General features: G+C 41.3%; 8 protein-coding genes across 23 annotated transcripts; 3 read left to right on the plus strand and 5 right to left on the minus strand.

Moving 5' to 3' along the window:
• Nucleotides 1-5,069: 5,069 nt before the first annotated feature.
• Nucleotides 5,070-50,175, plus strand: LOC109627117 (voltage-gated potassium channel KCNC1-like). 10 transcript variants are annotated; one of them, XM_069518046.1, is made up of 7 exons: nucleotides 13,223-13,248; nucleotides 13,355-14,045; nucleotides 29,303-30,284; nucleotides 31,189-31,383; nucleotides 32,343-32,471; nucleotides 33,212-33,232; nucleotides 39,634-39,733. In XM_069518046.1, the coding sequence occupies exons 1-5, from the start codon at nucleotides 13,238-13,240 to the stop codon at nucleotides 32,462-32,464; spliced, it is 2,001 nt and encodes a 666-aa protein (XP_069374147.1). In that variant the 5' UTR covers nucleotides 13,223-13,237; the 3' UTR covers nucleotides 32,465-32,471; nucleotides 33,212-33,232; nucleotides 39,634-39,733. The 10 variants fall into 10 exon arrangements, with proteins under 10 accessions (XP_019939079.2, XP_069374151.1, XP_069374147.1 ...); XM_069518045.1 differs by lacking the exons at nucleotides 33,212-33,232; nucleotides 39,634-39,733 and adding an exon at nucleotides 45,091-50,175; XM_020083519.2 differs by lacking the exon at nucleotides 32,343-32,471 and having other exon boundaries at nucleotides 39,634-42,658.
• Nucleotides 50,176-52,849: 2,674 nt separating this feature from the next.
• Nucleotides 52,850-57,869, plus strand: LOC109626642 (potassium voltage-gated channel subfamily A member 7-like). 2 transcript variants are annotated; one of them, XM_020082744.2, is made up of 3 exons: nucleotides 52,850-53,159; nucleotides 53,403-54,174; nucleotides 56,146-57,869. In XM_020082744.2, exons 2-3 carry the CDS (start codon nucleotides 53,488-53,490, stop codon nucleotides 57,049-57,051), a joined length of 1,593 nt encoding a protein of 530 aa, XP_019938303.2. In that variant the 5' UTR covers nucleotides 52,850-53,159; nucleotides 53,403-53,487; the 3' UTR covers nucleotides 57,052-57,869. The 2 variants fall into 2 exon arrangements, with proteins under 2 accessions (XP_019938303.2, XP_019938304.2); XM_020082745.2 differs by having other exon boundaries at nucleotides 53,445-54,174.
• Nucleotides 57,870-59,004: 1,135 nt separating this feature from the next.
• On the minus strand, nucleotides 59,005-60,104 carry fgf21 (fibroblast growth factor 21). Its single transcript, XM_020082849.2, has 3 exons — nucleotides 60,044-60,104; nucleotides 59,830-59,933; nucleotides 59,005-59,749 (listed from the first exon to the last, which is right to left on the minus strand). The coding sequence occupies exons 1-3, from the start codon at nucleotides 60,102-60,104 to the stop codon at nucleotides 59,459-59,461; spliced, it is 456 nt and encodes a 151-aa protein (XP_019938408.2). The 3' UTR covers nucleotides 59,005-59,458.
• Nucleotides 60,105-63,823: 3,719 nt separating this feature from the next.
• On the minus strand, nucleotides 63,824-85,708 carry LOC109626715 (liprin-alpha-3-like). Its single transcript, XM_069517689.1, has 31 exons — nucleotides 85,396-85,708; nucleotides 79,327-80,125; nucleotides 76,609-76,710; nucleotides 76,071-76,235; nucleotides 74,968-75,042; nucleotides 74,782-74,841; nucleotides 74,462-74,590; nucleotides 72,932-73,024; nucleotides 72,560-72,612; nucleotides 72,036-72,129; nucleotides 71,679-71,813; nucleotides 71,500-71,583; nucleotides 71,257-71,388; nucleotides 71,115-71,177; nucleotides 70,933-71,012; nucleotides 70,360-70,546; nucleotides 70,056-70,249; nucleotides 69,721-69,961; nucleotides 69,480-69,619; nucleotides 69,213-69,361; nucleotides 69,011-69,107; nucleotides 68,727-68,808; nucleotides 68,382-68,582; nucleotides 68,214-68,276; nucleotides 67,719-67,745; nucleotides 66,856-67,031; nucleotides 66,670-66,767; nucleotides 66,395-66,570; nucleotides 66,206-66,274; nucleotides 65,676-65,838; nucleotides 63,824-64,255 (listed from the first exon to the last, which is right to left on the minus strand). Exons 2-31 carry the CDS (start codon nucleotides 79,660-79,662, stop codon nucleotides 64,203-64,205), a joined length of 3,717 nt encoding a protein of 1,238 aa, XP_069373790.1. The 5' UTR covers nucleotides 79,663-80,125; nucleotides 85,396-85,708; the 3' UTR covers nucleotides 63,824-64,202.
• Nucleotides 85,709-87,127: 1,419 nt separating this feature from the next.
• On the minus strand, nucleotides 87,128-100,061 carry plekha4 (pleckstrin homology domain containing A4). 6 transcript variants are annotated; one of them, XM_020083622.2, is made up of 24 exons: nucleotides 99,887-100,061; nucleotides 97,609-97,678; nucleotides 97,412-97,510; nucleotides 97,250-97,322; nucleotides 97,032-97,132; nucleotides 96,455-96,573; nucleotides 96,158-96,370; nucleotides 95,790-96,063; nucleotides 95,418-95,477; nucleotides 95,042-95,191; nucleotides 94,289-94,348; nucleotides 94,103-94,183; nucleotides 93,851-94,003; nucleotides 93,633-93,731; nucleotides 93,290-93,398; nucleotides 92,390-92,463; nucleotides 91,298-91,402; nucleotides 91,131-91,221; nucleotides 90,797-90,846; nucleotides 90,204-90,332; nucleotides 89,710-90,117; nucleotides 88,765-88,886; nucleotides 88,485-88,594; nucleotides 87,128-88,398 (listed from the first exon to the last, which is right to left on the minus strand). In XM_020083622.2, the coding sequence occupies exons 1-24, from the start codon at nucleotides 99,925-99,927 to the stop codon at nucleotides 87,263-87,265; spliced, it is 3,927 nt and encodes a 1,308-aa protein (XP_019939181.2). In that variant the 5' UTR covers nucleotides 99,928-100,061; the 3' UTR covers nucleotides 87,128-87,262. The 6 variants fall into 6 exon arrangements, with proteins under 6 accessions (XP_019939181.2, XP_019939182.2, XP_019939183.2 ...); XM_020083623.2 differs by lacking the exon at nucleotides 99,887-100,061 and adding an exon at nucleotides 98,037-98,176; XM_020083625.2 differs by having other exon boundaries at nucleotides 88,263-88,398; nucleotides 88,485-88,589.
• Nucleotides 100,062-107,686: 7,625 nt separating this feature from the next.
• LOC109626852 (tripartite motif-containing protein 16-like protein) lies at nucleotides 107,687-109,586 on the minus strand. The gene is made up of 5 exons (XM_020083038.2): nucleotides 109,339-109,586; nucleotides 108,895-108,933; nucleotides 108,751-108,813; nucleotides 108,514-108,653; nucleotides 107,687-108,435 (listed from the first exon to the last, which is right to left on the minus strand). Exons 1-5 carry the CDS (start codon nucleotides 109,391-109,393, stop codon nucleotides 108,025-108,027), a joined length of 708 nt encoding a protein of 235 aa, XP_019938597.2. The 5' UTR covers nucleotides 109,394-109,586; the 3' UTR covers nucleotides 107,687-108,024.
• A 415-nt stretch (nucleotides 109,587-110,001) lies between these two features.
• Nucleotides 110,002-113,644, minus strand: LOC109626851 (stonustoxin subunit beta-like). Its single transcript, XM_020083037.2, has 5 exons — nucleotides 113,434-113,644; nucleotides 111,537-111,569; nucleotides 111,385-111,447; nucleotides 111,157-111,299; nucleotides 110,002-110,859 (listed from the first exon to the last, which is right to left on the minus strand). The coding sequence occupies exons 1-5, from the start codon at nucleotides 113,480-113,482 to the stop codon at nucleotides 110,431-110,433; spliced, it is 717 nt and encodes a 238-aa protein (XP_019938596.1). The 5' UTR covers nucleotides 113,483-113,644; the 3' UTR covers nucleotides 110,002-110,430.
• A 1,750-nt stretch (nucleotides 113,645-115,394) lies between these two features.
• Nucleotides 115,395-117,311, plus strand: LOC109626714 (stonustoxin subunit beta-like). Its single transcript, XM_020082847.2, has 5 exons — nucleotides 115,395-115,859; nucleotides 116,080-116,112; nucleotides 116,215-116,277; nucleotides 116,349-116,491; nucleotides 116,574-117,311. The coding sequence occupies exons 1-5, from the start codon at nucleotides 115,760-115,762 to the stop codon at nucleotides 117,000-117,002; spliced, it is 768 nt and encodes a 255-aa protein (XP_019938406.2). The 5' UTR covers nucleotides 115,395-115,759; the 3' UTR covers nucleotides 117,003-117,311.
• Nucleotides 117,312-123,986: the final 6,675 nt, after the last annotated feature.

The following is a 123,986-nucleotide window of genomic DNA, read 5'->3' on the forward strand; positions in this document are numbered from 1 at the left end:
AGCTGCGCGGTTTTTTAAAATAAACTATAACCTTCATTAAATGAAAATTACGCTGCAAACAGCTCTGACTTCTCAGGAAAGAACCTGATCCATGCATCACTGTGGGTTTGTAGAAATCACACATTAAACAGCTTAATGATAGAACACAGTTGGACATAATTTGCCATAATAATTAAAATGAATACAGGGAATGCACCCAAAAACAATTATTCTAAGAGATGTGCATATCAACATGTTTGTGTTGTGTGTGTTACGTTCACCAAAAATAGACTGTAATATATTTTTTGCGATTTTGTTTGCGCAGTGTTCACTCTTTATATGTATCATAACTATCAGTTGCATGTAGATTTTCATATATACATGTATGTGAATAATCTGGTTTCTTGTATTCTATTGAAATATCATGTCTTGATGTATATAACAAGGATAAGACTAAGTGCTGGGAGACTTATATGTATGTAAATGTGCAGAGTGAAAACTGATGAATTATTAGAAACCCCTCGATGTAACGCTGCACAGTTACCATCTTCCTAAAATCTATTTTACAAATGATAATTATTAAAGTTTAAGTGACTTAAAATTAAGTTAAAACATTTATAAATCAAATTCTGAGAAGACCTGTTGAGGCCATACTGAGTATTTAAAAGTTGTGATACTAATATTTTCTTTCTAGTCTTTAGAAAACCATTTTCAAAGCTACGCTCCATTGAAAACAGCTCAAGTGCAGTTTCAGGAACAAATGGCAATTTGATTGAACAAGCTGTCACAGGGACGTCCTGTTAAAATGTTAAACCTGCATAGCAACCGTTTCCAGGGAATCCATATACATTAATCAGAAATTTAAAAAATGTACTTGACAAACATGATATTGGGAAAACATTTTATTTTTGAGAAAATGTAAATAAAGGTACAAAGCACCATCATTTATTCATCCTCATTCTACATCGTGATGACAAACAGACAAACAGCCGTTCATTTCATTTTTTGCTTAAATGAAAAACAGTTTTCCATCTCATCTGGTAATCAGCTTTATTTTAGTTCCCTATGGATTTGCAGGCCTGTGTTGTTATGATTGGATGTGATATCGGCCCGAGTACGGAGGAGAATCATAAAATAAACAGCGGACCTCCACCAAATACTGTTTGAATCAATTTATCAGTTGTGATTACAAGAGGATGCAGTGTGAATTTGTATGTAACGACTTTTAGTCACATTTTCACATCAATACAGTATTTATACCTTTTAATTCTTAAATTAGTCAGTCAGATGTTGCTCGGTTGACACGGAGAAAGAAAATGAAGCTGTCACACTGTCTCTTCACAGACAAGCTTTCTGGAATTTTCCTCTCCGTGCTGGAAATAACGTAACCATCAGGCTGCATCCTCTTAGGATGGCACTGGAAGAATTGCTGCTGGCCCTGACATGGCACTTGTTTCATGATCCAATAAAAATAAAATGTGTCTTGCAGTCGACCTGCACTTGGTTTGTGCCTCGCAGGCGTTTAGAGTCAATATTGACATTTGTTTTCGGGGTCGGTGGGTTTTCAAACATGCAGCGACAGGAAACGGGACCTTTGCAAACTTTGATTTGTGTGTCTTGTTTCAGTGTCACGTACCAAATCTAATTTTTGATCTCAACATCTCAACATGTGGAACATAAAAAAATCTGTTCCAGGCCTCGGCATCACTTAGATTCATCTGTAAAGTGACATTTTTTCATTTCTGAACACACAAAAAAGCAGCGAGTCAGTGGACACTGTTTTTCTATTAGTGATGGACAACATCAATTAAGATTATTGGACCACCAGTTTCTCACTGTCAGTCCTCAAGGCCAACAGTCCTCTGTGTTCACCCTGAAATACAGTCCAGATGTGCACCATACAGCAAATACAGTGCATGCTCATTTTTATATTCAGTATCCATCCCTTGACATTTAGAGGAAATAACAGCAAACCAAGAGACAGTGGCCGTCGTCACACTAACACCCCCCCCCCTTCTCTTCTCTTGACCACACAATGTCTCCAAAGGCCTGCTGCTCGCTGCTTCCTTATGCATGAGCTGCACTGTGCTGCCGCCAGGAGACCGACTGTGGATGTGTTCGTGTTGACTAATGCTCGCTCTAGCTGCACACAAAGTTGGAACATTCCGTATTCATGCAGGTTTATGAAGAAACGGTGTCGGCTACGTTCTGTTCTGTTGACAGGGAGCGGGTTCAGTTTGTGAGAATTGACCTTTATGAGCAGTGATTTTCAGTCTTGTTGTTGGACTGGGTCAGTCCTTAAGGATGTATCATAATTTGTATTTACAGCTGATGCTTATAATGCCCTGCCATGAAATTGACTGTCTTGTTGATACTTTATGAAATGTATAAAAGCTGTGTTAGCAGAGCTGAAAGGATTATGCCTGCTGCTGGAGCAACTTGAATTATCTATGAATTCTCGAGTTCAACCCTTGTGTAAATTTTACATTTGACTGATTTCAGATGGTGCTGCAGGAGTTTGGGATGTAGTAAATGAACAAGGAGCGGGATGGTGCAGAACTGAGTAACAGGCTGGACTAAATATTGGAATAAAGAGAGAAAGGGCGGCTATGCTCGACCTGAAACATTTTCACGTGAACGTGTAGCTGCTCGTTCTGTCCTGTGAACTTGTGACAGAGGCTTTTGATTGCTGACAGGAGAGACACAAAAATCTGTAATCCAGAATAGCTGCACTTTTGTGTATTTTCTACATGGTGTTTAGGCAGGAGTGGATCCAGGGGCTGGTTCAAGGGGGCACTGGCACCATCTCAAATCTGATATGCTCCTGAACTGCCCCTGTCCTGTCAGGAGATTTTTTTTATTACATAAACTAGTCATTTACTAACAATACAAACAAATATGAAAAGATTTTTTTAAGTCCACTGTGTGCTTGAACAATTTTTAAAACATATTTAATGATGTGTGACTGTAGGGCCAACAGTAAACAAGGAGCGTGCACCTTCCTGAGGTCAGGAATTGTGCATGGATGTTGGACATCCAACTGGCCCCTCTGTGTAAACTGTGGCCCCTTTATGGCCCCTGATTCATTAAAGTCCTAAATCGAGCCTGTTTTTGAAAAAGCTTTATTGTGTGGTTGTGCTGTGATGTTGGAATATGGAGCGTTCTTAGGGCACCCATACCCCTCGCTGACCTCCTTTGAGTTAACTATTCAGTGCTTGTGAGTATAACAGCCTTTTAAATAAAGGTGCGGTCTCTCAGTGTTTCGCACTGAAGCCGTACGGCACCAGGAAGCCTGACCTCTTGTTGTCAGTTAGTTTGAAAGAACTCACAGTCTGAACATACGTAAGTGAAATAGTCTGGAGACAGTGCAGATCTGTCGACGTCAGCTGTCGCCTCATTTAGAAAAGGAAGAGATGATGAATAAATAAAACCGGCTCTGTATTCATCAACATCCCCTTTGCACTAAATGCTTAATTTAACATTAACTTAATGTTTGTACTAATTCTAAATGCGCTTTAAAAAAAAAGAAAAACGTCCTCCACCTAACCGTGATTCCTTTACTCATCCATTTTCTGTCCGCACTCTGCTTTCACAAGAACATTTTGTGGTCAGAGGAAAATTCTACCTAGCCATAGCCTTTGCCCTTTTACTACTCGTGTAATTTTTATGAGACGATGTTGCACTCACTTTGAGTTTCCTGTCGATAAGTGCATCAGCAGCACAAGGAAGCCACCTCCTGCAGGAAGAATCTGCAGTGGTGGGATTTCTGGTAAATGAAACATATAACTTTTGAGTAATTGGTCAATACATAGCATTTACATTGCATTTTTCTAGTCTTGATGACCATCCATAGCACTTCACCATTTGCCATTTCCACTTTCACACTCATGCATCTAGGGGCAGTGCACTTCCTCTATGACTCCGCACAGTCATCACAGGCGTTTTGGGGTTCAGTGTCTTGCCCAAGGACACTTCTGCATGTGGGGATCAAACCATTGACCTTCTGGTTAGTGGATGACCCACTCCACCTCATTTTTATGATATATAATAAGCCCTACTCACATATTCTACCTCCTATTCTCATTTTGCCATTGCTGCTCCCTTCATCTCTATCAGACATTTTCTCATGTACAAATACTTTGTATGCTTTGTACTTTGGGAGAGGGATCCCTCACATGTGTCTCTGTGAGGTTTCTCTTCCCTGTTTATATGTTTTTCATAGTTTTTCCTCCTTCTTCTTGTTGAGGCTTAGGAACAGAGGATGTCGCACCTTGTTAAGCCCTATGAGACAAATTGTGATTTGTGAATATGTGCCATACAAATTAGATTGAATCATATTTATATGTACATATACATTTTTGCAGTCTTCTATGTGTCCTCTATGTGTTTTTATGCCCAGTAAACCTGCATTTGCAAGCGGCATCAAAATGATTCTAATTAGAGATTATTTTAGTTTCAACCTGAGACGTTTATTTTTCTCAAGGAATCAGTAATAATACAATAATTCTGATCCAGGCTTGTTTCAAGAATTTCACAGCTATGAAAAAAAAAATCTAAATAATGGATCCTGTTGTCTCTTCGTGAATGGAGGTGTGCCCTCAGAGCAAAGACGCCTTCATCAAATCCGTGTCTGCACTTCCTCTCCTTGCTGAAATCATCAGAGAACATAGTGGTCCAGACTCCACAGCCACATCAACCCACCTGCTTCCTCTGCTGCCACATGACTGCTGATGTCAGCCCCAGCCAGAGTCAAGGCTGGGAACCTGTAGACAAAATGGTGTTTGTGCGTCCGTCCAGCAGAGTGAGCATGTGTGGGCTGTGCAGGCTAAAGTGGGAAGAGGAGGGAGGAAGAGGAGAGAAAAAAAGGCCAATTAAGCACATGATGATAAATCAACGCACTCCTTCCGTTTATAGCCACGCGCGTGTGTTGCATCTTTATTGCATTTGTGTATTTATGAAGTTCAGTTATGAGAAATTAGCCTCTGTATCCACCGGGGTCCTCCCACCCCTCTTGTCTTGTTCTCTAATCCGCCCACATGTATCGTCTGAGGAAGAGAGAGAGGGGGGGGGGAGAAAAAATAGTGCAGAAGGTGACGCTCATCCAGCGGAACAAGAGAGAGGGAAAAGGCAAAGAGAGAGAGGTGTCTACAGGCTGCATCCACTGAAACATCTTGGGGGAAAAAAGGGAGAAGAAGCTGAATGGTAGCTGCGCCCTGCGCCTGGAAGCGTAGAGAAACTGTCACAAAGGCTGGCAATTTATTTTTCCATTTTCCTGGCAATAACAAAAGAGGTGGGAGAAGGGAGATCGAGGGAGAATATAGGGAAAAAAATAAGAGAAGCAGATTTCAGGGGGACCTCTGCTCATTTCATCCCTGTGCCATCACCAGCATGACCATAAAGCTCTGGTAATAACCGTGCCAGAAACAAAAGAGAGAGAAAGAAACGAGATTTTCATCCAACAGACGCGCGTAATCCTGTTTTTTGGGGGGTTTTGTTTAAACCGGTGGGAGAGAGAATAAACAAAAAATCAGCTGAATGCCTGCGAGAAACTGGATACTCTGTGAAATCATAAGAAAGAGCGATCTAACAAAGAAAACTACCTTGTGATCGATCTCTTACGCTTCATGTGCCGCACGCACGCGAAACCAACCTGAACCAAGTGAGTATGAACCGTGTCTGTGTGCATCGGTGTATATTTATACATGTGTCTGTGTTTGGTGGCTTTATTCCGTCTGATGTCCGAGCAGCTGCGTGGCTACATCCAGAAAAACACAGCGACTATAACCCACATTCAACAAGTATCGTTTTATCCACAATAGCTGCGTTTTTATCCACATTTTGTCTCCTCCTGTGGCGCGCGTGTGTGTTGATGAGTAATCTGGAGGAATCAGGATGTGTGAGGAGAAATGATCACATAGGAATCATGGAGCTCTTCACTGCATGTGTTATACAAAGAGAAGTGTACTTTTACACACACACACACACACACACACACAAACACACACACACACACACACACACACTCTCACACACTCACTGTCTGGTTTAATGAATGTGACGCCTGGAAAAATATGAAATGCAACAAACACTCCTCATTGCACATTGGTGGGTGTTTCCCCATCTACACCACCACATCAAGGCAGTTTCATGCCACTGAGAAGAATGTGTGTGTGTGTGTGTTTGCACGCATTCCTCTCAGCATCATTTTGTGTCTTGCCTTCATGAGTAACTGTCCATGTGTGTGTTGCTTTTGTGCCTTTTTCACGCACGCATTTTCTTTTTACTTGCCTGTGCCTCCAGTGTGTGTTTGTCCCTCTGTGTGAATGTGTGTGTGTGTTTGCCCCTGCTTCATGGCAGCCCTGGGTAAGTGTCAAGGCCTGAAATGGAGGTTTGATGAAGGTACCACAGAGGGAGGAGGGCGAGAGGACCGACACACACAAACACACACATGCATGACAGTGAGGGAGAGGAAGGTGTGAGGAATACATATGGGGGGGTGGTTGGTTACTGGAGTGGAACCAGGGGAAGAACACAGCATCACTACTAGAGATCTCGTCCTGCAGGTCTGTGGGGGCAGTTGAACGTCTAGACTCTGTCAACTTCAGCTCCGTCTGCATCTACACACAAAGTCTCCAGTTTCATAACGCCTCCTTTTCCTTCACTTTTTCCCGTTTTTTTGCCTTCCCTCTGCCAAGTGGCTTCAGCGTGCTCTTCCCCTAATGGGAACTCAAGCTTCTCTTCCTCCATTTGCTCGCTCCCTGCTTTTCCCCACCTCAGTCCTGCATTATAAATCCACAGCCTGAGCTATTTTTAGATGTGAGGGTAACCCAGAAAACACCCCTTTCGATTTAAGAAAAAAAAAAAGAAAAGAAAATGATAGGAGGGGAATAAACAGCCTAAACCCACCAGAGACAGTGGCATGTTGTCAGTGGATGTGATTGGTAGAGTTGTGATGGGGCTTGAAAAGGAGGGCGCTGCTGTTTAAGCACGGTATGGTGATGGTGGGGGGATAAATCTATTTTGAGGCCGTGATTGAATTACGCATCTGTCGTGTCCTGGGTTTGTGAGTGTTCTTTGCCTCTGACCCTTCCTCTCTCCTTGACGGTGAAGGTTTCCTCCTCACATCGCTAGCAGTTGTGGGAACTTTCCCTTGCATTCCTTCAACTGTAATTTATTACCTGATCGAGATGCTTTGTAAGCCCCCCCACCCTCGGCCCCTTGACCTTGACACTCACCTCCAGCTCACTTTACATCTCCTCTTTGTTCTCCATCGTTCCTCTTGTAGAGGCCAACTTCTCTCCATCCTCCCTGGCTGCTGAGAGTCTAACCTGTGACTTCCCTTCTCCCTCCTCTGTGTCTAATCGCTGGCTTGTTCAGAGGTCAGGCATCGGAGCAGTAATACCTCTTTCCTCATGCCGTTTCTCCCGTTTGGCCCCGTGTATCACATCTTTGCACTGCTGGATTGTAATGGGCCTAATTACGCCATTGGGGCAGTGTCATTAATTAGAAGTAGACGGTTTTAATACTTGAGAGAGAGTCGGGAGGTGTTGGGGGTTAAATCTATTTGCTCTTGATGCAAATTCCACCAAGAACCAGATTTCAAAGTCAAAGGATATTAGCTCAGATTTTTCCACGTCCCAAAATAGAGCTCCTTCTCGACATGACACTCGATCCCATCCCATGGTTTTCTCCCTCTTCTTGCACTCAGGGCTGTTTCAGGATTTTTCTCACCTCTCCTCCACCAATCATTGCTCCTCAAAGGGAGTTTTTGCAACTCCTCTCCTAATCACTCCCTTCAGTCTACCCCCTCCTGAAACAAATCTCAACGTTTATCCTCCTGTGGGGCCAGCAGGATTTTAGTCATGGACACTGACTGAGCTTTCAGAGCTCCATTACAGGCTCCATCGCTGCTCATCTATTCCTGAAAATGGCCTTATGTATTAATCATCCCCCAGCTAGCTAAAAGGAGGAAACCAGGAGCACATGGCTGTCTTTTTTATCCTTTCTCTGTCTCTGTCAAAAAAAAAAAAAAGTTGCTGGATCATAGCAAGAGAGCAGAAGCATCTCCTGGGGTTGGAGGTGGGGGGGTTGCCGACCAATATGCACAAACCTGGAGCCCCCAGGGGGGTGTTGCTGCTGCAGTATGTGTGGATTGGCCAGCCCCTGGAGATCTCCAGGCTGGTGTTGCTGAGTAGTGGAGCTGCCCCCTGGTAGATTTCCTCTCTGCTTGCTTAATTGATTGGCTATTTAATTCATGTTCTGGGAATTGGCCCCTGGTGAGTTTTGTTATGATGAGAAATGCCCTTGCCCCCCCCCCCCCTGTCTACATGAGCTGCTGGGTCATTGTGTGGCCTCCTCCTCCTCTTGTTTTTCAACTGCATACACACCCCTGTTTCTGTTTTTGTCTCCCCTCTCTCTCTCTTACCCATTCATGCATCTCCTCTCGCGTTCATTCTTATTTTATTCGATTCATCCTCTCGCTCCGTTCACGATACTTGCACATGCACCGACACCTTATCTGGCATCCTCTCTCTCCTGGCAGCACCAGAGTGCCAGCGTGAGGCGCAATGACAATCTGAGGGAGGTTGGGGTGGGTGGGGAGGGAGAGAGGACACTGTGTGGTGTGACACCGCACTAAAAGGGGAGGTGACCACAGTGCTTCCGCCGCGCTGCAGTGCCTCAATTTCTCCGGCTGGGGTCTCCTCAACACCGGGGAGTGTGCGTGCAAAGGGAGGAAGAGGGAGATGAGGTAGAGATGAGGAGGAGGGGTGAGGAAAGAGGAGGGGAGGTAGGGAGGGAGGCGATATGGATGGAACAGCATGAAGCCTTGTGGTTACATCCTTTGATGTGGCAGCGGGTGGAGAAAAAAAAAATGGCTGTGCACCAGAAACACATACGTAATTCGTGCTCTCTCTCTTATACACACACTCTCTCTCTCTCTTTCTCTCTCTCTCTCTCTCTCCCTCTCTCTAACACACACACACATACATTATACACTTGCCTGCAGTGCCCTCCTTTCCCCCAGTGGTACATTTGCCATTCTCCTCAGCTGTATATCTGTTTTACATTCCCACACTTGTTTTCCTTCCTCTCTACCTCCTGCTCTCTCTCTTTTAATCACTCTGTTTTCCTCGTATTAGTATTGCAGACCATTCCTTACCTCCCCCAGCACACTCCCCCTCTTTCACCTTCACAGCCATTTAGGTACCATTGCCGAAGGTCTTTTTTTTTTCAGTCTTCCACCCCTCTTTGGTTTTCCCCAAGCACCCTCTCTCGTCTACCTTACCCCATCCCTTCCTTCACAAACACACACACACACTTTCTATCTTTTTCTCTCTCCTCATCTTTTCCGTACCCCTCCTTCTCCATCTAATCTCACTCCCTCCTATCTCTTCCCCTCTGCGATTGGTAAAGGTTTTTGCTTTTTCTGCCAACTGCTGGGTCTGTTCCGCACAGTCAGCACTCCTCCAAATTTCTTCCCTTGCTTTTCTCTCTCTCTATCTCTCTGTCTCTCTCATCCCCTTACCCTCCCCAGTTACTGCTGCTGGTACCTCAGAGTCAATGCATCCCATAATCCTATGCTCCCTCCCCCTCTTGCTGCAGTGTTTCTGCTAATATATATTAGTGTCAGTGCAGCCTTAGTGCATGGGCCGTGTGCACGCTCTCGCTCTCTCTCATCCCTGTTCTCTTTCTCTCTATCAGTCCTCTGCAGAACTGATCTTCTTCTGAGTTATAATGATGAAGCCTTGTTTTAGTGTTCTTCGCCCCATTTGCTGCACTCAGGTGTGTGTATGTGCCTCCTTCCCTCTCTCCCTCTCTCTATTCCTCCCTCCCTCCCTCACTTGCTTCTCTCCCCCTGAGTATGTGTGTGTGTGCAGTGGTGAGCTGGTAGTAGCAGGGTGGCGCAGGACATGGTGGCCAAGCCAGGAAAGGCTGCAGGAAAGAGAGGTGGTGGTAGTGGCAGTGGGGGAGGTATTGTTCCTCCACTCTCCTCCTCTGGCTCCCCCCTCCCTTGCCTCTCGCTCAGATTTTTACCTTTCTTCTCATGCATACTCTCTCTCTCTGCCTTCCCTCTTCACCTCTGTGCTCGACTTCATTCCTCCATTTTCCATGCAACGCTCACTTTCTGCAGCCTCCACACCTCCTCCTCGCGCTTTACCCCCCCTCTACTCACTGGTGTTAGTTTTTTTTCCAAGCAATTACACTCGCTGTCAGTGATCAAAGTGTTGAGGCCGACTCTCAGGGATGTGCTCACTATCCCCCTGTATTAAGCTGAAAACTGCAGGCGTCCTGAAGTGCAACTAGAAAGCATTCGGCTCACATGCTCGTCAGGATCAATAATCTGGGTCTTGTTGACAACTAGACTTTTTCTCAAAACTTCGAATTTTAAACCCTAACGATGTGATAAGTTTGTAGAAAAGTTGGCAAGAACCCAGCTACCCCCTGATTAACCTCTGATTTAACTCAGATACATGAAAGAATACTCAAGCAAATTCATAAAATCAATACGCTCACCACACATGACTCCCGGAGAACAAAAGGCCATTTAACCACACTTACAGACTTGTGGCTGTCTGCGTATAAAATATTCAGCAGTCCACCAATAAGCTACAGCAGCCTATGAAGTAAACGCCAGGGTGCAGAGGTACAAAGTGAAGTCGTCAGAGGGAGGAAAGTTTCAGAGAAGCCGCTTCGACTAAAGTGTTGGATCCCGTCACAGGCAGGCAGAGTGTGCCGCTGTCCGTGGTGCTGAAACACAAACCTCCCACCACAGGACAAAGCTGAGTCTGGATACAGATCTTCTTACACTCTCTCTGCCACCATCCCACTTTCAAATCATCTCTCTGGAGTTGATGTTTTCACTCAATGAATTATTCTTGTTAAATGTTTTTTAGTTGTTAAAGATGCAAACCAAACTACATCGGCGTAGTGATGCAGTGCAACTCTGCTCAACTGCAAAACTCAGTGCAGACATTTCTTGTCAAGCAAGCAGATTTGATGCTCCTGCAGAAAATGCTGCAAAGAAGTAGAAATTGAAGGCATTTAACACTTAAGGTACTTCAAGATCTGTGCACATAATTGGCATCATTTTGGGGTTCTTTTCAGCTCTGCGCAGTTTTAAATATGCGCACTTTGGTTGTTTACCCATGCAGTAGCCTTGATTTTAGTAGAGCTTACCTGAGTGTCGTTAAGTCTTTTTCCAGGATCCTCAAAAATTGAAAAAAGTTATCATGTCAAGAAAAGTCAAATTAAAATCAGAAAAAATAAACTTCATGTCAGGAAATGAACTGAGGAGAAAAGAAAGACAACAAACTACTCCATCAATCAAAAAAAGTGCTGTGAAATGAGCAAAACAACAGCAAATACAGAGAGAGGATGACTGCAGTGTCCCACAAGAAAGGCAGCACAAGTCTAAGAGGGGGAGAGAGGAGGAGAGAGTTGAGCCAAAGTGAAGGAATGCTACTTTGAGAAGAGGGAGGGAAAGAATGGGTCAGGAGGATGAGTGGCAAAAAGAGGGGAGGAATAAAAGAGTGCATTAGAGCTGAGTGGAGGAAAAGGGGACAGGAGCAGAGAGAAAGAATTAAGGGGGAGAGAGAGGGGGGGCACTGGATTAGAATGTTGAGGAAGAGGAAGAAGAAGAAGTGAAGCCTTGATTCCCCTTCAATGAAATGTGTTTCCCTTATGCGGAATATGGGAGCTAGCAAGGAAGTAAAAGTGAGGGAGAGAGAGAGTGAGTAGTGGGAGGGAGATGGGGGAGGGCCAGTGGGACCTCACACGGGAGAGGACGGGGGGAGGGAGCACGGTGGATTTCTTTGAATAGAGGAAAAAGGTTAACAACACAGATACGCCACATGTAGCAGCTTCTTTTTTCTTTTTTTGCTGCGAAAGCGTGTCTTCTCTGAAGCCCCCCCACCCCCGCGGCTGGCGACGAATCTCACGGGCGAACAATCTGACCTCGCTGGGAGAAGGAGGGAGAGAGAAAGAGAGAGGGAAAAAGAGCGAGAGCAAATAACTCTGGCTTTTTACTGCAGCAGAATTCATTCACTTTTATAGCGCACTCTCCTTTTTCGATGCTCTTCCTCCTCCCCCTCCTGTGCACTCCTTCCCTGCAACCCCCTTCTTCCATTACTGGGGGGGAGAGACAATATCACACTGGCTGCTCAGACAGAAGTGATGCTGCATTCACTTTCTCCCCCCTCCACACCTCCATTCCTCCCTCACTCCATCCCTGTCTCCAGGTGTTTGCCTGCCTTGCTTTGCCTGATTGTTCTGTCCTTTTCTATCCTTCCATTAAAAATCAGATTTATGGCCTCCTCCTCCCCCCATCCTTCCTCTCTACCCTTCTTACCTTCTACTCCTTCTTTCTGCCTTCTTACACACACACACACACACACACACACACACATGCATATACAAAGCAGTCCATGGGAGAAGTGGCAGGCAGAGCATTGACATGATTGTGTGTGAATCTCTGTGCGGTCGGAGGGGGCTGCAGCAGTGTGTGTAGCACGCACACGGGCTGATTGAGGAGATCTAACATTAGTACGGACACTGCACTCTCGGGAGGCAATTAACACACAAACACACACACACAGTGCTGAACCACCTCATGTCAGAGAGGCATTCTGGGGGAAGGGGGGAATCTGGACCCTTAGTTTTTCTCTATTTCTTCCACATTTCTGAACCCTCACCTCCTCTCACACGGTCTTGAGGGAAAGAGCAGGGTTGCTGCAGGTGGGCAGGGGTGAGAGATGTGTGTCTGGGGTGGGGGGTCGTCTCGTCTCTGGTGATAGTGATGGTGTTTGTGTGCTGAAGTCTCACAGTGGCCTAATTAGGGAGAAGATTCGAATGAGCGGGGGCTTGAGCATCATCCACATGGAGCTACAGAGACAGGACAAGGGGCTACAGTGCCACAGCAGAGGGGCTGAGAGATGCTCACCCTGCTGGGACACCCCCCCCCCCCGCCCCCGGTCACACGACAGTGGCTCAAATCTGCCCGTCACCATGCATGGTGTTCACAATCATCCTGTTGGGACGCTGACTCATGAATGTGCTGAAGAGCCGCCTCACCTGTGTGTTGTTGTTTTTTTGCACTAATAAGTTGGAGGCATGTTTTTGCTCCATGCAGGATGCTGTGCTGAAACTCCCTCATCTTCATCCCTGCACCCCCCTCCTCTCCCTCTTCACTGCACCTGCACAAGGTCATTTTGCACCAAATCCACCATCACCATGATTACCAAGTGAAACCTTTTTGCACATGCAGCTGCTGTAAGCATCCCCACTCTGTATTGCAATGTTGATAATCCACCATCTATTTCTCCCCTCTGCTAAAAATTTCTGCCCTTTTTTTCCCTCTCTCTCTCTCTCCCCGCAGACTCCTCAGACTCCTCCCTCCTCCTCCTCCCTTCGGTCTCTCTCATCCTCTCCCTCCCCCCCGGTCCTCTATGCTCAGTTCGGTGTGTGTATCCTCTTTTAAAGGGCGCAAGGGTGGGAACAAGTCGTCCAACAAAGCATGTTACAGCGCAGACATGACTTGTCCGTCGGAAAGCGAGAAGATCGTGATAAACTGCGGCGGGGTGCGGCATGAGACCTACCGGAGCACCCTAAAGACGCTGCCCGGCACCCGCCTGTCGTGGCTCACCGAGCCGGACGCGTTCAGCAACTTCGACTACGACCCCAAACTCGACGAGTTCTTCTTCGACCGCCACCCGTCGGTGTTCTCCTTCATCCTCAACTACTACCGCACTGGGAAGTTGCACTGTCCCAACGATGTGTGCGGGCCCCTGTTCGAGGAGGAGCTCGCCTTCTGGGGCATTGATGAGACGGACGTGGAGGCGTGCTGCTGGATGAACTACCGGCAGCACCGGGACGCGGAGGAGGCGCTGGACAGCTTCGAGACGCCGGAGCCGGACGCGCCGGACGACGACCCGGCGCTGGGCGGCGCGGACGGGGACTTGAAAAGACTGTGCATGCAGGAGGACGCGCGCAAGGCAGGGTGGTGGAAAACCTGGCAGCCGAAAATATGGGCGCTCTTTGAGGACCCGTATTCCTCCAAATATGCCCGGGTGAGTCTCCCCCCCACATATGTCTCTCCTGCAAGTTGTTCCTGCACCGCTGCACAGTGATGTTACCTCGGCCTGATAAGTTTTTAAACTTTTGTTCACATCATACCTGCAGAGAAACCAGCCCCCGATAATTACCTGACTGTTGGTATGCGTGTGATCCCCTGTCAGCTGCAGCTTGTATTAAATGGCAGGATATAGACCTACTCATATTGAATAATTGATGCTGATAGCATTGGGGGAAATGGAAAATGGTATGGCAGCTATATCTGCTGGTACACGGCTCCCAACCAGGTTTGTTCACCTTCACGTCCTTGCCCTGATACATTACATACATTGAATGTCGTTTTTTATTGCCGTCATAATTCCTACACAACTTGAGCGGGTTTAATACATGATCTGCCTCCAAACGCAGTATCCGCTGCATCCAAACGCCTCCATTAAGTCATATATGTCCTTTTACGATGCACATCAATGCGCCGTATTTCACGTTAGTCTTAGTTATTGTAGTAGCGCACTGGGGGGTGTTGGGGGGGGGGCTCACACGACGAGGAATCGTCAGTGTTGGAGTGCATGTCTTCTCCCACATTTGCCCTTGGTGCTATACACTGCTGGGTTGTTGTTTTTTGGCCAGACCCCCTTTCCCAGTCCCCTTTTACGCACGGGACTCGTTGCCATTACGCATAACTTGCTCCTACATTGGGATGGCTGCTATTGTTCTGGTGTAAATAGTTAATAGTCTGCCATTTAAAAGCAAACATTTGATGGCGTTTGATCACACAGGTGTAAGAGTAACAAGTACCCCTCCCTGCGTTTTTGATCCCGGGCACATAAAACAGATCCAGTGGCCTTGTGGTTATTTTTCTCTCTCTCAGACCCTCCAGTTACAGACAAATCCAGCTGCTTGATCACATCTGCTTTGATTTCTGTTGTTTTGTATAAACAGTGATATAGTTTGATCATCCTTGCCTGTGCTTCTTTGTGTCAGTGCAAATGTTCTTCCTGTCAGGAGGGTGTGTGAGGGCCCTTAGGTGCTGTGGATGCATGCATGTACTGTAGGTGCACATGCAAATCCAGACAGTCAGCAGACACCTGCAGTGGCCAGTTCGTGCCATCACATTGAAAATGTCAGTGTGCACTCAGCAATCCATATACTGTATTCACTATCACACACACACCTCCTCTGGCACCAGGTTTTGGTCTACATACCTAGATTGAGTTCGCTGTGATGGAGGAGGGAAGTGTCTGGCTATGACGGACAGATAGTCTGCTTGAGGCCACCTGATCTGTCTCCCTGGACTCAGGGATCAGGCAGGAAGTGCTTCACAAACTGTCACTCTCCTCCCAATCGGATGGATCCCCCCCCCCTGCATTTACTCCATGCAAAAAAAAACAAAAAACACCTCATATAGCGGAGAGGCTGTTTGCATGATTTCCAAATGTTGCACGGGAGGGAGATTTTCAGATGAGGCGGTGTGACAAGCATGAGGCAGAAAAGGTACTTCGCATGTAAACAGAATTGGTTTCTGTGCTGAATTCTGAATCATCTCAGCGCAAGAGGGGGCAGCATTTGCAGCACTGCCATACCTTGGATGCTACTGTACCTGCTGCCTGGCCGTTAGAATGCTGTATATTATGTAATGTACAGTTCAACACCACACTTGGCTGCTTAGATTCCATAAATCATACAAAAGCCTATAATCGTTGAATGCAATGGTTGCAGATTGTGGCGTTTTCGACACCACGTAGGGGTTATGCAGAGTACAGAGCAGGTAGTGGGTGGGATTCATTTCAGTGGCTGCACAACGCTGGCTCTATTTGTGGGTGAACGCAGCCCCATTTCCCTCCATAGGTCTGATATGCCAGTGCTATACGTCAAACAGCGATGTGACCCAGATCCCTCTCTATTTTCTCCATCCCCTTCTAAAAGTATCCTGTCTGATGTGGCAAAACCTTTTGGTCTCTCGGTCCTGAGAGATGCAAATGATATGTGAAGAGGAGAGAGAGAGAGATGAAGAGACGCGAGGACAGAGAGGGGAAAAAACGAGAGCTGATGTGGAAAAACAAGGAGACAGATGAGAGAGAGACAGAGGGAAGAGGAGGGAGACAGGAGGGGAAACAGAGGGAGACAGGAGGGGAGACGTTACTCTAATGATTTTAAGGGGGTTTTGCTTGCATGGCTGTGATGTAACGCACCAATCAATGTTTTGATGAGAGCGTTCGATGCAACGCAGGGTCTGGTCCCCCCCCCCCCCCCACCACGGCCGTGCGTGGCTCGCTCGTGCATCTATCACGGTAGCACACACATGTACAAACGCACACATGCTGGTGTCTGTGCTGGCTTTTCTGCTGCAGTAGACACGGGAGAGAGCAGGAGGAGGAGGAGGAGGGTGGGGGGTGGGGGGGTAGCACCGGAGGAAGAGAGAAGAGGTGGAGATATTGGCAGAGCGATGGAAATGGAGAAGGGGTGAGATATTGTGGAGAAATGGAGGGGAAAAGGGGGGAGTCTGAGGAGGACGCGGAGGGAAAAACGACGAGGAGGGAAGGAGAGGGGTTCGGAGGGAAACAGGGAGGAGGTGACAGCCACAGGGAGAAAGACTTTTCGTAATGGGGGTGGCGACCCTTGTCTTAGAATCTTCGATTATCTGTGACGCCCCCCCCCCCCCCCCGGCCTGCCTATTGATCGATATCTTATTGATTATCTTCTCTTTTTGTCTCTTTTTTAAAGCCACTCTCTGTTTCTCCATCACCTCTTAAAATCGGAGACTCCTGACAAGGACTCCGGGCGTATTCACTGTGACACGACGGTCAACCCACCGAGGGAACGAACAGACGCTTTTCTTTCTGTTTGACGAGGTGTTACACAAAACCGGTTACATCTGATTTCCTTATTGATCCGCGTCTGGTTAACATATAGATCTGACCGTGCAGCTTAGATGACATGGGACGCTTGTGTCGTGTAATTTACTGTTTTAAACTCTAATCTGCCTGAAAGACAATGATCCTAATTAAATAACGGAAGGATCCACCAGAGTCAATGAACTGTGATTATTGTTTTGTGGGTGTGTTTTTTTTCTTGAACCAATGCAAAAATCTAATTACATGCAATCACTTGTCACACAACAGATTGAATATATGTTGTTAAAGTAAGATGGAGAAGAAAAGGTTTGATCAAATTGATTGATAGTTTCCCCTCAAAGTAGGATTTGTTCTGTTTTAGAAACTGAAAAAGTTTGATTCTTGAAAAATACTTGTTTCAGTGCTGTGCAGTATTCTAGGTGTTTAAATTACACAAGTAAAATAATATAGAGTAAATCTTTCATAAATAAAATATTTTCTATAGTATGTTTTATAAATGGTCTATTCAGTATTATCCCACTGTCTCGTTGCTGTCCTTTCATGCGTTCCCACTGTCCCAGCTGTGATTTTGTTGTTTCCAGTTTCAGACCCAGTTGGACACAGTTGCCTTTGTCAGCATCTCCTCAAAGCACCATTTCTGGCTCAGAAATGTACAAGTTGCCCTTATGCCCCCCGTCCTAAATCAGGCTTTTGATTTCTTCGTTTGGTTCCTGTTTTTAACTCATTTATTGGGAAACATTGCTTTGTCCAGAACCCATCACCCCTCCCTCTCTCTCTCTCCCTGAAGGTCATATCTTGTTGTTCATTGTTTGCCGTTCTTCTTTTCCACAGCAACCGTGGCTCTGGAGTGCACAATGCTCTCATAATCACAAATGTGACCTGCCGCTGCTCCGGACGGCCTCAGATCAGGTCGTCTCTGGGTAGAAAATCACTGGACTGGACCGAAACTAGAAGACAGATGTATAGATATAGTGTTGGGTGGGAAAGGAGATCGCCTGGGGCAGGGTTTGGGTGACATTTCCATTCTTGTCTGGGACATTGCGTCATATTTTTCGGGTAGAAGACCTTGGGGCCAAGAAGATGAGTTTTGAAAAATAAAAGGGAAGGTGTTTGATTTCCCAACTAGTCTGGAAGCTCTTCCATTTCATTATCAACAAAGTATCCTGTTCCCCGTTTGATTTTTAACATCGACTAGGTCAAAGGTTCCCAAACGTTTTAGCCCATAACCCCCAAAATAACCACTCCAGACACTTGCAACCCCAATTATCCCAAATTATACTGATTGGAGTGAATTCACCAAAAATGTACCTACGTGCACATGTTGCAATGTTTCTTGTGCTGCTGTACATTAACCTGCAGACAAATACACTTTTACATGTTTCAGCGATGGGGTTTTTGGTATTTGTGCTTCCAATCTGTTTCCATTCAAAGCGTGACCCCACTGAAAGGCTTATTTCCCCACTTACGTTCTTCTTCCTCTCCCAGTGGGCTGCATCTGAAAATAGCAAAGAGAGGGAAAGGAGGCCATAAATTCATTCTCTGGTGGCTGAATCTTTTCCTCCATCGCTGGTGAGAGGATGAGGCTGTCACTTGTTGTGACCGTTCAGCTCATAAGCAACATTTATAAAAACTGAAAATAGCCTTAGAACTAAACCCGTCTCAACAAAAGGATTCGAAGGAGATATTCTTACGTGCTCACTAAATTTAAAGAAGTAAACAGTGTTCCTCTGGCAGTAGCTGGCGTGATAATTAGTCCCCCCCGTCTGTCCTGTACCTGCAATTGGTAAATGTATTGTGTTCTGTTTCAATTTTCCCTGACAGTGTTTTGTACCCCAGGCCTTCTCATGTTGTGTTTACATCCTCGGAAGCCACAGTCCATCCTTTTGCCACCTTGGAACTTGAGCGCTGTCTGTTGGTGATACTGAGCTGGATAGATGCTTGATGTCTCATAACAAGGACAGAGGCAGGATCTTAGTCTTGATAAAGCAAGATGCACTTTTGAAGAGGTGGAAACAAAAGGTCGTGTTTGATTAGAACTACTTTGTGGTACAAAACTAATACTTAGAAGCTGTAAATTTGTCTTCCGGATTATTCTGGCTTGCTGTTGTTGTTCATTTCAAGTCTATTTTAGATCCAGAGACTTTATGTTATTTGAAGATGGGCCATGCCTCTCCAACACTGAAAACCGGGATACGAGCACTGCCATCTTGTGCATTTGGAGCCAGATTCTGTAGTGATTTTATGCCAATATACATGCTCGACCAATCGCGACTCAGTCTCAGCTGTCAATCATGACTTCACCCTGTATTTTTTTATAGCTTCAAATTACTAATTTAAACAAATATTACTGAAAAAATTGTATTTGATAAGAACTATGATTTATAAGAGAAAATATCTTAATTAAAAACTTATTTGAAATTCACTGTTTTATAAATGGTCTATTCAGTATTATTCCCATCATCCCGTTGCCGTCCTTTCGTGCATTCCCACTCTCCCGCTGGTTCAGCTGTGTTTTGTTGTTTCCAGTTTCAGACCCAGTTGGACACAGTTGCCTTTGTCAGCATCTCCTCAAAGCACCATTTGTGGCTCAGAAATGTACAAGTTGCCCCTATGCCCCCCGTCCTAAATCAGGCTTTTGATTTCTTCGTTTGGTTCCTGTTTTTAACTCATTTATTGGGGAACATTGCTTTGTCCAGAACCCATCACCCCTCCCTCTCTCTGTCTCCCTGAAGGTCATATCTTGTTGTTCGTAGTTTGCCGTTCTTCTTTTCCACAGCAACCATTGCTCTGGAGCGCACAATGCTGTCATAAAAACAAATGTGACCTGCCGCTGCTCCAGACGGCCTCGGAACAGGTCGTCTCTGGGTAGAAAATCAGTGGATGGGACAGAAATTAGCAGACAGATGCATTAATAGGTGTGAGCGTAAATATAGATGGTCTTGGGTGGGAAAAGAGACCACCTGGGGCAGTGTTAGGGTGACATTACATTTTTTACCACTAACATGGAGGAGGCAGGATTTATGAACTATACTGCAGCCAGCCACCAGGTGACAGTTATGCCACTTTTTGGGGAGCCATCATGTTGTTCACCCTTTTGTTGTCTCTGAGAGTTGAACTTGAGAAGTTTGTCCTGTGTCCAGATTATTCCATCATTTGGTATCATAAGAATTATTATATGATACAAATGTAGCTGGAGATTAAAGAAAACAAAATTCAGAATCCTCACCTCCATTTTACATCATCTTAGTTTATTATGTTATTGTAAAAAATACGGAAGCAAGAAAATCGACCAGTACCACACTTTGTCGATTATTGAGCTTTAAAAGTGCTGGTGTGGGTTTTTTACCGTTAGACAGAGTTGTCATCTGTTTACTGTCATTCAACAACAAAACAAGTGTATTTCTCAAAATGTACAACTATTGCTAAGCATCGCACCACCTTTTGAACAGAAGCATTTAACACGTAGTCTGATAATGCTGCAAAACATCCCCCAGCTACCTTTCTTCTTCTCCTCTGTATGTCCTTCTCAGCCATCTTCCTCCTCTTCCTCAGCTCATGTCCATTTAACTGTGCTGAATCAGCGTACTGTACTGTCAATTAGTCGGACCTTGTGGTAAACCTCAGACATTTTGCTCTTATGCTCCGGAATAGAAATAAATCAGGAAACTGGCATGGTGGAGAACTCACATAGTGCCAGAGCCGATTACAGTGGTGGGAGTCTGAATTCTCTAAATGGGGCAAATCTTGTCAAAACACATGAGGGAACAGTGTATTGTGTACTATAATCACACAAACCGCCACACGCACAAGCGCATGTATATGTAAACAAACAGCTGGGCACATACTGATGGAGAAAAAAATGTTTTAATTGTGCGCTGAATCAAAAATCCTTTCACTGCATCAAGGTGGTCAATTATTCATGAGCAATCTCCGGCACACACTGTAAGTAAATGAAGACTTGGCGTGGTACACAAACACATTTACCCACTGATGCTACAACATGCATCTATACATCTGACCCCCTCAAACACTCGACTGAACATAAATCACTCTCCGTACACTCACCTTTACACATTGGCCCATACTCTGTAAGGGTAGCTGCCCATAAACCATTCAGCATGGCGTTCACACTTACAGCCTGCAGATAAATCACCTCATTTGACACACCTCCACATGTAGCCCCGCAGATCACTCTCACACATGCCAATGTCCCAAACAAAGTCTAGATCAACAAACTCAATGTTAATTAGCAGGCAACTGAAAATGCAGTTATGCTTTTTCATTAGACGAAATTGTTAGGGCTGAAAATTTAAAAGATATTTTCATTATTTAGTTTTCTGTAAATCATTTATTGTTTGGTAAATACTATATTAGAAAGCAATTCTAAATCTGACTACTAATCTATTGAAAAGTCCATCTGAAATAATGAAAATACTGGATGAGCATTTTGTATTTTTGTCAAATATATCTGTATTACTTACATCATTAACCAATCAATCAATTGGTCTAAATGTCTGAAATAGTGAAAAAAATGGTTGTCACAGTTTCTACAACCCCAAGATGAAGACATCAAATTGTTTCCTATGTGCAAAGTATACAGAAATACAATAGTTTACAATCATAAAGCACAAAGTACTAGTTCACTCAAATAACTCAATGTATCAACTATCAAAATAATAGTACCCCCCGTCAACCAATCATTTTATGGACTTATCACTCCAACTCCACTGATTTTCTAGATTATTCATTATAAAATGATAAAAAACTATTTCCCAGAGCCAATGTTAATGTTTTCATTTGTCAGACCAAATATGTTGCTGATTTGTGTTGTGCTGAACAAAACAGCAACATAAGAGTCCAGTCTAACGTGCAGGTGGTCACCATGGTGTTCGTCACATCTGTTTAACTGTTTTTCGAGCGTCTCTGCATGATTGGCCGTGTGTCGTTACCCAGTGGCACTTAAACAGTCAAACTGGACCCATGTTCATTCCCTTGGAAAATGATTTTGGAGGGCGTCCGTGGGACAATCCCTGTGTGACCATCTGCTTCCTCGTGATCTTCCGTCCAAGTGGCTGGCGAGCGGCGAGCAAAGTGTGTGCACCGTCGAATGACCGCTTTAAATTTAAAACGTGATCAAGAGCAGTGTGTCTGATTCTGGACTGAATGTGGATGGAGATCATTTGTCAGAAATGTCCTTAGGATGTTTGTTGAGATCAAGACATTGCCTCAGAATTGACCTGACATTGAGGGATTGACAGTTTCATACATGTAGTGCTCTTGTTTACCAAAAAGTCCTTTGTGCACGTCCCATGATGTTTCATTCTCCCTTTTATGATGAGAGATTATAGACAGTTATTGAAGCACACAGGGACAAAGACAGAGCGAGGAAGGACAGAGGGGGGGTCGTAAAAAGGGGAAGAGAAGGGGGCATGAAGGCAATCGGTCATCACAGCTAAAAGTACCAGGACTTGCTTTATGTGCCTTGGATGATACAAGCAGGACAGGAGAGGACGGATGGAAAAAGGGAGGATCGGCTGAGAAAGAGGGTGGGTAGGGCTGCTTTGCAAGGACAAATAGTATGCTGCAGTAATCTGTAGCGAATACAAAGCAGACGAGAGAGAACAGACACGTGTGCAGTTCACTCACCTCCACACGGTGTTAGTTTGTCTTCAGAAATGTTTGACAGGACTGCAGTGGGAACGAAATGGAAGGGACGTGAACGCTGCGGAGCTGATACGACACAGTGACGTGTCGACTGTAGAGCAGCAGTGTGTGTCTGCATGTGTTTCTGTGTGTGTGGGGGAGAGCTTCCCGTTTCATCTGTATCATGTCAAGGAGTTGAGTCATTCAGGGAATCTCTGCAACACAAGTCTGCGTTGTGATTGAATTTTTTTTTTTTACCCGGATCACTTCCAAGAGCACTGACCTCAGAGAGTCAGTGTTTCTAGCACTCGGAAAATAAAGTATATGCAAGGATTACCCAGAGCAGAAGCTAATTATATCTCTAAGTTTAGTGCAACCTCGCTCCAACCTCCGTCACCGCTCCTCCTCCTCCTTCATCTCCTCCTGCATTCAGGTGTTTGATAAGCCTCATGCATACGTATGAGACTCGCACCCCATGAGGCCACATGTTTTTGCACATATGGAGTCATTCTACACATGCAGCCGTCCCGTTACACTCCTCCTCTCTGCCCATCCCCACATTTCCATCAGTCTCACTGCTTTTTCCACACCTCAACTCTCTTGTCCTTCATTATCCTGCAGTGTCCCACGTTGGGCGACCACATGCAAGGCCTCACAATCTTCCGCTGTAACTGCCTGTCTTGGCTCGGACACTAGCGTCCTTTGTCTTGTATAAGTACAAAGAGGTTGACAAGAATGTAACTGATGATATGAGCATTTGTCAGTTAACACAATTATTTGGTCCGCTTAAGAAATGGCCCAACACTTCTTGATTGGTAGTTGTATCTACATTAAATACTAATGTCATTGGTTTTGTATTTACTTTGAAGACATGAGAGTGGTGTCATTGTTCTCGTTTCACAATCAAGACAACATATTTCCTAAAATGTTGCATAGCAACAGTGTAGATGTGACAGAAAATGAAGGGGCAGACAATTGATCTTGGCCAGGATAGCCGTCCAGAACCCCCAATGTGACCCAATGATTAATCTGATTATCGGAAGTCTTAGTTAATTGCATAAACACTGATAATTGTTCTTTGTGTTCTATTAATTGTATTTAGTGGACTAACTAAATTGTGTAACTAGGGTTTACATTCTTAGTCACATTTCCAGGACCATGCCAACGTTAAACCTGAGGAATCTTTAGGTAATAGCTAAAAGCCACTGAAGTGAAGACAAATACGAAAGACTTCTTTTCTGTACTATTCTCTCTCTCTCTCAGTCCTTTCCTTTCTGTCTTTCCACTCCACTTTACTGCTTGTCCATTTCACACAACATGTCCCTAAAGGGAACGCTCTCTCTTGACATTTTAGTTGTTTGACAGTGTTTGACTAAAGAAGCCAAACCTTCAATCTTGACATGACTCTGCAGTGTTTCTCAGAATATAACGGTGATGATAATGGTACAAGTGAAGGGCTATTCCTGTAACCCACCCAAGGTTATACTTGTACCTCCCGCTAAGTGGCTACTTTGGATGTCTCTGAGTGATGGGCGCAGTCATTCAACCATAAGATAATAGATTAATCACCTGATCCCAGTCTAACCCATTGCCCCTGTTGCCCTTCAGGAGTTTGTTCTGTATTTCCCATCGTTTAAATGTCCATTTTTCACGCCTCATTCATGTGCAGATTTCAGATTGTCCCTCAATGTCTTCTCATCATTGCTGACTCTGCAGCAGTGGTTGCCTATTCGCTTTGCCCTCTGGGTAAGACTCCATGCGCTCCCTCTAATCGGACGCTGTTCATCATACTAATGCTGATCAAACATCGGCATCAGTGTACAAGGGACAAAAGGACTGTCAATAAGACGCAAACCCTTTTATTTGTCTTCCCGTCTCTGTCAAGGTCACTTTCCATCGAGCTGACAGATGTTCATCTTTCACTGAACAATCGGCAGCCGCACCGAATGCTTACAATTTGACTCTCGCTCCTGCACATTTAGCCCTTTATGCCAGCTGTAGGAGCAGTATTTGGCTTAGTCCTGTCCTTGGTGCCTGAAAGCAGAGGCTAACGCAGTGGTTGTCATGGTGACAGAGAGCCAGGCAGGGCTGTGGTAATACTGTAATGATAAAGCTCTTCTGGATGGTGCCGCAGTAAACACAGCGCCACTAGGGTCCCGTTAAGGAAGAGCGCAACGCACCGTCGTGCATGCAAAGACGCCAGTAGAGCTAATATCAGCGCCGACGATTACTCTTTGGTTATATCGCTTACGTTCATGCCCCCCTCACACCTCCCTACTTCTCTTCCTCTCTGTCTCTTTATTGCACTCAAACTCTGCTTCCCTGCTGTCTCCCCTTGATTGGTGAGATTCACGCCATTGTCTTCTCTCCTCTGCTCATCTTTTCATCTCCTCTTCCTCCATTCCTTCACTCTCCGCTCTTCATTCATCCATCGAAACACAATCAACGCTTTCTATCAAGTTCCTCTCTCTCTTTCTCTCTCTCTCTCTCAAAGGCCTGTTCTCATTTGCCCCCCCCCCCCCCGTCTCTGACTCTGTCCCTTTTAAATTTATGTTGATGATCTTTCCAAATCTAATTTCAGAGTATAGAGAACGAGGGAGACTCTATTGGGCCTTGAAGGTCATTGGGCTGCAGGTGTCACACACGGTGGCTTTACTGTAGGGAATTGGACGCATTATGCTTCCCACCATTATTACAGTGTGCCTCTGAATCGTACATTCAGAGCATTAACATGGCTGTGCCGACCAGAACACACACACACACACATGTACCTTCATGTTGCAGTGAGGAGAAGGATGTGGTGGTGGGGGTGCAGAGACAAAGTGCCTGAGGAGATAAGTAAGTGTGAAGTGACAGATTGCTACTCCTCCTTTTATCATCTTCCTCCACCTCTTTCTTTCCCTCTGTCTCTCCGCTCGTCCCTCTCCCTCACCTCAATGCAGTGCTCATGTAGCTACCACTGACTATCTGCGATCAGCAAGTGTGAGCACACACCTCCTGTGCCCATAGGCTGTTTGTCTCTCTTACAATGTGAGTCATGTCCACACACACACACACACACACACACACACACACATGGTTGTGCCAGCCAACAACACACATGTACCTGGGTACATACAATATACACACAGAGTTGATGAATAGCTTTAAGTACATTTTATTACTGTTCAAGCAGTGGGAGTGCCTCTCCTTCTTTCCTCACACAGATCTCTACTCGACATGCTGCTGCATATTTAAAAAGGAAGGGCTGCTGTGATGGATTGATCAATATTGATTTGATGTTCAGATCTACAGTGTAATCCACTGTGCTCTGTCATCATGAAATACTGTTTGATTTAATTACAGAAACCATGAACCTTTGTTTCTCCAGCACCGATACTTGTATTGGGGCTTTTATCTGTGGCACGGTCAAATAAATTGCGGCACATCCTATTGGTTAAAGCTGAACATCACATGTAACGTCGTTAAGTGCAACCCAGTGTTAATTTGTCCTGAACGTCTTTCCGTTTGTCCATTGATTTCATTTGCTGATGTTTAGGAACCAGTTTTGTGTTTCATTCCCAGGTTCTAAGACTGAGGTGTTATTTCCTGTGTGTATGTGTGCGAGATGTCCCACCAGTGAAAGCACTCGACGCCACAGTTTAATTTAGAGGAAGAGGGCGATTCCGCAATTCAGGAGAGGGTTTCCTGGTTGCATCGCAAATCTCTGGAGCCTTCGCTGTATTTATACTGCAACCGCTAAGACAAGGAAGACAAGACGCTTTGAAAAATATTGTTTTGCAGTGCGTACATATTAATCCAGAAGAGAGAAAATATAGACGAGAAATGGACACAATGGAAATTTAAAAGTGACACCTCAGCCTGTAATAATGTTGCTTTTTCACCTATAACATCCTTGTAGCCTTTAGTATCATTAGTTTAACATTATAATACATGTTGACTAATGCAGCTTTCAGTCAGATCCGTTCATTTCATTGTACTGTGGAGAAAAAGATTCTAGCAGTTTTAGGTATATTTTATAAACTCACTTGTAGTAAAAAAATACACAGAACACGTCCTCCGTCTCTCTCTTTGACAGATTTGCTTTTATGGCTGAGGCCTGTCATTTACTATTAGCCGTCCAGCTCCTGATATCCCTCCTCCTCTGTCTTTACCCCCTCACTCTTCCTCTCACTATCACTTCTTTTTAGAAGTTCTCTTTTCATGACACAGTCACATCACGTCGAGATCATCACAAAGACGAGCTACCCGTTACTTCAGTGTCGGATACGTCAGTGAATCACGCTCGCTGTTTTGGCATTCGCTCCTCAGCGTCTCTCGCTCCCATCACGCTCTGTCCTTTCCTCTGAACTGCTTCAACTTTTTCCTTTGTGCTTCTCCACGCATGGATCCACTTCGTCTGGTCTCCCTCCCACTTCTTTGCCCCCTCCTGTGTGTCCACCTGTGTAGCCTACATACGAGATCTGATGTTACTGCAGCTTTGTGACTATTTTCTGTTTGCGCTCTCTTGTGTATCGTTAGTTTGTGTGTAATAACACCCGTATTCAGTTCTGAAAGCACTGCAGCGGGAAAAACTAACTTTGAGGACAGATCCCACACTTCTAACTCCCCTCAACATTTCAGCTTCAGTACTTCCCATGAGTACCAGTGCTCCCGGTCTGTTATTATATTACTTACATCATTTACGTCATCGCAAGAAATAAACAGCAACAATAACATTAAAAATAAGAGCATAACACCTCAGGACAAAACTTTACTCATTGCCCTGATTTGTACATGTGAAGGGATCCTGGTGCTAAGCCAATGAGGGAGCATCCTGAGCAGGTCCCACTGGGGCAATCCTGCTTCCTTGGGACAGGGGGAGCTGGTATGGGGGTAGAGGTAGGAGGGTGATTGAGAACCTCAGCATGTGTGTGTAAGTGTGTAAGAGAGTGTGTGTGGTTTTTTTTGCGATACAGAGGGGGAGAGCACTGCAGCAATCTGAGAAAGTAGGTCAGACACCGACTAGCGTGAAACATAGGAGAGGAGAAAAGAGGTTGGGAGAAGAGATGGAGAGGGAAGGGGGAGATGGAGGGGTGAGGCTAGAGAAAGTCAGGGAAGGATAAATAAAAAATAAAACTTGCAACGAACGTGATATATACACTACAAACTACTCTGAAGAGATACACATTTGAAATATATCATTATAATATCTTGATTTACTGGAAATGATGCAACATTGCCTTTACTACTGTTCCCAGACACTGTAAAGTCTTTAAAGCAACACTGCATAACCTACATGAATAACCAGTGTTGCGTTTTGCTAATCTGGATACCAATACAGCAGTTTCAAACTACAGACTGGACTCTGACTTATACATGACGGCTGACTTTCATGGAAGGTCACTTCTTTGGCTAAACGCTTGTCGGCTAATCTCCGCGATTAATAAGAAGGGTCCTCTGCTCCGTCTGTTTCTGTCATGAAGGCAAATATGTGTCAACTCTCATTCAATTTTCAATCCAAAGAAGATCTGGGAGAGAGAGGTGAGACATTTTTAAGAAAAAATAAATAAACTGAAACTCGTTCCCTCCATTTGCTTCGTTATAAGGCTTCCTCACATATACAAGTATGTTGCTCTCGATATTACATAAGTGCATAATGTCGAAAATACACGGTGACACGCACAATACACTGTGGGCACTTAGGCTTCTTATATATATGGACTCCACTCAAGTATGAATTACCTTTCTCTTTTGCTCTTCAGGCCATGTCTGTGTTTTATTATTTATTTGATAAAGCACAAAGTATACTGCATCTATAAATACACTGCAGGGCCTGTAGGAATGGACCACATCAGGGAAAGATTGTGCAGTAGCCATGCACACACCGGTGTTATCACGCTACCTCTATGGGTTCAGTGACAATTGAATGAGCTACAGTGGAATATTAAGTTCTACAACATGTAGCCACTGAGCTCGCAGAGCACACAGATGGCTGGAGAAAATTGCCTGCGAGTGATAAAGAAATAAGCAAACCTGTAAAATAAACTCACTCTGGCAAACAGCAGAGATCTCTGTGGTGGGACACAGTTGTTATTTTTTGATTTCCTGTCAAAGAATTGAATGTGAACGAGCAGACATACGACTGTAAGATATTGTAAGATACAACTTGTAAAAAAGGTACTGCAACAATAGTCCCACGAGATTTGAAACTAGTTCTTAAATAGTATTTATTTCCTTATTTGGTCACAGTTACAGCATTAATTCAGCAGAGCCTTGCAGTTCACTGTGAAGCATATAAACATTTTGTATCTTTGGCAGTTTAACCCGATAGAATCGTGGGCTTAATGAGTCAGTTTGTCCTCGAACTTTGGTCACAATGGGTCAAACTGTGACAGTGTCCGTTTCATGGAAGGGCAACTTACACCTACAGAATTCTGACAAAACAAGTCTTTGCTTGGTTTGTGTGAATACTTCCTGCGTCTGTTTCTAAATGGGTATTTTTTATTAACAATAACACATGGGTCACTTTGATCCAGTGTATTTGGCTTAAATATCACTTATGTACGTGTAGCTGACAGAACACGGGTCGCACATAACTCAGTGGTTTTCCTTTGCGGTGGGGTTGAGGTTTAAGACGACACTAAAGCTCTAGTTTTCCTTTATGCTTCTTTGTGTTTGTTTCCTTGCTGAATTTTCTTGATTTGCATCTGACTTTCCTTCCTTTTCTTACTTTGTTTTTTCTGTTTTCTGTTCGCTGGTTTCTTCCCTTCTTCTAGTATGTGGCATTTGGCTCCCTATTCTTCATCCTCATCTCCATCTCCACTTTCTGCATGGAGACGCATGAGGCCTTCAACACCATCCTCAACAAGACAGAGAACGTCACGGTGGGCAACACGACCCGTGAGGAGATTGTATACGAGGTGGTGACTGACAGCTGGTTGACATACGTGGAGGGTGTCTGTGTCATCTGGTTCACCATTGAGGTCCTGCTGCGAGTCACCTTCTGCCCAGATAAGTTGGAGTTCTTCAAAAGCAGCCTCAACATCATCGACTTTGTCGCAATCCTGCCCTTCTACCTGGAGGTGGGCCTGAGTGGCTTGTCCTCCAAAGCTGCCAAGGATGTCCTGGGGTTCCTCCGTGTTGTCCGATTCGTCCGTATCCTCCGAATCTTCAAGCTCACCCGCCACTTTGTGGGTCTCCGTGTCCTCGGCCACACTCTTCGAGCCAGCACCAACGAATTCCTCCTGCTCATCATCTTCTTAGCCCTTGGTGTCCTCATCTTTGCCACAATGATCTACTATGCCGAGCGAATTGGTGCAGACCCAGATGACCCGACAGCCAGTGCCCACACCAACTTCAAGAACATCCCCATTGGATTTTGGTGGGCCGTTGTGACCATGACCACTCTGGGCTATGGAGATATGTATCCGGAGACGTGGTCAGGGATGCTGGTGGGTGCGCTCTGTGCCTTGGCTGGTGTGCTGACTATTGCCATGCCTGTACCTGTCATTGTCAACAACTTTGGCATGTACTACTCTCTGGCCATGGCCAAACAAAAGCTGCCCAAAAAGAAGAACAAACATATCCCACGAGCACCACAACCAGGGTCCCCAAACTACTGCAAGCCAGATGCCCTAGCAATGGCTACTGCATCACCGCAAAGGATCTTGGGAAATGTCCTAGGTGGAGTGATGGGTTCTGGAGGCTTAGGAGGTGACTGTCCTCTCGCCCAAGAAGAAATTATAGAGATTAACAGAGGTGAGAGGTTTATTTTTTCATGTTAAGACCTTTCATTTTGAGAACAAATGAATGTACCATATAATTATGTTTATATTCAAGTGTCAAATTCCTTTATGAACTTAGTCTATTTTTGTGTGAGTGAATGTAAAAGCTCAAGAAGTATTTTGTAAGTCACATTTTAACAAAGTAAATTGAGCTAATCTGACCTGCATGCTCGTGGGAAACATGGACAGTTCAGTGATGGCAGTTTTAGGAATGCTGATGTTTTCAGAAGTCCAGTGAAGGATTAGTTTCGAAAAGTGTGAGAGCTATCAAGAAGTGATGCATAGTTGATTCTGGATCCACCCTGGAGAAATCAATGGCCCATCAGATCTCATGCGTAATTTATGATCAACCGGTAGGACCACACTCGCCTTAAGGCGTCCATATGTCAGTGGAGAACAAACACTGCAGAAGAAAATGAACTCAATTATCTATTAAAACAGTTTAATGCATTTCAATTTGGGCTGACTTCAGAGATTTCTCTTTTGTATTAGCGGTAAAATGTGAAGGAGAGGTTTGCTCTTTGCTTGCTGCAGCGTCAGCTGTCAGTCACATGCAACAATAATGCACCTTTAATGCATTACTTTACTGCCTTAGTCATCAGCGAGCCAGAAAACACTGGGTTTATCAGTGCTTTTACTACATCCTGTCTGCTTGGCTGTCTTCCAGTCTGAAAACTTTCTTGTAGGTTGTGTCAGGAGATTTTCTTTAGCAGGAAATCCATCACTTCAAGCTCCAACTCAAGACAAGACATACTTGCTTGTTGACATACTATCCTCAACATATTGTTGGCAATAGTCTTCATATAAGAAATACTCTTTTCCATGGTGATCCATTAATGCAGTCTTTTCTATACCCTCCTCCAACACCTTCCCTCTAGATTCTAAGCAGAACGGTGATGCAGCCTCGGCCGCCCTGGCAAACGAGGACTGCCCCACCATTGACCAGGTACTGAGCCCGGACGAGAGGAGCCCTATGGGGCGTGGACCGACCCGGGAACGCTACCAGCAGGACCGCGCCTGCTTCCTGCTCAACACCAGGGAATTCCGTGCCACAGATGGGAATGTGCGGAAAGGTACGTTTCACACCAGGAAACAGATACATAAACACACACATCTCATGCTAACAGACGCACACAGCAAGATGCCAGGGACAACACACTGTAAACATATGTCTTATATATATGTGGATAGGGACAAACAGGTTACTGCATGTATATGAAATTAGACTCAAACATTTGACTTGACTGGAATCCCTAACTACAGATAGAAGGCTCCAGTCACAGCTAGCAGCAAAACACACACACACACATATTTACAATCACACAACCCATGCACATACACTCTGCTCTTCTGCTCTGCTCTATTTGTTTCCACCTCTTCACCTCTGTTATTGTCTGTGTTTCCATCACCGCTTGGTATCATATTTTTATTTCCTCTGTCGGACGAGATTTTCTGTCCCTCTTCTTCTCTCCTTTTATTTTCCTTTCTCTCGCTCCCTCGATCCTGTCTTCCAATTTTTTCCATGGTGTCTGTGAAATTTGTCCTGTGTCCCACGATGTCATGTTCGTTCATGCTCATAAACTATCTCTGTCTTTCTCTGTCTTCTGGACTCAGACAGTTGACCATGCATTAATTTACTTCTCGTCACTTCTGTTTCTCTCTCTCTCTCCTGCCTCGCACCGCCCTTTTGATCCCCCCCCCAACCCTGTCCCTCTGTGATGACCCCTCCCCCTCCCTCCCAAACCTAACCTGCCCCACATCTCCCCTCCTGACTCCCTGACCCCCTTTCTCCTCTGCCCCACCTTTACACCCATCCCCTCATTTCCCCTCTTTCTTTTCCTTATGTGCTACCTCGTACCCCCCACCCCCCACCTTGTTTAACACCCCATGTGCATTATTGCCGTGCTCATAAAAACCTGACACCTTGAATCATTTTCTATTGCAATCCACCACCACTGCCGCCAACCTGCACCAAAACACTCCCTCACACTCCCTCCAAACTTTCAACACCCCCCTGCTGACAACAAACTAGAGGCAGCAGCCCTGGCACCCAGCCCAGACTCCCCTCTGACTGAGGATTGGTATAAGATGGAGGGGTCTCTGCTACAGCAGGACCTCAATGCAAACTCCACCTCCTCCTGGATCAAACCATAGCCCAGAGGTAACACTGACAGAAGTTAAGAATTACATAAAGGAGCCCAGAAATCACCCAGAAATTCTGATCCGGCGCTCCATGATGTAGCATGTTTTGCAGTTTGCACTAAATGACACTACACCAGCACAGCCACCCACTCAAACGCAGCCACAGCTGTACACACCGTTTTCCACAGTGTTGTGTCTACATGTTCAATGGAGTTTGAGGTGTCACCTGTGTCACTCTGCCTGAACGTGTGCTGTCAGGTTGTTTTTAAAGATCACATTAACAGATTCAGTTGAGCTAAGGTTAGGCACCGCTTCATCCGAATACTTAGATTTGGGAGACAAATGGCATTTTAGGGTTCATTGTCTGATTTGTGAGGTATTTCAGCCCAGAATCCTACTTGCTTACTTATTTATCCGTTTGTGAACTCAGCGACAATCTCAATAACAATGTACAAGATGTTAAAAAATAAAAAAAAGAATTGGAGAGAAACTGGGATTACCCTGTGACATACACCCATAAGGAATAGTGTGCACTAATATATGCAAACTTGTGTGTTTGTGTCTGTGTGAGAATATAACGTGCATACGCCCATGGTGGCGTGCACTTATGCAAATACACACAGCAGCTCAAGTGAAAAAGTTGTTGTGTCAATAACTAATAAAAATAACTAACAAAAACATGCACTGAAGAAGATTGAACGGGAACAGTGGGTCACGTTGTTGTCTGATGTGCCTCTGTGTTGTTGTCTCTCTCTTCAGGTTGTGTCATATCACGCGTGTGTATGTGGGCTTTTTCATTCTTACATGTTATACACTGTGTCTCTGTCCTCTCAATGCCGTCTGAGTGTCGTGTTTGTGTTGTCGTGTGTGGCTTAATTTTGTTTCTTTTTTCCCTTCTACTGGGTGTATTTGTGTCGCTCCCTCCCCCGTGGACCTCCACCATGACAAACAAAAGAACACACTGCAATCCAGACATTTTGGGCCTTGTAAAAAATACTGTATGTACATGTACTCGTGCACAGGTTAAACTGATAAACCTCGGTTAACTGAGCAGCACCTTCAACCTGGAATTCATCTCAGGCTCAAAGATGTGCTTGGATGTACATATGCCCTTTTCTATGTAAAATCAATTGGCCGGCTTCGCTAGTTGCAGTGTTGTATGACAATCATGTTTTCAAGGTCACTGGGGTAACGGGAGCCATCAAGGTCAAGGGATAGTACCTCCTGAGACATGCCACGCTGGAAACAAGCAACGATTTGAAACTTTTACGACTCTGTGTTCCGCCCCAGCTTTGTAAACAAAGCCGCAATGCTGATTTACAAAAGATCGTGCTGTGAGCGTGTAATGGATCTGAAATACTATTCCCTCGACCATGTAACTGTGCTTTCAGTGCCTAGTGTAGTCCTACGTTCAGGACCTTTTTATGTATTTGCACTGTGGAGATCTGGATAGAAAATTAAAAGCTGCACTCGGTGACTGAAACACTTACACACTTACTGACCAGACAGACAGACAGACTTAACGCTGTGGCAGATTTGATTGAAAAGAGGCTACATGCTGTCTAAGGTAAGCGAGCCTTGAGCTGTCCAGGCCCTTCACTCAGAGGTCCCTGACATTGCTTCAGTTTCAATGGTTCTTATGTATTAACTGCAATTTAAGTGCTGCAAAAATCCCTCTTTAAAGCCAATCAGGAGTCACAAGGAACAATACATGAGGGCTGGGGGGGACTTTTACTGAAAATTCAAAACTGTTTATGATCCGTATCACCCTTTTTTTTAATTGTATGTAAATAATCAAAATGTGCACTGGGGAAAACGATAATACATTTTGGTCACAGTAAATACCAGAAAATTTATATTTGCAGTCTCTGGAATCTTATTTCGTAGCATTTTATGATGAGGTCATGCATGTACAGCTCTGTGATTGGCCTGTGCACAGTGTTGTCCACCTCTCGCCCAGGGCAAGTGTAGATAAATTGATGGCGAGATATAGAAGATTGAAATTACTGTAATTTAATGTAAGACAAACAGAACAAATGATCAAGAACAAGAATAACTGTCCCTGTTCTCCTTCTTGTTTTTAAAGAGGGATTCTCTCGCTGTATAAAAGCTCATTCTTGTGTGCTTCAGTTGTGGTTAATTTTGAAGATATATATACGTATTAAGATTTCTTTTGCCAAATTTTTTTTTATCAGCTTTTCCGTTTCTTCTCTTTGATTGTTGGCCATTTGACTTCCTACGCACCCAATGCAATATGCATGGCTCGCTAAGGTCAAACGGTCAATCACCCCTTTGATTGCTACTTCCAATCACTCCTTCTTCAAGGATCTCAGTCGTGTTGGGCTCTGTCTTTCTTCTTCTGTCTCTCCCCGTCTCACCTCTCTCACTTCCTCAGTCTACGTAGACAATAGTTTTTTTTTCTTCTCTTTTATTTCTTGGGTATTTTCTTCTGCTAATTTATGTTTCTTATGTGGTGTGTTCATCTTTCAAGTATTTTTGTGAAGTATTTTGTGGATATGATTGTGTTGTATTTATTTTGGATCATTATATTTTATTGTTGTTGTGTTCATATGATCTTTTTTTTTTTCTTAATGTTTTTGAGTTTTTGTACAACTGTGTTTAGTTGTTTGGTGTTTTCGTCCCCCCCCTGTGTTCTTCCTGTGTTTGAGTTTTACCATCACCTACTATCTGTTTTCTGTGAATTGGAATGATGAAGGAAATTGCCAACAAAGTAGTGAACTTAATTCACATAAAAATGGCACAAATCTCACTTTATAAGGGACAAAGAAAGGTCTTTATATCACCAAATTCAACCAAAGCATTATTATGGAAATGTCTGATGTATATTTGATGCAAAAAATTAGGATTATTCCTTTTCTTCAACAGCTCCCACCACTCACCCCAAAATATCTGTATTGCAACTCAGTACATTTTCAAGGTTCAATACTTGTAATATATTAGACATCTCATCATCTCAACTTTATTTACCATATCCTTACTATTCATAAGTATTATATTTAGATATTTATAGATTGTTGTTGGATTTATTCTCCTCGACCAGAGGAGTTTTCTAGTATTCACTTACTGGCCACCACAGTATCTGTTGTGCTCATGCAAAATTCTTCATCACCATTATTGTGTTGTGGAACCGTACAACAGGAACCAAATACAATACACCAATACCCTCTAGATTAGGGATCCTAGGAGCTTTGTTGTTTTAAGTAATTTATATGTAAACGTGTTTTATGTGGTAACACTTGTCAGTGTCCTTCTTTTTGCCCCGTGCTCTTTTAGTCATTAGTAAAACTTGTTGAACATTGTCATGCATGTTGTGAAGTGTGTAACCTCTGTGTTTCTTCCTGTGTTGCCTCATCGCAACACTCTGCAAATATTCTTGTCTGAGCGAGATTTTTACCTCACGCGGAGAATAATGCATAATGTGTATATGTGTGCATGCACATAAGATAAATATTAAATGTATGAGAACTATAAATATTAAATGGAATCAGGCTGTAATGACAATCAACTGTAGGTCTGTATGACCTACATGTGGCTGACGAGAGGACGCAGGATAAAGTTGCATGTGATTTAGTTTCCCCCAAAAGAGAACCCCAGGTGCTGTTCGACTGTACAGACTCATTGTGGCTTCAGTAATGGTCATGCAGAGATCAATGCATCTAATTATGGGTAACAGGAGATCAGCTCATCTTTAACAGGCCATTGATACCATGTAAGAATGATCTGCCAAGAATAGCATCTGAAGAGTCAGTAAATCCTGTGTATCCAGCACACGCCCATGAAAGAGCAGGACGTATGTGAAGAAAGTAACAGAGGTCGAATAGTTCTCTGCTTTGTACATACAAAATATACAAGTGCTTAAACAACACTAGAGAGAACATACACTTATGAAAGAACGTTTAAATCCACTAGATCCAGATTTTTGTTTGGATCTGCACCAAATTACACACACCCATAAAGCAGTTATTATTCCCTGAGAAAGCAACACAAATTTTGGAAAATGCCACAACTCCCAATGTTGAAAAATCCCGGATTTGCCCCGAAATTTAAAAGCTTCTTCCTTGACCAATTCTGATTCTTCCACAAAATTTTGTTGTAATCCGTCCTGTAATTTTTGCGTAATCCTGCTAAAACTATCAGACAAAAACAAAAGTCTTATTTAAATGAAACACTCTGATTTCCTTGGTCAGAATATTTGCAGTCTTCCTCTCTCTGTCTCTGTCTTCCCTCTCCACAACCTTCTCCTCCTGTGATTAACACTCATTCTCCATCCCATCCCCAGGCCGCCACTGCAGCGCAAGTGTAACTAAAGTCTGACTGTAGGTAGGTACCCACCCGCTCCATAGTGTAAATGAAGTGTGACTTTGGACGGGAAATTATGTCATCACTGAATACAGTGACAGGCAGACTCGCCACCACTTCCCCTGACAGACAGACGATCCCAAAGCACAAAGCCCTTGTCGATGTTGTTGTAAATATAGTAGTTAGCAGAGAGAAGGAGTTAAGGTAGTGGACCATGACAGACTGCAGTGGCTGAGACATGATTACCTTCACAGGATAAGCCCTTTATTGTCTTCTCAGGAAACTTTCTCCGTCTTGAATTTTACGAGGTAGCTATTTTTAAATAATCAGGAAAAACAAACTAAGTACCAACTCACCCGTTCTTTGTAAAACAGCCGAACTAGTCATTTATACTGTTTGTTTCCTAAACACCATCAGAACCACTTTACTGCTCTTCATCACTTTCACCTTCATCTTATCATAAGATGGGAACTCATCTTCTCTCTTTCATATTTTACTCATATAGCACTTGACAAGTGTTTCAAACCCTTTAATTCCAGATGTAAAGGGGACAAATAAAGGACGTTTAATCACAAAGCAACGGATCCAACATGAAAGCCTGGACTGAATAATCAAAACAGGACCACCTTCACAAATTTGTAAAAAATCACGTGAGCATGCTGAGTTTTACAAAGCACCAAGAATAGATCCAAAGGAATCTCTCAGTAGAAACCAAATCATTTTGTTGTTACTTCATATACAGATTTCCATTATTTTGGAACTCGCTTAAGACGTACGTTAAATCTGTACATCGTCTTTCACTGTTAATCAAACAAAACACACAAGTGAAGCCCTAATATACAACCAAATCAGGTGAGAGTTGTATTAGACATGTAAATACTAGAATACATTAGATTAGTGAGCTATTTTTATACTTTATATTTTTTCACCCTCTTAAATATATTAAACAGTTATTTGAAGACAAAAAAAAGACATTTAAGTTATTAACGTGTTAATAAAAGAAGTTTAACTCAACTGTTGAATGGAATAATGTTACACACGAGTGTACAAGTTTCATCAATGTTTTTTTCTGATGTCAGTCCTGGTTGATTTGGTGATATCCTTAGTTACCGTGATGAGTAGTTGGAAGTGCACAGCCTGTTGCTAAGAAGCGGAAAATGATTTTTAAAATTTTGTTTTTGATAAAATATCACAAACACATTTTATTTCACCAGTTGAAGCATGAATATGAAACAACAGCAGTAGGATCTTATGTTTGCAAAATCAAAATATCTCTGATGTCAGGGAGCAAACATGGAGGCTGATATTACGTGGATTAAATTACACTGGATTACATGTATATATCATTTTAAATCTTTATTGAAGAAAGATTTCAGACCATAAATATTATCACCATGATTTTGAATTTCATTTAAAATAATATGAATATATGATCGACACACTTCAGAAATTGAACTTGAGAATGAAGCAGCACCACAGATTGGAACCCAGACGGCTCCTCAACAATCTTCGTGCGACTTGCAGCCTAAAGAATCCTGGTGAAAATGCAACATCAGTATTCTACAGGCTGATGTGTCTGAGCTAGTCATGACCAAAAAAAAGGTACTTATATTTGTGGTTGGTCAAATAAAGTAATCTAGAGTGGTGGGGTTGGCACAATATTGTCGTATAATTGAGCAGGAAGGCACAAAGGGTGTCAGTCTGTACCAATGGGTGTTCCTTGTTGTGTGCCTGTGGCCTTGTGATGAGTGGAGTTTGGCACAAATACATGCTAGAACTACAGTTTGGTCTCGGACATCAAAATCTTAGCTACTGCAACACGCACTGAAACTCCACCCATTAAAGGTCAGGTAGCCATTGTTGGGGAGAAGACTTCTACCTACCAATGGTGTTTTTTTATTATTCACTTTCACATGATGCGACAACACTCCGTCAGCACAGCGCCACCCTCTCTGTGGCCGCTTCCAACAGTGCAGGGGGAGAGTCATTGTGTGCATGCTGTGTTACACACTGAGAATACAGTGGGAAAGGACACACGGGCCAACCTGTTACTGCAAACAGACCCTGAGCAGTGTAAGTACGATGCCTACGTACCCTTTTTAAAACCGTGTGTCATTTCCCACTGCAAACAACATGTGAGCGGATCTCCACCGCTGGATTAGGTCAGGTGGTGTTTTTAAATGACCATTTGAAGTTTAAGGGAAGAAAAAGCGTAATGCAATTAAATTCATTTATCGATGCAACTTCATTAATGTTTTATGTTATTAAGCTTTTTCACCTAAAACTTCATGTGGTCAACTCCCACATGAGACATCTGAGTATTTGCTACTGTGAGTGTGGTTTAAGCTGTGTAATAGTTTGGGCTGAATAATTGTCTAAAACACCTGAACATCGCTCTTTATGATTCACTTGATACGATGTTGGGTGATTTATTCAATGAGCCTCCTACAGTTTTCACATTTCTTAGTATCTGAGAATATTTTGCTTTTCTGTTTTGTAAAAAAAAAAAAACATATCATAACTCGCATTTTCTTGTTTTGTCCTGTCTTGTCTGTCCTGTCTGTGTCTGTTCTCGTCTGTCCTCTATATGTCTTTTATGATTTGATAACATTTTCTATTCCTTATCCTCCATTTATACTCTCTACTTCTTTTGCATCTTTTCATTTTGGTTCCTTCTTATAACATTAAAATTTAATTTTCTCGATCTTGAATATAACCATAAAAAAACAAATTAATATGGAAAATTTTCATAAACGCCCAAATGTTTCACCTATTATTTATTTTATTGCTTACGATATCAAAACAACAATACATAATATAATCTAATGTATCAATCAATGGTTACAATTATTTTCCAAAAGCAACGGGAAGCTACGAGAAATCCCGCAGTCTCAATAACATATCAGGAATAGCTGGGTCTTCACTGCGGCTCGCTCCTATCACTAGCCCACCCTTTGAAACCTACGAGGCTCCGGGACCACTGCGCCGCTGTCGTTCCCCCATCCCGTCTATCTTGTAGCAGAAAGGAGGGTTATGATTGGATGATAACAGACGCAGTGGATTAGCTACAGACTGATCGCACTGAAGCCTCTGTTTGGATTGTACACGTGCAAAAACAATAGCAATAACATAAAACGAACTTGAATGTAGAGAGAACGACCTCTTGTCTTGTGAATCCAATGGTTTATGATGCATGCATCAGGTTAGCTGATGGGGGTCAAACACATATTTTTAGTTTTAAGGGTTCACTTATTTTAAATTATTAGAAGAGAAATGTAAAAAAAAAAAAAAATTTGTAAATAAGAAAGTGTCAGAGGTTAAAAAAATCATTATGAAAACGTGCACACTTACAATTTAAAGCTCAGTATGTAGATGGGTGACCATTTCTTCTGTGTGTTCTGGACCAAACAAATCTGAGCTCAAGACACTGTCCAGAGAAATGACCATGAAACAAGCTGCTTCAGTTCATTTAGCCAAAGACAAAAATACATTTATGGATTAGATTAATGTTGAATGGGTTTCTTCCTTCTGTCTTTTGTGAATATTAATGTATTTACAGTCAATCGTTTTGGTAAATCTTTAAAAGAGATCCAAGTCCCACGATTGACAATTTTGAAACTCATTGTGACATCACAATGTCAAATGTAAAAAAGAAAAACTAAGATTAAGTTGAAAAGAATACATCTATTGTACCATAAGAGCCATTATCAATTGTACAGCCTAACATGACTTTTAAATGTATAGATTAAACAAATAAAAGCACTTTAAGTTAATTCACTAAGCTAGAAAACCTGCATGTTGGCTAAATAATTCAGAAAACATTACAAAACATGTGACCACATCATTAAACACTTATATTAAATAAGATATTCATCTTTTCTTCTTTATTGTTTTTTTTTTATTTTTCCATAATTTTTTTCTTTTTTTTTCAACTGTTCATCTAAAAAAGATAAAAAGGACTAAATGGTGGATGTTAATTAAAAAATGAAAAAATGTGACTTTTTCCATAATTTATCATTAAATTATTTTTTCAATTTATTCATTTATTTGTTATTATTGTAGCTGAGGACCTTCCTTATATGCCATCCTCACATGATATGAGATCTTATGTTTAAAGTTGAGCAAAAAAGATTAAAAAAAGGACATTCACATATGCAATAAACATGCAATATTACTTAGAAAACATGCTGTGCACATACATATGTAAATACGCAGATATATTTTTAATTCTAAAAACGCACAGACTTGGTCGTCGGTCTACTTCTTCTCTTTGATTTTCAGATCTTGAAGTGTTACGATGACATGAGCCATTTGTCTTGTTTTATATTTCCAGTTACTGGTTCTTCAGACTTTTCAATGTTGTTGCTGCCATTTTGAATTGTTTTGTAACAGTTTTATATTTTCTTCACTTGTGTTGGTAATGTGTATTTCATTGTATTGAACGACTTTCTGTGCCACCTGATTATCTCAAATAACGTTTTCCAAAAGATAAGATTATTATAGAGTTTTATTTAACTGTCCTTTCATCCTTGAACACAGAAATGTAGTAAGACTGAAATCATGAGGAACAACTGTAAGTGCTTTAGGACCAACATTTTTTTTGCAGGTGTAAAGGGCGAGTATTTGTTTAGAGGGTGAGGTCCTGATATTCTTACTAATACATGGTCCTGATTGCCATTTTGTTAAAAAAAAAAAAAAATCAATGTGCTTCCAGACCCATCAACCCCTCAGAACTTAGATATGCAGTATTATGATTGACGGTGACAGCAATCTCATCTCTCGAATGTTTTCTTGATGACTAGAGTTTAAGAGGATTGTAAAACTGTCTCATTCAGGATAGATCCTACACCATACAGTCAGTCTGCAAGAATAACACTTGCCTGGCTTCATCTGATACGGGTCTTTGAGGGCCACCGCACATATTTTCAGACTGAAGTTACTAGTAGTCGTGTGTGTACGCAATATTGTTATATTTCACCATTATGATGTCCAAAAAATTACATTATTTCCGTGTCGTCTGAAAATATCTGAAACAGCATGCAGAACTTTGTTTGTCCAGTGACAGCAGCTCCTTCATGTATAATCTCAACCTGAACATGTACAGATAAGAAGTAGGGAAACTCTGGGATAGAACATTTTTAAACTGATTTAACTTGCAGAAGAAAATCGCTTTGTGAGCATATCATTAGAAGAGATTGATTGGCCTGCGTTCAGCCCAAAAACATAATCTTTATCCACATCAACAATCCTGAAGTTTGGAAAAGTTTTTTGCCAGCATCACTTCTCATAGTGCAGAAAGACTCATTAAACCTTTTCAGCGCACATGCATACTGTATAACCTTAGAGTGACTCCACAATGTGGCCGTAGATACTGCAGATACTCTGTTATAACGTTTTAGTTGGAGAGCACATTTTCTCTTAAGTCATAGAAAATCTCCGTCCATCCTCTACATCTGCAGTGAAATGTTTTTATTGCTACAATCTATTGTCGACGGATTAGAGGAATAATCTTAAACACTCAAATTCATGTACGACTATAAGAGTACTGTCATATTTGCTTTGTACTGTATGCAAATGATTTCTGAAGAAAGTCATAAGTGTGGTACTGTTGAGTTTTAAAAGAATCATATCCCATAGCTGAGGCCAATGCAAATCACCTATGATTCGGAATCAAACATTGCTTACGTTAACAAAACAGGTAGATGATGTAAGTGCCTCTATGAGGCCCGTTTAGGTTCTAATGTCAGTTCAGGAGTTCATGTAAGAGCTAGATTTAACTAGCTAAACCTTCAGAGCGTTAATGCTAAATACGTCAGCGGTTATTACTGAATATGTACATACCTGTAACAACACATGTGAATACATTAAAGTCATATGAAACTAATACATCTATGTATATTTTGTGAGTGCGGGCAGCAGGTTTTATATCAACTGGTTCTAACAGAGTTTAATGGTTTGTCATCAGAAAGATATTAATCTGTAGGTTGTGCCAAACTTACCTAACTATACTGTTATTATATCATATTATATTATATTATATGATGTATTTCCACTCACTGTGGTTATTTTTAAAGCAATCTATTATTAATTAAGTAGTAATAACAACTTACAAGAACATTTTCCCTTGGATAAGTGTTGTTTGCAATGGGAACATGGGAGTTAATGCACTTTACTGTCGACAAATGAACAGTAAATGTAAATATTGTAACGGTTGATGCTAATGTGCCCTGAAAGGAAGTGTATGGTTATATACAACTATAAACCAACAGAGACTTTATTTATTTATTTTAGAAAGCAAAGGAATATGAGCCTGTACTTTAAGTATGGTCTTTAAACATGTAAGAAGAAGTGGAGAATAACATTGTCCGATGAACTTTGAATTATGCATTAAGAAGATTGACTCCTGTTAAATCTCTGTCGGTGTGATACTGTGGTTCAGAATATAGTGTTGTATTAAAAAGGTGGTCAAATTATTTTATAAAATCCACCTAGTTAATGCTTTATAACCAATGTCATGCTGGGTGCACTGACACAAAATGCATTAATCAGAAGTGTTAATAATGTGCACATTAAATAATACATGCACCACCTTCCATAGAGTTTATTTTAATGTTAGAGGACCAGTAACTCAAGATGATCTTATGAGTGTTTGGAATGTTGGTCTTTTCAGGACACTTCAAATCTCAAGTCTCAAAATACTTAATATAACATGTTTTAATCTGTTGTTACTTTACATATTTGAGGAATAGGAATACATATAAAATACAGTACATAATATTATGCAGCAGAACTATTGTAACTTTGACCTACATCAGCCTATAAGCTCTTGTGCTTTACAATGCCAGTGCCAGTCTGTGCCAACACAAAGGCTGCTTTGGCACGGAGTCAGGACGTCACTGGTGCCAGAGCAAAGACAGAAAAGTCTAGTTCATATCCAAACAAAAAGTGCTGCATTACTCTCCAATGATGGATAATGTTGTTAAACCTTTACAAACATATTTGGAAAGTCTGGCACCAAAATACATCCCACTTACAACATTAAAATGCTATTTTGGTGGTTTAGCTAAGCTGATTGTTCCTCATAATGTAAACCTTAATTGTTGGGAGGATTGTAAAAGGGCCTTAACTCTCACTTGACTATATCCCAAACATTTAATGTACTGCTGTACAGTGTCGCAATTTTCTCTGGAGAAAACTACAACTATACAGTGGAAATATACAGAAGAAGAGGGTGAATCCAAGATCGGACTGGAGAGGAGAATGTAGCCGCTATGAGACATGATGTTTGTTATCGTGGGTTATTGTGAGCGGGTGAGACCAGAACATAAGTGTTTAATCTCCCATAGAATAACGCGTAATGCCAGCACATGTGATTCGAGAACTGTTGGCGAAGAATTAAAAAATGCTCTGTCTGCTGTTTTTCGCAAACACTTTATCGAATCGGCACCTGTGTTTGCACGAGGCGCAGCTTTATTGGGGGGTTAAGCTTCTTGAAATGGTGTCAGCCAAGTTTAAAACAATTTTTTTTTACTTGCTTCACAAAGTGGAATAATGTATTTTTAAATGTGAGCAGCATTGAGTGTGATTGTATGTGTCCATCCATCCAAAATGTGTTTTTCCATGACGTGTACATATCTGTCAAATGAAAGGGTTTGCACATACGTAATGCACATGCAGACACACACACTAACTAGTGACTAACCATCATCTCCCAATCCCCTGATCTTTTAAAAGCTCTCTACACGATTCCCTCCTGTAAAGATGGCGGCTATGTTTGTTGAGGGTTGGCAGAGTGGGGAGCACGGTTCTGGTCAGTTGGCTGGCAGCTCGTTTCATCCAGTCTGTTGTTTGTTTTTCTAATGTTGTCAGCTGCAAGTTTTAATGTCCCCATTTCCTGACTTTCTTCTTCTAAAGTAACATATGTGCTGACGTTGTGTGTTTGTTTGTGTGTGTGTGTGTGTGCGTTTGTGTGTGTGTGTGTGTGTGTGTGTTGGAGACAGACTGTGCTAGAGTTGTCATTACACTTTAAATTTGTGCACTTTATTCTGACATGCACAGTTAACCAGCAGTTTACAGGTAATGGTGATCCCTGATTACTTCCCTATATTGTGCACAATGTTAGTGACACTATGAATCTGTGTTATGGAAAAAACATGTAATTGGCAAATTCCAAAATATCACTTTACACCCAAGATTGCTTTATGTTAATCGATCACTTCTATAAATCCATCAAGATACATGTAATGTCACAAGTTTCAATTTTCATGTCTTTTATCTGTGAACTCAATATTAATGACTCTCTGTTCTTGTCTTCACAGTGTTAAGTTTCTAGCATTCGCCTTCTCTCTAATGAGGAGTCAGTAACCGGTAAACACAAATTTGCGGCGGGAGCCACGTAAGCGACGGGTGTGACGCGGATGGACAGTTTAAAGGAGATCTTTGGGGTGACAAGAGAGAGAGACCAGAGGTTAATCATGAATTTAAAAATCACATGGTCTTCTCCTCACATTGTTACCAAAGCAGCCTCTTGGAACTCCGACCACACTTTTGACAACTGTCTGACTGACCCTTTTTTTTTTTCCTCCTCCTTTTTTCTGTCTTTTTTCGGCAAACTGACTGAGCATTGCACTGACACACTTTGGGAGAGAAAAGGACTCCTGATTACACATTCCAGATGACAACACTATACTCGCCATCTTGTATGATGACCAACTCGGTACCATCTACAGTGCTGAACCACTGCGCAACTTCACAAATTCCTGAAAAGAAAAAAAACAGCAACCCACTTTTCTTCACAATGGACTGAATGAACTATGTAGCATCTCTGCTAACTTATTGTAGCATTTGTTGGCTGGGAAATAACTTGACGTATTCCATCATCACCCGTTTGAAGAGGGAGGAATTTATGCATACAAAGGATCTTTTAGATGTCATTTTTCTCTTGGGTTCCTTTCCAGTGAAGAAAAAAAATATATATGTAGAGATAAAGTACGTGAGGGACGAAGGATTGGTCTTACACTTGACATTCCAAAAAAAGTAATTCCAGTGTTCATGAAATCAATCACAAACGCACAGTATCTAATGACACTCATATGATTCCTCATTCAAGTTTAGCACTTGCATGAACCTATGTCTTCCATTCACTTGTATCAGACTGAAACACTGCCCTCTTCACGAGTACTGCGATAATCAAAACACAACACATGAAGCACATGTAGCATCAGCTCAAACAAATCACGTATGGCATTAACTGTACATTTAGACTCACCCGAAAACATGCACCGTAAGAAAAATGGTGGAAGGAGACTTCTCATTATCTCTCATGTACTGACGCCGGCTTGCCCAAAAATCCATGTGGGATACCAAAGGTCCTGTAGCATGCACGTGCTGGATGACCTTCTGTAACTTACTGTAGATTATGAGATTCTGAACAAAGTCGTTCCTCTAAAGGAACATAGTCCTTTAAAGACCATTAACATTCCACCACTATATGCACATTTAAATATAAGTGTTTTTCCCTTGGTGGACTGACACAGTGCTCAGTCTTGAGGAGCAAAAAGACTGACTCAAGGAGACAAAAATCCTTGAGACAATTCATAGTCATTCCTGAATATCCCAAGATATTGGTATGCCTAAATTACGAGGACACCCCTACCACAAAGGCACTTTTTACATTGCATAAAACTGCCCGTTAGCTGGAAAGAGTGCTTTCATTTTGAAAGGGACCAATCAGATACACGCTCCCCCTTAACACAAAGGCTGACACTGCCAATTAGGCACAATAATCCCCAGATGTATACTGCCCCATCTCTCTCTTGTCCCTCTTGCTGCCAACGACTGCTTTGCCGGCAAGTCGATTTCAAGACGAGGGTGGCCCGTCAGGGGAGCCCTTAGGCAAAGGGGGAAGATGAGATGAAATGGACCAAGTGTAGAGCGAGCGTGGAAGTGTACAAAGAGAACAAATCTATATTTTGATAAACAAATCAACTATCCATGGCTTTGGAGAAAAGTTTCTGAGCAGAAAAGATCCAGAATGGACTGAAGAAAAAAAAAATCAGATGCAAATGTGAATAGAAAATTTGGCATCATGAAACAGAGTTAAAGTCCTGGAAAAAAGAATTGGAAGCGAATATTTTGTCATGAGGGGTGGACAGAGGTGTTTTCACTATGTGCACCGCGAAAGCGAAAGAGGGACAATGAGCAATGAAAGACTCTGGGCTATAAAGACACGGGGACGACAAAGGATGGACGCTGAGATAAACAAATGAAAAAAAAAAAAGATAATGCATTTTTGTAACTTTGTTTACCAGCATGACTACTTTGCATGACTGTCTTTTCTGCAAGCCCTTAGTTGAAGACAAGGGTGCTAGAGATACAAAAAAGTATATATAAAATGAATTTAAAAAAATGTTATATGCAATTAATGTTTTAAAAAAGATTATAATGAAAGAGAAGAGCTATATTTTGTTTTGAAAAGTAAAAAAAATGTGAATATTGAAACATGTATGTTTGCAAAGTACACCCTGAACTATGTTTTGTTTGATGAAATCTCTCTGCTACTACTGCCCTACATTCCTCATTCCAGTCGTTTCAAGTGTTTTACGTTGTGACGCATTGAGCAGTATATTTTCTGACCATCCAATCAACAGCGATCATAGATCAAGACTTTGCCAAACTATTGCATTTGAGCAAAGGATGTCACAGTTCACCACTTGTTTTAATTTTCCTTCCTCGAATCATTTGCACAACTATCGTAGCAGCAGCAGCAACAGCAGCAGTTCTAAAACAACAGCTCTCCGTACCACAACTTTGACTGCTTGATTAGTACTCATAGTTTGCTTTTTTTCTTTGGCAATAATACAAGAGTTGTCATCTGATTGTAGCAGGACGAACGGAGAGAGCATCAAGAGTATCTTCAACGCCTCAGTGTGAAAAAAGACTTGTAATAGGCGGTTCTGTTCCTCCAGTCCTACGATGAAACATTAGGGTACGAGTGCAGGTTATCTAATAAAGATCAATAACAGACTATGAGAGATGTCGTACTGTATCGGCCAACAGTCAAGAGAGATTTCAGGTTTGCATGGAACCAACTGCCATTCCAAACTTCGCGTCTGGTTTAAGGGACTCAGGTGTGTTGGTGGTGTGTGTGGATGTAGGTGTTTTGATATTTTCTTTCTAACATGAATAAATTCTAGTATATAGACGACGATAATGTGAACACCTCAGAGTGATGTGTAAAAAAACGCATGCATTATGACTTGATAATCTCTCAAGGGAGACATATCCCCATAGTCTTGACATATCCCCTTAGCCTCCTATCATTGTTTGTCATGAACCCAGTCCTGATAACTATGAACACTGTGCCGTGTCGTAGAGCAGAAACGTCTTCCTCCCAGAGGCAACTGAAAACTACTCGCACTCGCAGTGTCAGCATGAGTGTGTAAGGTAGCTTGTCTTCGTTTTTTTAGATGGTCAGGTCTTTGCATCCGTCATTACCCACGGAGTTACCGTCATCCAGCTGGCTAGTTGGCAGCTCATCACAGCACACAACACAGTTACGTGAGCACCAATCAAAAAGACCCAGAGCTTCCAAAATGATGTCAGTGAAGTACTTTAACTGTTGAAGAGATGAGAGACACCAGTGTCCACCGAGGGGAGATTGATGTAAAAAAAAACAAAAAACAGTCTTGTTCAAAAAAAAGCATCTTGTTGTTGAGTGCTCTCCAAGCACCTCATCCTTGGTTTGGTATTCCAAGTGAGTTTCAGGCCCTGCTGGTTCAGGGCTCAGCTCAGGCAGCTGAATGGTCCTCCGTCCATTCCTGATACATTGCAATTGAAGACTCACCAGTATATGAGACTCAATAGTGTAATGTAGACTATAGAGACTTCAAGTATTGTGTTGGGTCTCAATGGTTTTACAGGGTCTAGAACTTACTTTTGTCTATTTGGCAAAAATGGTCCAAGGGATTTTGTTTTGGTCCTTTTTTTTAAACCTCCCGATTTCTGTTCCCATTTTGGAAGGCATTAAACAACTACGGCTTAGATGGTCACAAAGACGTTTATGAATATTTCAGAGGAAAACTTCTAGTGGCGGTGCGCACACCCGCAAAAGGTTTGTGCTTCACCCTGCTTTTTTTTTTTGTGTGTTTTTACAGCCAAGTACTACTGTCTTTTTCTTTCGTTTTGCTCTTAAGTTTGCCATCTTTTCATTCTCTACATCGTGACTGCTCTGCCAATGCCAGGCTGAAAAAAAGATGTCTTTCCTTTTTCTATTGCATAATACTGCCATTTGATTTAGTCATGTTGAACAGAATGAGTTACAATGTTGAGAGAGCTAAGTCTGTTTTAATTTCTCAAGCTTGCAATCTGTGATACCATGTTATACATTTCCTATGTAACACTCACATAACCAAAATAACAAAACTACTAAGTAGGTGCCACTGTAAACAGCTCCTATGTGTAGTAACAACATTATGAAACGTCCTCCAGGTGGAAGGTGTTATGTGTTCCTTGAATGACACATCCTTTATCAAATGTATTTCCTTTATGTGCCTGTTTCTGTTCAATCTGTTTTTTTGTGTTTTAATTGAGGACACTGTATGCAATCTGCACCACGAATGCCACTGATCGACACTTACTGTACGCTCCCTGAGAGACAGATGTTCTGTCATCAGTCCAGATGATTGCAACCACGTGTGTACAGTGGCTTTATGGCTCTCCATAGAGCGACTTAGTAATCACACTAATCTTAAAAAAATATTTGATTTTAACAAAATGATTAATACCAGAGTAAATGTTATCATACTGAATATATTTGACTAATATTTTTAATATCTTATTTTAATCAGAAATAATGCGACACATGCCATACAAGTCATATTGATATACATACATCTAATATTACAGAGGAACATCATGCATCCACGTAAGCATTCCAAAGATAAAAGATGTATGTTCATTTTACATGCCATCAAATTGTATAAAACAGACTTAGGTACTAGTCCATTGTACTGCGGTCTTAGTAGGAGAGTGAATGGGGAGAAGAGGTGGTCACTGGAGCATCTGGTTGTGACTTATGCCGGATTTTATTTTTGAAATGTTGGAACACAAAGAACAACCCATTAAGAACTGTATAAAGTATATTTCAATGGAATGTTCATGATCTATCTTTTTATATTTTGAAGAGAAAAAAAAATAGAAACATATCAATAAAGTGTCATAATTGAACATATTTCTACTATTGAGACTTAAAATGTATGAATGTCAATGCGATCTAATGTGAACTAATCTCCATAGCAGCTTGAATGAATAACTGATTAACAGTCATGAGATGCTTTTTCAGAAACATTAAAATTGCTTAACATCACTGAAATGAACTTAAAATAAATGAAAAAGTAACATCAGCGGTGAGTCATTTTTATTTTAAGGAGTTAAAACTGATGACGTGCGCTGCTGTACATAATGACAGATACTATAACCTCCTGTGCTGATTGTCATAGTCAACATCAGCCTGTCAGGAAAACAACACCACAATACAGTGATTGATTTTATCTGATTTGAAGTGAGGAGACAAAGAAACTTGATATAAGACACAAGACAGTGTTTAGATGGAGGCATTTCCAAGAAATTGTCAAGTTTAATCTTCAGCCACAATATTATTTTGAGCTCGTAGAGACTCGTCACATAATGGTAATCTATAATTTTGAGGTCAACTGTAACAGTGTGCTGTTATTTGAGCATGATGAGGCTATGTAAGAGCCATTTTCCTTGCTTGATATCAAATAACTGTAACTCTAACTTCCAATATTCAAGAAACCAGACACCGACATGAAACGTTTTTTCAACAGACCTGAGAAATTGTTCTTGAACTCAAGAACAAAATTGCAGGGTTGACAAAATGAAAAGTTAATATATCTGAATCACAAAAGCATTTATACAATGGTTTTATTTACTATCATAAATAATAATGATTACTTAAAAGTGTTTTGACTTTAGGTTTAATTAGTGTGTTACTTACAGACAAATACAGTTTTAAATATTGCATGAAGCGGTTTGAAAATCTGGGCATTTTAGTATAACCTACTTAACTTACTGAATAGTCTCAGCATGGCTATTTGGAAAATAATTATGCCCTTTATGAAGCCAATGAATCATATACTGGTGTAAGGACCACATGGCAAGAAATAGCAATGTGGTCCAATGAGTCATTCTTCTTATGGATACATACCCACTGTGCGTTTCAAACGTTTCTGCTGTGATTTGCTGCATGAAGGCAAAATTATTCAAAACCATTTTATATAAGCAGAAGCACCTGCTTCTCTGTCACAGTATTATCTGATCCACACAGACAAAATATCAAAAGACTGTAGTTTCGTCTTTGATTTCTAGTTCCTTTACACAAAAACCGAGAGGCATTCCTGATTTCATATAGTTTTATTGTGTGTGTATTATAGCAGCCAGCTGGCAGTGTTTTTCTGCTGTGGAAAATGTCGGCAGAGGCCTCTCTCAACGTTTTCTCCTTTGAGCCAATACATCACCTCCCTCTGGTGGTAATACACAGTAGCGTCTGCTTTGGTAGATTCAGGTGTTTGAACACCTATGACTAACAGCAGTGAATCTCTTTTATTAGCTGATTTAATATTTTTTTTGATTATGTTTTGGTTTAATTTATTGGTTAATTTTCTTTCCCCACAAACAAAATAAAAATAAAAATTTGGAAGCACAAGCCTGCAAGGAAAAACATTATATTATATATATATATATATATATATATATATATATATATATATATATATATATATATATATATATATATATATATTATTATATTGGTATTATTCTTACACTGTATATTATTAACATACTATTATTGTCCTTTATTGCCAGTTTAAGTTTGGATATACACATCACAAACTCATGGCTAATATGTTAAATAGCAGATGGCTGCATCATTAAATATAACAGCTTTAATAATTTAGTTTTACAGTATTTTAATAGAAAGTAAAGCAAATTTGATGCTACTATCAAATGTATTTGCCAAAGCTATAGATAAGGGATTTGTATGCTATCTCATCAATATGTAGTTATTCAATTGTTTTGTCCTGTTGTGGTGGTGAAGCAGGAACAGTGTCAAACTCTGTCCTCAAAGTTTCAGGTTGTGGATGTTTGACAATGGTAAAGAGGCCGAACAACGATGCAAAGAATTGTTTGGAATCTAAGCTTTATTAGATAAGATAAGATAAGATAAAACTTAATTGATTCCCCTGTTAGAGCATGAGACAAGTCAGAATGAGGTAGACAAGAGAATAGAAATATAAAAAATAAGTCAACAGAATTTTTTTTTAAAGAAAAATCCAGAATATGTACATAATATTCACCTTTCACTACAGAAAAATATTGTTTGTATGGAAAAAAAGATTTCAGATAAATGCAGTTGTGCAGGATGATGGCACAAGAATGTAAAAGCATAAGGCGATACTGAAATAGGCAAAAAAAACATAATATAATATGTGAATAATATAATATGACATGATATGCTACACAGGTAATGTGCAGAGAATACTGATTTGCAAAAAGACAATTCCTTTACAAACAAATTGACAGACATGAAACAGGGGAACTGGCATTTATTATGTTTTTCCTTCTATTATAAGGAAAAACATTTTGGGGTGAAATTTAATGGTGAAAGGTTTGTAAATTCCTAATAACTTTGCATGAAGCTGCCTAAAAAGAAATATGAAATGTTTTACTTTTTATGGGGTGAAAAATAGAGGCAAATAAATGCATAGAAAATTTCTTAACCAACTCAATTCAAACACACCAAAATAAATGGTTGCAGTTGATCTATAAGCAAAAAATAAACATTTGCTTATTTTGGCAACGACAGGCTTCCTGTTATGTGTGTTCCATTCAAATGATTTAGGGTTAATGAAGTACAGTGAGGGACCTCTGTCAGTCCCAAGCTTGTTAGAGAGGGTCACACCATGCAGTGCCAGGCAGAGGCGACATTTGATAGGGAGGCTGAAGGTTGTCTTGCCCCATAGCTTCACTGCTAGGGAAAGGACAGGGAGGGGCTGGAAGGGTCTAACAGAGATTGTATTTCAACAGGACAGCATTCCCAAAAAATTTCAAGACGGACAACCTGAGGCATGTTCCCCGAGCAAAAAACCGGAGGCACAGGTTGTGTACAACCTGGTCAGAGCGTTTAGCAGCACCGGGAGTGGAGCTGTGAGAGTGACTGACTGAAGGTAGACAGCCAAACAAGGACTCTGTTTATTTAACGGACGGACATGATGACAGAGAGGAAGACGGACAACCTGATGACCCACAGGAAACGAGCATGTGATTTTTCATCCAATAGTGTCAGTCAGCAGCTGTTTTACATTTAGTGAGTAAACACTTTTATCTCATTCACTGGCTACTAACATGGCTTGCTGTTAGTCATTTTTATTTACAGTAATCCACCGTTCACCTTTGAAATTGTTTTTAGCAAGTTTTGGGGTGAGTGAGTATAAGTTTAACTGTGACGAAATCGGTCACAAAAATATAAACAGCCACACACTGCTGCAGTATCTTCCTAGTATCAACTGAAAACTGAATTCCTCTGATGGAACTATCACTCTGGTTTCAGACACGGTTTTCTTTTAAGTCCAGTTGTTCTCCAAATTGTCAGGAGAGTGGTTCACCGCATTGCCTGGTGTGGAATACTCAAAGGGATGGACAGCAGCGACCCACAGGACGACGAGAGAGGATGCAGAAGGAAAGAGAGCGATGGAGAGAAAGACAAACAGCTGAAGAACCAGCTCAACAATGAGGAAAAAGGAGAAAAGGAAATCCAAGGAAATGAGAAAGAGAAGAAGAAAGAGCGTCGCCGTTCTGGGTCTCTATGGAGGAGTGGATGGGCGTTGAGTGAAAGACTCGCCATCAATGTGTCAGGGATGCGCTATGAAACTCAGCTTCGCACCTTAGCCCAGTTCCCTGACTCCCTGCTCGGTGACCCCAGGCGGAGGTCACGGTACTTTGACCCTCTTCGAAATGAGCTCTTCCTGGACCGCAATCGGGCCTGCTTTGATGCCATTCTGTATTTCTACCAGTCAGGTGGGAGACTTCGGAGGCCAGCAAACATACCCCTGGACATCTTCATGGACGAGCTGATGTTCTACGAGCTAGGAGAGGACATCGTCAACCGTTTCAAGGAGGACGAAGGTTTTCCAAAAGAGGAGGAGAGACCGCTGCCATCCAACATGATTCAGAAAAGACTGTGGATGCTGTTTGAGCACCCTGAGTCCTCGTCGGGTGCACGTATCATAGCCATCATCAGTGTTATGGTCATTGTGGTGTCCATCCTCATCTTCTGCCTGGAGACACTACCTGACTTCAGGCATGAGAAAGAGATGCGAGAGGTAGGATATGTGATTGAAATGTTGCTGTAGGTTTGAGAGGCAGAATAATATATTGTTTGGGTTTTTTTTTCAATTTCAGGAAGGTCAGGTGAATTGACAGAGAACTGGATTACAGAGAAGTTAGCCTAGTGTCTCTCTCTCTAGGTTTCTTGCTTGAAAAAATTACCCTATTTCTCAATAATTGTCATATTATGCCGTGGAGTCAATATCAAATCTACAATTCAACGACACTTGCTAAAACAGAGAGTGTAACACTTACTATAAGTTTGTAACAGCACAAATAAAAACACTAGGGTATGAGGTCTTGAATGGGATTTGTGACTGCTTGTGTCAAGAGGAAACATGAAAGCAGTGGAACACTAGAAGCAGGTGTTGAAAGTAAACACACACTTGATGACTACTACAGTTTGTTATTAGGAAAAATACTGACAACTATTGGCCAATATGTCTGGAAGCAAACCAGAGAGTGTCAGATAAGCTTATGGTGTGGTTATTTTAGACGGCAGTTAAATCTGATACGCTTGGATTGAGGAAGTGGTAGAGGGTACAGGGAGTAACGGGTGCTGCCTGGAATACGAATAAAAGGAGAGAAAGGAAAGAGACGGCAAAGAGACAGGTAGGAGTGTTAGCAGAAGGTCACACAAGTGACTGAACACATAGACAAGGGTGAGCCAAAGCCTTCCGCTGGCTTAGAACCGGAGACTCAAAGGTCTCACAGCATGAGTAGCATAAGTTGGGTCATGTTAACACATTCCTCCAAGACTGCTGTGCTAGGCCAGGCTGCCTTTGCTCAAGCAAGCTGCCAGGAAACTGCTGTAACTTACTCCTGCTCAGGTCAGCGGCAGACTCGCTGAACTGCATTGGCTATGTCACACGGCTGCAGTCGTGAGAGAGATGGGATAGCGACAAAGGTGGAGATGGATGAGGAATGGTGCAGCAAGACACTCTCATGTTTCCCTTTGGAGATCTCACAGGGTTATATTTAGTCTTAGGAGAGCCCTTGGAGCGGATCAACACATACAAATGTCCACCTTTAGAAATAAACACTGTCACTGACCCGCTACTGAAAGCCATAAGGAATACTTCTAGGTTTATTTAAACTGCCCTGAAATGTTATATATTACACACAGCCCATTACAGCATGTTGAACTGATCCTCTTATATCCGTATCATCCGTTTTCATACTTCTTACTTGATGTTAAGTGTAAGATGTTTTGAATGGTCACCTCCTAAAGCCTAACTGCAATGCTAACTGACACGGAAGATGAAATGACAGGTGGACTGAAAAAGAGATTCGTTGAGCTATGTGGAAATATAAAGCCACCGATGTCATCCGCGTTTATGATGTTGCCAAAAGTGAGAACCAATGAGATGGTGGACATTATAGACTCCCGAAAGTCAGTGTAGTTTATTAGGACACCACAAAAAGTATCCAGCAGTTAACTACTTTATGTGCTTTCTTTCTTGCCAAGAAGATACTACTTGTCATCACTGAAAATACAGTACATAGCTGGAGCCACTGTCCTCTGAGCTTAGCTTGCCAAGTTACTAAGATAAGTAGAAAGCTGATTGAGCCACTACTCTGTGAGTTTAGCTTAAACTGCTAAGCTAAGTACAAAACTGGAGCTATTGTGAGCTAAGTTTACAAAACTGGTTAGAGCGGGACACAACTTTTTTACTTTGGTTCTGTCCAAGCCGAATAAAATATACCTTTGTGGTAAACCACGCTAACAGGATGTCAGTATTAGCTTAATTACTGTACAAACTTGTAAGTGGTGCAGTCCAAATCTTTGAACAAGCAACTAAGCATATTCACCAAACATGGACCTATTCCTTGAGAGGGATGTTGTTCTGTATAATTTTAAGAGCAATTTGCACAGTTGCAGTTTTATAGTTGCATACTTCCATTCTTGTTTAGTGATGCTGTATTTAACTTGTGTCTTATGTTTTTTCTTGTCTTCTCCACTTCAGGAATATTTTTACAAGTACCACTCCCAAGAAAAGAATGTATCCGAGAACATGCCTCTTCCACAAAGTGTTTTTCATGACCCCTTCTTCTTGGTGGAGACCATGTGTATATGCTGGTTCTCCTTCGAGCTCTTCATGCGCCTCACTTGCTGTCCCAGTAAGACGCACTTCTTCAAGGATGTCATGAACATCATTGATTTCAGTGCCATCCTGCCATATTTTGTCACTCTGGGAACAGAGCTGGCCAAAGACAATGACGCCAGTCCAGCAACATCTTTGGCCATCATCAGAGTCATCAGGTTAGTGAGAGTGTTCAGGATCTTCAAGTTGTCTCGTCACTCCAAGGGCCTTCAGATCCTTGGTCAGACACTGAAGGCCAGCATGCGAGAGCTGGGCCTGCTTATCTTCTTCCTCTTTATTGGCGTCATCCTTTTCTCCAGCGCCATCTACTTTGCTGAGGCCGATCACACCAACACAGCCTTTATCAGTATACCACACGCCTTTTGGTGGGCAGTTGTCACTATGACCACAGTGGGCTATGGGGACATGTACCCAGAAACAGTATGGGGTAAGCTTGTGGGCTCAATGTGTGCCATAGCTGGCGTGCTTACCATATCACTACCAGTGCCTGTCATTGTATCCAATTTTAGCTACTTCTACCATCGGGAGACTGAATGTGTGGATCAAACCGAGTACGCCCATATCCAGTCAACACTCTGGGAGGACGAGGAGCCAGAAGGAGAGGAAATAGATGAAGGGGATAGGGATCCAGATGGAGAATATTATGCCATTGAAGGCATCTGTAACCCTCTGAATGGCACTCTGCTGGGTGAACTGTGCACAGCGCAGAGCACAGAGTTCAGAGGGGGAAATACATATCTGAGGGAACCACTGGTCACTCAGGTTTAAGAGTTGTACACTTGTCAAGACATAGTAAGAAGAGACTGAGAAAGAAAATCTGAAGTAGAGGATTTCATGGATCAGAAGTGCAGGTCCAGGTGAGAGTAACTTTCACAAAGAAAAAAACAAACAGAAACTAGGAAATTGTGTAAAACAATAATTTAAACACTAATTTATCTGCAAATACACTTTTACTGCCATTTTGTGGTCATTATATGTATTTATTGGAGTAGCAGCCCACTCATTGACACTGAAAACTTTTGTATAATATAGTTGCAAAAGCAATTTAAAGGCAGTAAATATGTTTAACATTCTCAGGGTCATAATATACAGTAAATGTAATATGAGCTGTTTTTATTTATTAATGCCATCAGCTTGTGTTTGTGATGAAAATGACTTTCTGAATATCTCTGCCTTGAAACTATGATGTCTTAGTACTTTCACATTTTTGTGCCTTGTTGTTTGGAGTGGAAGCAGATCGATTATTGGCAACGTAGATGTCACGTCTCATCAAGAGTCAACCAAACATCAGAAGAGCTGTCACCGCAGATGCACTGAAATCTCCCGTAAACCAAACTCACACTCTCAACATTCTGCTGTAAGATATGTACAAAGTTCACACTTGTGTAGTTTTGGCTTTTGTGACCTGAAGCGACTGACATGACCTTTATCGTGCTGTAATACGACACTGCAGCATTACTTAATGACACAGTGTTACCGTCTGTATTTGTGCTGAAGAGGAAAGGTTTGATTGCAATGGCTGAACTTATCTATTTATTTGCTTAAGTATGCATTCATTGTTTTTAATAAAGATTATATTTTATTAATTTTCTTAAAAGAAGTTGTGTTATTTATGATTGCCTGTGGTAATCACCTGTGGAGACAAATGAAACCTTAAAAAAATATATTTGCCTTTGAGATAAGGCTTTATTGTTTTAGGAAATGAATTAAATCAAATTAGAGGAAAACAATCAGAGAAGACCCTTCATTGCTTAGGTTACTGCATCTCCAAGAACAACACAAGGTTTGTGTTTCACTTCTGAAGGGACATGAGCAACCTTTAGCTACTAAGCTACTATAAGCTGTAGCGTGCAATAACATTGCTCTCTCAGTGTCACAGGAACACATAAGACTTTCCACAGCATCACAGGGACGAAGCTTGAGAGGTACGTGTCCTAAAGTAACATCACCAGTGTTAACTGCCTCATTAATGTGTTTTAGCTGGCGTCACTGATGTCAGATTAACGGTGAGTGGAGGGAAAAGGCAGTGAAATTAACTCTGCAGGATAAAAATGGGATCAGTGAGGCAAAACAAAGTATTATTTTTCTTATATTATATTATATTATAGTATTATTCTCAGAAATTTTATTTGTGAAAACTGATCCTTCCAAACCGGTTGGAAAACAAAACAATAATAAATAAACAGGCACCACAGCAAAAGCTAACTAATGCCTATGTGTACAAACTCTGTACAATCCCTCCCTTTTCAGTACTATGAAAAACATGTATTTTAAATTCAGCATTTTTTTTTTTTCCGAATTGCAGGTGAAAGGGTGAAAGGGGAAGGAAGTTTCAGATTAAAGTCATCTCCAGTTCAAAGATCAAGGTGTCGGGTCAATTTAATTCAATTTTATATTCATTTGTATTGCCTGAAATCTGGGAAATCTTCTAATAAAGACAATTGGAAAATTAAGATTATATATGGGAGCTGTCCACAATCTTAGAGTTTGCAGAATGCATCATACACGTCAAGAAATACACAGACACTAAACTATATCCGTGTACATACACTCCATAAAAATTGAAAAAGAATATTGCAGGTTTGCTCAACAAAAAGATTTGGCCTGCCTTCCATCATCTCTATTTGTCCACTAGAGAGCACCCCTGCTCTCACAATAATTTCCTCCTTCCTCCACATGAAAGTTGTGATCATTGATCAAAATGAGTTTTTTCTCCTTCAGTATACATGCATCCTTCCTGGTAGGTTAAATTGTTTATTGAGCTGCCGTGTCATTGCTTGACAGGTGCAGACAGACAAAAGTGAAATTTATATCGTGTTTATTTTTCATTCCAAACTTCTCTTCAGTCTGATAAACACACTTGAGTTGTACAAACATGAGCTTTCTGGGAATTTACACATTTCCGATTTGGAGAAATGTTGTTTTTGTTGCAACACGGAACATTTTTCCTCAGACCCAAACAATTTCTCAAATTACAAACAAGAAAATATCAGAACCTGGAGCCAAACATCACAATAAATAAATAACTTAAAATAATATAATAATAATAATAATAATATTGTCAAGATAAATACATAAAAGAACAAGCTGCTCTTTCCATATCAGAATCAAGTCTGCAGGGTCAGTGAAATGTTTTAAAAGGCCCATGTACTGTACCTTAAAAGATCAATGCAGGTCATTTCCTCGCTGAGAACTGAGGACTGACCATAGAGTTTAGGCCCATTCCCAGAAGGTCATCTGTATCCATGTTGAAATTACTCTGACTGTTTGGTGGTCGTTCAGACATGCTCTCTCTTGTCAGAGTGTTTGTAAGTGGTAGGAACCGAGTAAAGGGGACCGTGTGTCGACCTGGGGAGTTTTTCAATGCCAGCGACACCGGAAATCCATGGTGCGAGGAGAGGAAGCGGGTGTAGCCGTCTGCCAGCAGCAGCTCCTGGAAGGTGCAGTCAGCCTCTGAGTAGTGCGTCTGAAAAGTGACAAAAGACAGCTGTCAGCAAATGGCTAAGATGACTTTAGGATGTCACAGCTGTTCTTTGGTGACTGTACCTGTCCCCTCAGACGGCCTCCGCTGTCCACACAGAGGAACAGGGATGATGACAGTCCCTGGATGACTACGTGGCCTGGTTGAACAGATTTAAGCTGCAGCACACCTTGAAACACGAAACATATATAGATGTGTCATCTTCATAACTGATCCAGTGTATTAAGTTGATGGATCTGAAAAATGGATCCTATGCTGCCTGTTGCTTTCAGTACTCACTGTAAAGTGTCTGAACGTCACTTCCTGACACTCTGCCATCCTGGGTCATCTGTAGATACATGCTTCTCCTGTGGTTATCTGCGACACGAAGAAAGAAGGGAGAAAGAAATCAGCATAATGAAGAAATTAAGGTGTTTCAGAGCAACATTGTGGCATCAATATCCCATGTTTGCATTAAATCTGTGACTAAATGCTAAATGCCTTAACGTTCAAAGGTATAACAAGAAAACAGCAATACGCAACATATCACAATACTAATGAAAATAAAATAAAATGAAAAGTTTGATAAATACCTGTGTAGAGATGAACCTCTCTCACTTGATTATTAAAGGACAAAAGGGGGTTGGAGTCAGGGAGATAAAATGACAGAGAGGACGGAAGTAGAATGATAAAGAGAAAAGAACAAGATGTTTGGGGAAAAGGAACCATTTGGAACTCTTGAAAGAAGATAAATAAGGAATAAATAAAATAAATAACTTAAAAAGGGTGAAAAAAAATTAAATAATATATAAATAGAAATAATAAATAGAAATTACTCTAAGAACAACTTCTTTCTCTTCAAACTCTGAACAGGAGCAAGTTTTGTGTCCTTATAAAGGAGTTGGGAGTAGGACATCCCACTTCATGCAACATATGAGTCAGACATTTCTACATGATTGATCTGTGATTTAATGGTGAGAGGAAGACCTGTGTTTTCACACTATGTATGGGCTTCTTCCGTATCGTTTACAGTCAGACTTACTCGTAAAGCCAGAGTTTCTGGACTCCCACGGGTGCAGGTGGGTTTGAATTCTTCCCAACCAGCATCATTTACATCATTTACGCTGTTTTGGCAGATTATTTTGACATTGAACTCTGAGATATAGTTTGTGTTTTATGAAAAAATGTTTTCTTTCTTAAAGTATACACAAACTCCAGGGTTTCAGTTTGCTTGGTTCCCATTTTTGGCAAAAGATTGTCCAGAATATTCCTCCTGTTACTGTATTCTGTTTTTGGATTATCATTTCAACATTTTGTGATTTGTTCACAAGCCAAATATCAGAAATCATTCTTGTTGTTTCCAGACAAACAGGTTGTTGCAACCCAGGAATCTTCTCCATGCGAGCTTGCACTTCAGAAGCACACACATTTCTCAACCGCAAGAGGACGTAACACAAACATATCTTTGTGCGTCATCCACCGAACACATTCTTAAAACAATTACGAGTTGAGGTTCTTTTTAGTTGTGTTTATCTTAATTTGATTTATAGTGTGTGTGTGTGTGTGTCTGTGTTTGAGAAAGAGAATGATGGGAATAGTGGGTGAAAATGGCAAATGAAGGCAAATGTTTACTGGACTGCAGCTGTGCAGTTAACGTCAGCTTGTACTCTCCGGTGAAGAAACGTGGAACATCCCCCCGAGAAGCTGCACTTTGTCTTCAAAGGTTCAGTGTGTAACATTTAGGTGAAAGGGATCTGTTTGCAGAAATTGAATATAAAATAATCCTAAAGATGTTTTCATGAGTGTGTTTCATCTAAATTGCCCAAACTGTTGTTTACTTTACCCTAGAATGGACCATTTATATTTAAATATGTTTTTATTTACATCAGGAGCAGATCCTCTCTCAGGAGACCACCATGTTTTTTACAGTCGTCCAAACTAAATTTCTTTTGAGTTTTCATGACAACTGAAGGTTTCCACAGGTTCTCTTTCATGTTTGGAAGGGTAGGGGGAGGTGAGGGGTATTCAGCTGCAACATGCAACTTCACCACTAGATGTCAATAAATTCTACACACTGAACCTTTAAGTGCCTCACTCCTCTGTTTCATACCGGCAGAGGTCCAAACAAATAACTTCCTTATTTCTCACCTGCCAATCAAAACAGAGTACATACTCAGGTCTGTGAAATTATTCAAAACTATATCGGAAGAATCACAAAATCCAGATGTGATAAATATCTTCCTTAATCGTCTAATATCAGAAATATCTCTTTACAATGTATGGATCATAAATTCCATGCGATGAATAAAAATGGGAAACAGTTTTAAAAATGAAACTCAGCCAGGAGAGGGCGCTATCCTTTTTGGTCTTTTAGCCTCTGTTGGTATAGTTGCACAGGTTCAGTAGTTCCATCACTGCCACCGCCACTGTTTTTACATCATGTTTAAAAAAAAACATAATGAAAGAAAATACTAAATGAAATGATGATGATGATATTTTTTTTGTTCGATTTTAAAGACACTATATTTTCTCCTTTTCATTTTCAATATGACTCCATAGATTTGGGATATGTATGAAAACAGCCTATATATCAGTTTCAAATAATAATGTTATTTTTTCTTATCTAAATTTTTTAACATTTATTCATCACCTGTTTAGGATTTACAAAAAAATCCAGAACTGTTTATAAGCTTGGCCATGCCTTAATAGTATTGGGGTTTCCTCTTCCTGCCTTGGCTCATCTCCAATCCTGTAGTGCTTAATTCACCGTTGCATGAGCAAAATCATGAAGTATACATTTCTATGATGACACATATATAATACATTTCTGTATCTGCCTACAAAGACACTGAGTATGTGGAATTTTATCAGGGGTGAAATACACTGTAGCATAACAGAACAAAATATTAATGGAATGCATTACACATAACTAAAGCATTTGCACTACAGGACCACATAGCATACCTCTCTAAGCCCCCCTCCCCATCTCACTCCTTTCATGCCCTGTCTTGTGGTATCTTAGTAACAGTATGCTCCTTATTGCTCGGCATCCAAGCGACCAAAGCTGACAGTTTGAGGATGAACTCGGCATTTACATTTTAATGGCTCATATTCTCAAAGACGACTGAGAGCCCCGTTACTCACACTTACCTGTGATCACTCAATGCAAGGGGAGAGCTGCGAAATAACTCCTTCAGTAGCATTTTACAGGTATGTTTTTTTTTAATTACAGCTTTTACAATCATTATCATTATTATTCATCATATTATATTCAATCATCATCACTACTATCCAATAATATGAATTTAAATCATCATAGCACAATTTGTTTTTTTTTTTCTCAAAATGTACACATACAAGTAGCATATCTTAAATGTCCATAATTTAAAACGTATTTCCTTTTGTCAACCTAAAATGAAATTACAGTCAGTCTTAAAACTAAGTATGAAATGAACATACAGTTTAATACACACACACATACATACTGTACATACATACATACAATAGCAGTTATCATACAAAATGATAAAAATAAAATACACACATTTTACAAAGTCCTGACCCAAGCTTCCACATCATTAGATGATTGATATCATGGCGTTCACTCTAAAATGGTTGATTTTGGCATGCATATTAACACAAATGCTTCAATCGTTTTTTTTTTTCCTAGTTTGAACAGGATTTTGTCATGAAGCACTTTGCTAATTGTCTCATTGTCTGACCTATTCACATTTGTGCATCTCATGTCTGTTATGGCTTAAGAACATACATCTCATTTATCCTTTATACACGCACATTCTCCCCCTTGGACCTCCCTCTCCCCCAGACTCTCTACTGTGTTACGTTACTAGTATGCTCTATTGTCAGTCTACGTTGTAGTAAGAACACCTGAAAGGACGTGTCGGGCTATAATTGTCTCAATGTGAACAGGAATGCATTTTCCAGTTTTAAAAAACAAACAAACTATAAATTCATTGTGTCAATATTGCCATCTCACACTCAAAAAACAGAAGAGGAATTCACAATAGGCGATGGTCACTTTCTACAGGATCAAACAGCATCATGCCACAACTATGGATGAAGATGAAGCGAGACGGAGAGAGAGAGACAAAGAGAGAGAGAGAGAGAGAGAGAGAGAGAGAGAGACAGATGAATAAACAAACACTCACTCATTATTTTATCATCTTTTCACAACTCATTCACTCAGTGTCTTTGATTCTTCGAGGCTCGAATGTTGTTTGTCATCTTCTGGTGTCCATCCGCAGTTTGTGTGTGTTTTTTTTTCTTTTCCTTGGGTTTAAAATGGAGGTGGTGGTCTGCAAAATGGAGAACACACTTGACGAACCCTAGAAGCTCCTGCTGAGATGTGACGTTTGATTTGGTGTTCACACGAGTTTATTTTTATCTGCAGATACCGTCTGTCTGCGAGGGTGCTTCTCTCACCTGGTGTGCTTATCTTTTAGCAGGAATATGTTCTCACGGACCCCGACTCTCCCCTTGGACCAGAGTTTACTGAAAAAGAGAAACAGGCAATTAGTAAATATTCTCTATAGATTACATTATGTGTCGTTCTCTGAAAAAACACTGGAAAGCATTAAGAAAATAAAAAAATAAAAAAATGAGTTGAGCTTTAAATGAAGATATTTGGCTGGCCGAAATTTTCAAATGATAACAAAACTATCTCTAAGGCTCCCTAATTATCTCATTATAATAATTCATACAAATCACCATGTAAGAATATTATATTATATTATATTATATAATATATGATATGATTTTACAACTTTGCTTAGCTTAGCACAAATAGTGGAAAGAGATGGTTAGCCTTCGACTGTTCAAAGTTGACAAAATCAGTGTAGTGACTGATTTTTATCATTTTCAGTTTAAGTGCTCAGTAAAACTAACTGACTGCTGGTGGCACTACAGACAAGATATTAACAAAAAAGTGTAATTCTTTCTTTAAATGACATTTTACTGGATTAAAATAAACCTTGGTTGTAAAGGATTGGGTAAATACAGTGGTAGAGATCAAAACGCTCCACCCTTGCTGTCACCCTGGTTCATTTAATGGACTGTTTATATTTGACTCAGCCGGGTTACTGAAAGCACCACCTAACACAATCTGTTGCCGACAGGGTAATTACCTCATCTGACCTGAAAAAAAGCTTTGGAGGGAGAGATTTCACAGCATTTCCTGTATTTCTTCATATAAAAAAGATCATCTTCAGAGTGATGATTTAGAACTATGAGACTGGAGCATTCCACGTCACAATCACACTGTTTAAATCTTGGAAAGCAAAATTTACTGACACAGGTATTAACTGAAAGCAGTACAACAACCTGGCAGGTGGAAAATGAAAAATGTTTTTTGAAAAATTGTCATCAGCAGTGTGAATGACGTGTAATTTTAACTCAGTGTGGAATTATGGTTAATTAAAAAGGAATAGAATCCAAATTGCTTTGTGCAAAACTGAGTGTTGTTCTAAAATACTGCCTGAATAGCTGCAGGACAGTGTTTTCCATTCCCAATTGGATTTTGAGGCTTAATTTCCATGCTACACTCTATCAGCTCTTTAAAGTTCAATAATCAAGCACTTGTAAACATGTTCGAGGTTTTACTCTGGCCCAGATCTGACAAACCGGAGTGGACCATCATTCCATGTAATGTTTGTGGTGCAGATGTGCTGGATGTGGAATGGAGGCCAAATCTGGGCCAACACAATTTTCTTAAATGAAAACCTTCAGTTGCTTTTCCTTTGTTTACTTTTTTCATTCATGTTGAGTGTAAATCAGGTCAAAGTCACACTAATGTGCACACAGCTCCATCTTCTGCTATGTTTCAGTGTCACACATTTAGATTTACATTTTAGATTTCAGAATGAGGAGAAAAACAGTGTAGCAGTGCTGCTGTCTGTGAGCTGCAACTCCTCACCTTCACTCTGCACTTTTCTCAGAGTGACAGAGGGAGTGGAGATGGCGGAGGCACGGAAGTTGGCAGGTAACGTTTCTGAGGAGTCGGAGGTCACGCCGCGGAGGTCTTTCTCCCGGAACATCTTTCTCCACGATGGCGACCGTGTAAAGGTTTTTGAGCCGTCCTGTTGAGACAATTAAATAATATCAGTGATTAACGGGAGCAGTGTCCGGAACAGGGTCCTATTCATTATGCATCAGTGAGGTTTAACAAAGTAGTATTTGACAAAGTAGTATTCTTTGTGGTATAAACACAGCTGAACCACTTTGGCATACCAACAATTTCCCAGCAGTGCATGAACTGATGCCATAAGGGCGTCTCTTTAAGAGGAGGAGAGATATTTCAGTCTCCCATTTCAGTGGAAATACAAATGGCAAATATTTATCAAAGAAATTTCCACTTTTAGCTATTTTTGGGTAAAATAATTTTAGTCAGGGTGGTTAAAATCAACACACCCCTCCTAGCAGGGGAGACAGTCAGATTTGTCATACCTCATCTGGTCTCCTCTCTGTTCCCATGGAGATCAAAGAGTTGTACTCCTTCTCAAGGAGCTGCCTTGCCTGCAATAGATTGAAAAAGCAGATTTTAAAAACATAATTAAGATAATTTAGGAGTTGAAGATTAGGATTATTTTAGGCAGATAACAGAGGGTGTGGCAACATAAAGGTGCTGTGGAGTACCTGCGTGTTCTGATTGGGTATCTGGAGGAGGAGGGCCAAGTCGGTGTAGTCGAAGGTGTCGTCTAGGGCCAGGAGGGCCCCATGCACGCCGCTCTCCAATAGGTTGTCTGCAAACTCTTTCAGCCCGATTGACTGCACCCAGCACATCACTCGCTCATTGGACCATACCATCACATCTGTGGAGAAGGAACACAGAAAGTTCAGTCTCGGAAATAAATGTATTATCTGTATGTCATGTCTGGAGAGTAGACTGGCCCATCAACCGCAGGGCTCACCTTGATTCTGATGTTGACTGTCGTCCCTCCTCCTCTCCAGCTCCTTCCTGTCATAGTTCAAGCGCTTCAAGCACATGATACCATAGTGAAGACTCACCCTGTAAGTGAGTTAGACATATTGCTTTAGTTTTCTATCACCGCTGATGTATACTGAAGAGATATAGTCCGTGAATCTCTCTTTCAGACCTGTGGAAGCTGTCCACCATTTTCAGCTGACCCCTCAGCTCCTTCTTGGTGAGATGATCTAGCATACGGGCGTCCACCAGGGACTCCATGAAGTAAGAGCGGTACTGGGGTAGACCCAGGCTGGGCAGCCACTCGTTTCCCACCCACTCATGGTTCATGTCTCCGTAGGCCAGGATCTAGAGGATGGAGATAGAGTGAAAGGAACCAGATAAGGTGTAGGTCACCTCCTGGAATATAATTGATAACATCTTGGAAAATGAAATAGTAGCTTTGATCTTTTTATCATCTCTATGCTTATGTCCTAATGGGGTAGGTAAGGATCATGAAAAACATCTCTCTGTTGTGCCATCACAGTACAAACCCTTTACAAACGGTAAGTTATTTGTTTTTTTAATGGTCAATTAATTTAATTTAAAAATCTGCTATAAGCCCTTAGTCTCTTTTGGGAAAATCCAGTATGATGCATAAAAAAGACATGGGCTCAGTGTTGAATTGATTACAGTCCCTAGTCCTTTGATTACTCTCAAGTTTTCCATTATTGCTCTGCTGCAGCAAACGCACGATAACTCAAGTGATTTTAGATTATTCTCTTCTTGCTGGTACCAGAACACTTCTGGTTTTCATTATAGCCATCTGATGAGTTTGGATTTTACCACAGTTTTTCCCCTCAACTGACAGGAAACAGAGTCCGCTGTAAAAACCAGTAATACATAACAGTTTACATGAGGAACATGGAGTGGCACGTCCACACAAATTGTCAGTTTGAGTTAAGGTCAGGGAGATTGTGCAACTCAGTTTGTAGTTCTAGTATGTCATGTTTGTGTAATCAAAGCCATAAAACGTATTAACGCGTATTCACTCACCTGGTCCCAGCTGAACTCTTTCTGCTCCTTGTGTTTCAGGCAGAGATGGAATAAAAGAGAAAAGGGACAGAGAGTTGCAAAGAGAGGGAAACATCAGGAGGGGCAGTGTGTTTGTGTTTGTGTGTGTTACGGTAAATCAGTGTCAGGACAGAATGAGAGGAGGAGAGGGAAGGCAAAGGGAGGAAAAGTTTTTGTTAGTGAGAAAGAATTAGTCGGAGAAAAAAACACTACGTACAAAACAGATTTTGAGGGAATAGTGAGGGAAAGGTGAAGCCAAACAGGCCTAATCAGAGACAAAGAAAAAGAAAAGAGCTCATCAGCCTGTGAACTCTGGTCACATTCAAGTGTTATGAGCCAAAAACATAAAGCAATTACATGTCAGTATAGAAAATACTGCAGTTTTGTAGTACAGAATCTACAGAATAAATGCAAAAATCATGAAGTAAAGTAAATCAATTCTAAAATATCTATAAGTGATAAAATATTCAGTCTTACTGGTTTGGTGGCAGCAGTGAGAGACTCCATCTCAGCATGTGTCATCCATATGTTACTGGTCGACTGCAATGACAGTAAACACACACATCTCTCTTAGATCCTGCATACATTGCATGCTGGTCTTTAGATTTACATCAAGCTTTTTTTATCTTTTCTACTGGGGCTTACAGAGCGAGTGCTTGCAGGTGCAGACGGACTGGTGAGGGAGACCATCTCCTGGATGGCCAGGCGGAGTTTGAGCCTGTGCAGCGGGTTGCTGATGCCAATCTCCCTCTGGATCTCCGTGTCCGAGAGGTTGGCCATGATGGCACCGCTCTTCACGTTGGCGCGGCACGCTGCCACATACCACGCGGGCATCCCAACCCACAGCTTGGTAAACAGAGGGAAGACGCCGGACATATTAAACTGTGACACTTGGAATGATGACGTTTAAATGTCAACCTGATTCAACCAGACTCATGAGCTGAGCTGAACTGATCCTCCGGTTTAAGAGGACAGTGTGCTATGACGTACCTCGAGCCATGTAACAACAGTTGGGCCGTCCCACGAGGCAAAAGGCAGGCCCTGACGACAGGCCTCCTCTAACAGGTCGTGTCTGGCAAGACAAGTGGAAAACACAGGTTTGACAGAGATTAATATCTTCATATCTCTTCTTACCACTGTGTTCTTTTATGAAAGTTGTACAGCAGTACAGCAGTACATTAACCAGGCCTGGTTAATGTACTGCTGTGAAAATAGAGAGAGACGATAGGAGGGTTCAGAGATCTCTATTAAACAAGAGAAGTGTGTGGGCTCACTTCTTTTTGCTCCGGCGGTCTTTTTCCACTGTTCCGGTCCCAAGTTTGGCCAGACCTAGAGGGTCTGCAGAGCCCAGGTCATCAGACGGAGTGGAGGCTGAAAGAATTCAGAGGTTAAGTTTGATATTTTTTTCTGACAATTTGTGAATTAGATGACAAAACTGGCTTCTGTGAATGCATAGTGTCCAATCAGATATCTAACCCAGTGAGGCAGACTCGCGCCCAGGTGCACCGATCCTCCCCTTTTCCTTTTTGCCAAAGAGGCGACCGATTGACGACTTAATGCTTTTCTTTTTGCTGGCTTTGTGGAGGGAATCCTGGCTAGCAGTGATGGCGCCATCAGCAGAGAGACTAGACACAACAGAGAGAGAAGAAAAACGTATGAATAAATGAACAGCAAAAAGATGCTGAGGTAATTAAATATAAACCAAAACAAATTATTTGTCAGTAAACGTTATTGAGAGTATACCTTCGAAATTCACGGTGGTCGTCGAGGCCGGCCCCTGGGTGAGTGTGTGTCATTCGGTCCAATCGTAGGGCACGAGGAACAGCGGGAGGGTTGGAGTCAATCAGGGCAAGTGCTCTGCATTCTTCACCATCTTTGCTATTCTGCAGGATGGAATAAAGTTGAGAGGATTTACCAAGTGTTCCTCAGATTGACCTCATTTAAACATTATCTGTAGCTTGTATCTCAACTTTCGACTAAGTACCTGTCTGTCCGTCTCCCTGGCGGGGGAGTGGGGCAGGCGGGGGGTGGAATGTCCAGAACTGGGCGGTGAGGGAGACGCCAACGTGGAGGAGGTGATGGAGGGTGTCATGTAGCCCCGCCCAACGCTGTCCCGTCCTCCCAGTGAGGAGGGTGGAAGAGGGGCATCGAGGGCCACACTGCTGACCCGGCTCTCAATCTCCTCGGCCCTCAGCTCCGTGCTCTCCTTCTCCTCCTGAATCAGCCTGAGAGAAGAGGAGAAAGAAGACCACTCAGGGTGATTCTGTACAACCAAACATTTCTGTAAGTTCTCTATGAGACGGACACAGAAAAACTAACTTGATCTCCTTGTTAATGGCCTCAAGTTGTTCCTGTAGCATGATGGCCAAGGTCTGTACATCCGTCTGTCCGCTGGGAGAGAGGAGCTCCGATCCAAACAGAGTCTCTCTGTCATCCTCATCATCGGAGCATCCTCCGTCCACACCACCCTCATACCCAGGGCCCAGCATAGTCCCGCTGTCCCACTCTCCATACTAGAAAAAGGGGAAAATGGTGGGAAAGATGCAGGACATGAAGTCATCTTAGTAGAAAATTCAACATTATCATCACAGTCATCAACATTGTCTCAGCTTGAGCTCAGCACCTTGTTGCTATCATCTCTTTGCTGCCCCCACCGGCCACGGTGTGACCGCCTGACCACCACCCCACTATTGGAGTTGCTGTAGCCAGCTGGGAGGGAGCCTCCGCCCTGGGGGTACCGCAGCTCTGATGCGCTCCCTGGGAGAGATCTTCGGAAAAGGGTGGAGGGAAGTGAGCTCACGCTGCCCGCCCTACGGTGAGAAGATCCAGAATTCAATTGTTAGATCACCACACAAGAAAAAAAGACAATCTCCTAAATTCCAGGGAGAAAAACTTACAACAAACACGTCTCTCTGAAAAACAAAGCATATTAAATCAGTTGCATCCATATAAATAAAATGTGTAAACATTATTTGCATTTTTACCAGCCAGAACAATACCCTCTAGGTGTAGTATCAACAATGAGTTTAAAATAGATTTTAGTGCAAGTACACAGCTACACATAAAGGGGCTCAGACAGGGCAGTGTACATGTAGTATTGTATTCCTAGGAAGATTTAGCTTTTATTTGGCCATTCACAAACTGTAGGACGTACCGTGCCGCTAAAAATAAATCTTAAAGGGTTACTGTGGCTAACCTGGAATAAGAGGAGCCAGGTCGGCCTCTCAACTGATCCAGCTCCAGTTGGATTCGCTCCAGCTCCGCAAGCAGCGTCTCCTAAAATACAGAACAGAAAGGCTGTGAGCGAAAAGTCCAACAAAACTGGAGGTGTTGTAACCCCTGTGAGAATAAATGTATTTAAAAAATGGGAATGAATACCTTATTAGCTATAAGATCATCTTGGATTTTCTTCATATTGGACAGTTCCTCTGAAAGAGCGTTCTAGCAGAGCAGAGAAAAATAGTTTTATTCTCCACTTTGGTGCAAAATACACTGCACCAGTGATTCATCTCCTCCGTACCTTCTCCTCTAGTGCTGCCATCCTCTCTTTGAGGTGGAGCTGCAGCCTCTCATTGGACTCAGACAGAAGCTTGTCCACCGTGTCTGAGAGACGTTTGTTGTGTTCGTCGTTCATCTTCTCCCTCTGCCTCGCCTGAAATGAAGCAAGGCCACAAGACAGGTGCTCAAAGGTCTTAAAGAAAAGATGTTTTAATTTCACAAATAAAGAGGATTGAGCAAAGTGGAGTGAGATAAATGACGATACCCTCTGTAGTTCTTGGTTCTTCTCTTCGAGTTGAGCCTCCATTTGCCGTAGCCGCTCCTCAAAGTTTCCGTGGCGCTCCTCTGCCTACGTGAAGGGAACGTAAGAATATTTAAAATAATTCAAAGATCTATTCTGCAAATTAAAGCTTAGATTATGTCTGGTACTCTGAGTCAAAGTACCTTGTTGAGAGCGGCTACTCTTTGGGCGAGCTGGGCCTCGATCTCAGGCAACGTCTCTGCCCTCTGCAGGGTCTGCTGGAGCTTCTGCTTGGCTTCATCCAGACGCTCCTGTAGCTGTCTGTTCTTCTCTTCGCTCTGGACACACAGACAGAGAACACAAAATCAAGCTGCTCACAATTGTATTTTGAAAGATTAAGATCTCAGGCTGAAAGAAGAAGACTTTTTCACAGGAGCTAAATCTAAGAAGTATGAGGAAATAGTATAAATATCATGTTTTTCCTTTCCTATGAGAGGAGGTACGACCTGAGGTGTATTTTTCTAAATACTACAGTATCAGTACAGTACAGCTGTATCTACCTGTCTGTGCAGGGACTCCTTGCTTGCCAGTTCATTCTCCAGCTTGTCTTTGATATCATGGAGAGAAGTCGCCTCCCTCTGGGCACTGAGGTACCTGCACGCAACACAAAAAGCCCATCGAATGTAAGATCTGTGCCGCAGCTCTTGACCGAAATAATGAATATACGAGAGGACATGTACATTTAAGGTTGTGTGGTACAGGAAAGATGTGGAAATAAATTTGGGCACAGCAACTTTTTGCATCTATTTAATTTGACCCTCACTTCTGTGAACCTTTTTTTCTTTTTGCACAAAGCTGCATTCTTAATGACGACATAATGCAAATCTCATTATGCAAAACAACCTGAGTCTGTACAAGGAGGTGTCAGGACACCTTCTCAGCCAACAGGTGAAACATATGGTGCATTTGATATGTTCATTACGGCCAGTGTGTGAAAGTCTGGTTTGAAAAACAAGAAAAAAAGAAAAAAGGTTCTTGTCCTCATTAAAAATGAACAGATTCCTTTAAACACGACGACATTTACCTGCGTTCTAATGTTGTAATCCTTTCCTCCATGTCCTCCCTTTGGCAAAGAGCCTGAAGGAGACAGCGATATCATGAAATAATATACAGCCAAATACATGATATAACAGCTTGTGATTATACATAATGGCCAGGTAAGAGAAAACATCTAGGTGTGAATTAATTCTAGACTCCCAACAACAGCAATAAATTAAATAAATCCACCTCAGAACTGTTTAATGTCTCTAAATTTACCCCTCATTACAAAGTAATGCATATTATCATTTCTGCAACATATGCCCATTGTGTTCAAATATACACTCGCAGCCCCGGGAGTCGAGGGAGCACAGGATCTTTTGGCCGTGCAGGAAGAGAAAGATTGGCACACACAGACCTCTTTCACTTCCCTTTGGAGCTTCTGATTGGCCTCCTCCGACTTCGTCACCTCCCTCCTGGCGGCCGCAAGCTGTTCCTCTATTTCCCCAACCTGACGCGGCACCACAGAGGGAGACAAGAAGACACAGATTGAGCCTATGTGAGTTAACATGCCACAACACCAGTGATAGGTTACAAATGTCTGTCTGGTCAGTGTAAGACTATTGAAAAGCAGGACTTAACAGAAATAACACGCTGACACTGACATTGTGCATCTTTTTGTGATTCTATTTTCTTCAGTGCTTTAATCCTCTCACCAGATGAGATTGAATTTATATAGACATATATGCAATATGCCTACCATCAAATTCAATGAGTGTGTTGATGCACAATTCACATCACAACCATGGCTTTTCAAAGCAGCTGCAATAGTCTAACTGGCCACAAGAGGGTGGAGGGAGACCGATAGACCATCAATCGCCTCCTTCTTGGACTCTACTGGTGGAAATAGCACCAGTTCACTGAAGGAATTTATTACAACAGCCAGTATTTGTTGTATTAATTTAATTAGAAAACAAAATACAAATTCACAAATGACAGTAAACCTATACCAATGAGGACTTAATCCTAATGTTAGTGACCAACCCTTTAACCTTAATATTTAGCGCTAATCTCAATCCTAACTTTGCCCCAAATCCTTATTTTCTCTAATTATTATATTAACATAAAAAAAATGAACATTAGTTGAGGATTGCTCGTGCCAATACTATGTCGTGCTGCAGCTTTTCTCACCACCGCAGGTAATAATTCAACCTAAATTTGATGTTTTTTAACAGTCAGCTTCTTACGATAAGCGCCAACGTCAAACGTGATACATGGACGCGCATTTTTCTGCCAAGGTTAGAGCACGTTTTGTATTTTTTCACGAGAGCGATTTGCACCATCTCGGTTTTGGCAGAATGAGAAAGTGATGAGAGTTGTGAGGCTGTTTTTTAATGCTGCAAAGCTGCTGTCAATCAAATCTGACCAAACCACAGCCTCACAGTCCTCATGAGACAGATTAGCTGAGTCTTTGAGTTAAGAATCATTATAAATTATATGAATCATAATTATCATATAGTGTTGTAGTTTAGACTGATAATCAGGATTTGTGACTCGACTCAGACTTGAGCATTGACTGCATTCTGACTTGGAAACTGGAGACTCTTTGTTTGTTTGTAATAGGCCATAATAAATTGGCATAACATATTGATAGCTATATCAGCACTCTGGCATTTTTCAATTTCATGCCAGGGGAGCATATGTTTTTACCAGTCTTATATGCATACTGCCAGTAAAAGTGGTAATTTGACCTTTTTTGCACATTTTCCTTTTCAGACTTCACATCAGATTCAACCTTGGTAACTCAACTAACTATAACACTGCATTATACTTTCTTCTGCTTTAACCCTGAAGTCAAAACATTGACTTTTTAAAAGCATCATCACTCTGAAGTTCTAAACCTCATATTCCATTCTATGACTGATATTCAAAAATTGTATGCGCTCACCTGCCGGCACATGAGGGCCAGCCTCTCCCTCAGCTGGGAGAGTTCTGCCCTCTGTCGCTCTATCTCTCCCTCTCTCTGTCTCTCCAGCTCGCTGTCCTCCAGGCCAGAGGAGGGGCCGTTGGGTAGACGCTGGAGCGATGGCGATATAGAAAAAATGAGAGCGATGAGAAAAAAGAATCAGTTAGAGTCAGTTACGTTTGCAGCTACATGTAAATGAGCTGCAGATGAGATGAAGTCACACTGACACAACATGAAACCCATACATCTAATTTCTACTGACAAAAACAACTGGAACCAACATGCATAAAGCCCTCCCTTACATCTTTCCCGCCGTCCACCCCTTGTTGACGTCTTTTAATTTGGTCTTTTAAAGAGATTACCTGGAAAGAGGGAGACAAGATGGGCAAACGGATGATAAAACTTAATGATTTCTCCTCTTCACGGCGTTCTTCATACCACACTTAAGAATCCTTGAGCCACATGAAATCATTTGCGTTGGATTTTACCTCTTGAGAAGACGCTGCAAGTTGATCCTCTAACATGGACACCCTCTCAAGGGCCACGCGGAGCCTCTCTCGCACCTGTGTGGTGAGGCAACCAGAGGTGAAGGATGTAGAAATGCAATTCAAGCTGCTTTTATGTCACTCAAATGGATTTGCCCTTTTATTTTCCTACAGTATGTACTTCTTCTGACCCTCCCAATATGCTTTTTAGAAAGAGCAAGAAAAAGTCTGAGGTGACAGAGCCGATAAAACAGCTCACGAGAGACAGAATTGTCATGACAGAGTTTCTCTACAAGGTGCTTAAAGCTACATTGCATTGCCATTCCCTTAATCTGATGGGATTTATTTTGCTTTTTCAAACTTGTATGAATGCTCTGAGGGACAAACTTCAGTAAAAAAAAATCTTCAGTGAGAAAAAAAGTCAAAGACATATGTAAAGTAATCAACTTCTACTTCCATCGTTAATTAAAAAAAAATTGATTGTAATATTGGTGTAACATCTGTTTGCATTTTTTTTCAATGTTGTCTTTGACCAAAGCCCAACATTTCACTTTTAGCAGTTTGATAAATGCAAGGCCTGATCATAGACTGTATGTGAAGATGGAGGACATGACTGCTTCCCCAAAGCCAAGCCATTGCCTCTTGATCACTACCTGGTGGCTGGCTGCAGCATTGGTCATAAATTCAGCCTCTTCCACGTTAGTGGATGGGACATAGAGCAAAATAAAAACTATACATCAAAACATTTTTGCGTAAAGATGGTTTCTGTCATTTTAGCTATTTCAAACTTATGTTCAAGTGCTCATTTTTGCAGTCAGTTTGGTTTTAATTGGTTAATTAGTTGATGGTATAAAAAACAAGGTCAAGCATCATAATTGGCAGCTGAGACTGACTCACGATTGGACGAGCACATGTATCACAGGACAGCGATACCGTGGCTCTGTCCCCTGGACAGACTAGACAGACTCGTGCAGGTTCCACATATGCAAGATGGAAGCATTAGTATCCAGGATATTTAGGCTTCCTTTCTTGATTGGGGGTGGAAGTGGACACGCGTCGTCCATCTTACCACACCGTCTGTGAGCCTGATCTACAGTTTGACCCACCTTCTCATCTAGGGCCTTGTGGTGCTCAAACAGAGACTTGAGGGCCTTGAGGACTTCCACCTCACTAGAGACTCCTGCAGGGGACTGGGCTTGTCTTTTCACCACCGTCATCCTCAGACTGCGCTCGTGGCGAGACACCAGACACTCCAGGTGCTCCAGCAGCAGCTACAGAACAGGAGTGGGTGAAAGAGAAAGGAGATGGGGAGGTGACCAGCGGATGCATAGGGTTGAACAGGTAGAGGTAAGAAAGGGAGGGGGAGGAGGGTAGGGGGAGAAAGCGAGAGGAAATATCCAAAGGAGTGAAGGGTTTTAGGGGCGACAATGAGTGCAGGGTAGCAGAAAGGGACAAGGAGTCAGTGGGTGAGAAAAACGAAAGCAGATAAGGACACAAGAAAAGAGAATGTGGAAGAGAAAACGGGGGAGGGGGGAAAACATAGCAAATGAGACAGTGTCACACCCACACAAGCACAATGGGTGAGGAAGATAACACAGAGGCTGCTACAGTGCTAATAAGCAAAATGGCCGCTAAACATCTTACACGTGTGTTGTTTCTCTCCGCCTTGAGCTCAGAGATCTCCTCCTCCCTCTCCAGAAGCTGCTCCCGGCAAACGTTCAGCTCTTTAGTCAACACAGCAAACTCCTGTGGAACACACACACACACACACACAAGCTGCGTTCAGGGGCGAGGAAAACAAACTGTTTAAATGTATGGGTTTAATAGTTTAAATGGTCTCCGCGCAGCCACTTCAGCTGCAATGAGAGTTTAAAGTAACAAATAATAACTCTGGAAAGTAATTAAATGGAAACATAAATGCTCACGTGAGGCTAAAAATATACATAAGCAAAGCCCCCCCGCGAAACACCTGAGACCTGGATGGACGTAAGAAGACACACATGATGTAAACCTACATTACAATCATGTAAATCACTGACACAGTTTCCACTACCACTCTCTCTCTCGCTCATCCTCCTCTGTGAAGTTGCATTCATGGACGGGTTACATCACACTGTTACACAATGGCTCTGTACTGGAGAACACGGGGAGAGACCCCCCAACAAAAAACCCTCCACAGCATCGATATGTCATCCACGGCAGTGCCGGGAATACGTTTGTTCAAACAGGAGAATGTATCATGGTTTGCTTAGAAAAAGCAACAGAAACCCGGTGAATTCCACGGTCATTGATTCCTTCATGTCTCTGTAAAAAACACATCCTTCAGCACGGAGGCTCTCGCTGTTTATGAGAGTGACAATGATGTGCAGATGTTTACAGTTCAGGAATCGCCTTATGATAAAAACAGTCGAAAATAGACACGTGAAATGGATCTGTGTGTTTGCATGAGGGAGGGAGGGGAGAGAGAGAGAGAGAGATGCAGATGGTGACACAGTGGGTCCATTGGCTTCAGGTCTTATGGGATTGTTTCTTGTTTGGATAAGGGTCAGCTTCTCAGTTGGCTTCCCTTGTCCCCTTGTCATTTCTTCTCTATTTCACCTCGCTCTATCTCCATTCAGTTAAATCAATTTACAGTACCGATCTATGACTTCCACGGAAACTGAGTTATACAAATAGGAAATACAAATGAAAATAAATATTTTGCCTTCTTGTTTGATATTATGTTCTGGGAACAACAGTCCAAATGCTAGATAATCAAATAGTGAAGCCAAAACTGGGAAATATGTTTCATTTTCACTTGAACAATTAAATAAACATTTAATCAATAAGCAAAATAGCAATCAAATTGCCAACCATCAAATTGTTTCAGCTCTAGGGGTGATAAGTATTGAGTGTGAGTGTCTGGTCATTACCTTTTAATATTAATTTGTACCATATTATTAGATAAATAGGACAATAACATGTGTTGAGGGCCTGAGGATGTGCAGTGTAGAATTTGGTGAGATTAAGACACGATTAAATATCAATAAACCAGCGCTCTGTAGCAGCAGTGGCTAGGACTCAATAACAGCGGTGCCTGGGATTCTTCAGCGTAGGTGACCTCGATTACGAAAACAGTGCATTCACAACAAACGGTAACAACAACTGATTCTCCAGTTCAGGGTTGTGTGCACTGCGTGAAGCTTCGTGAACAGCTTTTCGTGCAGCATCAGGGTTCCTGCAGCCGGTCTTGCTGCGGCTCAATTACTGCAGGTCACTTTTACACGTTCAGAAAGAAAACTGCAACCAGCATCACCACAGGCCAAGCAAACAGACCATTCCCACAGGCAGGTTTAGATTGGCCACTGCAAAACTCAATTGTCATCCATAGGCTTTTATATAATTGTACGACATTGTAACCACACCCTGTACGCTACTCTTCCTTTACATAACATGAAAATATCTATCTTCAGTAGAGCAGCATAAGTGACTCAATATGTTTCATGGTGAAATGATATCATAATTTTTTCCTGTCCTCTTTCACATTTTCACAATAAAATTAGATCTGAAAATGCAATAAAAATACCCCTCTGACTCTCCTTCAAAGAAACTTGAAATAACGACAAAGACTTTATCAGTTTGATTTCAGAACAAAGGGATTCAGTGCAGACTTTTAAAAGACAAAATGTGCACAAGGAGCCTGAATTTACTTTGGACACGTGCAGACACAGTTTATATACTGCAAGCCCAGAAAATATAGGGAATGTAACCTTCTCAGTGATGAAAAGTTAAATTAGGTGTGACAGCAAGCTATACAAACACAATACACATGTTCAGTGCTGGAGAAAGCTGCTCGTATTAAAGCCGTAGGATAAAATCTTCCAATTCCAGTCATTATTAATAAGCTATTTCAAACTGCAAACTAAAGAGAATTCATAGAAAACCTAGTGTTCATTTAAGTTAAGCTGAAGCCATGAAGAAATATCATCTTCCAGCATCATTAATCATCCGCTAACAACATGGTCAACAAACACAATGAAGCCTGATTACACAATAAGGAGAAAATTGCATATGCAACTTGGACTGAGCAGCCAGAGGATGACAGGAGCATAAACCCACTGCATTAGTGAGAGAACTTTTGAAGATGCAGAGGGGGAAGTATTTAACATCCCTTTCTCGCTGCGTCTCTCTGCATGAAGTGTCACAGCAAAGGCTTACTGTCTCATGAGCTCGCTGCACAATGACACACGCTCACACATCACAAGACTCACACAGCACAGAGGATACACAACATTGCCTCACAAAGAGACACTTGCATCGCCATATCACGCAATTTCACCTCCAAACTTGATTCAGTACACACATGCATGAACACAGTTGTACCTGTGGCAGAGCAATAGACAGCTGCCTCTGGAGCGACTCCTTTTCGTGGCCGAGCTCGCGGAGGCGTAGCTGAGCCGTTCCCAGGCTGTCCTGTGTCTCCCTCAGGTTCTCCAGCAGCCTCTCCCTCTCTGTCAGCATGTTGACCATCAGGGACTCCAGGTTCCCCGTGCTGCCCCCTTCGTCTCCTCCGCCTCTGGGCTCCCTCCCGCTGAAGCCTCCGCCAGCCATCGCACCTCCAGGGCCCCCGACCCCTGCCCCAGCAGGCGAGGCGGGGCCCCCGCCAGTTCCACTTCGCCCATCCTCAGAAATGGTGGGCATCACCTCGCACATCATCATGAGACCGTGGCGTGTGTGTCAAGTAATCAATAAAGAAAATGTAAATGGGGGGATTGTGCGTGCAAATTGTTTCTATCCGTGCCTTGATTTTTGTTTTTTTGAGCTCGTACTAAAAGTGTGATGTACAAAATATAAACCTTTTCTGTTTCAGTTTTCCAAAAATATAATTCCTTTGGTCATGTCTACACGTCTTCTGGTGTTTATTGCCTTTATGTTTTTCTCCGACACTTCTCCTTTGTCTTCCCTCACAACGTCCCAACCTGCATGGCAGCCGATCAGAATGCTTATGTGTTCCTGCGTTATGCAAGAAGTATCTACGGGGAAGCCATTCTGTGGGTGGCTAGGACTGGCGGAGGGTGAGGGAGGGAAGGGGGTGATGGGGGTAAGGAAAGGGATAAAGGAGGGCTGATGCTCCAAAATTGTGTCCACGAGGCAGAGCTCCTCACTGCACCACGGGTAAGAGCTGAAAAACAAAGCAGGCATTGCATTAGATCCCCCTCAATAAACTTCACTGTGCATTAAATGAGGAAGGATGCTGCAAGCAAGAGATGTAGTTTGAGACAACACAGACTAATGTAGCTCTATGGAAATGTGACAGTAATATCAACTGATGGATTGCAATTAACATTTTTACAAAATAAAGAACATGTTGACTTAGTGCATAATAATGTAATGACAAGCCTAATAAAAATCAAATAGGATCTGGATCTCTGCTTAATATATTCACTGAGCCTTTAGATCTTAACTACAGTGAATTAAATTAAAGATATCTTTATGACAACGCTAGCCAACACAATGACTCATAATATTACTGTTAAGTGATCAGAAGGATGCCTGTGTGTTAAAGTAGAAACATGACATTTTGGTAAAATAAGTGTTTTTTGCTTTTTTGCCAAGAGTTGAGAGATGAAGAGATCGATACCATGTTGAACGGTAAATCCATAGACTGTATATAAATATGGACGACATGACTGCTCCCCAAAAGTGAAGCAATATTGTCATGATTTCCCCCTGGTGGCTGGCTGCAGCATAGGTCAGAAACCCCACCTCCATGTTCATGGACGGGACATGGACAAATCTAAAAGGTCAAAGTGGTCTCAGTGATGGCTCCTGTCCTTTTAAGAAGTTCTTAATCACACTAACTTATGTCCAAGTGTTCCTGGTGAGTTTGGCTAAAAATAGGGTTAAACATCATGATTGGCCGCTGAGACTTACTCACTATTGTTCAAGTGTGTTTTGGTTTGACCTCGTGACTCCAAGATGGCAGCGTTTGTTTACAGGATTTTACAGGAATTAAAAAATTCAGTCACTGGGTGAAACAGTTTGCATGGCTTTGTCCTAAGAAAAAAAAACTCACCTCAACATGTCGTTTATATTTTAAAAGATTATTCTAACAAGTGATCTCAAAAGTGCAGGTATGGATTTTGTTAGCTAAACTAAGCTAAGATAAGCAGCGTTAAGCTAATAATTCCCAAAATATTGAGCCATTGCTTTAAGCAATCAATGATCTCAAAGAGATCAATGCCCTATCCTTTCACAAAAGTGTTAAAATGCCCATCTTAATGATACAAACAGGGGCAATTTATTCGCGTCCTCAATTTCTCTGCATAAGAAACTGTATGATCCACTTATCTTCCATTTCCTGTTTTTCTTTTTTCACTGAATAAGGCATCTCTCTCTGCCTCTCCCTGCAAACACTGAGCCAAAACCTTATGGATTCAAGCAATCAACATTATTATAGTGCCTGGTGCCTTTCCTCTTCTCTCCTATATTCTTCACTGTCTAGTCGACAATACTCAAGGGCTTGCACTGGCCTTTATACTTTTAAGTGGTTTGGACTGATTTAGTACCTGATGCAGGCTTATTTACGTCAGTAAGCCTGGGCTGAAAAATAAAGAATATCTTCCTCTGAACAAAATCATCCATTCTGTGATCAAACATATTTATTAGCACACTGAGGGTCAGCACCAGTGAAAACAAGCCTCTGCCAGTGGTCTTATTGTTATTATGTGGACGTCCGTGACTGAAGATGAGGACTGCGAGCTGGTAATTGGAGACCTGATGCAGCTCTGCATTGAGCTGGCCAGAGCACTTGGCATCCCCACTGTGTCCCACTAAAAAACAACTTACTTCCTTTCCCGCTCCACTGATGTATAATCACTGATGCAAGACTGAACCAGCGTCCATGACATTTCCTTAAAATATAGTTCTACTGTTTAAAGTGAACTCTGATTCAGGGACTGTTTTGAACTTCTCTAACTCAGTGATTAATGCATATGCAGTCTGTAGTAGCTGCATGGACATTAACAAAGGGGTCGACTTATAAGGCTCTGGTTTCAGTCACGATTCAGTGATAACCTGCTTCATAGATGCAAAAGATCAGTGAGTGTCAGTCCTGAATTAGGCCATGCTAAAGGTCTGCTTAGTTCCCAGGCAATGATGTTGATGATGCTGATTTTGATTATTTGGCAGTGTGTCATTGGTTGCAATAGGGAAGAATAATGCATAATGAATTGTCAATAATCGGTTTGTGGTCTTTTAACAACACTGTCCAAATATTTGCTCACAAATTTGCTGCTGCAAATTCCAGGTCAGGCGTTGGCATGTACGTGAATATATGTACAGATCTGATCTTTAAAGTATATTAGTTTCACTCTTAAAACTGCAATTTTCTTTTCCCAGAAATCACTTCTTCTTCACTGCTCCAGAACAGCAGTTGCGCTGTACTGCCACTGGCAACAACTGTTTTTAGAGCGGGTAAGAAGAAGAAGTGATTCTGAAATGTCAGCAATTTGGCAATATTTCATGCTAGAGAGTCCCGCAAGTAAAACAGCGAATATGTATTGTATGCAAGATTTCACTTTCAAGCTATTTAAATGAAGTAATTATTGTGTGTTCCTATCAATTTGTGTCTTATTACTGCAACTAAATAATGAAAAGAGGCATCCATTCTCTGTAACCAATGATTTTCAAAGGGTTTAACCTGAGCCAGGCCATACAACAATGATATGATTCATTACATCCATACAGGGTTAGTATCACACAGCTGCTAATATACCTAATGTAGATTGTTATTTTCTAAAATGCAGTGGTATCGGATCAGTACTCTGTATCGGTTTATATGCAAAGTCCATGTATCAGAATCAGTAACCAGAAGAAAAAAAATGTATTGGAATATCTCTTGCTTCTATGTAAAGTAAACCACTTATCGGAATCAAGAGTTTTTCTGAATATATTCATGTGGAAAAACCTTTGCCCTTGTGTCCACTGCTTAGTAGTTGACTTGAAGGTGTCCGTATGTGCTTCTTCATAAAAATCACTGTGGATCAAGCTGTGCCAAGCACCTCTAATGTTTACACAAACTGTTACCTTATGGTTCTTGTAGCTCAAGACTACAACAGCTTCTGATTTTTACTATGGGACCCAATGTACCCAAAATATCCTAAGGAGCTTGATGTGAGTTGTTCCAGGACACATTGGAACACTCCTGCTAAAGCACAGGTTGGCCTGTAAGCAAAACTTTCTACCACTCAGCACAGGATAGTCTTGGAATTACTCGCTGTCATCGGCTGCGGCGCTTCATTATAGCACACAGGTTATTCATGGTGTATAATGTAAATACTGCAGACTACTGTATATACTGTGTTGTTGTGATGAGCCTGCGCTGGGGAACAAAAAAACAAAGGATTCATTGCTGGAGTCCAGATTCAGTGTAGGAAAAACTGTAACTGTGCAGGCTGCAGTTTGGACTGAAGCGTCAGCTGTGAGGTCACTGGGCTTCGGTGGTTAGTGTGTGGAAGAATAGGAGAGAGAAAGACGACTAGGAATCAAGAGAGAGGACTGTGGATGTACCACGACAGTACTTTAGAAATCTTGCTTGCATGAGAATTTGTCTTTTCGAGCATCTTTTGGATCTTTTTGGTTAAATTGCCAGAGTCGACAGAGAGCTCGAGCTTGTGATAACCTGTTCATGCAGAGCTATAGGAGAAGCAGCTGCATTAGATTCATGGGTGAAATGGGTGAGCTCATGCCACAGTGTCACCACTAACAGTGTGTATGCATGTGCACAGAATCCTGCTTGAACCCTGGAGTGGATAGACGGAAATGGATCCGCTTAGATGACCCCCCCGCCCGCCTTATTAGTTGGTTGTTACTCAATATTCACATGATTCCAAAAAATGGGCAAAAAGAATTGTATATGTGACACAGGGACGGTGCGGAGAGAGGACAGGGGTCTGCAGGCTCCCCCAGCCTCCTCTCCTAGAGATGAGGAGGGACTACAAGAAAAGCTGGGGGGTCTCTGCCTCTGCATGCCATCTGCTTTTTTTTCTTTTCTTACATCCACTCAAGCTTTAAATCAACGTCTCAGCGAAACGGACTCTGCCGGCACCGTGCACGTCTGGATGTGCATTCTTGACATTTAAAAAAAAATGAAGCTTTTATGTACAGCGGCTAATAATGAACGCATCCCCCCTCATCCACCCATCCCCCCCCTCTTCCTCCTCCTATAATGCCATGAAAACGGTAGGCTATCCCCACCACCACCCCTCACCCATCCACCCCCCTTTGGGCAAAGAAACGCATCATTGCAATCGATAAGTGACTGTCGGCAGCTGGGTGTATAGGGAGGCAGTGAACGCACCACCGGAATCACTCGGACTATATAGCCTATATAACACGCTTTTATTTGCGCTGGCATCTCCACACGCTCACACACACACACACACACACACACACACACACACACACACACACACACACACACACACACACACACACACTGCATACCGGGGCTGATGGGAAAAATGACGAGGCTCTCTCCCTCTCCAGATGACAGGTCGACTCTAGTCTTTGGATACACAGCTACACCTCCATTTCTAGAAGAAAGGACCGTTCCATGCGTGCCAAGACGCACAAGCGCGCACAGGTCTTATGGTAAATAATTGCATATAAAAAAAAAGCTTTGTGCATTGGTGTGATCTCAAAGCAAACAGGAGGGAGGGAGGTGAAGTCTGTGCTGTATAGAGCCCCCCCCCCCCCGGTCCATGCACTCCACTGACTGAGACTGTGGAAAAGCATCACGTCAGGATGGAGGAGGAAAGAAAATGCACATCGCACATTTTCGGTGATGGGCCCTGCCTGCTTTCATTCTTCTTCCAGACATGACAGAATTATATGCCTCATGCAGGCCCGTGCAATGCAGGAGCAGGGAAATGGGAGGTTTGGACAACACAGCTCCCAGCGGTATGGGGCTTAGTTACAGCCATGATTAATTACAAGCAACACATAGGGAGGCCAATATACTGTAGTATCTCATGCTCTCTCTACCTCTCTCTCCCCCTCTCTCTTTCTCTCTCTCTGAAGTGGCACCTCACCTCCTCCACCTTTTGCAAAAAACGGGAGCGAGCACAAGCGCGCCCTAGATAAATCGTGCCGTGCGCTGCCAACACACCTGTCAATGCCTGACGATGGCTGCATATAGTCTTTCCAATATGAGGCTGTTTGCTTCTATTACCCTCCCTCCCTTTGCCTCTCCACACACACACACACACACACACACCAACACCCCCCCCCATCCACCCCGATCCTCGTTATCACACGCATACACATGCATGTATGTATTTACATCAGTGCATGCATATTCCTCCTATATGAGCCCCTGCAAAGATTCGTGTTATTTCTCCATCTCTCCCTGGGTGATCGCGATGGGGCGGTGTGAAGTTGCATCCTTACCACAGTGATCGCGGGGAGCCATGTAGTATCCATGTCCACGATGTTAAATATTCCTTAGGTCCATCGTGGTCGCGCGTCGGCGTCCGTGCGCCCTCATCCGAAAGCGGTTGCGAAGCCCACAGTGCGTGTTATTTCTTTTCTGCCGCTCTTCTTCTTTTTTTGCACATGTAAACGGCGAAGAGGAGGAAGAGGATGGAGGGAGGATGAGGAGGGAGGAGGGGAGAGACGATACGCCACCTTACCACCGACTCCCCCTCTGTCGGATTGGAAGGTAATGGGTCTTAAAGAAACACTCTCTCGGCATTCTCCGCATCCCTGTGATTTACGCGCGCGCCTCGCACTCACTCACGCGCGCGCGCGCACCCACTCACTCGCAGGCCAATCAAACACCTGATTAATTATACAGTGTGTATGTATAACACAGACAAGTGTAAACCGACTGCCAGACATTTTACCTGCAAGGATCCCATAATGCCTGAGTCCAAATTCCCTTATCAAAATATAAGATAAATGGCATCTGCATAAATTACAGTGAATAATAAGCCATGCATTATATTAAAGCTGCAGTGCATTCTTGCAAAAGAAGCATGAAGATGTGTTGGATGATGGTCTGCAGGCCCAACTTCACACAATCACTCCAGATGTTCATTCTGAGATCAAATATGTCATTATTATACTTTTACATGCATCAATTTGAAGGATGCAGTCTCCACGAATCACAGCTAATCACATATATTGATCATCACCTTCTCACTGCTGCATTAATCCAGTATGTCTGATATATGACAAAAAAGATACATGCTCGTATTCAAAGTCTGTGCAGGAAATCATTAAACTGCAGCAAAGACAGCTTGTGATTACAATTCCAGGAGATATGGTTAAAATTATTATTATAATATATAATTTACTTTTAATCAATCTATGGAAATGGCATATCTCTGCATGCTATCTTTAATGTCATCACCATACACACAATATGAATCCACAAGCCCACACACATAAAATAATCTCATCATTACTATGCATGTTGCTGTTGATAGCACATTTGTAAACAGATGAACAGGTCCGTCTCTCTCGCATATGTGTGTGTGTGTGCATATGTATGTGTGTGCAGCTCAGTAAACATAAGGTGGTGCTGTCTTTAAGAGAGAGAGAGAGAGAGAGCCTGGAAAGGGGTGATGTAATGTGTTCTCAGACAATGATGTCATCGACTGAGACACGGCAAGGATTTAAAGTGACAAAGGCATTTTCAGTGGCTCCGTGCGATTCTGCATCAGGTCTCCTCAGAGAGCAGTGCCCGAGCACCGTGCATGTGTGTGTGTGCGTGTGTTTGTCACTGAGGAAAAAAAAGCTAGGTATATGAAAAAGGAGCAAAAAATAAGTACGTGTCTTGCACATATAAAAGAAGAGTCGACATCTCAGTGTAGCACACAGGATCTTTATTAATCATTTATTAGAGATACAAAACACATTTAGTTGGGTCAATAACAGGGTTATGTTGCCGTCCATAAGCAGCCATTATTCAAAGAGGAATGAAAGTATTAGTCTCAAGTTCCGGGCATGTCTTAGACTGCAATTGTGCGATATTTGGTGTTTACCAACTGCGAGAAAGACACTATTAAAAAAAAAAGTCTGTTTTATCTGTATCTGTTTCCAATCAAATGTTAAGATTAATGGAAATGTTCAAGTTTACCAAAGGTCACGTCCATTGCGAATATCTTATGTTCCCATTAAACCACTTTCAACTCAAAGTAAGGTCCAGTCCTTCCCCCTTGGATATTTCCCTTTACCATAAATCACTTAACTGTGTTCTTGTCCTTCCCAAATTCGCTCATTTAAGCTCCTTAAGCCATTGCCGTTCTGGCTCCTACAAACTAGTCCTTAATACCGTTACCCGCGCCTTCCCAAAGGAGGCACTCCGAATCATGCCTCTGCCCTTATACATGGAGCTGTCGCTTCGTTCTTGAACCGTCTCTCTGTTCTCCTCACTTAAACTTCTTGGTTTCCGCAACTCCTCAGATCTCTCTTGGTCCACCTTCCTATCGCACAACTCTTTGGTCCAACTGTCATCTCTTTCTTTCGCACTTTCATCCAGGGTCTGGATAGAATCAACATCCTGAGCAGAAGCTTCATGGGTAGTGTCTTTGACTTTCAACTGGTTCTCTTCTCCCGAGGTGTCTTCACATTTTTTTTCTCTGACCTTTTCTGGGGTGTTTAGCGTTGCTTTGTTCTGGGTTTCCACTGTTGGATCTCTGAGTTTATTGGTTGAGAGGCTGCTCCCTTGGTTATGAGATATCTCAGTGTCACTGGTTGGGTCACCTGGTATGGATTCAGTGATCAACAGTTCTTCTTCTTCCTCTGGCCGACATGAAATCTGAGCGTTGGTACCATTCTTTGTTATGTCTGTGTCTGAGATACTGATGTCACATGCAATCTTATAGAAGAGCGAATGGTTCTCTCTCATTTTCTCTAAGCTCTCAGACACTGCAGGTGACATTTCAGTGGAATCAGTGACGTCGTCAGTGTGCGCTGCTTGTTGCTCGATGTCTGTTGCTTCCTCATTGCACAGTGAGTCTATGCCATGGATCTGCAGAGGTATGAACCCCTGCCACTGGCTGGTGGACAGAAACCACTTGGCCTTCAGATCAGAAGATGAAAAGTTGCTTTCATTATCCTCATCAGCAGTTTCTTCGAGCTTTTGCTCCTTGTCAACCTTGCAGCTCACAAATCCCATGCCGCCATCTTTTTGGTAGACGGTCATAGATGAGATATGATATGGCGAGGCTGGACGTTTGATTTTAGTTTTGGCAAACCCTGTTCTTCCACTGTGATGTTTGCGTTGTGTTTTGTCCCCAATCTTAATTTGACTTCTAAATTTTTTCACATGTGCATCTCCTTCGTCTTCATCCTGAGATGTTCCACTAGAAAGCTGAAGCTCCGCGGGACTTCTCACACTATCTACGCAGTTTCCATATCCATCGCAGGATGGTTGGTTTTCATGATCTGAAAACATGAGCAGAGCAGAAGTTTTCTTGTACTTGGTCCGAATAATCATCTCATTGATTAATTGTTGGGAAATGGGGACATACCTGATTTTATTCTTTGTTTTCTAGCTGTGTCAGGAGGCACCTGATGGACTTCCTGCCCTTTGACCCTGATTGGTAGATGACTGTGTGTTGTAGCACTCTCTCTGACTGCACTGATAGATAGATAGATAATTATAATAATGACATATGTGCATTGATAGATTGATAGATAGAACAACTATAGTGAGGTGCACCTAAATCAGATATACTGTACACACAGTTCAAGTGAATGGTGAAGTCATCTTCTTAACATTTAAATAAAAAATGACACAAAGAGTCCCACCTTCGTATGACTCTCTCCCGTATCCGTTCCACACGCCGGAGTTTGGCCTCTCTCTGCTCAGGGGTCAGACAGAGGTCTGGGTCCATGTCCGGGGTCAGGAGGGCAGAGGGTCGTTCCTCCTCCTGTTCAAGCAGCTTCACATTAGAATGCACACTCCGCCACAATGAACTCATGGGATAAATCAATGTAATTAATCATTTCAATACGGTAGTGATAAGTAGAAAATGATGCGAAGGGATTCACATTATTACAGAGGCCTCCAGAATTAAATGTAATGCTATGTTAAGGGTTGTGGAGATAGACTTAACAGTGGTTTATTTGTTTTTCTTATCTTTATATGAGAATTGCCTATGAAGATGATCTTGAACTGTAAACAATGCTACCATACAAAAGCATCAAGAAAAAGAAAATCTGTTTTAAAAAGAAATCTCCCTATGGTTAAATGTAATATATATATGCATTATATCTGTGGTTTTAGTTGACAGTTTTTAGTTTGTGGACAGATAGTTCAAATCCCTCCCAACTTTCAAACTACAATAGCACTTACTAAAGCGCATACCTTCACCAAGGCCCAACAGTCCCCTTAAATTAAATCAGGTTACACCATATGAGAATATGAAAAAAATCCTGGATCTGCCTCCTGATCCAGATTGGCCCCAAAAATGTATTGGATTCTTCCCTGACCCATATCACACCTTTCCACCAAATTTCATGGTAATCCACCCAATGCTGCTTACTATCAGACAAACAGAGAAACACTGATGATAATATAACCTCCACGATGGAGATAATAAGTACATTTAAATTTCTATCTTTCCCTAACAGATCTGACATGGAGCTTATTCCCCCAAATATATTGTATATAAAGTCAAAATAATGTCCATCTCCAACCCTAACCCCAGCAACAACTGCAAAAATAAAAGCACATGTAAACCTTTTCCTCACCATAACATCCAAGCTCTCTCTTTCATTTCTTAACCCTGCATATTCTCGAACTGTATTCCTTGAGGACTCAGTAGACTCTGCTCTGCCGGCGTCTGGATGCGACTCTGTCTTGTTAGACCTCAGCGCTCCCGGATGCTGCTGTCTGCTTGTCTTTTTAACGGGCTGATCCTTGTGCATTTCCGCCGAATACCTGTTTTGATCTGGGCTCTCCGGCAGCAGACGCCGGGGTGGCTTATTCAACAATTTTTGACTGTGCTCAGCCGGCCTCTGCTGCATCTCATGTGGGATCTGCTCTGGCAGTGGATTGTCAAGCTCAGCCGGAGGATCCTCGACAGAAACTCTCCGGGCCACAAGAGAGGACGGCAGTACGGCTGTAACAACTCGCGTCACCCTCAAAGGAAAAGGTGCCTAAAGAAAAGGCAAGATATTGACACAATGAGTATATCGGTATCTATAATATAATATTAGTTATACTGATTAATGATTTGGCAAACCTCCTCTCGTGGGTCTGAACCTTGACTCTGGGTGCCCATAGGGGATATGGGAGGCTTCTTCCTATTAGTCATCCTCTCCTGATTTCTCCTCATCCTCTCTATCTGCTCCTCTTCACTCATCTTCGCCTTCTAGAAAAGATATAGTCTGCTTAGAGTATGAGTCATCTATGAACTCTGCACCTCGGCACCTTTACATACATGTGAAGAGATAAAGCAGAATCTATGATTAACTTATCAAAAACGCAGCTATAGACAAATCGATTATTATCAGGCTGTGCGTTTGCATGTGTTTGTGCAGAGGTGTATGCGTGCATGAGCATATTTGTGGCTGCTTGCATCTGTATCATTGTATGTGCGTGTACATGTGAGAAAGGGGGGGTTGGGTGGCAGAAGTGAGAAGACACGAGCCTCTACCGCCTCCCCTTGCTCAGAACAGGCTCTGCAACATGCCCTAATTGCAAGCAAGATGAGAGAATCAAAGAATTGGAATTTGGCTGTGATTGCAATGAGGAAAAATCAGCTTTGACTGCATCTATATTTGGTGTGTTTTGGGTCACATCGCACACACGTCCAATATTTGAAAAGAGTCAAACCTTGCTTGAATGGTTGTCTGCTGGGTTCCACTTTGAACCAGACTTGGATTCTAAAGATGAAATGCAAATGTAGGAAATAGGAGGACAAGGATATTAACGAGGAGAGAGGGTGGGTGGTAGGAGATGGCGACAGGAAAAAAGAAAGAGAGAGAGAGAGAAAGAGAGAGAGAAAGGGAAAATGAAGACAAAGCCTCTGGGGACTCACAACATGATTTAGCCTTTTGCATAAAACACCTATTGAAGCTATTGAATATTAGGTGAGTCAGAAAATATGAATGTATTGGCCATCTTTTCATGTACTCTGTATTTATATATTGAGTATATCTGTGCCGACCAGATGTGTCTTTCTGTGCTTTCACAATAAGGAGGTCAGGCTGGCGGTTCCCTCGTCTATGTGCAGGCTCAACAGTGTGGCTGTAGATTCCCTGAAACATATGCAGAGAGGAACATGAAAAGACACTCTAACCTATATCTGATATATTTAAGGTCAATATTTCCTACCTCATACAGTGACTCCGTGTATCCATGGCCCTGGTCCCTGCTCTGTTGGCTTTCCTGTAGTTCCCGGGGTAATGCTGGCCTGGCAGGTGGCTCTTGTTCCACATCCTGTTGGGATCATAATCACAAGGAAAACATGAAGCCACGATGGAAAATCCAATTATATCTACTGGACTAATACTCCATGTATGTATATGTACATGTATGTGACTGTACATGAAGATGGACGCAAGACAGCTCCCTGAAAGTGAAGCCAAAGCATCGCTATCGCCATCTTCCCCTAGGAATTGGAACACCACTCTCTATGTCATCAGCAGCCAACCAACGTTATTTCAAACAAGATCAACAAATGTTATTCTATTTATAACCGTTATTAACCAACATTATGATAGTGACACATCTGACAACTGTGGGACAGATGGGCCAGATTGATCTATTGATCAATACACTGATGTAACGTTCGTCCTGTACATTGAAACATCCGCCCTGCATTGAAAACTTTATAACATGAGCGCTGAAGTTTGAAAATTTTGTGGCTTGACAATTTTTCAAACTTCATATTTGGGACACGGGAGTAACAACGTTACTCATTACTCTCACTCAGATTGTTTACATGCCTGTTTTGACAGCGTGAATAGTCATTTTCGTGCTTTTCACAGCGATTCACTTACATTTTTCATTTGCTACTGGATTAAATTAAGATACTCTGCTGGATTTAAACATTTTTAAATGGTTATTTTACAAGATTTCATACGGCCACTTTTAACTGCAGCGTTTGCCATGTTGATTTGTTTCGTCAGTTCGTAAAGCATTCAGCAATTTCTGCCTTGAACTTCGTTTTATACATCATGCAAAATGGAGAGGTAGGGCCCAATGCTACGAGGTGATTTAGGGCAGGGCGCATATTATGGTCTAATATTTATAAAAAAAAGTTTGTGTCAAATGCTGTTGCAAACACTCAGAGATCTCTTCAGCAGATTCTAGCAGTTTGACTTAACCTTTGCCTATTGACTTGACAATGACTACACCTTTGTTCATCCGCGGACAACAAACATCAGGGGTCACTGACAAAGCAACAATGGACCTAAGTCGTACCATTGGCAGTTCACTCTGCAGCCTCTCTGTGGGTGAGCCAGGGGATCCAGGATGTGGGGCAGCTGGCTGGAACACTGAGGGCGAGACAGAAAAGGTCACAGTGTTGACACTGTTCGTCCATTGTCAGGTTTCATGTGCCTGATCAAGATGTGCTGGGCAACTTCACACATTAGCAGCACCAAATGGCAGCAAGGAGCAATTGCATTTAAAAAAAAAAAGGATAAAACCAAGATTCTGCACAGAATGAAATATAGCACCAGTACACAGTTACTGCTCAGACTTAAATTTCTTATTGGCTGGTGGTGGTGAAGTTGATGAAGAGATTTTTTCACTCAGAAGATTTGACGCATTATTTCCTGTGTGAAGACAATTTTTTTGCAGTTTGAAGTTCGCTTAGCTAAGAGGCTCTTCACTAATGAAGCCTTGTGCATTAGGCTGATAGGATGGCTGTATCTTCTTTGCATTTATATATTTATATAAAATGTTGTCCAGTGTTTTAATTCATTCAACTGCATTTTTTCACCCGTCCAGGAGTCCTCGTGCAATCCATCCATTCATCCATGTATATGAGATTTTCATAGATAATCATAGAAGTATGCTATATTATTCAACAGTGTATAGTTTGATATAAGGTACTCAATTCAAAACAAGGGATATGAACTGTAGATGCATGAAAGGTATAGATCAAAGCAGCATTGGGGTTGTTGAGCTTCTTTATAAAGCGAAGTTCTGCTTTTGATTTGTGTTGAATATTGACGAAAAACCACTAAAAGAGACACAATTCTGCTAAAATCAGAAATATATAGAATTGTAAAACATGTCATAGGTTTAAACCTTTTCATAACCCTATGGCCATAACCACCTTGATGAAACATTACAGTCGGAGTAACTGATCCTTACCGTGGTGCCTCTGGAGCCCCAACATGAAGCGAAAATGATCCCTGTTGACCTTCAGTCCAGCCAGGATGTCCTCCATCATCCACAGCTCTCTCTGAGCCTGAGACTGCTCCTGAAAAGAATGAAACAAAAAATAGTTTTATTAAAGGACACTTTTGACTTTTGGGTGAAGGGTCAAAAAATAAAAAACACACACGGATGGAGATGATGGTCTCATCTTCAGGGAAAGTGTTCACAAAAGTACAGAGGCTTTGCGACATACAAGGTGTGCATATGTTACTGTTAACATGCAAATTATTTTACCCTTTTTTCAAAAAAATATCATATTTTGTAATTTAGAAAATACCTGTGGCATTCCAAAGTTACAGATGTGCTGAAGGTGCGAGCGTAAAACAGACAGTTCACTCTCCATCCTCTCATATTGACTCCACACTCTTTCAATTTCCTGAATAAAAAGAGAGAGAAAACATAGTTGATCAATTCAAAATAAGGTATCTGATTTATTTGATCAAATTAAAAAGATTTTCATTTGCAACTGTTCTACTAATTTAACAATTTACCCACCAACGATGCGTCACACATTCTGGCACGGATTGTGACCAGGTCTTCCTGGAGCAAGGCCTTCTGTGTCAGCGCCTCCTCCTGGGCGTGGGGTCCCTGGCTCTGCCACTCCTCCAGCTGCAGCCTGGACACCTCCAATGCACAGTGAACACTGTCCTGTACAAGAACACAAGTATTTTAAATTTGAGAGGCAGATAACAAGGCTAATACGAGGCTTCACAGTGTATTCATATCTGTAGGCTGGGTGTTACTGACCTTATCCATTTGTAGCTGGGCCAGTTCTACAGACAGTGATTGAAGCAGCTTATCACACCCGCACAACCTTGTCAACAGAACCTGGAGAGAGAAAACCAAAATCTAGCTGATGTCTCCTCAGAGGGAAATAAGATGATAAATGATTCCACACTCTGACGATTGTTCAGAGAAAGTGGTGCTGCTCACATCTGCATCACTCTCCAGAGGTCTGATTGGTGCTGTTTCCCTTGGGTCTGGCTTCTGGGCCTGAAAAGCATCAACATTGTAATTCTGTAGTACTTTAAAAATACGAAAACAAAAACAAAACTATTTGATGTAAACTTTTTTCCAGCTTTCGATGTATCATTAGAGATCTATGTTTTCAAGCACAATTAGTTTAATCTTTTTTACTGAATGATCCTTTGTGCTCGCCAAAGTTAATAGATGTTTAATGTATTGTGTGTAGGTTAATGCTTGAATGGTTGAATATTCAGACAGAGCTCTGTCTCATAAAAGCTTCAGCGCTCTGACACAAACAAAGACACCACAGTCATGTATTATGTGTTTGGGCGTGAATCTGAGTTATTAAGCATGGACTCACATAAGACGCGTTTGTAATTTAGCAAACAGCAGCTGAATGCAATCGTAATTGCATGTAGTATAATCATGACAGTAATACACACAAAACGCAGATATATAGATTTAATGTAACAGCACAATAATAATAATGACACCAACAAGCACAATATGATTTAGTCACAAATACATAGAGACACTGCAAATATTAATGACAATACAAAGCAAGACAAATAATGCGTTGTTAAAAGCCTGCACAGTTACAACACAAACACAGTGTTCAAAGGCGACATCACACAAACATGAAACAACACAACTCCACTGACAGTTCTGTAGCTGTTCCACACATAACACAACACAAGAACACAACTGAGCAGCCTGTACCGTTGGCGGCAGCACACAAACAGACAAATGGTTGCGGTGGTGGTGGTGATGGTGGTGGTGTTGGTGGTGTGGCGGGTGGGGGGCATGTACGGCCCTTGACGACGGGGGCAAAGGGGGCAGTAAGTCTGCGTGTGCCCCTGTGGAGTAGCTCTGAAGGAAAACACAGCACGTAGATATAACGTCAAGAGAGAGAAGCAGTGGCCTTAAAGGTTCTAGAGCAAAATCCGACTCGCGTCGATGATTGTTCTGACAGTTGAGGACAGTTGGAAGTCATTGCTCTAATCAGTATCTGTCATGTGCTGAATACTCGTCCAGATGATTCACTGTAAACATGTTATTCTTTATAAATGTATATGTAGTGCGTTGTTATAGTCACCTTTCCTAAAGGTCTTCTTCCACCCGGGATGTGATGAACTGAACCATATGTAGGTGTGGGCTGTAAACAGTGAAGACGAAGGATGTGAGCAACATGAGTTGTTTGGTGACAAAAAATATTTTAAACAAGCAATACGTGATCAAATTTCCCCCTTGAGTGAACAGAAAACTATATATTTTAATTATATTTAGCCATGTTGTTTTAGATATACATATTATGAATCTAAATTTTGAATCCACATATTTTGTATATTGTTTTTTCATAATTTAAAACAAGCAAACATAATACAAATAAATACTTTTCGACTTATGTGTTTTGTTAAAATGCCTTCAAATTAGAGTTATGTTACTTTTGTGCCAAACACGCCCTTACCTTGCTTTGCCACCTTTCAGACACTGGAGTAGTAGGAGTGGATTTGAACTCCAGCTTCGGTGAGGAAGGTGCGTAGTACAGGGTCTGTGGCGTCATGACCAGGTCATCGTATGGTCGAATGTCGACCCTTCCGACTGGCGTGTGAGGTCGTGACCCCAGCTGACCTCTGGAGGTCAGGGAGCCTGTTCCCATCGTTTCCGAATCCTCCTCTTGATGTGGAGCACAGGCTCTTCTCCTGCTGAATTCTGGGGGACTGGGTGTTGTGTTTGAAGGGCTGTGAGAGAAACTAAATTTAGCTCCTTTATCATCTATTTTTTCCCCCCACTTCAAAAACACCACTGGGATTTAAATATGTGCCAATCTGAGACCTGCTGTTTCTGTGACGCACACGCCGCCTCCCTCTCTGCTGTGAGTGCGACGTCCCCATCCTCCCGCCTGTGAGCTGACTCGGTTCGCTCAGAGTCCTGCTGACGTGCCTGTGCTTTTGGGAGGGACCCTCTCCGTCTGAGGGGGATTTGGGGAAGTCCACCGATTCACTGCTGCCACCTATCTGTGTGAAATCCTGATAACTTGAGCAACGCCTGAGGGGATGAAGAATGCAATCAGTGAAACCATTACAGTATTTGACAGTCACTGCACAACACATGGTGCGTTCAGTGTGGTACCTGTTCATGTAGCTGTCTGGTTCCATTGAAGCTGACTGGCTGAGGGCTCGGACCCAACCTAACATGTCCTCCTGAGTGTCGGCGCTGAAGAAATAAGAACGCATTCCCTGGTGCACCACCTAATTTTACAGAAATCAATCACAACATTTCACCTCAAACCGGATCAGTGGCAGTTGATTTCAAATGTACTATAGTTTGCCAGAAGAATCACATTTTCGGTCATAGTTTTATGTCAAGGGTAATTAAACACAACACTGAACCCAATTCCAAAAGGGTTAAAATAAATAGTTATTTAATCCATAGAGCTTCAAAGATACATTTTTTGTCAAATTCTGTTAATATCTCCTCATGGTGCGCTGTCTGACTTTCACCTTCTTCAAGGGCAGACAGACACTCACTGCTGCGCCTTATTCTGGTATGTGTAAATACAGAAGGTGTATTTTTTTCACACTAATGTCTGTGGTGGCTAATTTTGATTTTGAGATCAGTGCTTCACCTTGAATCACCATGAATGTGGGGGGAGGAGCTTCTGAAGCAGCAGTAAAGGGAGGGGTGTATTTGTTTTCATTGAAGATACCTTGAAGGTGAACTTTCTGTTCTTGCATTCTCGCGGCGTGCAGAACAGTATTTTGTAGCTGGGGAGTGGGATGCTGCCGAGCACAGATTCCTCTCTGCTGTCTGACAGAAGACGAGAGACAGCAGAGAATAGCAGAGACGCCTGGTGAGTACATCTCGAGCACATGAAAAGAGCTTCTCCCAGACAAAGTGGTGGGACACAAGCTGGCTCCTTCTTACCTTTATAGTAGAACAGACAGTAGTTGGAGAGGACAAACCATCGTCTCTTCCAGAGCTTCAAACCAGAGCTATCCTGCAGAGGGAAGATTAGATTAGTTTAACTCAGTCGCACACTCCTCTACATGCAGTGATGAAGGTGTCAAATGTTTGGGAAAAAATTACTTTTTTGTTGAGCCATCCTCGAATGACCACAGGACAGTTTGGGTCTCTCTTGGCGGCCTGACACCTTTTCCCAAAGGCTTGCACCTTTCCATCGCTGTCCTATCGGGCGAACAGAACAAATAATCACATTCCTGTCACAGAAATATTTCCATGCAAACACGTAACAAAACAATAACCATGCAAACCAGAGAACAAACCTGTCTGACAGGAAAGTAGGAGATGGTGGCGACGCTGGAACTCTGGCTCACTCTGTCCTGGTCCTCCATTCTGCAGGGAAAGAAGAGAATTCATGTATGCAGCTGAAAAACTGGTCAAACTGGGATGAAGATGAGAATCAGACCCAGCTTGATAGAAATGTCACATTTCTGAATCTAAAAACATTTAGATTAATATTGATCCAAGTTTGTGCAGAGTTGCACCCAAGTTAACCTGGAGCCTGGAATGTTCCATATCCGATGATTCAAATATCCAAATCTGTACAATAATAGTTTACCACAACATCTGAGGAACTTCTTCAATGCTGATGAAATCTAAAACATATGCTGATGCACTAAACCACATGCCGCCAACACATATGACTGAACTACCTGAGTCTGGTTGGTGAGGCTAATACATGAGGCCTTACCAATGCAAACTGAACCAGATCCTCTCTGTGTAGAAACAGCCAGTCACTCCCTGGAGCTTCACCCACAATCCTGCGACCACACATATCCTACATTCCTGTATAGCTGAGATTTTTTTCCTTCGTCAACTGCTCATTCTTCTCGGACACTTTGGGGTTGTGCTCTCTCCCACTTCCACGGCAAAACTCTAGCACTGTTCTATTCTGAGCCATAACAGGCCGGTGCGCATCCCCACCACGAAACTGACAGGTGACAGCTGCGTCGCCGTGGTAGCAGGGAGGGTCCCGGGGACAGTGTGAAAACCAATCAGGCAGCAGAGACCGGCTGGTATGTCAGATGAGATTTGGAATGTGTCCCAAGCTGCAGAACTGCAGTGTGGGGTTGGTAAAGAAGTAAAGAGTTGAGGTGTCAGGGGTCTGTGTTTTTCTGTACAGTCATATATATTATATATATTTGGTGTGTTTGGTTCTGTATCTCAGGTCATATGGTGACATTTCTCCTGCACCTACTTTATGACTGAGTTTTTAAGCTTGAGCTAATAAACTTAGTACTGCATAGTTATAATAATATAATATACTATACTAATATACTTTTTTATATACAAATTGCAACTCACATGATTTCCAATTAACATAATGTTAAAGTCACTGTGTTTTGTAGATGTGCAATAGACACACACCAACACACACCCACACACAACACACAGATAAATCGATAGATAGATAGATAGATAGATAGATAAATCGATAGATAGATTAATAGATAGATAGATAGATAGATAGATAGATAGATAGATAGATAAAGATACATTGTTTTAATGAATTATAGCAAAAGACTATTCCTTGAAGTCTCTACTCTGTAGTTTCCCTTTATAGCCTCTCTATGTGTGTTTCACAACATAATCACTGTACTAAACTACTAAAAACAATTCTTATTTTAGTTCCACCTTTGTTGCTTTCTCATCTAAACTGTACTTGTCCTTGTTGACCCTGATGAAACAGCAGCACAGATGAACTTGAAGATAAAAGATTCATGGGAAACATCTCACACGGGGCTCAGCGAGCACTCGTGGGCGACCCCAGACGTGGTGGAGCATCCACAATCTATGTCAGAATCAACCACAATCCCGTAACAGCGAGACTCAGAGTAAATGCGTGAAAACAATCAAGTCTTTGTGCGGGATGCAACAACCTCGTAGCCGCTGGGGGTTACGTGGGTGTTGTGAAATATTTGGAAAGTCTCCTTCTTAATCAGTTGGGGGGTCACTTGCTCGGGGAGGAGGAGACTTGAAATGCTAAAGAGGAACGGAGGGGAGGACAAACAGTGGGTTTGTGTAGCACACAGAGCTCGCTTTGTAGCTGCCCAGGTCCCTGGAGCATCATGTGAAGTTGGACACAGAGCATGTTGAACGCATCCATGGGCGAAATATCCTCCCTCACACTCAAACAAAAACATTAGCATGTCTCCTACGCTCTCGTGCCTTTTAATGTCAGGACAATACAGTCGACTTTAATATGTCATGATGTAAGCGACCGTCTCCTTTCGCAGCCTGAGAAGATTTTCTAGTGAAGACGTGTATTCAGCAGATTTCATACGGCTGTGTGGAGCAGAGTTCGGCTGTAGGAGACATAAAAGTTGTTGCGTAAATACAACTAGGACATCACAGTGCCACAGCTGGCCTCTTTTATTTCCTCCTGTGCATCACATCAGCAGGATAAACAACAAACAATGCAACAATAGTCTTTTTCTTCAATGTATAGAAACAGCTACAGGTTATTAAATACAATTATCCTGAAATAGACTCAAATATCTTTGTGAAACAACTTCAGGAGTCATAATAAAGAGGCTTTACCTGACTGAATGTGTCCTTCTGCTGGTTGCTTCAAGCTCCATCACTTGGCACCTTTCCCCTCACAGCATCCCCTTAGGTTCGGCTGCCCTCCTCCACCTGACCACCGCCGGCTCCTGTTGCCCTCAAACAGTCCCACAATGCTCCAATGCAAACAGGCGTCTCTCCTGGTGTGAATCTCTCTCTCTGTCTCCTCACCGTCGCTCTGGACTCAGATTTGGTTGGTGATCTACCTACGCCCGGGCCGTGAACGCTCAGCCTGCCTCTCTGTGCCCTGACAGTGCACTCTCTGTCTCTCCTCCCCTCCCATCTTCTCCTTCTTCTCCTCAGTGTCCCTCCCTCTCACCCGGCCCTCGACAGCCTCTCTGTCTTTAGCTGAGTTCGTGTTTGTGACTTAGGAATTTTTATAAAAAGAAAAAATAACAGCTGTTCTCTCATTCTCCTGCTCTGCCCTTTACATTATTTGAATTTGATCGAGCTTGATGACGATTCAATATTTGGATGCCAGGCTTGAATTATCTCCTGATAAAGGCCCAAACATTCAGGGTATGAACAGCTGAGTGCAAAGGCTTGAAGGCTGAGAAGCAGAGTTTGAACAGTATATAAAGATTTTTATTTTTTATTTAAATATATATATAATACTAATACTAATTTTTATTTCTACTGATAATTAATACCTACTTCTCTCACTATGTTGTGTTGCATTATCATATTTGTTTGTTTGTTATACCCATCACACTGGTAGCACCTTCTTAATTAGATATTTAATTATTTATCTATATCTATTTCCTTATTTAATTATCTTTCTACAATCAATTAATATCACAATCAGACCTCTAATGTTATCTATTCTTTTTTCACCATTTCATACATATGGAGGATTTATTTTTCCTCTCTGTTCTTTTATTTATTTCTATATTTTGCTTCATCAGGCCATATTGATCATCTTCTAAAGTAACATTTAAATATCAGACATAATGGCGTTGTTTTATAATTACCTAGGGTAGACTTTAAAGGTTTCTGCATGATAGGCTCTTATTTAGGTTGTGCAGCTCTTAGTCAGCATCTTGTGGAGTTCTTCTTCATATATTCTCAAAATAGAAACTGAGGTTTGCACTTATGCACTTGACTTGACTTGAGAAAAATGGTGCTCAACTAATTCAGCAGTGAGAAAAGAGCAGGTGTGCACTTTAAGGTGAGAGGGGAGACAGCGTTTCCAGCGAGAAAGGCTTTCATTCCTCCACCAACAGCTTCATTAGATTCAATCAAGCTGCACCAGTCTGCTCGCACTCATAGATATTAGTCCACTTAATATGCTTAATATTGTTTTTTCCAACAACATCCACCAATTATCGTCCAGGAAATGGATGAAAATATTAAACAATATTGTCTCTGCACCCCTTTGTCAGGATGTCCTATATTTCATGCTTACACAAAGTTTTGCGGAAATCGAGTCAATAGTTTTTGTGTAATCCTGCTCACCAACAAAAGACAAAAAAAAAAAACACTCAGAGGAAAAATGGAAAGCTGAAGCTCAGCAGTATGTGGGGTCTCGGCATATGCCTCAGGGGAGCTGGTGTTATTGTTGTACAAGAGGAAGATATCAAAGGTATGTTAAGTGTTAGGGAAGATAAGAGAAAAGTCAAGTCTAAATTTATTCCTAAGGGACAGCAGCCTAAAGGCCGGCACGGCTGACTGAGCCCTATTCAACCATATGACTCTAGTGAAACGTCGCTGCATCCCTGAAACACAGTGCACTGTAGGTATGGCACAAAACGCTGATGCGACTCTGCTCAGCACCGGAATAGTGATCATGCTGTCTTATAATTAGTATCTCACATTTTCACGTCACTTGGTCTCAACCAGGAAGGTCCTGACCTCAGCTGCCCAGGATGTCCCCTTCTCACACGGGACGCATAACGTCTGCCTGCAGATATTTACGACCCCTCCCATTTAGCATACTTCACTCTCGGCCCTGTTGACTGACAGCTGCACAGTTACTTATCATCTCCTGTTACGCTCCAAACAACCTGGGGCACTGAAGCAGCAACGGTTTCAAGGCTCATGGGAAATGTGGTTCCAGCAGATACTTATGATGCCACCACATATTATAAAACCAACCCTAATATATAGAGTCAGAGAGCGCAGCATGAACTAGTTAAGAGATTATAAATGACTTTAAATGAACAAACACATTTAATCATCTTAAAATTAGCAAAATATTTTAAATGCAATGAGATTTTTCAAGAAGTGTCACCTGCATCTGCGCCCTTCATATTAAAAATCAATCACATGAGGCCCCAGTCTGAACTGTAAAATCAAGCAGTGCATCATCATAAAACAAAAGTAACAACCATTTAATCCTGAAGTAAAGTTGAAGCCACTCATTTCATTTCATTTTCTGCGACTCTTTTCTCTAATCTGAATATTTGAAGAAGTAACTCAGTTGATTTGAGGGCACTTGCATTTTTGGAGCATCAAAGGTTCAGTGTGCAAAATTTAGTGACATCTAGTGTTGAAGTTGTATGTTGCAGCTGAATATGTCACCCTCCCCTTTCAAACATGACAGAGAACCTTTGGTTGTCATAAAAACTCAAAATGTTCAGTTTGTCCAGTCTGGGCTACTGTAAAAACATGGTGGCGTCTGTAGAGAGGACCTGCTCCTGGTGTAGATGTAAAGAATCAAATATAAAAGGCCCATTCTAGGGTAAAGAAAACAACTAATTCATACAATTTAGATGAAACATACTCGTGAAAACATCACTAAGATTATATTATATTCAGTTTCTGCCAATAGATTCTTTTCACCTAGATCTTACACACTGGACCTTTAAGTCATCATATCACAGGTGACTTAAATATCAGTAATATTTCAGTTACAATCGACATTATTAAATAAAAAGTGGCATCAAAAACTGGAAGGAAGTTATTCTGTTATGATATCTATTTCTAGTAAAAACAAAGACATATTTGAATAAGAACAAAACTCATTAATTCATTTTATTTCATAAGGTTTTCTTATGGTTTATTTATACAATACATATTTATATATTGAGGTTTTCAGTCTTAATAATGATATCCTCAAAAAAAGACCCATAAAAAATTATGCTATGTATAAAAAGTATTATTTATAGCATTCTGTCTTCAGGTATAATCATTTCTAATCTTCAACAGCAATCTGGTTTTATGAATTATGAGTTATAAGGTTTTTCATAGCATTGATTTAAATATAGAAATTACTTAATTGTTAAAAGTGGAATTTGATGATATATTGCATTTGTTTTTTAATTTATTTTAATATTAAGAGAGTTTGTGATTTATCTACCAGCTGTTATAAAACTCTCTTTCATCATTTTCATTTTATGTGTGTCAAATGTAACATGTAACAAGGTTGAACAGATCACATGCAGTGTTGGTAAAATGTAAGTCAACATCGTATGTGTTGTACGAACAGTAAGATTCCAGCAGAAGGCACTGTTTAATAAGTTTCTTCATACCAGACAGCTTGTGCCAACAGAGAATGAAAGTAGTAAAATATATTTTTTTATTCAATAAAACAACACATAACAACCTGATAGAACTTGGGTGGGTTTCAATTTCTGCTAATGTGTACATAGGGATACAGAAATGATAAAAAGTAAAATATTTCACATATAATTTTGTTTTTCAATGTTGTGTATATGGATTAAAAGCACAATCTTTGATCCAAGTAAAAACTACTGTAATTACACAACGCTCAAACATGAGATTGCAATTCAATTTCTTTGTCATCAACATACAGTATATTTCCACCAGCAATGTCTTTATTACTGGTTGAGGTATAAGAAACTTGATGAGTAAAGTAGAGAAACAATACAATAACAATAAAAGACACTTCATCATAGCACAAAATACAGGATGTTTGCTTCATAATTCCAACATCTGTCCAAAGAGGACAGTGAATTTGAGGGTTTTATTTGAAATTAAATATAGTAAAAGTTTAATTAACAACTCATGTGTATTAAATTTAGCCCACACATAATAGGCCACCTATTGTAGCGTTGCAATCAATCAATCAAATGGTCCATTTTTTTGGACTGATGAGCGAAGAATAAAAAAATGCTTTTGAATAAATATTTTTGTAAAAGCTATAATAACAACCAAAACAAGAAAAAATTATAGGAAAAAAGTCATAAAAGGGGATTCATAACATACTAATCATATCAACAGACTTTTTAAATGTAAATAAATATCCTTAACTTGTGTATCTACAAATTAATGTCTATAATAATACAACAAAAATAATGTCTAAATGATGTCTACGTCCATTTGGCTTATCATTTTTGACAGTTTGCCTCGTAAAATTCAGTCGTCACCCACTGAAATCATATGGCATCTCTCAGTATTTATTGTCTATCACTAGCTTTAAACACTACAGCGGTAAATCGTAAACAGACTTCAGTTTCACTGTGTCATGTGTGTCGGAGCAGCACATGCCCTAGATTTGTAGAGACATTAAAGATGAATAAGAGTGACGTGTATATATATATATTTATCCGTGTGAATATATATGTGTGTGTGTTGTTTAAATACATACACAGGCAGAGATAGAGAGAGAGGGTAACGTGTAACTGTTGCTCCCACCAAGCCGTGTTAGCCTGTAGACAGTCTGAACATGGACCAGTAGCTACATGACAGTAAATCCTGCGGGACCAATAGTGTCAGAATAAATGACATTTCATTGATAGAGCGACGCTGGACCAGATTGGAATATTATTATAGGAGCTCACTGAGTAGATGTAATTAAGAACCATCTGCTATACGCAAATCATCGAGCTGCTGGACAAGTGTTTGCATGAAGCTCATAAATCCACAACTGATGAGAGGACATTGATATCTGGGTGACAGAGGAAAAAGAAATTCTTATTATGAAATCATATACATGTGACACTTGAGTTATTTCACAGCCTCGGTTCATTAAGAAAACAAATACCTGCTTAGTTCGGCTGCATTTGCTGTAAAAAAGAAGTTTTGACATTTTGTTGTTGTTGTGTACAATCTGGTTTCTATGCCAAGCAGTGAAAGGTGGGCCAGGATCCCCTACGTCTAATATGTAACGTTATACATGCCACTTACTCTATATAGCTTAAACCACTTTGCTCATGACAGGCTTAGAGTTACCACTCACTCACATGCCTCGCATAAGCTCACACATCCAGACGTGTAGGGGGCTGGCGCTCCGGGTGAGATTATTCTTGGATCGCGGTCTCCAGTTTTGTTCGCTGTGGTCCACGATGGATATTTCTTCCTGTCAAAAAGGTTTGAACTGTTGAGCTTACCGACTGTAAATTCTCACATATGCTCATCGGGGGAACCAGAGTATAAATCACGCTTAGCTGTGGCTGATCACAGATGTACTTCTGCAGTCATATATACACGCGGTTGTGTTACTTTATCCCTCTTTGTTGTTTTATCGTTAGTTGGAGAAATGTTTGTTCATGTAATGTTTTTAAGTTTATGACATTTATTTTGTAAATGTTTAAGAGTTTTGGGAATCTCCAGCAGGGGCGGGGAATCTCTGGCCTCAGGCTGCGCAACTCGCCTTACTTTTTTTTCTGCAATAAAAGAAATATAACATAGAATAGTGGAATAATAAGTTTCAGCCCTGTCAGGTCATGGTCAGGCAGAAAGATAAACACATTACGTTTCATCGCAGGGAAGAATCATGGTGACTTTCAAGTAAGAATAGAATAGAGAGAAATGGACAAAGATGACAAGTCAGTGTGCCCAGTTTGCTTAAAGGCTAATCTCAAACATCGTTACAGCTAAACCTTGAAGCTAAATTGGATGAGCTGAAAGGACAAATGTTTTACAAAAGCACATTCTGACAGTGAAAGAGTTTTATGAAGGAAGATTAAGTGGCAAGCAAACTGATAGCTAAGATGTAAGACGGAGAATTTGAGGAGCACTGTTGCCGCTGTAGAGCTGCTCAAACGGGACAAAATGAACTGACATTTCAAATATGGTGAATTCGGGTAATCTGGGACATTTCTTCAATTTTGATTTTTGCTACTTTTTCCGATATCTGTTTTACACATTAGATTAACCTTGTACACCTTTCTGTAACCCTTAACACGTTTCCTTGGTGAACTGGGACACTTGTATTAGGCTTTAAAAACAGCCTACATCACCTTGCTTTATGCATGCCAAGCTTGCTTTTTAAAAAAATATATTATTTCGCCCCTTTCTGTGAAGCTAACCTATAGTAAAAGTCCTGTTGCCCAGATTTTGTTAGAACAGCAAATAAACAGACCTGATTTTCGATGTCCGACATTACTCAGTGTCCTAGATTACCCAAATTCACCAACTGTCCAACTGACCATTTTTGTGTGTATGATATTGCTGAGGTTGAGTTTGAAACAGAACATGAATTAAAGTCTTTAAGCATTCATGACACTACCAAAAGTTGAATGCCTGTTTTAGACCTCAGATGAGTAGGAAGTTATATTTAACTTATTATGAAAAGTGAAATTTTGTTATTGTCTATGTCCTATTTTCCAAAGTGGGTCAGGAATGACCTGAATGTAACTACAGTGAAGTGTTATTTATATTTCCAACCTCAGCAGTGTGGAGTGGACTTCATGATTTATGCTGAAAACAGCTGCGTGCTGTGGTCATGAGATCATGAGAGCACTGAGCGTTAACCAGTAACAGTAAACAACTGACACCTGAACGCTGGAGGTCGCTATTAAATACCACATGACTAAGAAAAGTTCATCACAATGATCGACCGCTTTCACGTAGTCACACACAGTAGTTATCACCGGTGCAGTGTCCGTTCTAAACAGGCCTGTTTGGAATGGGCTGTTCTCTTGTACTGTGTAAATGCTCCAGAGAGTCCTCCTCAAACAATATATTGTGCAGTATGCGTTCATCCTACCTGGTTTATCTGCAGTAAAGATCTTAAAGTTAAATGTTTTTCATAAAATTGAACCTAATTTGAGCGCTGTAACAACAAAACAATCATTGATCTGGCGGGATGGATATTATTAGCCACAGTCTGCCGGTTACCAACTAATGATGTAGTTTATGCAAGGACTGAGGCTTGATGATTAATATTGTACATATCATGTGTCCATATTTCCCCAAATTTGACACTGCACCTCCTCTGGCAATTTACAATGTTTGGTAGATAAACGTATTAATTGTGGCCTCTTTATTTTTGTGTTGGGTCGATTTTTCTGAGTTGTGGAGGTCAGACACAGTGCAATAGCCTACGTCAGTGAAATCAAAGTCCTGGTTTGACTGATGTGTAGTGGGTCGTGACCTGGACTCTTCTTGGAGCTTGTTAAATGAGGTTGCATGATTCGCTCGGCATCTAGGAGTGTAAATGTTTTGTGATTGTCCGTGTGCCCCACTTTTAGTTCCTGTTAAGCTCATGCGTTAGGTCTGAAGGCTGCAGGAGTTGGGGGCCACCTGTCAAAGTAGGGAAAGTGCTCTTTGGGCCACAGCTTCTCAAATATCAAAGTGGGACCCTGTCGTCCATAGGGGAATGATTCTCACTCCTTCTTCTTTACCCAGCTAAATCCAGAGGGGATCACTGCTGTGCCTTATACACTGTGGGCAACTTTATCTTAGCGACGCCATTAGGGAAAGATCAAGAACAGAGAAACGAGAGGTGTTGGATTTTAAATGGTCATGAGTGGAAAATGTGCATGAAATTCTGTGGGTTTTGATCTTTTAATATGTTGACAAAGTTTTGCAATGTCACAGCGGTGTGGTTGAAAATCGAGTCAACGTATATTTTAAAACAGCAGGAAAGAATTATTTGGTTTGAATACATGTTTTATTTCAGCTTTCATAAAGTCACATGACATTCAACTTTCATAACATGATCAGTACAATCATATTCACTATTTATAACAAGATGTAAATTACACAATAAAAGCACAATAAGTAAACAAAAATAGAAAAATATTTTTCAATCATGACCGGTCAAATTACAATACATTTTTTCTCCCCCAAATGAGAACAGATTTGATGCATTTTGTATCAAACGGGTTAAACACTATTTACGGGATGAAATAAGAAGTGTCTCAAGTGGTGTGCAGGTGTAAAATCCCTTCTGCCACATCATCAACACAGATTCATTCAGTTTTAGTTCAATCTGTATTCCTCAGCATCGTGCACGAAGACTGAATTCCCATCCAGAAACCAGGAAAAATCTTCTTCTCGATAGTCGTCTTAACTTTATGCAACAACTTCACCTCCTTCTCCCCCCCCTCGCCAGTTACGGTGTAAAAGTTTATTATCCCCGCAGGCTGGTCAATGTAAACACCAATCATGGAGCTAAACGGGACGTTGTTTATGTCTTTGTTTACGCCGTCGAACCAGATCTGATAACATGATCCTAACCAACACAGACCCCAGGACTCCTCGTTTTCTCCCAGGCCGCTTGGCCCAGAATTCGCTCTCCTTCCAGCTCCTTCATAGGTGGCTCCGATTACCACCCACCCAGAGAACTCCACCTCCCAGTAAGCCCTAACGTTCCACAAGCCCTCTTTGCACAGCACCTTTGTAGAAAATTGCATTAAAAAAATCTTTGTTTACCAGACAGCCTATCTGTGTATTTGTATTATTTTCTGACATACCTGTGGAGAGTACTCGTATCTCTCGGGTCTATCCAGGACGGGACAAATCTCCTCAGTTCTACGACACACCTTCAAGCCGCTCTCCGAAATCCACAACATCTTGTTAGCAGTCTTATCATCCAAAGACAAGTTAATCCAATCTACCGCAAAGAATGAAGCAAAAATACATCAAATTAACTATCAATAAAACCTGGAAAAAATGGATAAAGTACATGAGAAAAAAGAATCTGCTCATACGTTTCATGAGCTCGGCTCTGTTTGTTGGCTCTGGGATCCCCGGCTCATAAACCGGGACCTTCTCTGCAAGGAAAGAAAACAGGCTTGAGTACACACACATACAAATATACTCTCATAAGCTAACACATGCATCAAATCCGTTACCTGTATTTATCTCCTTCTTGTTAGATTTCCGCCTCTGTCCTAAAAATGTAAATTCAAGGAGATGATGAGCTGTTTCCTATTTCACACAAACACCTGCCAACCCTCACAGGAAACAACTTCACAAGGAACAATAGCATTTAAGAAGTCATCATCTGAAGTTTCTTATGACACCTTTACATTTTTCTATGTCATGCATTTTCAATTCTGTTAACTTTGAGAAACATGTAAAATCTATGTCCCATTATATTATAGTTATGGAAAACTAAATATGTAAGATTCATAGTTCATGTTTTTAAACCTAAATGTATGTTGCCAATAACTGCATTTGCAGATAAGAATTTAATACTCTTTTAAAAAGATGCTAATACATTATTTGCTACCAAATGTAACAAATTTCATCATAAATGTAATGTTTTTCATTACATGGACACAAACTGGATGTACCTGGTTTGATGGTCTCATTGAGGTTGACTACGGCAGTATTAGGTCTGGCCGGCATCTTTGGGCTGTAACCTGCTTCCCAAGTGAAACCTCAAAATTCTTCGGTTTATCCAAAGTAAAAGTGCAAAGTCTTCGTCTTCCACTTGGCTTTTATACACTCAGTGAAGATGAGGTGGGAGAAAGGAGGGATTTTCTGAAGGAGGTGTCAGGGACAGTAAGAGGCTTCTCAGCAGGGAGGTCAAAGGGGTGTGCGCACTTGACTTTGACATAAAGATATGAGTGGGACTAATATAGACACCTGACACCTCTGCAACTTTAGGAGTCTCCTCAAAACAAGGTGCGGTGACAGTTTCACACATTCCACTGTAATATTCAGAAATCGGTCACGTCAGTGTTGTCAGCAGTGACACGTAACGGCACCAAACTAACTAGTAGATGTCAGGCGATATGTGGCAGATGATCTATGGTCCACATGCTACATCTATTTTTAATTCCTGCACTCCCCAAGACTTTGTGTAGGTGAAAGGTAATTTACCATGTAATGTAAGAAGGCCATCAATATTTATTCAAGAAGGAAAACCATATTTTAATATATAGAATTTCTGATTTCATTGCTGTCACTATGTTAATATTTGCAGGAACAATCCAGGACAAAATGCATCTTACTCAGAGTTGTATTATTTTTATTCAAACTTTTGCATATATCACATCCTACATACATTCATTCCAAACTAGGGAACTCTATACATTCTCTGCAAACAATAACGACAAAGTGGTAAAAATATATATATATATATATAATATAACATAAACACATTTGTATAAATCTTTGCATTTTGTTCCCTTTTACTAAAATGCACTAAGCCGTGTATATCATGTGTATCTGATACTGTATATGAAAACTACATCTACTACTTACTACTACTTATTTAATGGTAATATGCATTAGATGATGTTTATATGGAAGTATTGGTGACGACCTCGTCTGTGTGATTTTATGCTGAAAGGGGCCATATCAATAATAGAATGGGATATTTTTACACCTTTCTGAGCTAATTATCACAATATTTCATTCTACATTGTGGATTCAGTTCTTTATTCCTCCTTCTGTATGAGTGAGCACTTAGATTGTGTACCCATCCAGAAACCCGGGATCATCTTCTCCTCAAACGTGCTCCTGACTTGATGCAGAGGCTTCACCTCCATTGCCCCAGTGTCTTCCTCTCCCTCCTTCACCTCCTCCACAGCATAGAAATTCAAGATACCAGCGGGCTGGTCCAGGTATACTCCAATTACAGAGCACTGAGGGACTTCCTTGATCTCCACATTGTAACCTTTGTGCCAGGCATGGTAGCTGGAGCCGGACCAACCGAGGCCCCATGACCCTTCATTCTCTCCCAGCCCGCAAGACCCATCGCTGTTCCTCCGTCCTGCTCGTTCGTACGCAATGCCGACAACGACCCACCCGGAGAACTCAACCTCCCAGTAGCCTCGGAAACCCAGGATTCCTTCCTTGCAAAGAACCTTGTTGAGCATGAATGAAAATAACAGCAACAATTTAGTTATCCTCACATTACCTGTGATTTAATTGGGCTGTCACACTGGTGTCTCTGCCTTGTGCCAAAACCAGATGACTCAGGATTTAAAAATACACACAGAACATCCCTCAGGTCCACAAGTGTATTTTACAATCACATCAGACCAGTTAAAGCCTGTTAACGACAAGTTTCTGGCACTCTCGTATCATTTGATACCTTTCATGAACATTTTGATTACTGTAATTTCGGGCCAAATTATTACAACTACAAGTTTTCACTGTACCTGTGGAGAATACTCATATCTCTCTGGTCTATCCAAGACAGGACAAGTTAAATCGTCAGTCATACGGGCCACTTTAGTGCCGCCCTCTGTGATCCACAGCGTCTTGTTGGCTGTCTTGTCATCCAGGGAAAGTTTGAACCAGTCTTTAAAAAGGAAAAAAGGAAAACATTTAATGAAAAGTCCTATTTGGACCAAACTGTAAAACAGGTAGAAGAGATGAAATCTCACATTTGATAAGATCAGCTCTGCATTTGGGTTCTGGGATATTTGGCTCGTAGTCTGGGATCTTTTCTGAGGAGAGAGCGACAGGGCGATATCAGGGAATATTTAAAATTCAAATACTGTGATCAAACATGATGAGATGAAGATGACTGAGTTACCTGTGGGCGAGTTTCCAGCTTTGACATTCTTTGCTACAAGGAAAAAAAAATCCAAAACATGTGTTTTCACTAGGGCAACCAGTATAGAGATAAAAATAGTGGGTTGTAATAAATGCCATATGCTGCAGTATATGTCAGGTGTGTCCCAACAGGTGAAAATGTGAGCCTCTGTAAAACGATGTATACTTAGAAAACTATCTGCCTCTGTCAGATCAACTTATCAGCAACTGCATACTTCTGAACCCAGTGGTTGAGTCATGCCAAGCGGTTGGAATTACCAAGACACCTCACATGGTGCGGGGTGGGGTGGGGGGGAAACGGAGCTTTTTACGAGACAAGAGGAAGGACATGATCTGAGAAGTTTGGGGCGAGGCTTGATCGCTTGTTGACTGAGGTAAATAACAACCAGGAGGGTCATCAAAGAGCAACAAATCTCATTTTTAATTTAGCCTCATATCAGAAATGGAGATAGCACAGTGATGCACAGATAATGTGACACGTGCAAATTTCCAAGTTAATAAAGTAGGGACTAAAAGCTTATAGGAATATAGATGGAAAATAATGAGCCCTGCCAAGCATTTAGATTTCAGATAACATTTGATTACAGGCGGCAGCATTGTGTCATAACTTTCCTCAAAGTAATAAATTATTGTTGCATAACAGGCTCAGCCCTAATGCCAATGTCTCGTAACTAATATGTTGGTATCAAGTGGAAGCAATGTGGTTTCCAGATTTTTGTTAAGGATGAAGATCAAGAAGAGGAGTCACATAATCCCCTGATACATTAAATTGTCAACATCGACGGACATAAATAAAGTGCAAGCAAAGTCACCGCCAACATAAACAGTCTGCTTCATCAGCTCTGGATGTTAATGAGCTCAGTGTTGTGAGGCAGAAAAAATAGCAGCAAAATGGATGAATCTTAGGAATAGCTAAAATACAAAAGTGCATTTTGCATAATCCTGCAGATGCTGAATTCTAGGTGAGGCTGCATTCTCCCAAAATACGTTCAAATCGACATTTTGTCTGCATGTCTCGATCTTAACGGTTATTTTTACGCCATGCAGTAAGCGTGCCATGTCCAAATGAGTTGGCATTTATCTCTCTCTTGACAGGAGGCCGAATGAGGCCACGCGGGAATGTTAAGCCACCTGCCTGGATTTAGCACAAACGGATGAGAAAAAATAAACACAACTGCTTTGTCTGGTCTCATTACAATCCGACACCATACAAAACACTTAAGCCTCAGCTCCACTGTGGCAGGCTGTACGGGCCTGTTAGCCAAGTTGTTGGGATTCGCAATACTGCAAAAATTTGAATGGTAGAAAAAAAATTGACGTTCAATATTGAGAAATACATTTTCTATTGATTTGAATTGTTCTGTTTTGGAAGATGCTGGAAAAACCAAATAATTGAAGTGAAAAATCAGTTTTTAGTTACAGCAATTACAGTAATGGTAGTAAGACTTTAATTGAATCTGTGCAATAGAGGATGGCGCTCAATGCAGACAATTTCCAAGACTGGCATTATACTGTACAAGCTGCAAGAAAAAACATAATACAGTGTGTGAAATCATTTGTAAGGCTGATCTTGACACCTACACCTGCAGACCCTCTCTCCTCGTCAGTGAAACATTACACGCTGCTCAAAAGGACAAATGAAATCCGTCACTGAAGCATTTTCAGGATCTGCCACAGAGGACAGTAAGAAAAGTTTGAGTTTGTTTATTCAATCAACAAAAGCAATTTTTAAAAGAATGGTTTCTGTATTATATGCTCTACCAATGCTTCCTGCATTGATATTGAAATGTTTAATTTGACAGAAAAGGAAATCACAAGTATTAAAAGTAAAAAATAAGGATTCTAAATTGTGTGAAATGCAGAAAATCAAAGTTCACCTTTATCCGACTTCCGGGTGTTCGAAATAAGTCTTGTCGTGGTCGGCATCTTGATTCCGGCTTGAGGTGGGTCTAACCGTTGAAGCTGCTGGAGAGCCAGTCTCAGCCTGATGTCACTGGTCTGTGTGAGAATGATGAGTGTCTGTTGGCTCCAGTGTTTGACAGCCTAATGCCACTCTTATATACCTTTAATGCAGGACAGTGGTGAGGGAATCAGAGCCAGTGAGTGTGAGACAAAAACGTGCCAGTAGGAAGGGGGGAGCCGTGAGTCTTGTAACTGGAGCTGTGCCTGTATATTTTTCCTTAAAAAGGTTCGATGGATGCTTGGATGTCTCTGGGACATCCCCTACGAACCAGTGGAACCCGCCCCGCCGCCTCGATCTACATCAGTAATGATCTTGTCACATTGCACTGCGTCAGCGTTGATGTGTTTGCGTTGCATGGACATGCACACATTATGCAACTGCAAACATTTAAATCTTCATCAGCAGACTTACTACTGTGAGACGTCAGGCAGTGTGAGATCCAACAGCTGCACATATATATATATAAGTATAACTATGTAATTCACACTTTAAAAGTTGAACAAGTGGCGTAAGATTTATGTAAGAGATATGAGTGATGTTAAAACAAAACATGGAAACATGGAAAAAAAAATTATTTCTTTCATCTAAAAAATATGTATTGATTTGCAGTATTGACTTTTCAAACGTATATTGAATTCATTTAAACTGTTTGAATATTAAATATGTAGAAAAATGTTTTATACTTTTAACCCCAATAAATAAACGTTACAGTAAATTTTACACTTATTTGCTGTTGTGAAAGCTGTAGATCTATTGACTTGTAAATATTTATATAGAAAAAAATTTAATGAATGTGAATTTAATGAAAAAGCAAGGTCACTGATATAGTGATGATATAGTTGTTGATGCATTAGTTTACTTTGAAAAAATGTAATCACATCAAATATACACTGAAGAAGAAATGTGTGGGTGACGAAAAGGAAAACACATTTTTTACAAATACAGCCCAGCGTAACCAAACTACACTGACGACTAAGTCGCGTGACCAGAGGTTAAACTCGGGCTTAACCACGCTCTTGACCTGCGTTATCACATCCACCATTTACCATCTAATATGCCTTGGTGCACATGGCCTGGGTTCAGAGAAAAGAGCGTGTCCCTGGTGGTAAACCCTTCCTTGTGATACGCACTCCTCTGCTGCCTTTTCATCTCCCTGACAAACCTATGGTCAAGGCTGTCTCGTCCTTCAAGCATTCCCACCCGCCCAAGCAGATGACTGACGGGGGCACTGATTGTAGTGCAGCTGACTTACTAAACAGCACATGCAAGGAACTGTGAACTCCCAGAAAGCCTGGTGGGTACAATGGCAAACAGAGGGGATTGTGGGTAAAGGGTTTGCAATGTAGACCTATGTGAGCTCCTCTGAATCTCCTCTCATGGGCCACTCGCCGCCAAAACACTGACCCTCTCCAGGGGCTGCTCTGGTTGTTCAAGGCCACGATTTACTACATAAACCAGTGTCTTATACCAGATGTGTTTTATACCAGATGTGTTTTATACCAGATGTGTCTTATACCAGATGTGTCTTATGGGAAATCAAAACAAAAATGTGCTGCCTGAGCTATGTGGGTTATATTTGGTGGATAACACATTTTGAAACTACTTTAATCCAGATAATCAGTAACCACTCATGGGTAGTTTATATACGACTAAATGAACCATTAGAAGCAAAGGAAATACCCACAGTAACAGTAAATCATAATAAACTGACATTTAAAGGGAACACATGGTGGTGTTAGTGTTTAAACGTCTCTCTTTAGTGTCCAACACAGACATGAAAGATCAAAATCCACCACTGATGAAAATTAAAGGACGTAACTTTAGGTTCTCTTCTTGCATACTGACACATTCTAAACAGGGATTCTCTCGTCTCCATCACCATTTCTACAAGTCTACACTTCAACGTTCTGTCCTTCTAATCCACGTTCCTGCAACAGGCGTCAATTTCCACAGTGTTTGTTTCAGTACAAAGAGATGACAGGATAATAATATTTGACAATTGACAAAAGCAAATTCAGAAATGCTCCGATAAATATGGGTCAGTGGGTCAGGTGTTGGCATTGGCATGCACATCCTGGTGTTGGCAGCCTCTGTGACACGCCCATTAGTGAGCTCATTATGTCCACATACCTTACCAAAATGTGTCATATGCGAGCCTCGGGGGCCCCAAAACCTTTAATGCCCCCTTTCCTGGGGGTATATAAAGAAGTCATTTGCATCGTTGCTGCAGTGTGCTGCTGATGGACTGGAACGTTCAGGAAAACTCAACGGAGAAAGAAACGATAAAGATGCCGACCAGCGCTCCCAGTACGAGGATCATGTCTGCAGCCAGCAGACCTGGTGAGGGACTTGCATGATCATTTAGAAAACCAAGATTTATCAATCAGCTGTTATGGAAACTTTATCGGAAACTATTTAGTTAAGTTCATTTTAATTTTTCAGATTTCTTCTCTAACGTGTTAAATTTCATAATGTTTTCACCTTTCAGATTCCAGTATTGACAATTCTGTGGTGACACCATAGAACGAGACTGACAATCAAATTTGTTTCATATTTCCAGGGACAAAATCTAAAGATGTGGCTTCTCCGACAGGTGAGGTTTCAAAGTCAACTTATCTCACTGTTTCAAAGAGCGAGCAGCTCACTGTGATCACAGCCATCTTCCCTCCTTAATATATCATATGATATAATTCAGATCACATCCCAGTCTACGAGCCCAACATCACTGAGCCCACCTGCAGAGCTGATCTTCTAAAATGTAGGTAAAAACATTTTTCCTGTATATTTGCAATTATTGGTTCTAAAGGCACATTTCCCGGCATCCCACAGACTGGGTCAAATTTTCCCTGGATGACAAGACAGCCAATAAGATGCTGTGGGTCACAGAGGGTGGATCCAAGGTGTCACGCATGACTGACGATGTCACTTGTCCCGTCCTGGACAGACCTGAGAGATACGAGCACGTCCCCCAGGCACAGCTTTTAAGCAACAGTCACACATTTTTGCAACTGTCCTTAAATGTCCAGCTGACTTTTAATTATCTTTCTATTCAAGGTTCTTTGCAAAGAAGGCATCCTGGGCTTCAGAGCTTACTGGGAAGTCAAGTATTCAGGATGGGTGGTTGTCGGAGTGGCCTATGAAGGGACCGGGAGGAGGGGAAGTGAAGGACCCTGCGGGCTGGGGGAGAATGAGCACTCCTGGGGTCTCGGGTGGGGCGGATCCCACTACCAGCTGTGGTTCAATGGCATTAACACAGAGATCTGGGACGTTCCCCAGTGCACCACCATCGGGGTCTACCTCGACCATCCAGCTGGTGTCATCAATTTTTATGCAGTAGAGGAGGTGAAGGAGGGAGAGGAGGGTGAAGGCAGGAGGGAGGTCAGACTTCTGCAGAAGATTAAGAGCTCCTTCAAGGGGAGGATGATGCCAGGTTTGTGGGTCGGACAAAAATCATCATGTACGTTTGTGAAACAGGAAGAGTAAAGTTAAAAAAAGGGTTTAAACTCCATCGATAACACATATAAATATCCGTAAGTCTGTGACAGACACTTTGTGGCAAATGAAATAAAAAAGATGCATTGACCATGTGTACAAAATCTTTGTATATATAATCAAATCTTTGTCAAGAAGATGCTATTTGTTTAACAGTTTGTATGAATGTTAATTTTGTCAAACCTGAATGTTAAATATTGATTGTTGGTGTCATTCGCTTTATATGTATATACATATTGTATTGTGAAGTTTATAGTCGAGCATAATAATATAATCTGGACAAATAAAAGACAATACTCTGAGTGACTTCGTTTAAATGAAAACCCTTTTTTGAAGTTGTCATGAGTCATAAAGTCGAAATAATATTAAGCTGCCTATTGTCATAGAGATTACACATAAAAACGGGCTACTATAAATTAAAACTCATTTCATTTGCACAACATATCTATTAATATAACTATGGTCCAATGTACATGTCCATGGAACCACATTACAACCAACATTTACGCTAATTTAACTTTATGAAAAACACATAAAAATTCATGGGTCCTCAACATCTGTTCCGCAATGTGGAGAAACATCCCAAATATATCAGCATCAATCACACTGAGTATTTAATACTATGACCTTGATGTAGAAAGTTACTCATTTAAACTTTCAAAAGAAAAAATAAGCTTTCTTTGGATCAGAAGCTAAAGCTACTGTCCATGCTAAATATATTTAAGAGGGGTCAAAGGAGACACATTTTCTGCAGAGCTTTGTCGTAGAGCTCAGAGGTTGGATTTATAAATACAAAGTTAACACCGCAGGAACATTAATCCATCAATGTCATGAGGGGCATTCAAAGTGGACGTTACCTGCAGCTGCTCTGGATCTTTCATTCTCCACCTTCCACTGTTAACACTGTGCAGAGGGGAGGGGGGAACCGCAGGATTAGGCTGGTGACATGAAGGCAAATCCAGGGGGCAATAAACAAGATCGCATGGGTGCACACAAATAGGGCCAATGAGGGAGTGTGGAGCATGTAGGACAGGACCTGATAAAGTATAACAGAAGAAGATGCAGGACTAAACTCATACTGACTTAATTTACAACAACAACATCAAGCAATCGTGAAAAAAATGAATCAGGCTGAAGTTACAGAGTCAAAAGAACCTGACTCTTACCTGAAGTTGCCTCTGAGGCAGGGAAGTTGTGTTTGTTTGCATTGTGCACAGAGTTTCAGAGGCAAAGACATGATTAACTTCTCACACAAATGATTTTGATTGTTTCTTACTGAATCTCATATCACTGTGATTTTAATGTAAATATTGGATCATTTTCTGTTTCACATAAGAGATATTTTTAATTCTGATGCTGCTGTGGTGTCTTCATCAGATAAATCAGTGGAACAGCACCTCTCTAAGTCTACCTGCAGCTGCATGCTAGTTACACTGAAGTAAAGCCTGGTGCACTCTGACCTCTAGTGGTGGTAGAAGTGGTTAGATCCCTGAATTAAGTTAAAGGTAACTCCTACGTAAGCCAAAGTAAGACTGCTTTAAAGGTACAGTGTGTAGAATTTTGTGATATCTATTGTTGAAGTTTCATGTTGCAGCTGAACACCCCTCACCTCACCGTCTCCTTCCAAACACGAAAAAGAACCTGTGGAAACCTTCAGTTGTTATAAAAACTCAAAAGGTTTTAGTTTGCTCAGTCTGGAATAATGTAAAAAACATGGCGGCTTCCGTAGAGAGGGTCCCCTCGATGTAAATATAAAGTATTTAAATATAAAGGGCTTTTTCTGGGGTAAAGGAAAATACAATTTATACAATTTAGATGAAACGAACTAGTCAAAACATCATGAGGATTATGCTACATTAAATTTCTGCGAATAGTTCCCTTTCACTTAAATCTTACACACTGGGCCTTTAAATATCTACTTAACTTAAAGTGCATGGCTATTTGCAGCAAAATGTAGTTAAAGTATTAAAATAAAAGTACTACTTCTATCCCATGTCAATATTTATGTATTTGGTTTTACATTTTTTTCTATATTGTGGTCTTTTACTATATTTTAATTCGATTTATTTAAATTTTCTTCTTTCTATTTCTGAAATTCTAAATTTTGACATTTGGCAGTCGACAGGATCATGGGATAGAAACAAGAAAAGTCCCTCACAATGAATAATTAACAATGTACCATAATTAAATGAAACAAAAGTTCTATTGAACAATGTTGTTCAGTAATGCCAGTGACAAGATCAGATAAGATAAAACTTAATTTTTCCATACACCTGGAAGATTCAGTTGTTACAGCAGCAGGCAGGTCAGAATGAGGTAGAAATAAAATATACATATATATACATATATATATATAAATATATATATATAAAAAAGCTATAGAATAAAACATTTAATAAAACATATTGAGTATGCTCGTTATATAGACCTTTCACTGTTTGTACACGAATGTTTTAAAGTAAGTGCAGTGGCAGAGGATGATCAGATAAGGTTACCACAGTGAATGTTATGTGTTAATATTAGAGAGTTATTACAGTACTGGAACTTTATATGACGCTGATCCTTCATCTTCAATTGAGTGATGAAGAGGGTCAAGTAAGGTGAGTTCCACTCCATCTCCATATGTGTCTCACTTGCAAGTACTTTCCCCCTGATGTTGATACAAGTTGTGTAACTTATGATGTTTTATATTAGTTATATAGTATGAAGCCTAGATTGTCAGTCATCCAAGTCATGATATTTTCTCGATTTGTGTCTTGAAGATGTTTCATCTCTCATCCAAAAGTACCTCTTCAGTTCAGAGCTGAGGAAGTTCTTTAGTACAACTTAGAAAAAGATGTGTAGCCTATACTATGACTGCACCACAACTGCATCAGTATATCGTTTTATTAGAATGGTCTATGAAGTTACTTAATACATATATATATATATATATATATATTTGTATACATGTATGATATAAGTCAGAAATGAGGAACATCATGTCTAAAATTATATCAGGTGTTTGTTTTATTTGTTGTTTTTTAAAGAAATATTTTAATCCAATAAAGTTTACGATATGAAAAGACGCATTTCAATGCATTATTAAAACATGTATATTAAAAAAGGACACTTCGCTCTTTTATCAATAATAAATGATTTTAAAAACTCATTGAGTGCATCAATTTATGCAGATTAAAGTTCTACATCAGTGATTTAATGGAACCTCATAATATGTCCATAAGATGGCGCCATTGTTTTATCTATAATTTGGGATTACTGCACTATGAGTCACAGCCAGCAAGTTGTTCTTCTGCATTGACTTTGATTCATGTTGCAAATAATGTGAATTATAATCTAATTTTATTTATGATGTGCATTTGCTCATTGTAACAGAATGGATTACATTTCATTTTCTCAGAGTGACACTGATTCACAAGTTATTTTCCACATCAAAAACAGGTGCTCACTCAAATGACAAAAAAAAAAAAGGGACATTATTTACTGTATCCACTTTAACATGATCTCCACGTGACTGACTGGTCTGATTTTACTGTGAATTATTTAAAAAACCATTAAAGTAACACATCAAAGTATATAAACGTTAAATGTAGATTTTGTTGAATTTACATTTTGGTCATTTTTGTATTCATCATATCAACACTTGTAACTTAAAGTGAGAATAACCAAAGCAAAAACACTCTGAAGAAATAATGCAATAAAATGAGTTTGAGCACAGATTAAAATATAAAAAATAATATATTAATTAATATAAATGCACTATAATACACAACATGATATACCTATATTTCCCACCAGACAGTGCAGTAATTGCTCAGTCATTAGTGTAAATTACCAAGCTGTTGCAGTACACAGAAACTCTTCTGCTGTTGAATTGCATGTTTAAATTAAGCTGTTTGAACGCAGAGGGAATAAATAAAGTCCCTGGCCCCTCTGCTCTGAAGTGAATCCACTGAGGAGAAGCAGCCAGAGAGTATCACTTCCCCTGTCCGTCAAAAAAGATGTTCGTCTTTCAGCGCGTGGCTCCCACAGTCTGTCAGTCACTTGGGTGTAGCTCGGAGAAGCAGGCATCCTGGGGTCACTCAACGGCGGCAATAAGCAGCTAATACAATAAAACCTGGTGAAACGAGGCCACGATTTAAGCAGACGATCAGAGATTGCATTTTCTTTACGGGAAATGTAGCTGCCCTGCAAATCATCTCTGTGATTGTTTGTGAAGTTTGCTATCATTGAAAAGGCTGCATTTAAAGTCGCCCTATGATTCAATTCCCTTATCAGATGTGGGGGGGGTGGAAGCTGGCCGTAAACTTTTGAAATTCATTGCACCGTGACACAAAGCCACCGACAACATGGTCAAATCTTCTGGAGGAAAACAGCAGATCCATATGTTAACTTGATAAAAAGGTCTGTGTAGAGGTTTGCTGTGGCGGGCTTGAATGTGAATGTTAGGATTTAAAGGGACAGAAGAATAAATGCAACCCAATGGAGAGAGAATATGAAAAGAGGGATTCTGAAAACCAAAGTCTGTCTCTTAACATGTTGACGATATGTCCCACAGTGTCTACATCAAGCTTGTGGAATAAGAAAGAAAGAAAATTGAAGAAAATAAGTAATGTCAGTGAGCAGCATTCAAACTCTGAGTTTACTTTATCTGTTAGATTATATAAGTCTGAAATTGTAATTCAGCATTTCTTCTGAAAATAATACATCAGCTGGAGGCCCCTCTATGTACCGTGAATTCAGTTTGAAAATGTACTTGCAGACATTCCACAAAACTTCTTTTACAGATTCTGCACTAACCACTGAGCGATCACATCAGATGCACAGGATGCTGACTGGGCCAGACGTATTTTTAAGTGGTCAAAATGTTCGTCTCATCGCTGTCAGAAATTCTTTTGAGGGGCTAAACCGGTCAGAATATTCTTTATGAAACTTAATACACACACTGCCCTTTCCCCTTCTGCCTCTTTCTGTGACACACACACACACACACACACACACACACTCTCACACACAATAACATTACACGTTAACTTTCTTTTTAATTTTCTTTTTCTCTACCAGCCTTATTGACTCACATGACTCCCCCTGCTCATCTATGTGCCGTTTACTACATTTCACTGATCTGCTCCAGTTAACAAATATCAGCAATATAAACAAAATGACTGAAGTATAAATATGACAGAATTATCTTCAGTTTATCTATAAGTTATCAAGAATTCATATTTAAGATATCACTAGAATAACACTTGTAATGTTGGGCAGTTTGATAATTAAAAAAATTAATGAAAAAGTAAAGTAATCAGTAACATTTAACTGTACATGGATGTTGGAAAAGTTTTTTTTTACTGTGAGTCAATTAGTAAAACATGGAGATACTGAAGTAAATTACAAATATCTCTTTAACTGTGCTTCAGTACACTTCTTGAGAGTAAATACACGTTCACTACTGCATTCCTGTGTGTCAAAGGTGCTTTCACAGTAAGTTATATTCTGATCTATTCTTCCCTCTCAATCTTCAGTCAACACTATTTTTCCTTAACCCACATCGACCCCTTCAGCTCCAGAAATGCTGAAGGGGTTGATGTGGGTCACTGACATTCCTGTCCCCTTTCACAGAGTCAGCACGTTTCTGATAAATGAAGGAGGAGACGACGACAGGTAATAAAGACGTGCTTTTGAAACTTGCTGGGAAATAGGAAGCAGACGCTGCTGCTCGGGGGTAGTGTTATAAAAGTGCTCTGTGACTGTGGCCAGTTGACCATGTACAGTAAGTCTGGCTTTCAAACGGCTTTGTGCTACAAATAGGACCTTAACAGTATCAGGGCTCCGTTTGGGAAACCAAGCAACAGTGGTGGACCTGAACAAAGTACATTTACTCAAGTAGCCTACAGTATTAAGTAACTTGTTGTTTACTTGAGTACTTACATTGACTTCTTACTGTATCTTTTTGACAGCCACAGTTTCTTGATGCTGATAAACATCACAGTCAAACGTCATTGGCTCATAAAGAAGAGTCAGTGACGTTAAATCACTTCTTAAAACCCGTTTTTTATAGATTTACTTTTTTTTGTAATATAACTCCTTTTATGTGCTCAAGTTTCATGTGACATAGCTCTATATTTATTCATTCATATGTTTTCTCTTCCCATCTTAAAGGAGACAGTTGATATCACTTTCATGTTTCTATGATTGATATGAAGCTAACATAGCACACCAGCTTATCATAAAGACTTGAAACAGGTTGCTAGGTAACTGACTGACACTCAGCAAGGAAAATAATCACAATTGCAAAAACTTGGATTATCATTTTTGCTGTGGTTTTTGACACAGAAAAAATATAAGGTGCAGTAGTGCAGGGGCGGCAGTGGATCAAAAGGTAGAGCGGGTCGACCACAAATCCGATTTCCCGGCTCCTCCATTCTTCCTTCTGAGGTTTCGTTTGTGCAGAATATTGAACCCAAATTGTCTGCGATGGCTGCGCTGACAGTGTGTGAGGGAAAATCTGCTGCATAAAAAAGTGTGTGTGAATGTAACTTGAACTGTAAAGCCCTTTGAGTGGTCAATCAAATTGGAAAAGTGCTATCTAAAGGGATAGTTCACCCAAAAATAAAAATTCACACATTATCTACGTATTTGAGTCCAAAAAACACTTGTGGAGACTCAGGGGTAAACAGTCAAGGTAATTTACACCATGTTTTTAGTCTAATTGTCCTCTGTGATCCACGTGTGAACACGGCTCCAGAGGAGAACTCCAAAGAGGATCATCAGTGAATTTTCATTTTTGGGTGAACTATCAGTTGAAGTACAATCGATTTAGTGCATGGGTTTTTGACTAGGCTAGCGTTTCACTCCTTTTCCAAATAGAAGCTACTTCCTTGCTCAAACCTTATGTTATCCACACAAATACACAGAAAATAATTTAGTGCTGGACATGATAGAACCTTAAAATGAACAACATTCAGAAAACAATGG

This window comes from Paralichthys olivaceus, chromosome 21, assembly GCF_024713975.1.
Source record: "Paralichthys olivaceus isolate ysfri-2021 chromosome 21, ASM2471397v2, whole genome shotgun sequence".
NCBI lineage: Eukaryota > Metazoa > Chordata > Actinopteri > Pleuronectiformes > Paralichthyidae > Paralichthys > Paralichthys olivaceus.

Excerpts from the sequence above, each read along its gene's own strand:
- LOC109626851 (XM_020083037.2), bottom strand. The coding sequence starts at position 113,482 with ATGCCGACCACGACAAGACTTATTTCGAACACCCGGAAGTCGGATAAA. Across the intron at positions 111,570-113,433 it reads CACCCGGAAGTCGGATAAAG|CAAAGAATGTCAAAGCTGGA; the intron begins GTGAACTTTGAT and ends TTTTCCTTGTAG. Across the intron at positions 111,448-111,536 it reads AGCTGGAAACTCGCCCACAG|AAAAGATCCCAGACTACGAG; the intron begins GTAACTCAGTCA and ends CTCTCTCCTCAG.
- LOC109626714 (XM_020082847.2), top strand. The coding sequence starts at position 115,760 with ATGGACTGGAACGTTCAGGAAAACTCAACGGAGAAAGAAACGATAAAG. Across the intron at positions 116,113-116,214 it reads AGATGTGGCTTCTCCGACAG|ATCACATCCCAGTCTACGAG; the intron begins GTGAGGTTTCAA and ends GATATAATTCAG. Across the intron at positions 116,278-116,348 it reads CAGAGCTGATCTTCTAAAAT|ACTGGGTCAAATTTTCCCTG; the intron begins GTAGGTAAAAAC and ends GGCATCCCACAG.
- LOC109626852 (XM_020083038.2), bottom strand. The coding sequence starts at position 109,393 with ATGCCGGCCAGACCTAATACTGCCGTAGTCAACCTCAATGAGACCATC. Across the intron at positions 108,934-109,338 it reads CAATGAGACCATCAAACCAG|GACAGAGGCGGAAATCTAAC; the intron begins GTACATCCAGTT and ends TTACATTTTTAG. Across the intron at positions 108,436-108,513 it reads GATACGAGTACTCTCCACAG|GTGCTGTGCAAAGAGGGCTT; the intron begins GTATGTCAGAAA and ends TTTTCTACAAAG.
- fgf21 (XM_020082849.2), bottom strand. The coding sequence starts at position 60,104 with ATGTATCTACAGATGACCCAGGATGGCAGAGTGTCAGGAAGTGACGTT. Across the intron at positions 59,934-60,043 it reads TGACGTTCAGACACTTTACA|GTGTGCTGCAGCTTAAATCT; the intron begins GTGAGTACTGAA and ends TCGTGTTTCAAG. Across the intron at positions 59,750-59,829 it reads GAGGCCGTCTGAGGGGACAG|ACGCACTACTCAGAGGCTGA; the intron begins GTACAGTCACCA and ends GTCACTTTTCAG.
- LOC109627117 (XM_069518043.1), top strand. Across the intron at positions 14,046-29,302 it reads ATTCCTCCAAATATGCCCGG|TATGTGGCATTTGGCTCCCT; the intron begins GTGAGTCTCCCC and ends CCCTTCTTCTAG. Across the intron at positions 30,285-31,188 it reads AATTATAGAGATTAACAGAG|ATTCTAAGCAGAACGGTGAT; the intron begins GTGAGAGGTTTA and ends CCTTCCCTCTAG.
- LOC109626642 (XM_020082744.2), top strand. The coding sequence starts at position 53,488 with ATGGACAGCAGCGACCCACAGGACGACGAGAGAGGATGCAGAAGGAAA. Across the intron at positions 54,175-56,145 it reads ATGAGAAAGAGATGCGAGAG|GAATATTTTTACAAGTACCA; the intron begins GTAGGATATGTG and ends TCTCCACTTCAG.
- LOC109626715 (XM_069517689.1), bottom strand. The coding sequence starts at position 79,662 with ATGATGATGTGCGAGGTGATGCCCACCATTTCTGAGGATGGGCGAAGT. Across the intron at positions 73,025-74,461 it reads TGGCCCTCATGTGCCGGCAG|GTTGGGGAAATAGAGGAACA; the intron begins GTGAGCGCATAC and ends GTGCCGCGTCAG. Across the intron at positions 72,130-72,559 it reads ATTACAACATTAGAACGCAG|GTACCTCAGTGCCCAGAGGG; the intron begins GTAAATGTCGTC and ends TGTTGCGTGCAG.
- plekha4 (XM_020083622.2), bottom strand. The coding sequence starts at position 99,927 with ATGGAGCTTGAAGCAACCAGCAGAAGGACACATTCAGTCAG. Across the intron at positions 96,371-96,454 it reads CCAGACAGCTACATGAACAG|GCGTTGCTCAAGTTATCAGG; the intron begins GTACCACACTGA and ends TCATCCCCTCAG. Across the intron at positions 95,478-95,789 it reads CTGAAAGGTGGCAAAGCAAG|CCCACACCTACATATGGTTC; the intron begins GTAAGGGCGTGT and ends CACTGTTTACAG.